Genomic DNA, 141513 nt, shown 5'->3' on the forward strand with positions numbered 1-141513 from the left:
TCAAATGAAACACTAAATGAAGCTAATTTAATCGAGGCACCAGTGGGTACCAGTGGGATGTAAACTTTTGGGTGAGAAATCATATTCATCGTAGGAGCAATACATTTATTTGTGGTTCAGTGAGTGCTGGCTGAGAACATCGTTGTATGAAACTTCTATTGGCTGAAATGTTTTATTTTCGCTCCAGGGAATTTGTTATTCGGCGTTCAACAAGATACAATTGATCTTTCCTCTACCTACAAGTGTATTAGGTAGAATCGATTCAAAGATAAAATTGTACCAAAGCACATATGACAGCAGATTTCACAACGTTAGACGATGATTGAGTAATAATAACCATTTGGAAAACGAAATCTTCGACAGATCTGGGTCCTTTCAATCCATTATGCTATCAACTCTCAATTCTATTGCTTTCTCATGGTGGATGTATCTTAGCAATGGCCTAAAATCGAATCAAAAACCAATATAATAATCCATTTAACGTTATGATGCCTTCGCAACCATTCAGATTTATTATCGTACTAAGGTTTTTTTTTATTGTTATCAAAATTAAATTGATAGAACTATCAAACGGCAACAGCACGTTCCTTCTAGCCATTTTTTCCTTCTCATTCGTTAGAGGCTTTTTTCTCTGGGATGTCTTCAGAAAATAGCCAGATAATGTAGCTAATGTAGAAAATATTCAATTATTTCTCCACTCACAATGGCCAACAGCCAGCATCCAGTGTTGCTTCGGCTGAAGAGCTTTCATGGTTGGAGCTATGGTTTCTGCCACCCCACGTATTATCACCACCTACTTTCCTCGTAACGGTGAGGCACTACATTATGCTCCGTGCGAAATGGAAAATTAAGTCAGGAAAACCAAATCTGTTCATTTTCGATTGATCGCCCGCAACAACAGCAACACCAAAATGCTCATTTCCATTCCAGGTGCGAGATTGAATTGATTTTATAAAATGGCGGAGAAAAAAAATAACTGAATGAATAATAAGAACATACATCGATAGAGGAGATAAATATCATCGCTTCCGGGGTGAAGAGAGTTCCGTCAGCATAAAAGGACCATTGGTGGACGTGCTCGGGGTTGGAATGTCTGCAAAACAATTCGACGCTTTCCCGGATTAATACGTTGGAAAATTGATTTTCTTTTTCCCCAATCGTTTTGGGAAAATTTTTCGAGTTGTAAGAGCGTTGCAGTGGTTTTGAAATAACACATCTTATTCAAATCAATCTTCGAGGAATATTTTCTCATCCTCAAAAGGATCATCCCATAAAGACTTCTCTTTGAAAATATGGCATTATAACTTATATTTTTTTTTACCACGAGTAAAAGGATGCCTGCCTAATCCTAAAGAGCTTGATTGTCGGTTAATTATTGTTATTACTCCATGCCGCTTCTCGTACGTCCATTATTCCCGTACGAAACGGTCATTTTTTGTTGCTTCCCAACGTTCTACGATAGCAAACCAAAAGGATCAAGAGGATCAGTTTCTTGCGTTATTTCCCTGTACCCAGCAATTAAAGCTCATCCTTAACCTTCGAAGCCGAGCTGCTGCCGAGGACAGGGTTGAATGTAAAGGTTTCCGCTTCATTTAGCAACTATTAATCTCGTACCGCTCACGTGCGACCGTGTCACCGCAAACTGGAGTGGTTGGGATAATTTGCATGCAAACCGCACGCTATGCAACATCTTCCGACGGATGGCACTCGCAAAAGGATGAAAGATTCCTGGAGACACAACACCAGATTGGTCAACGCCATGGAATGGGTGAAAAAGTTTTACACAAAGCGGTGTAACCTCAAAACGGGTCGCAGACCTACTATGGGAAAACGTTGGTCAAAAGCTGATGTTAAAATAGTTTTGGCAGATATTTAAAGAGCTTCTGATGTTTCAAGTATGTGTTAAAAAACACAAGAAATTAAAATGAAGATTAATTGTAGGATTTATTATTTCTACGCAGTTTAAAAAGCAAAACAAAAATAATTTTCATATGTTAATATTTCCAATGTGAATAAACTCCACAATCCGAAACCCGTTTGTGAAAACAACATCAACCAGGGCGAGGGTAAGTGCACTCCATTTCCATCCTCCTCATTTTCACTTAATAATCTTGAGCCTTCTAAACCTTTTTAAGGTTCCGGCAAGCACTTCACCCCAGCTCTCGATCCACTCACTCGATGAAAAAGGAAAACCTGCCAGACATCCCACAACGGACTGGCTAATCTGGGCCAGTCCCAAGCGTACCCTATCTTCATCAAATGATATTTTTATCTCAAAAGCAAACGGTCACTATCTCTCCATGTGGTATAAAGATGCTGCACGAGAGATTAACATACGATTTGGCAGTTAGCTTTCAACACACCGAGTTCCAGAAAGGATGATGGATTGATTCGTGCTCGTCAACGTGCGCACCGACAGCAAGAAACAGGCAAACAAACAAACAAAAACTGTGTAGCCGGTCGTCAGTCGATGATAAATTACAAACGCAGCCCCGAAAAAGGGCATCATCAGTCCATCGCTCCCAGTGACCGGCGGGACGGTAAAGGGTAGCAGTTCATTTTGAGTGAACTAAAAATCATACTGCTGCAAACGTGCACAACGTGGCTGGGAAGGATCGCCCCGACTGTAAGGCTTATCTAATCTGGTTTTAAAATTAACCTCAAATTCGCAACGTCATCGTCGGTGAGCGTGGTTGCGTGGTTCTCTTGTGCTCGCCTTGCCGACACCGACCGTATGCTTCGGTTCCATGAATCACGTACCGTAAATTATGATTAATGGAAATAGGCGAGTTTGGGATGCGGTTGCCCGGCATCGGATTTCTTTCCATCGTAAAGCACCAGCTGAAATGTTTAATGTGAGTTAGGGTAGGGAATGTTCTCGAGAATACATTACCAACAATTTCTTATTAAGAGCACAGACCATAACGTGGGGCTTCGCAGAACAAGCTGCAAAGTTCGTCAGAGTAAATGCGAATTACCCCCATTTGAGGCAATATGCAATAAATTGCCTACAAGAATTCTACTCATCTAACACCTCGTCTGCCTTATTTTTAGCGTGCCAATGTTATTTCTCCAAACCTGCCTCCCATTTTCCCTCCCTCGTTTCAGCAAACACCACGCCTCGATTGTTTCAGTCGGTGCTATTTAGGGCAACCATCATCCCACCTCAACAAAGAGCGCTGTGGTGTGGTTCAAGAGCTAAGGTCCAATTTCTCACAACCGACTGCATCAGACAGTGTGCCTGCCTGTCTGTGGGTGGACAGATGGCAAACATGCCCAACCTACGGCACGCGGGTACGCACGCACGGTCACGTGGGTGTTGGCAGAAAGGTCGTCCGAAGCTACAATGTTTGCCAGCAGCCTTCACCCATTGCACTGCGTTTTCCACCCACCACTGCCACCCGGAACGCACGAATGGTTTCATTTCGGATTGCTTAATGAAATACGAAATAACTTGTCAGCTAGATCATTGGTACCGATACCGAAGTCCGTTTTCCGAATGCGAACAAAATCTGGAATGACAAAACCAGAACACATGTGCCGTTGCCGCTTGCTCATGATCCCTACAGTCAATAAAAAATCATCCACTGTCAGATTTCGCCTCGCTTATTTCGATTCGTCCTGAGAAAACCTTCCAATGCATGGAAGGTGATGAAAGTTGGAACAAAGTGTACAATTTCCAACAGGGAGAGAAAGAAGGAAATGTGAATAGGTAATAATCACTGCCGGGGAGGGTGTCTTGCCAAGTCCACAAAATTCCAATCCTCCCAAATGTTTTTTTTTTTTCCGAGCACGAACGGATGAGTTTTTTTGGCTTTTGGATTTTTCGTCCTGAAAACACTGGATACAAATTCCCTGCTAGCGGGGAGGGCTTTTCCGTTGTCACACTGCACACCCAGCCCGAAAGGGCGCATGGTTAGGAATGCTTATTGAGGAGGCATTTTGAAAATATTTCCCAACCTACCATGGCGGGAAGAATTTTTTCACGCACACTACACTGCAAGTGCAAGCGTGAAGAGGGACAAATGGGGACGCTGTAATTTGCACCATCCCAAGGCAGCTGGTACACATAATTTCGTAAGGATTAGCGATGATTCTTTTTCCCAGTGGAGAAATGTATCAGGACAGGAATGGAAGCTCGAATTCCTGCACTACCATTAAAATTCTTGCTCAGTGCTTAACACTTCCTTTGTGGGAGTTATAGCTGCCCCATGGTGAAAACGTATGTCCAAACCAGGTCATGATGGAGGAAATCCTTTTTTTATTTTCTGATTTTTATTTATGGGGTAACATGCTTCCGTCAGTGTAAGGAATAAAATACCGTGATATTCATATTTTTAGTATGCACAAATTGGGATCCTTTTCAAAAATTATTTTCTTTCTTTACTTGATTCACATCATCCCATTTCAGACACCTCTTCATTTTCCTGAAAACGCCTCTTCGCCTATTGATTATCATTTCAATGACCCTTTATCTATAATCCTTCTGCTCACGGTGATCCGCACCGGCCCCCAGAGTCCAGCGCCCCAAAAGCGATTTACTCAAGTGTCCCGTCAATCATATCGAATTACCGCACCTCGGAGAGTGTCACACCAATTAGTTGAGTTGCTGTTTTTTTCTCGGTTGGTTTGCGGTTCCTGCGGCCATAGCGGATCAGGATTAAATGGGCTAACGGGGTCGTTGGGATACTGTGCTCCGGTAAGAGAATACTCTGATGTGAAGCGTTAAAGCGTGTGTTGAAACACTTTTGAAACGGTAATTGTATTCGGCGATAACATTGAGTGACATTTACTGCCATTTCTAGTCTTGTTGAAGTATGCTCTTTTTGTTTCGAAGTGCTATCGAATTAGGTATCTCCCGAACGGTTCATCGATTGTGCTGGCAAAGCCATTTCCCCGGCAATGGTTGAAACATTTTTTATTAAAAATAAATTTCCCATCCACCTTTGACCCTTCCAATCATCACTCATCGAGTAGGGGACACTTTACCGGCATGTCACAATAACTTCCTTTTTTTATGTTTCCCTATCGACACGAAGAAAAGGTCTTTGGCAGAAAAAGTGTACAAATACTACCCCCTTGTGCCACCTATCTTGCCCCCTCTCCCATTGATCCATATGTGATCATTAGGGGGCTAAAGATGGGAGTTCATATCTGCACTGCATTGAAAGCGGGAAAACGAACCGTGCCACCACGGTTTGCTACTAACCCAATAAACAGACGCAAAAATAGCTCCCGAGAGGGTCGTAATTCTGGCCCATTGTCTTCGCAGTACCGCATGCAGGCACAGACAAAAGCATCCCAACAGCGTCGGGGGCCTTTACAAAAAAATGGCATCCGCAGCCCGCCGGCGTGATATGGCTCACTTTGGGACGAGGTGTACCGTGCCGGTTTATATTGAACAAAAACCCAGCATGATATACGGTGTAACCGATTATGTATTGCACCATAAAACATCACGCAACAACAATTTCTGGCAAATGCACACCCTCACGCACGCACGTAGAAGACGGGGCAGGGGTTTTCCTTCACAACCACCGAACAGGCGGCCGGAAGTGTGAAAGACACACACGCGCGTTTATTACGCGCGATGAAATTATTGTTGGCTTCATCTAAATCCCAACCCGCGCACCGGCTGGGGCTTTCTTGCCTGGTGCGCCTTCTGTGTTTCGGTGTACGGTGGTTTAGTTTTGAAATTTAAATTACGACCTGTGGGCCATTATTAATCTTGCTTCGGTATTGCGGTGACGAGGGAGAAAATGATGCAAATTAATTTAAAGTACGGTACGGGTTTTGCGCATAAATTATGTTTTTTCGTCTCAATGCAATGTGTGGGCTTACCACGCAAACCATCTGGCCTTGGGTGAGTGTGTAGGTTTTGTAAATCAAATCGCAATTACACAACAGCACTTCGGAAGGGTAATGAGAAGCGGGAAATAGTTTACATTCAATAAACCATTCTTTAATTTAAGCAGAATAATTTACACCATTTCATAGACGTTTAGGATTAGTTTAATAAAAATTAAATGCATTCAATGAGAGTCTTCGCTGAACGATGACTTAGTTGTACGCTAAAGTCATGCGGATTGCATACTTTAATAGCTATGCGAACAAACTCATCCTGAAAGTATGCAAATTGTATTACAGCATATTATTTGCACGAGCAGAGAGTGTTTCTTCGACGAAACAACCTTAAAATAAGGGTGACCAAATAATAAGTAACTTCAAAATCAATCGTTTTGTGTTAAAAATGATCCCCTCCACCCTGTGCTTTAGATTCGTTTATTGAAGATTCATTTAAAGAGATTCTTTTTTCTTATTTCTAAGCTTGCACAGTTAGGCATCTACCTTCGCCAGCTCCATAACAATAAAAAAAAACATATTTAAAACGACAAAACTCCAGCGATTTCACCCATTGCAAATCGGAAATGTAATATGCTACCCGGCTAAGCGTTGAAAACAATTTACCTGCTGTCACTCACCCACCCCGGGCGGGTTCGTGGTATCTGCTGTGTCGCAAAGAATTTCGTCCTTTTGCTTTGTATGCTGCAAATGTGGTTCTTTTATCCCATCGTGAAACAGCTGTTATACTTCGCTTCCTTTCACGCACAAGACGACGCCCAACGAAAATACTGTGTGCGGCCGGCGTTGATAGCCGATGAAAACTAGCTGTCGGCACGGAGCTTAACGATTTCAATAATCCTAATGAAAAACTTCTATCTTAACACCCTTTTTTCCATGCTCGAAAAGCGTCCGAAACCGTACACTATTGCTTGCCGTAAAGCGGAATCACACTCGCACACTAACACTACCGATCGTCATTAGATTAGCTATCTTCCGCTGCACAACGCAACCAACGCAATCGGGGTGTCCTTTTTTCCTCTCCGCTGGAAAATGGAAAACGTCATCCATAAACTTTATGGTAGCTTCGTGCACCCTTCCGTCTGCACGCTCCGTTCGTCCAACAGTCCAACGACGTTCACGGCGTAACGAGATATTTGACACTCCATGTTCCCGGTAACTTTTATGAATAATTCATCGTCAGCTCAGCTGCTCCGGAGTGCGTTCAAGGCCAGGTTTTCCTTGGCTCTGTTCATCCACCAGTCAACCAGTCCGAAAGGTGTCACACTCGTTTCAGCCAAACGACGATGCCACGGTGGAAAAAGCGGACGGGGATGAAAATTGATTGTGCGGTTGGAGGGAATTGGTGTTGGTAGACTGCCAGCAGTAGACAGGAAGGCACGGAAGTAGTAGTAGTAATCAGCAAAAAAGGGTTCGGGATTGTTGAACGAAGGATTCAAAAAGTTAATCTTGCCAATTTTCCCACGTTTCCTCGGTGCTGGACCTCAGAACTAGCGGAAGGAGACGTTGGCTCACGAAAGTTATCCCTTCACACAAACATGGCCCATAACTTACGCCGAAGATGATCAAACCGAACGATATTTGAAGATGAGCGACAAAATATTGACAGACTTTTATGTCGTCATAAAATAATGACTTTCCCTTAACCTTCAGTTGCGTTTTCCCCGGCCCAGCAACCAACACTCAACGCGTCCAATTCCGTGTTTTCCGTCTATATATACTACGCTAAGGCGAACAATTCATCCTTCCAAAAAGAGGAAAACCGTTGACACAAACACGAACTAGCGCTACTAACACTATGCAAGGTACGCAGCAACTTCAGACCGCGCACCGAAGAAAAACAATAGACCCTCAGGGGAAGGTGTGTGTGCGTGTGTGTACGCCCACGAAGAAAGGAAAACATTTTTCATTCCCTTTTCGAGCGCGGTTTCTATCATCCGCTTTTCCAAATGAGCCGTGAAAATGGAGCTTCTTACAGTGCCGACCGATTAGGTCATTTGAAGGGGGGAGCATCGTTTCGCTAGCATTTTCCCCCCAAATGGTTTAATCGCTATAGAGAACATTTCATCTGAAGCGCGACATAGCTAGATATACAGTATTTGCACAATAATTCAATGGTTGCGAGCCTGCTTTGTCACGCTTTTTCCCGGGTCACTATTGCAGGTCGAGACTTTTCACTTCACGTATGGCAACAGATTACGCCGTACTGTTGGTCTCGCGTTTTTCTGGCAGCTAGCCAACCGAACGGGCGAAAAAAATCGTTGGAAAATGACCGGAAAAATTCTTCACTGCAACTTACATACACACACACAGACACGCACCGTCTTTCTATTCACCGTACCGGTTGCGTTGGGGTAACTCGAGGACAAAAGCTCCGTGCTAAGAATGCACGACTTTTGGGCACGACACGTCGATTTGCGCTCACGAAGAATGGCCCATAGGTACGTGTTTTCCGACCGCCATGACGTCACTCACTAAGCGCCACGCTCGCAGCGAAACACCACACCGTGTGTGTGGGACGATCGGTCGCCTGAAGACAACAAACACAACACACACACACACACGTCCACGCACACAGTGGAAATTCATCCTTTACACACAGCACCGCCACCTACATGCACGAGACCGACGTATAGACGTTCACACGCGAGAAGGATGCCTGCCGGGCAGAAGTATCACCAGCATGCACATGGTGTGCCTGGTTTTTCGCTTCCGTGTGCTGCAAAAAACCACTGCCACTGCACAATGTGTCAGTTGCCGAGCGCTGAGGGAAAGCTCCAGGAGCTGAGTGAACAGTTTGCTCACCTCGGTGAGTTTGCTACAAGGGTTGCTGAGATGCGACGGCACTCACGCAGAACGATGCTGTGAGTTGTGTATCGTCGAGGTCGGGAAGACAGATAGCCATGAGACAGCGGATGGTGATTCATCTCATCGAGAAGGATGAGCTCACGTGAGACTCACCCGAACGGAAGGTGCAGCTCTTTTCCGGGAGGCTTTGCTTCTCCAGCTCGATGAGGCTGCTCTCGCACGTAATGCTTTCGTTACTATTAGTTGTTTCTCTCTTTGCGTTAGCAATGCGAGGCATCTCCATGGTTAGCATTCCTATGTATAACCGGTTTGCTCAAGCTGGCACAGGTAGGTTTTACTATTTTGATCCTTCCTTTCGAAATTTACCAAAGGAGCAGCTTTGCTTTTCAATTACAATTTCCCAAACATATTTTTCCTACGACTTACATTCAACAACACTACAAACATAGTATCCCTGAGTACAAACTTCAACCTCCACAAACACTCACACACACGGTGGACCTTCAAATGGGTTAAAGCAGACTTCTTTTGATTGGATTTTTTTTTTTTCGTTACTGAAGACCCTGTTTTCCACACACCATAGCTACTAAAGAGAAGAATTGAATTATCCGCGAGAAAGACTAGAGCGATAAAGCATGCGGACGAGAGCGTACACTATGCAAAGCCAACAAACATTTGTTTGGTTTGCATCCACGCAAGCAAACACAATGCGCACACATAAACACACCGAACAGCCCGACAACCCAAAACAATAACAGTCCATGCCCAGTGAGTCAGATGTGTCAATTCTGTCAATGTTGTTCTTCTCCTGTCTGGTTTTTGCGGTGGCGGTGAGTACGAGCTTTTGCCGAGCGGAAATCTCAATCTCCCGTGTCGGGCTAACACCAACACCAGCACGCCAATGGTGAGTGTGAGATGGTACTACTCTCCACCCCAACCAAGGTAGGTAGGACGATACTCACCACTGAGCACAGCATCCGTCACGCAACAACGGGATGGGAAGCGAACAAACTCACCTCAAAACAGATGAGCTATTTCGGGTGTTTCGTTCGGGTTCGTGTTCGTTTTTTTCTTGCCTTTGCCAATTCCAAACGGGTCAGCGAAGGAAGGAAATGGGCAATGAATGCCGTTGGAGGTGAGTGTGTGTTCGTGCGTTCCGGGTTTCTTCACTGAATGAGCATCTCCGGTGGAAGGGCAGCGACTAGGCTGGCACGTACACTGTTTCACGCGTGGTACGAAGCGGAAAAGCAGGAAAGACTCAACGGATACCAACACAGACAGACGCAATGTTGCCAAACAGCATCCGTTCCTAGCATCGTGAGCTGATGATTTCTGTTCTGCATGGATGAGGCTTTTTGAAGGTAAGCGAAGAAAGGCTGCATTGGAAATGGTTCATAAAATCGTTAAAAAAGTTTCGGAATTTTTGATAAAATAAACTATTTTCTAGAAGAAGGAAAATAAGTAAAATAGCATGAAGATATGTATGACATAAACGATTAACCTATATTGTCCAGTTCGTTGAAGACCAGGCGCCTCCATTTCATTAATTAGATGTCTTTATAGTTATGTATAAGTTCTAGTAAAATTAATTATTTAAAACAAACGAAATATAATTTTGATACGACCAAAGCAAAGCATGAAAGAAAGATGTTTTTTTTTTGTAATTCAATATGTAATTCAATTTTTGAAAAACAAAATAGAAATTTAATTTATTTCAATTCTACTTCAAAAATGTTTGACTGTATTGTCAATAACAAATAAGACTTCTTTATTTGAAACAAATGAAACAAATAAAAAGGAGAAGTTAAACAATGTAGTTAATCTCTCAATTACAAAAAAAAATGTTACAACACTCTTATAAGTAAAATAAAATTATATAATTTAACTAAATAAATTAAGCAATAGAAAAAAAAAAATACAAAATATACAAAACAAAAATATACAAAACAGGAATTGTCCCAAGCAAACAGACTGGTTAAAGAAAACTCAAACTCGTTTTTAAGTATATTCCAACTCCAGTTTAGCTAATCGAAATCACTAGCACCATCGCAACGCAAACAGCCCTACTCACCAGAAAAAAGGTATCTCACTCAGAGGCTATTAACCTGGGCACCATTTTGCCATCCGCTAAGCACTTGTTGAGCAGACTCGCTGCAAAGCGCACTCATCTAGAACAATGCGAACAGAAAGCGTTTCACACCTGCAAAAGCCCATTAAAGGCTTTACCCATCCATCCCATTGCCATTGTTCAACCGCAACCGTCAAAACCTGCCAGCAGCTCGCTCCGTTTCATCGAAACGTCCGATCGACTGATCGGGCTATGCGGAGTATGAATGAAAGGGTACTCCCATCACAATGCAACGCACCAGCCAGGGTGCACATACCGATATGCAAACCGGATATTTCCCCTCTTACGAGATACAGCATTGGCCACCAACGGGTGGTTGGAATGAATTCCATTGAACAGTAAAAAAAAAACGTTTCCACTGCATTGTAAAATACCGATGCATTATTGCAATAACGAAGCACACAGAGAAGGCGAACAACGCAAGCAAAACGCTCACAATCGTAACCAAAACCCCAGGACAATAAATTGTCGTTGCGCTTTCGGGGTCCTACGTGGGGCAACCTTCCAGAAAGCTTGTCTTCCATCTTTGCGTCATCGTGGGAGGGAGGAGAGGGGAGGTTTGTGTTTGTGTGCAAATGGAAAACTGGCGAGGCAATGCAAATGCGGCAAGCCGGTTGCTCGATTGATATCGAAATGAAAGCATCGATGCATAATCAGCATTTTCACAACCGTTCCACTTACTGCGGCACGTACGCCACTGCACGACAGCTGCAATGAACGACGTTGCAGCATTCGTCGTATACCCAACGCTCCCGTTCGGTGCAAAGGCGAACCGTTGCGGGTGGAAGTGACCGGGTTGGTGAGCCACTCCTTCGTTACGTGACACAGCAGGGAACTTACTCTCTGTTTGGAAGTTGGTATGCGGACGTGAATGCGCTTTCGATACTCCTAAGTGTCACCTACAATGCACTCGAGATCGATTTTGTTATAAAGGCACACTCGAAGAAAGGAACAAACGAGAGCACCAACTTGCGCTCCAATATGCTCCACTCTTCTGGGTTAGTGGAGTACTGCCAAACCGAAGAGCCACCCCCGTGGGTAAACAGGAAGCTGCCAGTGGGTGGAAATTACAGCCAAACGAAGGCAAATTATTGACACACATAAAGTCAAATTGTGTGCAAATCGATTACCAACTCGTTCACTCTCACATCAACAGGAACGATGAAAGAAAAACAAAGTTTTGGCATGGTTTTGTTGTCATGTTATGAAGTATTTCTAACGCAAAACACACGTTGGCGTAGATCATACTTTCAACATGTTTTCTTTTTCCTACATGTGTATTGACGTTTGGGAGCTGTCAGTTTCTCATATAAATTGAAAAGTCAAGTTAGTCTAGGAAAAGAGGGTTAAATTGTTTGACTTTGGCCAAACCAATTAATTCTCAACGTGAACATTTTTTTATCCTTTACGAATTATTGAGATTTAGTTACAAACGCTTCGTGGAGCAACTCGTTAGGTTTTCTAGAATGTTGAATTACCACCTCTTTTCCCTTTAAAAAAATCGCATAAAAACATGAATCAGATAATCTTAAGGAAAACAGCCCTTCAAACAGTGAAAAGGAACAGTATATTGATAAAATTTATTGAAACATGCTTTAAACGTTTAGATGGATTTATTAAAATGTTATGATTCAGGATCATTTTAATAATCGTTTTAATTGAATTTCAATTTTGTTATGAATGAATTAAATTCAAGTCTAAGTTTCTAATTTTTAAGTAATTTTCACCAAATTGCAATTTCGCAAACATGATACTGTTTGTTAAAATGCTTTGACCTTCAGATTGATGAACACTGAAACCAGCATAAATTGGGAAGCGTCGTCTTAAAGTTTCAGATTTCTAACATAATGTATGATTTGCCCCATTGTTGATACACAAAAGGGCACCATCCGCTACTGGGGATTGGGTGCTGAAGCAGTGCGTTAAATTGTTATCACCAGACCGCCCGTGTGCATATGCTGCACGTGGACAGCAAAAACATGTTCGGTCGCTAATTATCTGCACCATCAAGCTCGGGTGCCCAGTTTCGTTTGTGTAAGCAATTAATTTTCCACAGACTGCATTCCACCGACTGCACCGGTGTGATTTGGGACCGGGGACACTGCGCCCAGGGAGGCGCGATTACGTGGTTAGCAAATTAAACTACTGTTTGCTTTTGATGCGATGCGCACGAATTCTATCGATCGATCGATTCTATTTAATTTGAGCAGGGAGTTAAATGAAGGTTTGATAAATGTTAACACCATGGTTTGATTTTAAAATATATGTTTAATTAAATGCTCATTCCAACCGAGCTTGCCCGGGATAGAGCAATTGGCAAGGAGGAAATGGTTTGTGAATGCTGCTTCCACCAATATGCGGCTGGCAATGCGACGAAGTGCCGTAATTCTCAATAATACAATGAAATAAAGTGAAGGAAATAAAAAATAAATAAATTATACGTTCATTTTCGTGACTTTCATTGCCACTGTGAAACATTCGGCTCTTAAAGCGCTCGAAAGTGTCCACAGTGTGACAAACAAACTATTAAACAATTGCACATAATTTAATTGTAATGACAGCACGTTTTAGTTGTATCTCGAGCACAAGTAAACGGCTTCACCACGTATGAAGTTTTAAAAATCATATAAACATTTCAGCTCATAAGGAAGGACCTTTATTAGGGTCACAACACCCCGCCAGGTGTGAACGTGGCGCTGTAAACGGTTTTGAAGCTATCAAGCTACACTACAGCGCTGTTTTAGAGGCTTACACCCGAGCGTCAAGTGTTCGTCTCTTCATTAGGGTAATTATTTCGCTTTGCCTGTGCGATGGTTCAAGTGCCAAAAACGAACACCCCCTACAAAGGTCAAGCAGCAGAGCATCAAAGCATCACGTATATAATCCGGCGTTCGAGATGTTCAGGGCGGGGTCCGGGCTTCAACACTACCGGAACTGACATTAATCCTCCTGATGCACTTGTGCCTCATTGTTGCTCATGGCGGTGTGATCGCCGGATGCTTTTAGCTGACCAAACATGTTCACACAACACCAAAAACGAAAAAAAATGACAAAAAAAGCAAATTAGGTAAAAAAATTCCACCCCGCAGAGGGACAAATTACCTCCCAAACTCCTCACTTTTGGGACGGACCGTTGGCTGCCGTTGGTAGCGCTTAAGGTGAAATTAAATTTTTCTGCGTACGTGAAACATTAATTAGCCTAATTACCAGTACCAACCCTGGAATCGGTGGCAGATAAGTTGCGCCAGGATATGAGGGAGGCTGGGAAAAAAGACACAACTAAAGCAACAACAAACAACCGTGCTTTTGCTTCTAATTTTCAACACCCATCGCACATCAAGTGCGTTTCGTCGTTGAACATCGTCCGCACGGTTAGAACGATGCCGGTACACGGCGCTGGATTAGATCAAGGTACGAACCTGACCCAACACCAGGGTCCAATGGCGCCCAAACGCTACCAACCGTTGCTACCACTGAGGCTGTCGGCTTTGCCACGGCAGCACGGCTCATGATACGCCCTGTTTGCGCTCAGTTAGATGTGACATCCTTTCGTTGCGCCGGAAAGCGAAACCCCTCCGAATGGAAATTGGCAAGCGCGTGAAATTATGCTTCTGTCGTTCTGTCGGCTCTAGCCATTAGCTATGGTGCGGGGTGTTCCTTTTTTCATGTTTCATTTTCACATTGCTTGTGGCCGAAGGATGCCAAACGAAGCCGAGAGTGTTCTACTTTAATGTGATTTGACACGAGATGGTGCCACATTCATCAGGTTGTCGTTAGCAACCGAGTTAGGCTTGGGGTTTGTGTATCTACGAGTGTGAGCACTGGTTGCTTTTTCTTCTTATACTCATTATACCATTTTCCCTCTACGGTTATGTCCACGCGAGTAAAAGTACGCTGCAGTGAGCTTTTGGGGTAAGAAGCTTTCCATGGTAACAAAATCGTTGAATGCGATTTAATGGAAACAAGCCTTGAAAGAATGAACATCGGAAAAAACTCTATTTCCACATGTGAAATTGAAATGTTACTAAATCGGTGAATAAATAGATTGATACATAATTAAATTGATAGTAAATGTGTAAATAAGCATATATTAAATTAATAATTAATTAACAATTAATTAATCTTAACGAAATAATGATAAAATAAAAAAATGATAAAATTAATAAAATTTAATTATTTCTTATACAAAAAGCATAATAGTTTTCATAATTAAATGCAATGTTTCTCAGCTTCAAGGTTTCCTATAGTTCTTTTAATTTATAAATTTCAAGTAAAAAAAAATCATTCAAAAATGTTTCAGCAGGTCCAGAAAATATTTCAAACATGATGCTTTACGAACTCAGCACAACTCCTTTCTTTAATTGCAGGCATTGCATCTTTAATTTGCGAAAATTGCACTCACGCTACACACATGGGTATTGATATTAACTAGTATTGGTACGAAAATATGTTAAATGTATGTGTACTTTAAACTTTTCCAGCTAAATGACATGATGTACTAAATTGTTTACATGCCTTTATTTTATTCCGTATATATGTACTTTTTAATAACATGAAAAAAACAAAATAATGTGTCCCTTTTACATCTCATAAACTTCCAAATACATCTGCTACCGAAGCATAAAACACAATTGACAGAGGTTTTTCCATCCGATAAATTATGACCACACCATCGAAGGAAAAGTTCTCATTCAAACGCGAGCAACACACAGGTACGCGTGCTTTCCTTCTGGGTGATAAATTTTTCCGACCATCAAAACCGCTGTAAGAAAATCTCCTCCTCAACAACGGTCCACTCACACAACGTAAAAAATGGAACAAACAAAATTCTCCCAACGCCCAAGAGTTGGTCAGCGGAAAAACGCTTACTTCCCGGCCCCATTACTCATTCCGCAGCAGTGGAAGAAAAACGCTTCGCACAAGCTTGCACGGAAGAATCCGTACCGAGGAAAAACAAACACAAAACCACCACTATCCAGGCAAGTCAGCACAGAATTAATGATGTAATTGTAAGCACAAACAATTGCGAGCAAAAACAACAACTACCGAAAAAAAAAATAACGTAATCCCCGGAAACTACACCATAAAAAGTGACCACTTCGGGAAGAGGGCCTTTTCAGCATGATCATCATCATCATCGATCAATGTGTTTTAGTTCCAACGTCCGGTGCTGTTCGGTGGTGGCACATGGTGTGGTGCGGTAGCAACGGAAAAACAAAGGTATCCTTCCGGTCGGAAGTGCTCAGTCGTCACGTTCGTTTCAATATTTGAATCATTTTTTTTTTCCACCATCCACTTCCACCACTTGGACGGGATCGGAAATCAACGATCCCTGTCCGTAAGGGACAGAGAAAGGAAATGGTTTCACAATGAGTTCTTGTCCGTTTCATTATTTTTTTTTTTTCGTGTGGCCGTTTGCTTTTGTGTGCTATTTTACTCCATTTCACAAAACAGTGTTTACACAAGCACCGTTTACAAACAGGAAATCATCTCGACCTGCTACGGTATCGGCTTTCTGCACGCTGTGGATCCGTTTGGAGTTTCATAAATCTCGGCACCTCGTCACACTTACCTCCGGTTCTCAGGGTGGCCGCCATGTTTGCTGATTATCCCTTACGTTTCCGGTGGATGCGGCGTTCCAGTAGGATTTTCGGGGTCGCAGTACCGTTCCCACCCACCGTTCGGACCGTTTGATTGGGCAGCAAAACCTTTTCTTTTATCCCGTTAAGCGTTTCCTCTGCTCTGAAATGAAATTCTCGCTGGTTCGTTGCGCGTTCGTATCCTTTAGTGAGGAAAAAGAGAAGAGAAACAAAACATTACCGGAGAGTATTATTAACAGTCGGCCGTTCGGAACAAAACAATCACGGGAAGTGTGAAAGATCAACATAAAGCTGGGCAGCCGTCCTACCAATTGGTGAGTTGATTTAGCGTTTGATTTTCTACCTACCAATACGCCGATCGATCATTTCCCTAAATTGAGCACTCGCTCAATCTCGGATCGCCCTTCCCAATGATTTACCGGATGTTTTGGCCCCAACCTGACCCGAAATCCGAACGAGAACTGACACCGTAGAGGTTTTTTTTGCTGTTGTTGTTGTGAGTGGGAAGTTTATGAGCACTAAATTCTGTGCCCTGCTCTAAGATGTAAGCATTACATCACATTACGCTAAACCACCAGGCCTGGCTCCGTTCCAGCACGTTTCCAAAACCATACCAATAAAGCAGTGAATTGCCGTGATTCCGAGCTTGGTTTTTTTTTGTTTCTCCTTCCGGGATAGCGGACGTATTTTCCGAGGCATTTGTGGGGTGATTTGATGGTCATCGTTTACTAAAGCTTAAGAAGAGGCGCAAAAAACCGGCCAAGACGATTGCGAACCGATCCTCAACAAAATCACTGTCCATTTGAAAGGAAATCATGTGCCATCCTTCGATAATAGCGCTCGGTAAAGATGTACGGCGCTTTATGGGTCATTGATTTGGTTGGCAAAGTAGTTTTGCTGATTTTCTGTACTTTATTACAACTAATGGTATGTTTTACTGTCCAAGAAAAGGAACGAGGAATGAGACGCGTACTCAATATAAAAACCTACAATAGCAATCATGTTGATGTCTTTAAAATTGGGATTTACTATGCCATTTAAAGGACGTTTCTCTAGACAGCTAGATGCGTTAGATTAAGCAACAACAAAATCCCGGAAAGCTTTAAATCTGACCATTATGTTAATCTGGAAAAATTATAGCCATTCGTTTGTTTGTATTGAAAAAACGAGCAGCTTTTAAAGATTTCAGATGAGTGAACCGGGCATGAAAAGCAGTGCAAACACCACAAACATCTGCCGTCCAACGGCAAACAAACAGCAACCCGGGCAAGTACAATGACTAATGTGGGCTGTGCTAGTACGATAAACGCGAAAGGGATGCTTTAAAAATTGTACAAACAGAACGAAAGAAAGTACACAGCACCAGAAGGAAAGAGTCCCCGGCAGGTTGGTACTAAAGGGGTACTAAAAAGCTTATAATTAATGGTATCTCACTAGCAGTGACACATTTTGTTCGTTCCTTACTCCTTCCAGAGCCAAAAAACTGTGTCATTTTGCAGTCAAGAAGTAGAAAATCTATTGCGAAATGGTACGACGCGCGCAAAATGGTGCACGAATTAGGTGTGCAGACCAGCGGATGCAATTATTCTTTTCCAACAGTATTTGCTCATGGTTGAAGAAGGTACATGGTAAGGATTGTGATTGTGAAATTAAATCGTGTTATTTATTTTCTAGATTTTAAGAGTTACGGTGTAGTAATAGTATTCCGATGGATTTATGACCCTCTCATGCCATGTGCGTGTATTTGCGCTATGATCATTGCAATCAAGCATTGTTGATAAATAAGTAGCGCTGATGCTGATACGATATTAGCTCCGCTCCCGCAACCAAGACTCCGTGGCGCAACGGTAGCGCGTCTGACTCCAGATCAGAAGGTTGCGTGTTCAAATCACGTCGGGGTCAATTAGAGATTGCTTTTTTTTCTTCCTTTCTTTAGTATTCTCTTCATTTATTCTCGAGCACACATCATTGTTCTTTTGTTTTGATACAACCAATTTTGCCGGATTGCTCTTCAACGGTGCTAATCTTAATCAAATCAGTGAAAGCGTGTGAAACCGCACCACAGTGAGAGTGAGAGTGAGAGAGACACAAACAAAACAGAAACATCTCCCCCTTTTGCTCCGATTACTTGCCTTCCTATCGGTTTGGCTGTCGACACATACGAAACAGACTACAAAAACAAAGCCTGACACGAAGTTTAATTAAATTATCAACGAACATATAAATAACCTGCTCGCGTTCGAACACGGCCAGCACGCACACGCGAGCAACAAATCGAGAGAGGCGCATCGGCGGTATAAAGATAAGCACAAACCACGCGCTGTGTTTGTGTGTCCCATATCGGCCGTTTACGCACGCCGTGACCACCGGCAAAGTTGCCACCAGTAGGGACGGTTTGCACGAAACGTTCAAAAGAATCACAGTGCGTGACCAAAGTTGTCGACACTTGTGCTAGTTGAATGGAGTGTTATTTGTGGTACACAGTTTGTTATATCACATTTCAGCATGATTTAACATCCCTTCAATCAGATATGTTGTCCGTCCTGTATTAATTTTGAATAAAATTTTAAAACCTTAAAACTATTCCCACCACTGTAACTGGCGGCGGTGAATGAGAGAAGATGTTTGTTTAGCCCCACTGACCCTCCATATAACTGCTTTGTTTAAATTGTTGCCTGTAGGGGGCCGTTTGGACACTTTCAAACGTCACTCTCCCCCGTTCAATCAGCCACAGGCCAGTGAGCTTGCCTTATCGTACTCCCAATCATCAACCCTTAAGCGCCTCGTCTGTTAGCACCCTCAGTGACGTCAGCGGAGCTTTATCACCTACAATATTTTAGGAGTTTCGAGTGCAGAATAACGGCTCACACCTAAATGCCTGTTGCCAATGATAAACGACCCTGGCGGCATCTGTGGGAAATCGACACTAAATTGCAGCAGTTGATGAGTCGCCTCATCGCTGCGACACTGGGTGTGTGCTTTAAGGTGATAAATATACGTTCATATGGTTGATTTGCCATTTGTTTTCAGTTCCAAATTTGCAATGTCTTTTGTCAGCAGCTTAAACTTCTCGGAAGGGTAGTGTAATTCTTTGAAATCGATATGAACCCAGTTTCCACCACCGTCAAGTGGAGGTTAATTTTCATATTTGATCTAATAAGTTCTGTTCCTGAGAACTCCGCTTTTGTTGTCGTTTCTTTGACTCGCACTACCAAATCCTTTCGTTGGTACCAGATAATTCCCCATAGCAGTATAATATCACAACTTTGAACACGACTAAGGCGATTAACGGCTTTCCAATGGCGTCACAATTCCACTGAAAGTCATCCCACACGCAAACAGTTCAAAATTTGAAGTTTGTTAGTGAGAAACCTCGTCTTTACTACCGCATGCTTGAGGTAAGCTCGAGCTCGAATAACAATCTAGTGAGCAGTGATTTGTAAAACAGTGTGTGATAGGTCTAAATTTTAATGGATAAGACGGCGAATGGCAATGAAATGGTTATATTTCACTGACGCTTGAATACCGCAAAACAGTTGTTACTGTTTTTGTTGTAATTATCAATAATTACCGCAGCAATTAGCCTTCACTTTAAGAGTGCAGAGACCTCGTAAACTTTGTAATTATAAAGTGTTATAAACTAGTTCAACATCTTCTGTCAAACAGCCTGTCGAAGCTTCGGGTTCGATGCCTTTGAAAATTTTATTTCGGTTTGCTCTACTTCCCAATACCCGAGGAATTACAAGCCACAAAAGTGTCTGAATATTGACATAAACCTAAACAAATAAACAAGGCATTATGTCTCAAGTGAATGTGGTTCAAACTGGACCACGGTATTACCTCTTGTCTTTTCATCACCCTTGTTCAATGTTAGTGTTTCGATTAATAAACAAAACCTGGCCTGATCTAGCAACACCATTTCCAAGGAGCTAATTTTGAGACGATTACAAGGTCACAACATTGTTTTCTAAATGTCCCTCACGAACAGAAGAAAATCACAACAACAGCGCGTGCTATACTGTAAAGTTGTATTAATTTAATTTAATTATTGTCAAGCCCTTCAAGTCATAAGTCTTATATAATTACATCTGTGTGTTTTAGTACGGCAGAATGCTTTGGTAAATGTTGTCCCATTTAACACCTTTGACGTATGTTTTGCATTTTAGCATGTGTACTTGCACACCCTCTTTGATTCTAAGCAAAAGCTACATTCATACACACATACAAAGAGTTTCTAACGGCCGAGAGCCGCAGGTATTACGTCTAGCAGAAGGGCTAACCGTAACGGCTTGTAAATGTAAATAGCTACCATCTAGACACAAATCAAATATAATAACAATGACAATCGAAATTTCACGACCACGTTCGTCTCGCATGTGATCATGCGATTGCGCTCGTTGAACGCCCGGTCCTGATAATAACACAGAAGGATAGGGTCTGTCGTCACGAAACCCTTACCGACGATACTGTTCTGCCCTCTTGACAGTGAAAGAGTTCGCGGTTGGCTACACATTGCATGTAAACCGGTCCATACCGGGATAGGTAGCGACGATGCTGGTGAGTTTTTAAATATTTACACGCCACCGATTTGTATAACTTTCCGCTAGCACGGTTTGCGGTATAAAAGGAAAGGCAGATAGTTTTCTTCAGTTTGTTCCGTTTGAGAACTGCTAGCAGTTCCTTGATAATTCCACAATCAATTTTACTTTCAATATGATCCTTTACACTGTCGGATTGCTTGCAGTGATTGTGCTTCTTGCACTCAAGTACGTCTACTCTTACTGGGATCGACATGGCATTCCGAACCTAAGGCCGGAAATTCCTTACGGCAATCTACGAATTCTGGCAGAAAAGAAGGAATCGTTCAACATTGCTGTTAACAACCTGTACGCTCGTTCGACGGACCGACTCGTTGGAGTGTATCTGTTCTTCCGGCCGGCTCTTCTCATCCGAGACGCACACCTGGCCAAACGTATCATGGTCAACGATTTTCAACATTTCCACGATCGCGGTGTCTACTGCAACGAACACAGCGACCCCATGTCGGCCAATCTGTTCGCCCTGCCAGGGCAAAGGTGGAAAAACTTGAGAGGAAAACTCACGCCAACCTTCACGTCCGGGCAGCTGCGAAACATGCTTCCCACGTTTCTGGATGTGGGCCAAAAGTTGCAGCGATATCTCGAGGATCTGGCCATCGACAATCAGATTGTGAATATGCGCGACATTGTGTCGCGTTACGTGCTTGATGTGGTCGCGTCCGTGTTTTTCGGTTTTGAATCCAACTGTCTGCACGATCCCGACGATCCGTTCCGTGTAGCGCTTCGGGATTTCAACAATCCAGAAAGCTTCCTCAACAACATCCGATCGACCGGAGTGTTTCTGTGTCCGGGATTGCTCAAGTTTACCGGCATCAGCTCACTAGCGCCTTCGATGAAGAAGTTCACGACGGAAGTGATCAGTTCGCATCTGCATCAGCGGGAAACGGGTCAGGTTACGAGGCGCGATTTCATCCAGATGCTAACCGATCTCCGTCGCAAAGCGGGAAACAATGGGGAGGAATCGCTCACCGATGCACAGTGTGCGGCAAATGTGTTTCTGTTTTATGCCGCTGGTGCAGACACCTCAACTGGGACAATTTCCTTTGCGCTACACGAGCTAACGCACAACCCGGAAGCGATGGAAAAACTTCGGCGTGAGGTAGATGGTATGATGGAGCGATGCAATGGTGAAATCACGTACGACAACATTAACCAGCTGAAGTACCTCGATATGTGCATTAAAGAAACGCTACGAATATATCCTGCACTTGCTGTACTCAACCGAGAGTGCACGATCGACTATCCTGTCCCCGATAGTGATATCGTTATTCGCAAAGGAACTCAAGTGATCATTCCCTTGCTTGGGATAAGTATGAATGAGAAATACTTCCCCAATCCGGAACTCTTTACCCCCGAGCGGTTCGATGAGGCCACGAAGAACTACGATCCGGACGCGTACTATCCGTTTGGTGTTGGACCACGCAACTGCATCGGTGGGTAGAAGGTTTTTTTTTGTGATATGTTCATATTTAACAAGGTCACCGTTGCAGGTTTACGACAAGGCCTTCTGCTGTCCAAGATAGCGCTCGTACTGCTGCTGTCCAGATTCAACTTTTCTGCCATCATACCACGAAAGCTTAGCTTTGAACCGGTTGCTGTCACACTGGCACCGAAAGGAGGACTTCCGATGAAGATTGAAAGGCGATAGTAACAAAATAAACAAACTGTGATATTCAAGATAATTGATGACCGTTTAAAGATGTCATACGTCGAACTAGGTCTTTTGGCCACAAAGCGATTGACCGTTGAGCGATCGCTTAAAATAAATAGTCTTCCATAACAAAACACCCATACGATCTACTCTGTTGAATAATCAATACTCAACAGCAGATTTGTATACAGTATTTCACTTATAATTTGCTCCTATGCGTAGACTACTTATGAATTATTAATAAAACCTCGTACTCCCACAGCAAGATCATAACAATTGATCCACATATGACGCCACACATGCCTTGAGAAGTCGACCTATCCTACATGCTGGAGATGTGCTTCATTTTTGTTGCCTACAGAGGTCTAGGTCTTGCCATTTTTGGCTTTCTTTGACTATGATTATCCGTATCCGGATAGTCAAGCTGGGATATTGGACCGGTTCTGTCGTGTGGAGACCGGCGCCGCTACCGATACTCCACCAGGCACTTCATGTTAAGCCTGAGAATTATGGTTTCAATTAAAAACAAAAAAGAGCACCTTCCGAAACACCCTTTTTGGCCATTTTGGCATTATCAAACCCTTGTTAAACACAATGAGAATTGAGCCACAAGTTAAATACTTAATGATTTTCCAAAAACGAGCCAATGGGCTTCATTATTTCCTTCACAAAATAGTCCGGTTTCTTAACAGCCTTCATAGATTTGTGTGTTTCCACAGCACTTAAGCAACCGAAAAAAAAACAAACTATTCATCAGGAGGACAAAAACTTAAGATTAATAAAGCGTAGAAGATCGCGGTGAGCCTCGCTAAAAAACTCGCCTTCAATACATACCAAAATAAGACAAACCCCTTGCGCTTCAAAAGACACCTGTTATCTTATTTTCTGGTTATAGCAAATGTATAACCTAAACGTCAATAAAACAGTTAATAATTAATAGAAGAATAGTAAAAAATCAACGACTAAAATGTAACGACGCGCTGTTAACCTGTGTCCACCATTAAATCTATTTCACAATGTTTACAAACATACATCCAGACCATTCTGAGCGCTTGTTTGAATCTTCCAGAGTACGCGTACATATAGCCACGTGCATCACGCAATAACCATCACGGACACATGCAAGCATTTGTTGATCGCAGTCACACTACCAAAAAGATTCAACCCGCGCTTGAAGCTCGCGAATGCACGCACACCTCTCACGGGGACCAGCAGCAGCAGATGCTATAAAAGACACTCGGTAAGCTATGCACACGGTTAATGTGTTTTGTGGCCTTGTTCGAGGTGATACATCGGTGCGTCTTGGTCACCATCAGTGTAACAGTGCTTCGTTCCGCAACTCGTCATAACCGGCCGCGCCCCGTGCAGTGACGCAATGTTTATTTACACGCTTGCACTTGTCCCGATCGCCATCTTCCTACTTCTGCGGTACATTTATTCGCACTGGGAACGGTATGGACTGCCACATTTGAAGCCGGAGATTCCATATGGCAACCTGCGGACGGTTGTGGAAAAGAAGGAATCGTTTGGTGTCGCCATCAACAATCTGTACCACCGGTCGTCCGACCGTCTGCTAGGTGTGTACCTGTTCTTCCGTCCGGCCATCCTAGTGCGCGATCCGTACCTAGCGAAACGCATCATGGTCAACGATTTCCAGCATTTCCACGATCGTGGCGTCTACTGCAATGAGAAGAGTGACCCATTCTCGGCCAATCTGTTCGCCCTGTCCGGTGAGCGGTGGAAGAGCTTGCGTGCGAAGCTAACGCCAACGTTCACGTCCGGGCAACTGCGCAATATGTTACCCACCCTGCTGGCCGTCGGTGGTAAGCTGCTCGACCGGATGAACACGCTGGCGGACGAAAAATCGGTCGTGGATATGCGTGACATTGCGCAACGGTACGTGCTCGACACGATCGCTTCCGTGTTCTTTGGCTTCGAAGCGAACTGTATCCATGACTCGGAGGATCCGTTCATGAAGACACTGCTGCAGGTAAACAATCGGCGCGGCTTTGTCGACAACATCCGCACGTCCGGTGTGTTTATCTGTCCGGGGTTGCTTAAGCTCACCGGACTTACGTCGCTGCCTACCGAGTTGATTAATTTCGTCATGGAGATAATTACGCGTCAGATCGATCATCGCGAGAAGAATCAGATCAGCCGCAAAGACTTTGTCCAGCTGTTGATCGATTTGCGCCGTAACGCGGGAAGCGTTGGGGAGCAAGCCCTATCCATCGAACAGTGTGCGGCCAATGTGTTTCTTTTCTACATTGCCGGATCAGAGACGTCTACTTTGACGATTTCGTACACGCTGCACGAACTCACTCACAACCCGGAAGCGATGGCAAAGCTGCAGCAAGAAATTGACGAAATGATGGAACGGTACAATGGTGAAATCACGTACGAAAACATCAACGAGATGAAGTATATCGACTATTGTATAAAGGAAACGCTTCGAAAGTATCCGGGCCTACCGATACTGAACCGCGAGTGTACGATCGAATATGCGGTGCCGGACAGTGACATTGTCATTCGCAAAGGGACGCAGGTTGTCATTCCTTTGCATAGCATCGCTATGAATGAGAAGTACTTCCCGAATCCGGAACTCTATTCGCCGGAGCGGTTCGACGATGCCACGAAAAATTACGACCCCGATGCTTACTATCCGTTCGGGACTGGACCACGCAACTGTATTGGTAAGTGTTAAAGAACTTTCATATTACACTACTTGCCATAATCCTCTAATGCCCTTTTCTCTACTGATCAATTTCTGCAGGTCTTCGGCAGGGTGTTCTGGTGGCTAAAATTGGTCTAGTATTATTGCTGTCCAAGTACAAATTCCGATCCACAATTCCAGCCAAGGTGAAGTTTGCGGCCATCAATGTGGGTCTTACTCCGGTGGCTGGTTTACCCATGCGGATAGAGCACAGGAAGTAAGCCACGGGGCTATTCACTGTGATGTAACGTATGCATTTAGAATGGACAAAATTCAACGATTTTTTATACGAATTCTCTGCCACCCATACAAAAACCCTGCATTGTTTCGTAGTACCCTAACCCTACCCTAACAAGTATCCCAAAATTTGACAAATTTATCAGATATTATGTAATGGCCACTACAAAAGTAGTGAGGCAACTGCTAACGAACAACTACTTTGTTCAAACTTACGTCAAAATGCTGAAGTTTTACTAGGTAAAACTTTTCTTATTCAAGCGCTATTCGCAGGTCGATTAGCCTTCTTTTATTTCTTCTCCTATCTGAAGAAAAGCTCATGTGCCACATAGCACAGAATTCAGCAGAAACTAATGATAAAGATCGAATGCAAAGTGATCTCTGTGTTCTTCTTGCAAGTTGAAGCTAGAAGTGATCGACCAAACAGTTGGAAAGTACCTGAACAAAAGGGATTTTTTTATGCAAATCTGAATTAGAGAATGAAATTCAATAACTTTGAGACCATCACATCTTGGCACTTGATATAGGCATAGGATTCAATTGGAATGGTATAAAAATTATCTTTTTTAGTTTTTAAGCGTACGAAGAAAAACAATTATAACACGGATAGTATTTGGCGCATTATGCGTTATTGAAGAGTTTTAATGATAACTAAAATGAGAATATTTAGATGAAGCATGGAGGACTAGATGAAAAATGTGAAATACTCCCAAAATTTAGTTGCTGGTATAAGTAGCATGAATAAATTGAAGCTTATTGGGTATATCTAGCACGGTAAGACGTTTTGTTCCGCAAAGGAAAATCATTTTAATCAAACTTTCAAATAAACCATTTTTGCTGATAATGCAAATAGTCTATTTTCGTTTCTAATTGGTGTGTGTTTTTTGTTTTCTTTACATATGAATCTTTCATTTACTCCCTGTCGAAAGGTTCTCCAATAACAGTACCAGACTGATAACACCCTTATCTTACTCTTATTGGCCAGATTTAACAAGTACGTGGGAACATGACACTGCGAAAACAAGAAAATGAAATAACAGAAAAATCGTCGTAAAAAACGCACTGTCACTGCTGGAGAAGTTTCTTTTAGTCATTGACGTTGGAGGTGTGTTGGTGCCAGGAATAGTAATTGAAGACGCCGATAAGTTATCAGCGGAGTGAGTGTTGACATGACTGAGGATAGCACTTATCAGTCCAAACAAGGTTTGGAACAAAGGGGACGCTTTGGATTTCATTTTGGATAGCTATTGTTCGGTATGCGATTTGGGCCAGTTGTAAGAGATAACACTGCCTGGAACTCAAATTTAATTTTATTCACATCTCATTTATTTATAAATATATTGCATGATTGCTTAATTTGCATTTTTAAACCGCTTTCATGTTTTGTTTGAACTGCCCTTCATTGACAGCCCACAAGCATGCTCAAACCACAATCTAACCAAAATACCAGCAGAGCCCGCAAGACATTTTTCTCCCAATCTGGGACATCTCGTACCACCAGAAACCTTTACTTAAGCAAACATATCCCAATGCCCTGCCCAGTGCCGAAAGGTAGGTAGCCTGCGCACCAGCAAACATCACATCCCTTTTGACCGGATTTATGTGTGCTTTGATGGGTGGGATGACAGGTCAGACAAAATCTGTTTTCCGACCTGCCGAAAGTGTCCCGTCAATCAAAGTGGGCCTCGCTAAACGTGGGCCCCTCCGAAACCCACCGAAACGTGTCGGTTCAATCACTGTTGGGCTGATTTTTACGTAGGTACAAACAGAGCAAATGAGATTCGGTTTCAAATGGTAAACTTTTCGGGCTTTGATAAAGGTTTTACTCTGGCCTAGTTGGCTGTTCGTTTGGAATGGAGAAAATATCGTTTTATTGCCCTTTTTTCATATTTGAAGCAATTTTATAGCTTTTCACTTGCTTGCTATCGACGGTATCTTATCAAATTTTTTAGCTTTTCGATTGAAGCTTGGTCGGGGGTAAACACTGAACGGTAGTTGAATATCTAAATTGCGTATGGAGAAGGTGAAACATAAGATGAATAGTCATGAAGCTCATAAAAATTCATTTCACCGCAAAGGTTGATGATTGAGATTTTTACAAACAGCGTTTAGGATTTCTTCATTTGAGGACATTTTAGCTCACATGGCTAGACATACGGTTGTTTCGGAGTGAATGAAAAAGCTTATATGAATAAACGATTTATGCTAAGATTATATATTTTCAACCCAGAAGCAAGTGGAATGAATCAAAAGCTCAGCGTGTGTTAGTATTTATGCTCCGTTTGACAAGAGACTTTAAAAACTTTGTATTGTTCGTTATTGCGTCCCATTATTGAATTTGTAGTCTATAGCTAGTATAGTCTGGTGTCCTCAACTACGAGGAAGCTAAGATAGAATAGAGAAAACTCAAAATAAGTTAACAGAAAATTTACTGCAAAGTGTGTATTCCTTCTCAAAATCATAACTGGGACGATTGACACCTCGTCTATTCCTAACGCCATCAACATCTTAGCTCCAGGTTGAACATTAAGGGCCAGAAAACTCCTACGACCAGGCTAGATCTAAAAAATATTGCAGTAGAAACCAAATTTCGCAAATGGATGGTTTCTTATAGCGCGATAGGTTTTGAAGTTGATTTTTATATGACGGTTAACCAACTGAGAAATTGTTTATGAATTTGGATTTTTTTTTTTATTTTTGTATCTTTTCAACCGGTAACTAAACAAATAATAGCAATAAACAATAAACATAACGAATGGGGTTCATAAAACACTCAGTCACATCAATACATCAATTTCATAACAGCCTTAAAGGTATGCAATCCGAGTGACAAATTGCTTAAAGTTTTACAATTTCGTGATCATTTTGGAAAATATATTTATGATTTCTGACGAGAGAAACATGGTTCCATCACCCCTTTTACAAAAAATAGCCCTAAAACTTCAATTTTTGCATGGAGTTTTTTCCTCATTTTTTCCCCCTTCACCTAATCACCCCCGAGAGGAAGGTTAAATTTCCTGCTGCGAAACACTGCCCCAGGTTTACAGCGCTCATCGTTACCGGTCGTACGTTACGTTACCGGCCAACCTGCCATGTTAAGCTTCCTAATATGGCTTTTCCGTTTTCATCGATCATTTCCGGCCGTTTCGTGACCAAACAGGAAAGAAGACCAACCGAAGGTAAAAGAAACACTCTCAAATACACGCACACAACGGAGGGCAATCAAAAACTCCGCACTTAACCGACAACCTGCGCGATAGAACTTCCGCCATTGGTTGTGATTGGATGGAAATCGAACTGGAAAGCTTTTTCCTTACTGCCCTACCGAAAAGCACCATCATAGAAGAGGGCAGAGACAAAGCGTGTGGAAAAGAAAGCGGAAGCGTTCGGCGTTATCGGCCTATAAATTTTAAATGAGCTCAAATTTCCTCCTCTAAATCATCGTCCTTGTGCATCGGATTCATCCGCGAACGCTGGAAGCACTCCGGGCGGGAGCATTTTTATTTGCCCACTTTTTGTACATACTCCAACCGGCTTTTCCTTTCGGCGTGTAAAGTGAGTTGAGTTTAATAAAAATTACGTCGCACTGATGAAGACCGCCAACGGGAGCGAAAGAGACCAGACCAAGCCAAAGTTCAAAGTATTCGCCACGACTTTTGTGGCTTCACTTTAACTTCCTTTTATTTCCTGCCGGTGCGTTAAACATGCGGAATCCGTCCGTAAAGCAGTAAACGCCAATGAGCTGATGAATGCGACAGGCAAACAGAAGCGGAAAGCAAAGTGAAGAATAAAATATAATTTAATTTCACGCAGCAACACGACAAAACCGTTTGCACGGAAGACATCGGTGTAATATTAAATGCAGATGTACAACTGTTATTGAGCCGTCAGCCATAATGCTGAAATTTTCGACAACAACAGCAGCAAAAAAAAATCCAACCAAGAAGCGAAATCTAAACGAAGCATAAGAAAATGAAATATTTTCCTCCTTAGCGTAACAAGTCAAGCAAACCGCCCATGGGCTGCATGTTTGGCATTTTTCCCCACCACACAACTTCAGCATCGGTTGTTTCGGGGGCAGCTACTTTTTTCGTTTGTTCGCTCCTTCGCCAGGTTTCGTAAGAAGCAACCGGTACGTGGGTGAAATGATGGATTGATGCAGTAAAAGGTAACGGAAAATTGTTTAACGAGTTTCGCGCTCACTGTGCGGAATGTCTTTCCACCGAGCTTAGAACATCGCTCCAGTGCATATTGTGCCGGGGGCACACAACTGGCTGAATGTTCGCGCTGTAGTGATATAAGCCACAACCGAAGGATACGCTTTTCACCCGAAGCACGCTAATTATGGTGCCGGGAAAATGCTTCCGACTTCATTAGCATGAGCTCTTTTGCGTTTCTGGATGGCAAGGGAGTAGCAGTCCACGAACGGGCGGATGCAGTAGATTGACGTTGCTTCGATGTTGTTATTTGCCGACCGTGCACATCATTGTGTCAACCGTCGGGAAGCCATGTGTGTGTATACGTGGGGAAGTTACATCGAGATGCATCCTCCCGTCCTAATCACTCCCAAAGGACAACGGAAATGGGTCGCCCGATACCAAGCAATGTCGTGTTACTTCCAGGCGGGATACTAGTCGTCCCTTTAGGCACTGGGCGTTCATAAAACATAATTTACTTGACGAACGCTCCCAATTCTTCTTGCGTGAAACATTGGCGAAGGTAAATTACTGCGCTTCCGCACTCTGGGAATTGAAAGGAGCACAAATTGGGTAAAAATGTACAGCAACACTCTGTGATTGTGCGGAATACTTAACCTTTTTTTTCAATAAAAACTGAATCATTTACGGAATAATTCTTATTCATTTCGCCCGATTATATCCTTAACGGGGTGCCCAAAAACATTCTTATCGTCCCTCTAGCATACGGAGAGAGTTAAATCGACGCTTTTGTAGTCCATTTCTAAATCAATTCATACAGTTTTTCCAACTAAACAGTTTTTTTCGGTGCCCGAAGCGAGGCCTTCGAGGCGAGGCGAGGCTACTCCGCCCACCGTTAGATCCGCCACTGAATGTAGCTACTTTTGTATAGCAGTCTCTAATGTAGCGGGCCGTGGGCGACTGGCGACTTGGTGGTGTATTGGTAGCGGTGCCGGTCTTCAAACGACGGGACTGGTCCAAAATCCCATCCAGGCCAATCCCTCGTACGAAGGGATGACTATCTGGCAACGGGTAAATAAAGTCAAAGAAATTGGCAGCCCTAGACCCCTAGCTTTCATACATCGACTAACCTCATTTCGGTTGAGTAGTTACGTGATGAGACTGTCTTCAGACAACCCAGAAGAAAATGTTTAAATCATGTACAAATACATAACAATTAACAAATTGATATTACTGTAAATAAAATGATTAAACATAATGTCAAACACTTTGTACACTGAGGAAATGGAAGGATTTTGCTTAGGTTTAGGTTTAATAGTTCTATTTAAAGAATTATTGAGATTTATTAGTTGCAAGTGTAACATACTTAAAGAAAACCGTCAAATGAACTAAATAATAAAACGTTACTTATCTAGAGTTCATAGAAACTGTTTTTTGGGGATTGCTTTATGAAGACCAACCGAGTGCCGAATTATTTTTAATTATTTTATTGATTTATTGATTTTAATAAAGTTTTTTACTTCCTTTTTACATACTTAGAAACCTTTCCCTTTTCCATGGCATTGAATGAAACTATATTTATGGAATCCAAGTTTAACTAAATTTTGTCCAAACACCCTTACGAGAAAAGCCCGTTGTTTGTGTTTTATTGCAAAATTGTAACGTCCCGATGAGTTTTGCCAGTGTCCTAGGAAAGTTTCCTCCGCAGCCCGAACTGAAGCGCACCAAACCAAACGAATTATGTCGTATGGAACTTTCCTTTCCCTTTTCGCCATCTCCCTTTATTTAGCTCAACTCAAGGAAGAAACCCTCCTTGCCCTTTTGGCGGTGGCAGGAGGTGAATAAAATGTTCGACAACGATAGACAAAGATCGGTGCTGGCGTTGCAAACCACACCGCAGATAGAACCATCCATTCGCGGGCTTTTGGGGAATGAGGGGGGGTTTGAAAAATTAATCATTAGCAAAAACCTTCGCATCGTCAGCATGGCAACGGAACCACCAACGTTCACCGAGAACTTGCTAGGCAACTTTTCATAATCACTAGCCCACGGGAGCGGGAGCTGTTTTCAGGGGCGGTATGAACAGATTCTTCACCGCCCGTCCCACCGGGTACGGTCGTCGGATGACAAATTTGGTAGCCGTATTGCCCGGCAGCAGACAGTGCGGATGCCTAATCCCTTATGATTGAGTGCCTATAGTTGCACGATTTCTCGATGAATATGTTTTTCGCCCTGGGCTATGATTACTGCCTGGCAGCTTAACGGGGCTTTTGTCGTGCCTCGACGATGAAAGCATGCAGTTGTGGCAAGATGAAACATTTTCCGAAGGGAAGAGAAATGTGAACGTATTTTTTTAATAAACAGCAATGAAGATATGAAGCGAAAGACGAACCTATATTCCTGCACATGGCTCTTTGATGGAATTGTAGGTATCAGGAACAATAGTTTCTTTTATTGTTTTTGATCGACGCTTTATTTTAAGTTTAACAGCTAAATATTTACTAATAGGTTATTATGGCCATTGTGGCTCCATCATTAGTCGATATGTTTCCCTCGTCTATTCCATCAGGAGTATCGGTACATTTTATTATATTATTGTAAATTTTGTAATGTAATCTTACGAAATAATTTCTCAAGCATCTTTAGATTAGAATTGACTAAAAAACTTATTTACAGCCAAAAATACCACATTTCAACTCATCTGAGTTTAAATTAAATTGATGAGATAATGCAAACATAACAGTATCCGGCATGGGATGGAAAACAACAGAAACAGATTTAAAACCTATTCTCCTGGCGCCAGTTAAACCAAAGGCTTCTCGCTTTCCGCTTCACCAAGGCGAACGCAAACAACGATAAAGCTTCTTCCCATTAAAAAAGTTGGCGTATTGCCATCAATTTTTATTGTCACTCCTACCATTTCCATCCCAAGTCCCAAGGCTAAACCCTTGGATGGACTTCTCCATCGGGAAAGTCGAGTCGTCCCGCTCGGCCCCCGGTCAGCTTGTCCCAGAGGTGAACGATCGCGTATAACGGTCGACGTACTGGCAAATGATAAACCCTCTACGGTCGGATGCAGTCTGCGCAACGACACAAGACACACCACGTTTACGGCACCGGTTTCGTTTGCCTCTGCCGGTCAAAGAATAACAATCATCATGAAGGACCGTTTATTATTCACATCCCTTGCCTGCAAGCCTCGGACAGCGCTGAGCTAAAAGTTCATTGTAGTACAGGTGGTACGTGAAGGTAGCCCCGAGCGATTGGAAAGCAAATTATGAATTCAAAATGTCGGCTACCGGTCGGGCACGCATGTGAACAGGCCCGAGAACGGTAGCTTAAAGCCGCTCCAAGCATGATGCTCGCGGTGATTCTTGCGTAACGATGATTCCGTTGGAAAACAATTCAGCATGCAAAATGGCAGCGTACTGAATGGTTTTCCTTGCAAGTGGGAGCCTTTGTTTGAAGCGGAAAAACCGTTTCCTGCTGTTGAAAGCAAGCGCACCAGCAGGTAAGACACTGGCTATCATTCACCATTCGTTGGGCTTAAAAGATTGATGCTCATGTACCACCGTATGCCGGCAGTAAACTAATGAACAACTCCTTTATCAAGCAAAAAAAAAAGGCCTTGAGGAGAATGATTAAAGAATCCCCTTAAATTTCTACCCACTACCATTTGGCAATGAGGGTGATGAAGTAGGCAATAAAATGATTGCCCCGGCAAAAACCATTCCTGTTAAAAACGCTTAAATTTCCATTTAAAGGTACGGCGTAACAAGCGTTTACAAGTGGAAAACTCGCATTCGCATTTCAAATTTGTTCAGCGTCTAAGCATCGTGAATTGTGTTTTATTCAATCCAACAAAATGGCGCTGGTTCAAAGCTAATCAACAGCTCATTAATTTTCCCTTCCCAATCCATGTTCCACACCGTTCCGAGGAATGAATTTCCCTGCACCTCAGAATCAGGGGCGACCAATGCTTGCGACCGGCGCCGATTTTCCAACGGCGGCGGAAACTTTTCTCATTCGCTTCGATCGACTAAAATGGAAGTTCTGCAAGGTTTCGTGCCTTTTTTACTTTGCTGTTGATTTTTGTTTAATAATTATCACGACACGCGTTAGCCGAAACGGTGTAATGCGGACAAGAGTTTTATGAAAATTTATGCTAAAAATTTCCACCAATAAATCTTGAGCCCAGTAACTGCGGATCATTTCGGACGATCGAAGCTTCTGGTTGAAGTTTATTCATTGTTCTGTCGTTTTTTTTTCGTCTTGATTTTCATCTAACAATTTGAACAGTTTTGATTTAGGTACGCTTTTAAAATCATGCTGGCGAAAATGTGCTTTTCTTGCGGTGCTACCGTTAAAATTTACAAGAAACAACCTCCATCCACGCTGGTCTGTTGACCCACGGTTCCACAAAACCTGTACCGGCACCGTTTACTTTGCATCAATCTGTGAAATGTTTCACGCTCTTTTGCCTTCCCCAAAAAAAACCCACCATTGTAGCCTATGTTTGTAGCGAAACAGAAGTTAATTTGAAGTTTATATTTGATTTATACCACCTGCTGCACATCGGCGCTCAATGGTGTGAAAAAAGGAACCGAACGTTCCATAATTCATAGCACTGTTTGACGGGTTCGGGTTTGATGGAGTACCGAACGTGTGGGTTTATGATCGTGAAATTTTTCACACCATTCACTTACCACGGAAAACGCGTGCATACTAAATTTATTCATACACCTTCCGGCGAGGAAAGCGAAGGGTATTCGATTTGTTTTAGCTTGAGTGATTTGTATGAAGTAGGATCGCTTGTGTGTGTGTGATTTTTTATTTTTGTTTACTGCTCTATCATTTACGAAGGGTTGGGCAAAGTAGTATAGGAGCAGATTCTCTTGTACAACTGATTATAGAAGTCTTTAGAGCCTCATAGAATAACCTCGGTTCTATGAACTGTAAATAAAATGTCAGAAAATGTTGAATAAAACCTTCGCCAACTTGGATTAAAAACTGTACATGACTATTTTAAGACATACTTAGATGAGTCCCATACTATTTGATGGACATAAGGTACCAAGATGCGTCCAAGATGCGAAGTTTTGATAGTAATTTCTAGAATCAGCTTATTCTGAGGCATCTTCGCATGCCTTATCACCAACATGACTAGACATTCCTACAGAATTTAGTGTTGGAAGTAGTTTGAAGCAAATGGAGCAAATGAATCTTTTGATTTCTTTGGATCTATATAAGTCTTGTTGGACATTTAAATTTCCTGGCTATAAACTTAATGTTTGCATGAATCTGGTTTATTTAAAATACATATGAATTTGTGTCACCAGGAAAACAGCGGTATTGAGGAACAGAGAGGAAAATAGAGCTATAAATAAGATCTCTCTCTGCACCTCCCCCATTAAATTAATTGGCATTTAAACATGTCTATAAGTATGCATAATTGACAAAATATGCATGTGTCTAAGGGATTTTCGCAAAAGAATTACTTATATTCAGTAAAATTAATCGACTGTCATCACACCTTCTCAGAACTTGGTTGCGAATGTGGAGCTTCCCGACAATGGACCCGGAACCCCCATAAACAACCTGTGCCATTTCAGATTTTTAAAGCACCATCCCATAACCCCATCACGTAACGCACATTAAATTCCAATTCGAACTGCTTTTACAATGAATCGTCCACGGGTACCCCCTGTGCAACATTTGCCCATCACATCTCACTCAATCGCCCACAGGTATTGTGTTGGTTTGCTGTGCCGGAATCAAACAAATATAAACATGCCCGCATTCGTACACAAATACGAACGCATCCAAGCCAAAAGTTCCATAATCCATAAAGCGACCGTTTTCCCAAGCGGTGGTACTCAACCCGTTGCCATGGTTGACCCTTTTTGTCGATTGTTTCTTTCGGGCGGTGGAAGCTCGAATAGTGAGCGCAAAGCACGTCCGATGTTCTCGCACTGGTCTCGTCGCTCCTTAACCCACCGTAGCCGTAGTGGTTCGAAGGACCAAATTATTCCTGATTTACAAGGCCTGCCCTGGGATGAAACTCCGAATGCGCTGTGGCACGTAGCGACAATAAAGTACAAATTTATTCATGATTCGTTTGAATCTGAAAGGGCATTAAGATCCGGTTACGGGGTTGTCCCGTACCGACCATCCTCCTGCTCGTTATTTGTTTTCAGCTAGGAAGCCCTGGGAAAAATGAAACACTTCCGAATCCGTTGGCAAGGTGCCGAGTCTAGGTAAGCACCGGGCACCGACGGATGCACCCGGTCACCTCGGGGACATTTTCGGGGAAGGTATGTGCCCCAAAACTAGCATCGAACAAGACACAGTACAACTGATTATAGAAGTTGTAATTTTATTTACATGTACCCGAACCGTACAACAGTGCCGGAGGCATCACCCGAGGCAATCAGTTTGCAACTACACTGACATCCCAGATCGGGGTTGTATTTTCCATCCCCGGTACTCGTTGTTATGCATTGCCATGCATTCATCAAAGTCAGCCAAGATTTACTCAACCGGTCGAGCTTCCAGCGGGCAAGGTGCAACAACAATGTGCCACGCTGATTGTGCAAACAGAGGAGTTTCTGTTTGAATTTAATTTTACTTCCATCATATGCAAAACGGGTCGAAGACGGGCTTGTCTAAACAACGATCAGCACCGGTACGTTACGAGCAAGATTTACGACGAGAGTATAAATATGAAAAGCACACTGCAGATGCTTCAGTTCTCCAGATTATTATTAAGATGCAACTAAGACTGGTCTTCTCGCTGATTGCCCTGGGAGTCGTCTGTCTACTACAGGTCAGTAGCTCAATCCCTCTTACCCTGTATGAGTGAACTTGGAAAATGCATCCTTCATGCACTCGGTTTGGGTTTACATCGTCCCCCTAGACAACACCCACCGAAGCAGCCACGGATCATGTGAAGCAGCTGATGAAATTATTCCGTGATTTGGACTTTGACTGGTCGAAGAAACCTTTCTACCTACATCGAGCGAAGTACGGCGTGCAGAACCAGCTGCGAAATCCACTCTGCACGAAAGCAAATTCTTTCCCAAAACAAGCCAAGGTACGTAACAGGGCGACATGTTTCAAATTTGTCAAGTGCATGCTTGAAAGTGATCAAAATATTATTATTTTTTGCATCCTTCTTCCGTTCCTTTCTGCATCCACACAAGCTTTCCGACGAGTGCTTGAAGCAAATGGTCGCTAAGGTAAATGATCTTGAGGGGACCTTCTATGCCGAGTTCAGCTACAACTGCCACGAGCATGAGCAATATTCGATGGAGTGTCTGGAAGCGGCCGAACCGGAATATTTGAAGGGGTTGGACGAACTTGCTACCGCAACGGAGAAATGTCTGCTGCAATAGTTAACGCATTGCTGGGGAAGGAAAGGGAATTGTTGCTTCAATAAATCACTTAACGATACACGAGTGGCCAATATTCAATATTCTGGAATGATGTATTCTTGGAAGGCGGATTGAACATGGCATTCAATTAAGTGTCACTTTTCGACGCAAATTAAGCCGGATGAAAGATTGTCAAATTGTGATTTGCAATCGTAAAATCGTTTATGTAGTAATAAAGTTTGAACATTTTAGAAACCACTCCAATGTTTTAGAAGCAGAAGCAGGCATTTGCAATACATAATAAATCAAACGCCTAAAGGTATGCAACTGGTGCTACAAAACATATTATGATAGGCTTTTCAATCATATTTATGGACAAATCGTTAGGAACCTATTTTTATTTTATCTATTATATTATTATTTATTATTGGTGATTATGGTTCTTCGCCTTATTGTCCGCCCTTAATGAAAAAAAAAAATATTAAATGGGTCCAATTTCTAGCCAATTTCTTCTAGATGACAAATTTTCCTAATTGATAAAAATATTATCACAAATCCAATCCGATCAATCCAATAGAACCGTATTATACCATGAAATAGTTACATGTAATTGTTATGAAAATGAGAATAGATACACTGTCCATTATTTCGAAAAATCACCGCAAGAGAGCAGTAGTAGCGATAGTAACGATAATAATGAGCGTTTGACTTAACGCATCGTTTGCTCCAGATAAGTTCGTTCAAAAACAATAATTGACTGTAATCTTACATGTATTACAATCCCAGTGAGCCTATATTTGACAAATAAAAACATGATAGGGTGATATTTACTCATATTTTATTTACAAATCTGTCACAAGGGCCATTTAACTTCCTTTAATAGCACTTGCGACTACAAACTATACATACAAGTCCACTGAGATAAAAATGGTTGTCTCCACAAAAGTTCCTGCATTGTGTAGTAAACGCATAGTAAAACAATGCAAGCTAAACTCATTTGGATAATTGCTTCCATGGGGCTGATTTGGCTGATTCAGGTGTGCTAAGATAAAATTTCATTTTGTTCATACTCTCTTCAACTCATATGTATTTGCTGCTCATTTTTATTCAGCTTTCAACAGTCGAAGCCACACGATGGCATGCAACCCAGTTGCTACCCTACTTCCGGCGTTTCAAACTGGACCAGACAAAGAACAGTGTCTACAAGCACAATGTAAAGGATGCCTTACAGAAGCATCTGCGTGCTGCACTTGTGCAGAAAGCATTATGTTTGCCTACAGGCACAAAGGTAAGTACACGTACGGTGGACATAATATCCCATTCGCATCCTTGCCTTAAAACCTCTCTATTCTATTTCATACAGCTTTCGACAGATTGTTTGAACCGAATGGTCGATAAAGCTAGACAGCACGAGAATAGGTTTTATGCTAGATTCACTTACGCTTGCAAGAAACATGCGGAATATTCGGCGGCTTGTTTGGCATCTGGCCGACAGTTGTATAATCGCGCTCTCCAGAACCTTGTCAAGGAAACGGAAAGCTGCTGGAAAGCGTAAAGCTTGAACGGGGGTGTATGCTTCCGTTCCCGCGTCAGTCCCAGCACAGGAAGGAATGATTTAATAACCAAATACCGTTTTACCAATAAGTGGCAGCACAATCGATTTTGGGAAAATACATACATTTATTCTTCCCGCTCTCCTGGGATAGGAATGGTTTCGTTTATTTAATTTCTTCGGTGTTTCGGTTTTTGTGACAGCTTTCCCTCCCCCGACCGTTAGCGAAAAGAGGTTGGAATTATTGAAACAATGCTATGTCAACATGCTGCTTAACGACCCATCTTGAACACGTCACCGAAAAGCTGAAGATTCGCTCGAACCAACTCTCTAATAATACGGTGAAATCCCTTGAGCCTCAACCACCCGGAGACGGTTGATTTGGGTTTGGGTTGAAGTGCACACACAAAAAGGGTTCCCTGTTCTGTTGTTCTAAGCGACTACGGGTTCTGTTGCTAACCGGCTTGTTGGAGAACTAAAAAACCAAAAAAACACTTGCTATAAACCGGTTCAACTTCGGAAGGACAGAGTTCACCCGGCTGGTCCGCTCCCACGGATGGTGGATGAATACAGTGCAGGAGCGAAAAAAAACATATCTTGGAGTTATTAAAACGTAACGCCACTGTCCCAAACTGTGGAAAGTCCATTACGGCATTGTGAAGCTTGCCGATCCACCATTTTCCCTTTCGTTTTTTTTTCGTTAAATGCTTGAATTCAGGCCAAGGGTCAGTTTGCGATCGACGTGCTGGAGCCGTTGGAGTGCGTAAAGTGACGATAAATAAAGCTGCAAAAACAAACTCCGAGCATAATAATGGGCGATAAAGGCTTTCATTAAGGGAGTAATGAGACGACATTCATTTACTTTTTTCCCGGCTGCTCTGCTACAAGCACATACACGTTGAAGTCAAACAAAAAGTTATTATATATTTGGGAGGAAAATTCAAATCGACCGTTAGTAATTGGAAGCAACAGAATATGTTTAGAAGATGAAAAATACTTCAACTTTATTAACAGTGCTAGCACAAATTATGAAGATATTTGAATTCCAACATTTGCACAACAACAGGACGATCGAGCCGATTTCCATAAATGGAATGTATGTTATCGCAAACACTTAAGGATTAAATTCCGTGCCAGATTATTCGTAGGCGAAAGGATCGCTCCACATTCGTACAGTTGAAAGCTATAGAAACAACGTCCGTCCATAATGGAACATCCCAATCCCGAATTGACCACACGTGGTCGAAATTTGATAAGGATCTTGCCCTGCCAGCGACACAAACTGTTTCGACGAATCGGAACCGTATTTTATCTCGCATGCGAAGAAGATGAACCCACCCGGGGGTCGGTTCTTTTGAATTTTACATTCGACCATTTATCGGGTACACGTCTCGAGAGTCTTTCGTCCAAACCCACCCCCGCAGCATTCGGTGGAATAGTTCCGTTGAGGTTTGATGCTTCTTTTTTTTTTGGCTATAATACAAAAAAAAGATATAAACACCACGCTGTAATCAAACTCTGGGGCACTTTTGTGGCAGAGAAAAGGATACTTTTGGGATTGTGTAAGCCTCGTGACAGGGATGAGGGAATTTTTGCCCATCCCGGGCTAGCTGTCTTTATCAAAGGGTACCAGCGTGGTCAAGGATGGGCAAAAAAGTATAAAACGAGAAACACACTTTTCCCTGCAGGAAATGATGTCTTTGATCCAATCATAGCGTCGCCCCGTACTTTCCACCCTTATAGAATCAACCCCTGCCGATTTCACCCTGCCCACGTTTGATAGCATTTTGTGTTTTGCCATTTTTTTTTTTGCTCCAAGAAAGCATGAAATAAGAGCGCACTATTTATAGCTGCAGCCATTTCGTGTCAGACGTCCGGACATTTATGTTACATTTAAGGGAGACCGGTTTGATATAATAATATGTTGCTTCCAGGAATGAAACCGTGCACGAATTGTACTTCTTTTTTGCTATACTGTATAAAAATGCGCAACAATTACAATGATAAGAAATGTTGGTTTGGAGTACGTTTTCAGCAGAACGCGTCAAAAATAGATGCGAGTCTGCTCTGTCTGTCAAGAGCAGCAGCATCACGATGTGAAAATTGTTTGGATGTTATGCAAATTGCATACTTTTGGGCAAATTTTCCCTCAGGAGGTTACTTTTCTTTCATTTGGGTTTTTTTGTGTGGCTAGAAAAAAAATATTTATTCTTAAATATGTCGTATGCTTCTAGAAACGGTTAATACAATAACTTGTAGTACAAAACACAAGAGACGTACAGAGTTGTTTATATAATTCCACTTCTCCCTTGTGAGCTTTTCCGTATGTCTGATTTTATTGCAAACAAAACTTTACATTTTCCATGCTTCTGATCTGCTGTTTACTTTAATAATCTTTTTATTATTTTTATTGGCAACTTCCGCCCACGATCTCTAATGGACATACGAGAGCCCAGGATAACTTAAGTAAGATTTATCTTCCGGATCGTTATAAAAATAGCAAACCTGCTCCCGGGACAGTAGTCACCGACTATCACGATGATCACCCAACTGACTCGCAGCCCTTGTTTGGATATTCGCGGATCATCATGAACACTCCATGAATAATTCAACGGTTTTTTGATAAACCTCTGTGCTTTTTGCGTTTTTGTCTCTCATCCCTTTGCGACACTAGTGGCTAACGGGAAGCAAACAAAGCTGAAACGAAACAAATTCGCGAACCTGCCAGTGCCGTGCTTCCGGTATGCTTAGCTGCAGGTGGTTTGTAGTTCTGTTCGCTTTGTCATTCGCCCGAGATCGTCATATCGTCCGACCGAGCCGGCACACCATGCACTCCGAGACTCGCAGTCGTTCAGGGATAAAAGTTACTGCTGAACTTTGGTGACTTTGGAGTGTGGTGGGAGAGATGGCAGAACAGGAGATGTGGAAAAAGAGAAAACTCAATCATAATAATAACTCCAACGCAATCGAGAAGAAGGTCTAAGTTCTTTTGAGTGAGTAAAACATTCTTTTTGATGCGTTTAGCTGATGACAGAGTTTTAATTTACCTAGCACAGGTCTTTCAGTTCAGTTGGGATATGCATAAGCAATGAATGACGTGAGTTCATAGCGCCGGGAAAGGTTTTCAACGAATGTTTATTCTCCACGAGCGTTAGCGTGAGCACATGACAGACACATTCCGAGGTTGTAATAAAAAGTTTGCACAGTAGTATACTTTTAGGCGTGATGACTAATGAACACTTTTACTTAGAAGAGTCAAAAAATACGAAGAATAAATAATTCTTTTTACAGTATAACAAACAGTAAAAAAAACCCGTCTCTTCCATCCATTATCCCTATCCCTTCCGGTGAACTCCATGCCCGAACAACTCCTAGCCCAGCTCAACTTTTGCGTCAACTCAACGTATACTTCCGCACGAATCCCACGGGACGCAACCCCCGAACCAGCCTTGCGGTAAATATTTGTTACCATTTATGTTTGAAGAAACCGTCGCAATCTTTACGCTCGGTAGCAACTTTTCCCGCCCCTTCCGCGGCAAACAAACCCAGTGGCCTGCAGGGATCAACAAACAACAAAAATTGTGGACGGAAACTTGCCTCCAGACGCGGCACGTTACTGCGTCCCGCGTTTTTGAAAGAAGTTTATTCTGCGTAAGGAAACTTCGAGCCTTGGGTGCTTCTGTTAAATATCCTGTCCTTGATGGAGTGCGTGATGAGGGAAAAGATTTCGCTTTCCACACCTTCGGTCCCATCCGCCTGAGTTAATAAACTGGCGTGGAGTAAATGGGCGCACTAGCGGCGTGCGGTGAAAGAACTGTCAGACATCAGTATCTTTCAGCGAAAGGGAAACAGCTCATCTGCTGCTGAATTTTGATTTAATTAAAGAAATCGCTTTAAAATGGAATATAAATTGGTTCATTTTCGGTGGGACGAACTGCACAGATGCTAGCAATCAACGCGATAGCTCAATTGCGGGGCAGCTTTTTAGTCGATGCGTGACGCAAGTTTGGCAAAAACGAAAAGAAAATTGCGTAAAATCTTTCGTTATGAATAATTTGTTATGCGCATTGCCTACATTTAGGCGCTGTGAAGTGATTTTTTCCAAATTACTATCTGTCAATAAAAAATGGCTAAATAAAGTCTAAAATTTGACATTTAAACCAACTAAATGCCACGACAAAAATAATTTCAGCATCTAACCAATGTGTGGGCAAAATAAGTAAACACATGGCAGGACGTCCCATTGAGATGTTGCAACTTACCATCCGCCTGTCGGAATCCAAAACTTTTCAACTATCCACAGGTATCGATTCGCTATTGGAACACGCACAAAAGAATACACCCGTGTTGCTGAGGAGCAAAAATGGCACAAAACATCCCAGCTAGAAGCAATGCGGTCGACTAAGCTTCGTAGGAGCTGAGGCGAACGAGGGAACAAACAAGAACAAGAAAGTTAAACAAGTGTAAAGAATAAGAAACATGCAGCAGTAGCAATGAAAAAAAAAAAACAATCTCCAAAAGTCAACTCCATTCGTACCACTCCGGGGATCAGTTTTCAGATTATTTTCCACGATTTTTCCATTCCACCTTCACATCACCGCAGTGCCCTTGCCGTGTGAATGCCAACGATCGCCCGCAGCGTACGATGTAAAGAATCTTGTCAAATTTTCCATCTTTATTACAACATTCTTAAGCGCGTAACGAGCGAACGGAGCGAATGTTCGGGCACGACCCAGTTGGTGATTTTAATTTCGAGCACGTCCCATGTGTCCAAAGCTCTGGCACACGTTCCCTGGAGAATGGTGTGGGTGTTGATGTGTGTGTTGGTGTTTGTGGGTTCTGTCTCGTGTGAGTCGTTAAATGAAAAAAACAGGAGCATTTCTATTGTCAAAGCTTTCCACCGGGGAAAACACTGTCGAATGGTAAGGAGAAGCAACAGCAACAAAAAAAAACTCATCATCGAGAAAACTGTTAAGCTCAACAGACAAGTTTCAATTCTGTGTCAACTCGCTTTCGATTGTCTTCTTGCTTTTCGCCGCCTGTCGAATTTATGTTTTGCCGTCAAACTTCTTTGACTTTGGTCAGTGGAACAGGGCGAGTTTGCTAACTCGCTCATGTGTGAGTTGCTGTTTGCGGATAGAGTTTCATCGTCAACCAACCGGATGACTGCTGATCAGCATGTTTCTTTTTTGTAGCCACTCGTGAAAAAGATGATATCTTTACTTATTTATTTAACAGCTAAGGCTTTCACACGCATGAGTATTCCAATTCCAATGTCCCGTTTAAGAAAGTTATTTATACAAAACTAACACGCAAGCCACAAAAACAAAATAAAACACAAGTGGTTCCAATGCCCAAACCATTCTCGTTCAGGACTATCCATAGATTCACGGAAGCATGAAACATCGCCCAAACAGCTTGTTTTTTTTCTAGCAACAACACTACAATTTCGTCCGAAGCTTTAATGAACTTGAGGGCTCACCCAAGTGTGGGTAAGACGACCTGGTCGAAGCTCCGCAAAGCAATATTGCAATCTTCTCCATACGACAGATTCAATTACTTTCACGTCAGAGAGATCAATTCATATGGAAAGACAGCTGTTTTCCGCATAAATGATCAATTGCGAAATCGAGCTTAATTTCGAAGCATAACAGAAGACGTTGATTACATTTGTAGCGCAGTTTGATCAGCAGCAATATGTTATATTTCAATCATCATAACTTATTTCCTATTCAGTTTGACTTACCCTTGCGATAAGTAGTATACATCTATTTCTATTGCTACGGAGTTCTACAAACATGTCTGCAACTTCAAAGCACTTTCAATAATGACTTCAAGCTACATATTCGACGTGATGTTTGAAGACCCTAGAGCATCTTAGAAGAATTTATATTATCTTTAAACTTCCTTTTCCATGTTCTCTGGTGGTAGAGTCATGTATATTGTTAACAACCTAAAAAAATCCCTTTTTAAAGCTTGATTTAAAGAGAACGTGCTTGGCAAACTTCAATTATTTGCCACAAAATTCATTAAAACACAAGGAGGCGAAACATCTATCGATTCCAACGTTCGCTGCCAACTCCACCCGATCAATTTGTAACACAAAGGCCACATCTCCCACCGATAAAGTAATGAGATTTTACGCCGTCTGTGAGAAGCACTAAAAATACTTACACCCCAGCAGAAGCCTTGAAAGTGGCTTCGGAACGTTGGTAGATTGAGAGGCAGAAAATAAAGGATGGAACACTTACAGGAAAGCAATTTTTCTCCCGAACCGATCTGCACCGGTAGGAACATCGGTCTCTACGGGCGACCCACTGGTCAAACCGCAACCTATCTAATTGGCTTCCACCATTGAAACAGTTGCTTTGAGGTTAACCACATAGTCGTTGCTGCTTTGTGCAGGTGTTTTGGACAAATTATAGTCCGGGGCGGCTTACCAGCAGAGGAGACGCGCGAACAGGCGCGTTCCAGCGACAGGTCGACTATTGGGAGAAATAATGCCAACCGAAATGAGATCCTAAGGATAATGGTCCTGGTGTGATACGGAGTCAACCTTCCAAGAACACACCGCGCGAACGGAAGGTACTTTTACCGTTCGGGATTCACACAGCGGCTCACACTTGTTCTACCAACCCTAGGTGGTGGTGGTGCCTGGGAAAACCCGCACAGCAGGTAGCAACTAAGACGAGTGAATGAACACCGCCGCGAATGCACAGCTCAACAGGGAAAAGAAAAGAAATTAATATCCAACCCGATAGCAACCACTGTTGTATGTTGCGGTACGACAGGTTCCACGACCGTCACCGGGTCATCGCCATGTAAGCGCTTCTGCCCGGGACGCGTAAAAGTATTTGCGATTGTAATGAGAAAAGTTTGCCACATTTTATCGCGAGTCGAAAAGTTTGAACGCCCGTAAGGGTGAATCGCGCGTATCAATTCGGCACGGTTTCGAGAAAGAAAGCGGATGGCTGATGGCAAGTGGGCTGGGGGAAAAGGTTTGAAACGTGCGAATATTTATTGTTCAAATAGGTGGAATTGAAGTTGTTTCGAAAACTCTTCGCAGGTGGAAAGAGAAAAACTTACGCAGTGAACGATTAACGCGCGCAACTGTATCGAATTTGTGATGCGTTTTAAAATGAATAGGGTTATTACAACGTGACAGTTTGTAAATTTTCATATAAAAGGAGATAAAAGGTATCAATACACTAATTTTCCATCCATGTACCTAAATCAATTAAAATAAAAACTTGAAGATCGCTGCAATGACTCATTATGCTATTATGAGTCTCACAACCAGTCCCACCAATTCCCTGTTATTCCATTACTGTCAATATTCCATTTGATATTCGACATATCAAGCAAGCAGTCGGCAGAAATTCTATTTGAAGAAAGTCCTACGACCCAATCCAAACTCATCATTAACCATTCATGGCATGCGTATAAAATTTTCCATCCAGAATCACTTACACTCCCTTCTTTCCCGAGCGGAACAAAAAGCACAACCAAAGTACACAACCAAAGGCCACGTGCTTTTACGCTGACATGATGAGAGAAAATTTATTTGCATGTCCATGTACTTTATCTTCTTCCCCAATACACTCTAACCAGTATCTCTTTCCGGGTTTTCGAATGGCAAGCAGGAAAGAAGCAAAGTGTAAGCACCTATATAAAAAGGGAAAGTATCGTTACGTGTGGCACATTATGAAACACAAAACAAAAGGGAAAAGAAATGAAATGGTGCATTGAGCAAATGTGAAATCATAAACATGCCACCAGCAAAGGTGGCTTATATTTCATTCAATCTTTCCTTTTTTCCAGCACTCACCTCCCCTCCCCCCAGCAGCGCCCGTCCCATACCGGAGTAAAAGAGTGTCCTCTCGAGAGTGTCCTGCGGATAAACCGTCGGGACTAGAAAACCAGCAGCAGTGGACCACGCACCTCACGCTCGCTTTCCAAACACGGCCAAACTCAACCACTATCCTTCCAGTCGCATCCTTATCCGCGAAGGAAAACGTGGCCCATCGGGTCCATTTGGGATGGTTGTTGAATTTTTTATAGCTTTAAATAAAAACTTGCCAAAGGGACACCTTCGAAAATGGGCGCGTGTCCTGAGGATCGGTGGCTCTGGAATGTGAATGGTACACGCCCGTTACACTTATTATATCCGGGAAAAGAACGTTAGGAATTTCATCGCAGCTTAGGCGCAAGCTTAGCCTGTTTCCCTTCACCATTCTTTCTCCAACTCTTCTTGTCCCGGGTTCGTTTGTTTCGCCTCCTGGTCCTTGTGAAGCTGTTAAAACAGGTTGGGTTTTTTTTTGTTTTGTTTCATCCTGTCAGGTTCATATTTTCCTTTGCCCATTCCGTCCTAAATGGATCTTGCTCGTTGAGCGTGAAGCGCTTTTCCTTCCTTTCAACAGTCGTTAGCTCATTTTTCACTCAGCCTTTGGACGACAATTAGAGGCTTTCAGGGTAAGGCAACCCACACATTTAGCAAACAGCGCAAAAAAAAAAAATCTTCCACCACATTGTATCGAGAGTGTTAAAAATCCGAACCAACAAGCAAACCATTTTGGTTCAATTTCAAAGCAATGATTAAAGAGTGTCGTTTGTGTTTCATCGTTCAACGTTTGTTCTCTTTTTTATAGCTTTTCTTCATCTTTTTTGTTTTGTCAAATTTTCGTCATGCAACCGGTAGAAGACATAATTCCCGAAGGAATTTTTCTGTCACGGTTAGGTATGCAAGTTGACGATGATTAAAAAACATAAAACATCGGACTAGCACGGGATGATTGTTAAGCGGTATCGGTGGGACTGGGTGGCTGTATTTTTAAGGTTGGAAGAGAAATACGCTGGGAAGGAAAACATCATCCAGGAATAGGGTGCCTCTTAAACAGCGTAGATGCGAAAAAGGAGGACATCACGCATCCGTAAACGTGAAATTGACAGGCCGAGAAACATGCTAACGAACGAGCGAAATTAAGCCGCACATCAATCAGACCTGGAGTACCATGTATCGGTGGTGTGTGTGTGTGTGTGTGGCATGTTTTGGTAGGTGTTTGTAAGAATACACCTTTTTTTTGGTAGCTTAACTGTGCTCCGCTCATCCAGCATGTGCCAATAAGCACTGGGGAGTACGTGTGTAAGAAAGATGAAAAATTGCAAGCAAACAAAATCCAACCAACAGCTGAGTGCACGAAGAGAGAGACAGAAAAAAAATGAAGGCACCATCATTGCAAGGACAAAATCTTCATTCAACGTGAACTGACGAGACGGGCGGACGGAAAAAAGCATACATTTACGCACACAATTCATTTCTATGCTTTTCTGTGCGTTGGTGGGACCGAGCAGTATCTGTTGTTAAGCGACGATGGGCTAAAAACGGATGGCATGACGCTCGTTCGTATTATGGTGATGCTTCGAAATGATGTGTAACTGTTAAGGGATAGAATTTCATAGCCGGAACTGGAGCAAAACTCTTTGGGTAAGGAAGGATATTACACCAAGTCTCGCTACTATGTCAGTAAACCAACCACGCAGTGACTACGCTAAAAGGCAATGTATCGCTTCCCGGGTTTGAGGATTTTATTTGTATTTTATCACTGTCTTGTAAGAAAATGGTGCAGCTCAAACACTATTAATACGGGCACGGACGTATGAATGTTGCAAGACAAAAAATGCTCCTCATAATAGTTTTTTTTTTATTAAACAAATAATAACAACAAATAATGACATACATACAGGCGAAAAGTATGAAATTTCTATTACAAATTTACAAAATTAGAAGTAAGTTTGTATCAAAAGTTTGACTAATATTCTAAAATTGGGAATTAATGGGAAAAGCGATTGAAACTTTAGAAAAAAACATTGACTGTAACGTATTTTTATGTGACAAAAATTACAAAGAAAAATCAATTTTGTATTGAATTGAATTTTTTATTGAGGAAATTTTCAAATAAAACCAATTACTAATGAAATTGAAAATTTTGTCCCGAATTTGTGATAAAAGTTCGATATTGAAAAATTCAATTGACGAGTCAGTCGATAATACTATTTTGAATACCAATACGTCTCCTGCTGCCGACAGAATTTTTCAAGGGTTGGAAGTAAAACTTCTAAATCGCTTATCCTTTTCCTTAACTGTTCCACGGCCATAAATAATAATGAATCCACGTCATTACCCCGTTATCAGTACGCAAGCACCAAGCAAAAATTTTCATCATTTTTAACACCTCGCGAGCTTTCATCGAACGTTTTGCTTCAGCCCTGTGCAGAGGGTTCTAAAACTGAAATCCCCACAAAAAAGGGGTTTACTCGAGACGAAAATCTCGTTTATGGCCAAACGCCATCATTGACGCACGATACCCGCAGGATACCAACTCTTATCGTGGTTCTTTCCCTACAAACGAAAAAAAACCCTTCCAATATCCAAAGCTCACCTACCCCAAAAGGATCGACACTTGCTCCGGAGTTGAGTGTTCGCTTCAGTCCGCTTTTCGTCCAAGAACCACACACACACACATTCACTCAGCGCAAAATGGGTGCGAATGATGACGATGGGCGATGATGATAATGCAACTTCCGTTTCTCAATTTGGCTTTTGGGGTTCATTTGCCTCGAAACGGGACCAAGACGAAACATCCTATCTGGTTTGTGTGTCGGAAAAAAGAGGAATATAAAAACCATGCTACACACTCTCTTATGTGGCGCGAAAAAATGAATCACATCCTGCGATACCGGTTATCCGCCTCCATTTCCAACCGTTCTACTACTCAGGACAGGAAAAAATGTATATCGTTCGTAGCGTGCGGTCCCAAACAACACACCACCGCCAAAGTCAATTTGAACGTTCGAGTAGATGGTAGACGGTAAATTGGTTCAGGTATATTGCGAGCAACCAGCACTGATCTGAGCTACAGCCTCCCGACCAGCCCAAAAGCAGCAATCTGATCGAACAATTTAGCACGCTCGTAACGTACGCCTTCCGGGCCGCCAATCAGAACGCGGGTCGCTAATCGACGGAAGCCACGCGATGGGAGTTCATATATATATATATAAACGCACACTGTAGTCGAATACTATCGTCCGGAATGTGATGATGTATTTTTACCGTGCCTTGCGGCACCGGGCACGATTACGTCCGATGAGCTACCAAGTTGCAGTTTTCCATGCGTGACAAGTGTGGAGCACGTGACGATGTCAATTACATGGGCGAATGTGCAAATTATCGATCGCGGGACGGGCAGATTCTTATCGATGAAAGAGAGCCTCAGCAAGACTTGGGCTGATACAAGCTTAGCGTTGGTGAAGGCAATTAAATTTCATGACAATTGCAAAAAGTTTTGTTTGCCGCATGTTCAGTGACTTGCTGCGGATTGGAATGTGGTTGTGATTGGGATTAGATCACAAATAAATCACAAATATTTGTGAATATAACAAATAAAATAAAAAATATGTACCACATTGCCATTGTACCACATTTCTTTATTATACAATATCAGCAGTTTCGTTAACGAAATATTAACATCTGACAGCAATCGACATAGTCGACATAGTCGATATCCAGAAACTAAAACTCTTGAGAGAGTTACGAACGCAAGCATAAGGGTAATGAAGCAATTTAAAAACGAAAATTGGATCTTTTGTAATTCTTTGGAGTTGCGAAATACACATCGGTTTCGCTCCTATGTGCCTACGTTTAAAAGACCAATGTGCCTCGTGTTTGACTTAATACTTCACCTAGATGTAGTTAACACTTTAAACTGCTTTAAGAACATCTCACCTTCCCCAAATATAACCAACGCGCCATTCCAACAATCGATAACTCGACGAAAGCACCTCTAATGCCGGAGCAACTCCCGAATGATTGATGGCGATTATACCGACTGTCACACGGTTTCCAAATTCCATCGCCATCGAACAAAGGCACAGCTTGTACAGAAGCTAGAATCCCACCTACCCCACCTACCACTACGCATCATCGTACCACCATCCGTCAGCATCTGGCGCACGTGCGTGGTGTGCCGAAAGGATATCCGTTCTGATCTCGCACTATGTCACTTGGACGAAACATCATCAATTCTATCAAACGATGCACCACAATTGGAATGTGTGGAGTGTTCCAAAAGCAAAACCGGCCAACTTGTGCAACAGCGCGTCAGTTAGCGTTTATATCCTTTAGGCCGATGCTTCTAACACGCACCGAGCTGTACGTACTGTTCCGGATGCACGTACCAGCAAACGTATCAACGATGATAAATTGTGTTGAGCCACTTTCAAATCGCTCCCTACAGAAGCCTTCATTTGCCGGCCTTCATTTGCTACACCTATACCTCAGATGGCAGTGGACAGTATTTTTGGAACTTAACCGAAACCCAACCACCAGGACGCGAGAATTCCAGAGTTCCGGACTTTTTATGTTTCACGTTGCCTCGCAGTTTTACGATTCGTAGGCTGAGCCTGTGCGGTATGCAAATTATTTCCATCCTAAAAACCTGCGTCTACACCAGGACTCCGAAACCACTGTGCCGAAGTCGAAAAATGTGTGCACCAACCGACTCCAACCAGCCCTTGAGTTAGGAGGCTTCCGGTAAATTTCAGCCTCACCTCCACGTATTTGTGTATGCGTGTGCCGTAGAAAATGGGAACAGGGTAAAAAAGCGAAACAATTTCAGGATCAGGAATTTCGCTCTCACACACCATTCATTTACCATCCATTCCACACGTTCAATGCAACACGGAAAAGCAGGGCTCCCGGAAAGCGGAACAGGGAATAATCTGGCTCACCTCGGAAGAATTGTTTCGAAAAGCTCACCATATCTTTGCACCTACCGTGGTGTTGAGGCGGAAAACACGCCTACCCCGAGGGGGGGTTGGTGAAGTGAAAGCGACAGGCAAGGATAATGAAATTCCAATTTAGCGCTTTATTCACCACACTCTCATTAAATCGCACCAGGTGAAGGTGTGACGCGCGTTTAAAATCCTTTTTCCAACTCATTTCTTTTGTTGTTCTGGATGCTTCAACCCGGGCCCCCTGGTTCACCTACACCTACCGGTAGAAACGGTTGAGCTGTTTGTGATTTTATTTCAAACACAAAAACCAAACGAATCACAACTTCTGGGGTTCGGTTCGTTTCGTTGTGTACAGCTCTGCTTCCAGCCGAAGGCAATCTGAAGGCCAGGAAGTGACGACCTAAATGACCCACCACGGTGCTTCAGGTGTACCGTGCCGGAAGCAAACTCGTAACCTTAGGCGTGCTGAAATTGTTCAGCCATTTTTTTTGCAGCAAACCACACGGCTACTACGCTGGTCTGGGAGGTACATTAAGAGGTAAGAACAAACATTAACCTCCTGCAAAACCTCTGACAACAATGTTGTTGCGTTCGGAAGAAAGACACCGTTGAAGGAAATGAAGCTTCAATCCAACCTACCTGAGCAGGAAACGATAACCTATCCACGTGTTGGTACGGTAAAGATTCACTTTAATTAATCCAACGAATACAGCATGGTACGTCCTATGCCATGTGTGTGTGTGGCATGTACTCCAACCAAACCTGGCCCAAAGCAGCAAACGGTGTGAAAACTAATCGGGACGATCACACCGCACCAACGTTCGTATCGAATGTGAATTCCGTTGACCAAAGCTCGACTTTTGTCCGGATTCTTATCCTCCTGCGTACGTGATCCACTTTCCAGGCAATAGCCACACGCACGCAGGATTAAAGGATGTGCCAAATGGCATAGGCTCATTTCCGACACGTATCGTCGTTTTTTTTTTGAGAAACGAGCAGGAGCCTCACTTGCCCGTCGGATACGCGCCAGGAATTATGTTAATGGGATAATCCAGCAGACAGCATCGCTGTAGAAACGGTATTTTCCATTTGTTTGCCAACATCGGTGGCGGAGGGAAATCTTTGTTGCGCACGGGAAAAATTAAATCTCTTGCTTACTCAGCGTAAATTTGCGGAACTATCGCTTGATTGATACAGAGAAATGATGTTGCATGTGTGCTGATTTTGGTTTGAAAGTGATGGGAACGAGTGATTGGTTTACATTGGCAAAAATACAATATTTAAAGGTGTGATATGTGAAGAAACACTAGACCCAAAAGCTAATTAAACTCATACATTTGCCTGAAGAGTTGATCGACTAAGAAGTAGTTCAATAAATTCCTAAATCAAATAGGATTAAATTCCTGAAAAACTGGATTCTTTACAATATGAAGAATTATTGTTTATTATTGTTTGTTTGATTAAAATGAAATAGAAAACTAGTGACCTCATCATTGATTGTTTTTTTTTTATTCAATAAGGACGGCCAGGCATCATCAATCATGTTAAAAGGATTACAATAGCCCTACATCAGAAAAAATGTTCTCAATCAGAATGTAAGTGTCAAATTTCAGTAAATAAACAGTATGGAACTGACTAATAATAAAATACACCAATAATATATATAGGATATATGTACACACATATATGCAGAATATATGATTATTTTGATATATATGTATGAATGATTTAGTAAAGAGAGATCCTGTAACTGGGGTAGATCATCCCAAAAGTTAGAAAGCTTAAGCTTTAAGCCTGTATCTGTCAAATAATCCAGGTACCGAGCTGTATCATTCTGTACAGATTCGTAAAGGACATAGCATTTTGACATAAAGAATGACACAAGGGATCATTTTTGTGAAACTAAAATTTGAGAAAAATCGATTTAAGTTTAGTAATTTGATTTTAATTTCAATGTATTTTAAAATAATATACAAGTCTGATTATCAAAATAATCCTTTTTCAGTTCTTTTCGTTAAAATAAAATTGTTTACCTTTTTCGCACACGGGAAACTTGGCCTAACCTGGCTCAGACCAGTAAGCAAAATTCTTTGTTTTGACATTTGTCGAGTGTGGGTTTTGGGTACTTGGGTACTTTCATTGAGAAACCAATCTAATTCTTCTTTCCTAGGCTTAACTTGGCTTGCCATTTGTATGGCGAATTGTAAGCGGATAAGCCTGGAAACGTCAAAACGCATACAAAAAACTGGCTTAGACCGTGATCTGTCCCGCTATTAAGTTGGAATAACAAAGACTCACCAAGACATCTTACACTATTGAAAAGGTGGACTGAACATATGATGGAATAGTTAGCAAAAGTCTTCAGCTTACGAGGTTAATTTAGACCTCGACGTATTTCGTATATACGACGTATTTTAAATACTATGTGTAAAATTAACCACCCTGATATAACATTCATTTACCAATACAAATTTATTGATGTCTCAAATACCAAGAATTTTGAGGATTTCTAAGATATTCTTCTTCTTCTTTATCGGCACAACTACCTCAAGAGGTCTAGGCCTGCCATTTCTGGCTTGCTTTGACTTTACTTAGACGTAGCGAGATAGTCAGTCCTGCATACGGGGGATTGGTCCGGATGGGATTTTGGACCGATTCTGTCGTGTGAAGACAAGCGCCGTTACCTATAAACCTCAGGGACCGCCCCAAGATATTACCCAACATAATTCACATCGTGCATCCATTTCTTCATTATAAGATAGGTACCATTCTATATATCCATGAAACTGTACGAACGATGTAATCGTAACATAACTATCATGCCATCTATTGAGACTCATAAAATGGTAGACTTGTTTGCATTCCAAAGGACAACTGTTTTCCTTCTGCAGTTAAATTTGGATGAAATTTTGAATCAACCAACAGCTCAACAAAACTACCAACAAACGATTATCTTCCCCATTTGATTGGTTCAATTTCGGGAATAGTCGTGTTTACATTACGCTGTAAAGAGCGTTTAAAATGGTGCTTTGTTTTTATTACACCCGACGATTGTACGCAAGCAGGAAAAACACATCACACTTTCCCGATGTTATTCCATTTCCCGAATTGTGCCTGTGTGTGTGTATGTGTGTGAGAAAGAGGGGGCAGGGGGATCTATAAACGTTTTTACATTAAAACAATAAAAAAACAGTTGAAACTTTTCCACTACAATCAAGAGAACGAGCTTATATGTGTGTGTAGATGTTGCTACACGAATGAATAGTTACATTAGCCACTCGCCACCGGGCTTTCGCTTTCATGTAGGGGCTTTTTCCAACGATTGGGTTAGTGTAAATGGTTGTAACCTTTAGCCTCACCGAAAGCTCCACCCAAACTTCATGGAAACGATAAAAGTTGGGCGCCCAACAAAAAAACACGCATGTGTCCCTGGAGTGCAGATGAAACGGTTGCGAAACACGAAGCTAACAAACCAGATCCGTACGAAATGATTCCGGATCAATTTGTATCCATTTTGGATGAGTTCAACTTATCAAACCCATTTTATCGGTCCGCATTCGCTTAACGAGAGGCCAGAGAAAGTTCAAAAGATGTGTGCACGGGGTTGACGGGCACACGCACGCTGGCGTTAAATCGCAAATCGTCTCTAATTTCTATCAGGTACCAGCGTGCCGCTTACCGGAAACGATAGTAATAAAAATATCTACCGGCAGGTACAGCCCTACCGAGAAAAGCCTTAATTCATATACAACCCGGAATCATGATTACGATGATGATACCCACTATGATCAGAGTTGGGCGTTGGGATTTCAGCAGACTAAAGGTAACGATCGTCTCCGATGTCTCCAGCTCCCGGCGTACCACTTCTAAAGAAGGTCGTATTAAAATTAATTTTCAACGTAACGAGCCAGTAAATGTATTGAAACGTTGTCGCAAAACTGAAGGCGCCCCAATAGCGCACCCGACTCAAATATCCTTCCCGGAGGGTGTCTGTGTGTGTGTGTGTGAGGATGAGACTTATCGAGCCCATTTTACCCTCCACACGCCAATCGGTCTGGAAACGACCGGACTAAACTTCCATCCGCGGCCTGGACCTGCCGAGGCGGAGACCTATAAAAAGTGTATTTATTTTATCATTACTCCTGCCAGCATCGTTCAGCCCTGTTTAGCGAACATCGGGGTTGTTATTGGTGGGATTTCGGGCCGACGTGCTGAAATGTGATCCGATCAATAATGCTTTTCGTATGGCGTTAGCGTCCGGGGATTAGTGGACCCATCGTTTCGTGTTATTTTTTTTATTTCGTGACGAGAGCACTACGTTGTTCCTACGGACACATTCCTCCGCAAGGACGCAAATGCGGACGTCCTTACCCATCCATCGTTACGCAATGGCGGTCCGCAGTATCGCCCAATTTTCTTCTCTTCCTTTTTTATTTCCTGTGTCTCGCCTTTTGGCAAACTTGGCCCCGCTCGTTCGCTGTATTGTCGACTTGAGAAGCCTGCCCGGGAAGGTTGGTTCCCTTTCGTCGACCATTCTTCATACAGATCGCTTTATCAAACTGACACGATTGAATTGGAATACATTTGCCACGTATCGATCGGTTGGCGCTTTATAGCGTCCGGGTACGGTGGGTCATTCATCCATTCGGCACTCGTTTGTGTCATGAGGTGGAATGCGCATTCCATAGTACAGTGTCTTCCAAGTCCACCGTCGTGCCACGGGTGACGGATACGGCCTATTTCCTTTGACCCATTCGTACCAGACTTCCCGGTGAAGCCGAAAAGTGAACTACAAAAGGTAAAGCTGCGACAACCGCAAGGCTTTTTTCCATCCTTTCCATGTACAATTCTCTGCTGCATATATCCATCGTTTTATCCGGTGCTTTCCCTTCCGTTTCTTTGCAGGGAAATCACAGCAGAATGAATCGATCCCGAACTTCATCTTCGGGCACGTGCCTTTTCAGTCGAATCCCCTCATGCTTTCCAATATCATTTACATGCCTGTGGGTAGCCTTGGGCGCTGGGCTGGTTTTTAGGTCCGGTTGTCTGCTTCCTGGCCCGTGCCAGACGGTTTGCCCATTTGGCCGTGCGAAGCTGGAAACTGGAAGGAATTACATAACACCTCGGCACCCGGCCCCTCCATGCCATTGTCCATAAACCTTCTGGCTATCCAATTACGATAGCAGATCTAAGATTAAATTAGGCTCGATGCTATCTTCCCGTCGTTAGACACCCGACGATTGGTCTCTGCTGCTCGCCACAGCACCTTATGCTTTATCCCATTGCCTTGACTTTTCACGCACAAAAACACACATCATTAACCTAGTTTGCGCTCGTGCGCGTTTCCATTCTTTTGTAAGCTTTTCTTGAGACGTTTTTATGTCCGTTTTTCAAAAGCTCATGAAACAAAACGAGCAAAGGCACACATCACCATCATCATCGCCGTTGCCGATACGTGGTCATATGTAGCGCGGCATAATGTTGGACATCGAATCAACACTGTCCCGCTGCTCCGCCAACACACGCTTGCGTTCGCATTCCAGCCCAGTGCAAAACGATATCCAATTACCGAGTGGGAAGCAACCATATCCATCATAATTAATCTTGCCCAGTTGGGTTACCGGTGTGGATTGGACTTCTTTTCTTTCGCTTTGATGCCGGCAGGACATGATTGCAATGCATCGTGTCAGCACAACGGTTGGCGTCAAACAACAATCATTCGTTTCAACAGCAAATGGATCCACGGATGATGTGGCCTTCCATTGCCTTTTCACACCCGTACCGAATGATGTGTGGGTGTGTGTGTGTGTGTGGCCATGGGCCTTCTCGCCTTCTTCCTTGTACGTGACAGATATGAGAAAAGGGAAAAAATGAGCCAGCGCTTGAGTGGAAAACAATACGTCCCACGGTTCTGTACTAGCTTTTAGTTGGATTAGATTTCTGTTTGTGAGGGAGTGGCTGGTTTGTGCTTTCGTACGGCTGTTAGTACGGCGATAAACAGACGCTAATGGTTAAACAAATTGGGCGTAGACGTTACTATTGCCCCGGCAAAGGACGTTGGAAACCAAAATTGTACAATTTTCCGCAATCTATGTCTATGTAAAATATAAATAGATACTTATTGATACGATACTATCATGTAGAAGGCTCCTTTAGAGTAAAAGTATGTTACATTAAGGAATGTTAGGCATTATTTGTGTAACGAGGTCAAGCTCACCAATATTTCATTGCCCATTCCAAATATCTGCTGCTAGGCAAAGAAGAGTGGACAATTCTCAAGGTTTTTGAATGTCACTTACAATATTTGCCAGAACGAGGAGTTCATCTGTATCCTCTTCAAACTTGGGGGCTAGAAGGTGCTTAGAATGTGTCCAGGAGTCAAAACTTCAGGGATTTATAGGAATAACTTTATCCAGATCCTGGCATTCGTTGGTTTGCTTAGCTGCTCTCTAAGGTAAAAGTGATCCACCAATAAAACAAACATTCAGCGGACAAATCCAAGTAAGCACCACCCGAAATCCGAACTAAAAATGCTCAGATACTCTATGGATGTACAGATATTTGACCGTACTTCAAAATGTTGCAAACCTCTACCTTTATTGAGTTGAAAATCACGAACACAAACATAAATGAGATTGGAACATCGTGTTATGAACAAGGCTCTAGACAGCTTATTCCACAAAGACTGTTTAAACTTTCGGAGCGATAGAGGATCCAAGACAGCACCAAATTTGAATCGTCATCCTCCAGAATCATCTTCCAGAAAGGTCATAATGAATGATGGAAGGTGATACCTCCCGTAGAAAGGTTAGAATACACGGCTAAAAGGATCTGATGCAACTAAATAAATGATATTAGCCCTTAATAATTAGTTACATTCGTCTTCGTGTGTTGGTTCCGTTAGTTATGAAATGATAAAAAGATGGCAGAATAAAACATAAATACGAGGTATCCGTTTTATGATACAATTTTACTTGAATAATTCAACTAAAAATGAAAAAAATTCCGCTTTTTGAGTACCACTTTGGCCAATACGCAAATTAAAAAATTGAATTATTAAAAATCCCAAGAAATTGACACATGCAAATTGAAACATCACTGACAAGCATGTAGCCCTGGATGCCTCTAAGGCTCGAACATGTTTATGTTATCCTTCAAAGCAAATTTTAAGCATTGCGAATCATATAACATGGGTATCATTTTCCATTCCACTGACATTGTTATTCCAAGCATCATTGGTGATATAATGCTTTTCACCTACACTACTGCACCTACACTACATTACATTTCAATGTTTACTGCGAATCTCCTAATGCTCATTGTTACCGATATAAATTATATTTGCTGCTCGAAAAATTCAACATGTGCATTATTCACAAACGATACATGGGTTCCGAGAATTTCTAGCGATAACACAATCTCTGATCAAATTTCCCCGAACTGCCAAAATAAACACCACCGCCCTACTTCCATAAAGGAAAAACCCACAGCAATACCCGCGAGGAATGGAAAACAGTTGCAGGTTGTCGACATACCTTATTGCTCGCTTCAACCGAAGAATTGGCCGGATTGGTCCCCGATCTGAGGAAGATCTCGTGTGTTCGATGTTTCTCGGCTGTTTGCCAGTTACCGATTCTTCACGTACGTATCGCAAACGAGCAAAAGCGGCATTAACAGCAGCGGAGTGATTTCGTAAAATTTTACCACTTCTTACGAGCGAACGCGGCAACGCTAAGCATAGGATAAGCCTTTCATTTGTACACTCCCCGAACGGGCGGTACGCACAATTTACGCACTCACTCAAGCATATATGTACACACACACACGCACGCACACGTAAACGCGTACAAACACACCACAAGCACACACGCGAAACGGAGCAATGGTTAAGTGAAGACCCTTTTTCCCTAGAACCGTAGCGAAGGAAATTAATTATTTCGATGAAATTTCAGCCTCAACCCGAAAGCACGATCAAACGTTAATTGACGAAAAGCGCAAAGCGTTTGCGAACTGTGAGCCGTTGGAACGAGAAAATTGCTTGGCGGAAGCGCCACCAAAAACTGATACAACTAGCTTAAGGAACTAGGGATGTATTTACACTACACATAAACACCGCACCATTTGCCTTTTCGAACCAAACGCACAACCACTTTGCGTTGCCTCCGTTGCGGAATTTTAAAGCCGTCGCAACAAATCAGACACACGCCTCACCAATTTCGATAGATCACGCGTACGCATCACACACACACATGCACACATACATAACACACAAGAGCACAAATCACTCGCGCGTGTAGTCGTCGCACTTAAGCACGCGAATTTTGTAATAAGCCGTCTGTGTAATTGAATTCAAACTTTTGGCTGGCACGCTTGTACGAAAATTAAGGTTAGCCGTAGGCAAACAGTGCGCCGTAAGACGTTTGGTCCTCTGTTCTGTGTCGCGATAGCGTTGGAATGAGGTTTGAAGGTTGCTTCCAGCTGGTTCGATCAGCAACATTTAAAATGTTGCTTCCTCGAAATCGTTTGCCTTACTCGATTTGGAACTTTCGCTCGAGACAGCAACTGTCTTGTTTGGCTAATTTAATTATGCCTTAATCACTTCTTTATGTACAGATACACACAGACACACACACACATTCATACCCTAAAAGCATGTTTTATGCTGCAGGACATCTGCACTGGTGCAACGGTTTCCGTTTGAGATCCTTTCACTTTCACATCGATCACATCACGCTCTCATGACTCACTGGCCCACTGGCACACTTCGATCGAGTGTCCCTACCCACTAAACTGCAGCGCCAATTAGAAGCACGAATCACACATACCAACGCACACACATACAGCCGCACGTACCAGTAACGCGTGGAATATTCCGCACACGCGCGCGCAAACACCTCACCTTAGCCGGACTTGAGCGCGTGAACCAAACTGGGGCACAGTGTGTGTGTTGTGTGCTTCACACGCGTATCCTGCTGCACGACTGACTGGCAAGGACGAATCTTGCTCCACCGCAAGGCTGATGATGCTGCGAAACCGAACAGCTTTCGGACGCCCGTTCGCTTCGCTGCGTTCCTTCCATCCCCCCCATGTTGGGATGCTGCACGAAGGGGCGAAAAGTTTCGCCCCAATCGGTTCGGTACGGAAAAGCTTTTCCCGGGAAGCTTTTCGTGCACTTTCGACTGCTCGAATCGGGCATACGACGGATAATCAGCTGTCGTTGCCCGTAGCAACCGCGTTGCTAATGCGATGGAGACGCACGCAATATCCAACCCCTGAGAAATGGGGTCGGGCACAGCAGTTGCCGTGGCGTTATTCGCTTACGAGCTGGTTAATAATATACTTATGCTGCTGGTGTAGAATTTACGATCGACCCGAACCCATCACAGCATCATTTGTTCCGCTACCTTCACACATACGATCACACACCCACCCATCCACCCATCCCTTTGCAGGGAAAAAAAATGAAAACCCAGCTGGTGGTGGTGGTGGTGGGTTGTAAAGTTTTTGGAAAGGCAAAATAAAACCTAACCTCAACACGCAGCCGGGGTTGCATACGCTCGGGGGTGTTTTATACCCGGTTTGGCTCTGATTATTACAAACCTCGAAACCGATTGGGTACAGCAGTACAGAGCATTGCGAAGCGGAGAGGCCAACCATACCCGACGCGTACGGTGCGTACCCACAAGCGTGACGGTGTTATTTTTATGAAATTATACTAAAAGCTACAGGCGCGTCCCGGTGGGGTGTATGTAACCTCCTGTCCCACCCACCGAGCGAAAACTTCACATACAACATACGCACGCACACACACACACCCGCAGTTGGGGCACCACAACTCGGAGCCTACATGGAAATTTTCTTCATTTTGAGTTTCACTTTCACCTTCACCTTAACGGGCGCACATCCGTTTCCTGCATCCGACAGCGTGTGTCCTGCGCTTCCGGAGCATCATGCAGATGTTTTTCTTTAATTTTCTCGCTCATGTTTTTCTTTCCGGCCGTAGTTTCTTGCGAGTTTGAGTATGTCGGCCATGTGCCGTGTAGGTGGCAAATCAGCGTATTGTTTGCCAACCGGTGTGTTTTGTGTGCTGCCGGCAGGAGATCGATTTGATATTCTTACTTCACTGCGTGACTGTCAGATGGTATGTTCCTCCCTTATAGAATCATGTAGTAACGATGGGTTCGACTGTGACAAATAGGTTCAATTCTATAAATATCTCTTGTCGCCTCGACTTTTCGACTACTCTAGTTCGTTCCTGTGCCGATCATTTTATGTTAAGAAAATATTAATTTGCAACTAGAGAAGAATTACTATTCGGTAAAGTATTAACGTATATTAAGTTAGTTTACGTGATCCGGATCCGGACCCGGGCGTTATACCGACAAATAAAAAAAACTGATGTAGCATCAATCACACATTGTTCAATGAATATTGATGGGAGTGTGTTTGAAAAACATTAATTTAAGTCGATTGAATACAAAGAATACTAATTTCAGGTGCTTTAATTCGTCCTGCATAACGTTAATGTATTACTACATGAACTTCTTACAACCGGAGTGCTTGTTTTTCTGGAACTACTTTTCTTGCAGCTGATTACCGGATTTAAAACAACTCTGACCAGGCTTTTATATCGATAAATAAGGGTGTGTAGTCTTTTTTAACATCGTACAAATTATTTTTTTCACTTTATCAGAATAAAAAAAATATGCTGGGAGAAAGAGTTTGCAATTTAATTATAAATAAATTTCCATGGAAAGAATCTCCACCACAACTAATACTTCATACAACGAATGAACCTTTGGAACAATTTGAACTCGTTGTAAGAGGAATGACTGATTTTAAGAATATTTATTCATTTAACGAATGCTAGATTCAAAAATAAAATGTTATACAGTCAATACCCGAGTTGCGATGTTCTCGACGTATGCGGATTTTAAAAGTTTGACATTTTGCGGAGTTTTGTATACATAATTCAATATTGATTCGCAAATTTGAAATAATCGTAAAAATACATTAAATTTCACTATTATAAAAATAATTTTCATGCAAAATATTAAAATTCTTTAAATAAACGCATAATTATCAATCTTGATTTTGCCTAGTAACGTGTAAATAAGTATTCGATCCTTTAACAACAACACATAAACGATGTTTTAGAGGAAACTCGAGATACGCGAATTTCACTGGAACGCATTATCCTCATATTTCGGGAATCGACTATATTTTTCTAACCGCACATTATTCTGTGCCACATTATTATGGCCAACCCTGTAATAATTTCCCAGCTTGAAATATTTCACGTGAAACATTTGAATTGCTGAAACGAATGCGCCTGGTCGTTTTTGTTACTCTGTTTGAATTAGGAACAGTTTTTGCTGCCTTTGCAGAGCGATTTTAATGCTCTCATTACAACGTTACTATTTTACGGACCGTCATTCTGTCAATTACGTCGTTTCTATTCTTAAACCTGTAAATAGATTTCTATGCTGCTCTTCGTCAGATTCGTAATTTCAAGCAAATTGTGTAACGAGTATCTTAATCAACAACCCTTTCATCCTGGTTGCAGAATTAAACGACCAACCGAGGTAAATCAACAAACCTGACATACGACAAGAGATGCTATGGCCTTTAAGAAGCTTCTTCATATTTAGCCATATAGCACCTTTCGATGATAGAATAACATTGTTAAGGTCAAATTTCATCGGAATTGCTGTTTTGGTATTCCTTATCGCATATCATATGATGCAACAATTGAACACGTGTCGCAGGAAAATTATCTAACGTATGTCACTTAGGAAAACACTTTTACTGTTGAAGAAGTCTTAATCTATACGCGACACTTTTCAGTTCGCTAATGAACTTCTGTTAACGGTGTTGTTATCAGTTTAAGTACCTATCTGCTTGACATCTGTTAACGCGCGCGAGATAAACAAAACAGTACACTACAAAATGTTGTCATCGCAATAATAAAATCATTAGCAACACATTTCATTTATGTCGTCAGTATAAATTCCTCAGCTTCAAATGGGTTCGCCATTTGTTGCGTTAGCCGCTGACCTAGTCACAATTTTTAAGCAATATTTTTTAAGAGCAGCGAGGAACCCCAACCGATGCTTTATATGTACTTACAAGCCACTGATTAAGGTATGTCGCATAATGCAAAATTATCGGTAGAAGAAAGAAAATACACTGGTTAATACAGGCACCATCGAATGCGCTCAGTGACGTAAAAGTAAAGTTTATTATTTTTATAGTCGTGCATAATCGTGTAGTCGTGTTAGTACAAGCCCTGTAACAAACTCCCCAGCTTGAAATATTTCACATGAAACGTTTGAATTGTTGAAACGCCTGATCGTTTTTGTTCCGTTATTTAAATTTTCTACAGTTTTTTTTGCCTTTTCAGTGCGATTTGAATGCTGTCATTTTGTAATTATTTTTATTTTTTCGTTATTACTTTTTGGACTGTTTTTTGTGTGTTTTCCACCACCCACACTAACATTTTTATTGTTAAACTCGTAAACAGATTTCCATCACGAGCTTTGTCAGTAAAATGTAATTTCAAGCGAATTGTACAACGAGTATATAATGCTAGAACACGCAACGATTCGCCGCAGAACTGTTCGCTTAATCAAAATAGTCATAAGGTCAAAATGGCAAAACCATTGTTGTTAATCTGTGCTGTTCTCGTTGGGGTGTTGCTTCTTTCCAATAGTCCACCAGTGCAAAGTCATCTGCAAAATTGCACCAACGTTAATGCAACAACGGTAATTGAATGTTCTATTCGTGTGTTTGCTTCATGCATCGGAATCGTCTAATCAATGTTATGTTATAACTTTTCCGAGATAGGTTTATTGTACAGTGAGCAACATTAGCGGATATTCGCACCGACACCGAAACCGAGCTGTTTCCACCATAGTGAAAGTTTTATCCACAGCATTAGAGAATCCTCAAAATACTAATGGAATCTAAAAAGCTAATGCTAAACTTCAGCGAGTCTCTCCATCTTCAGCCACATACCAGCTTTCGGTGATAAAATAGCATTCTTAAGGTCAAATTTCATCGGAATTGGAGTTTTGGAGCAGCAAGAAAAACGAAAACCCGTGAGAAGGTGTACCAATCCAATGCGTGTCTGCATCAATCCAAATCGTAGTCCCACACAAATTCTCGGACCCTCACCGAACGGTGTCCAGGCGTATGGGTGTCGTTTAGCTTCCTGTTCCGGTGTAAACCGATCCGGATCGAAACGTTCCGGATCGGGGAAATGTTCCGAATCATGGTGAATGCCAAGCACGGGAATCATGACGGACGTTCCAGCTTCTAAGATTGAGTTTGTTCCCGGTACTAGATAATCCTTGGCCGTTATACGAAAATGTACCGATATTGGAGGATACTTCCGAAGACACTCTGTAAAATACCGAAAATTAATAATGTAAGGCTCTCCAATAAAGTGTAATTGTGTTTCTAACCTTTCAATACTCGGTCCAAATATTCCATCTCCATTGCCGCTTCGTACGTCAGTTCTCCACCGTGTCGCTCAAGAACATCCTTCACACATTTTCGGGTTTTCTGTTGTATCTCTTGATTCAACGCCAGCTCGTACAACGTAAATGCCATCAATGACGAAGACGTTTCAAATCCGGCCAAAAAGAACACAAAAGCTTGGGCAGCAATTTCATTAAATGTCAACGTACCGTCGTCCGACTTCGTGTCCTTATCACTGCGCATTCGGATCAGAATGTCCATAAAATCACTGCGCTGCACATTGTTCTCTACCCGATACTTGATCGTGTCCTTCACAACGTTCGTGAAAAAGTCCGACACCTCAGGAACTATCACCTTTATGCCCACCAGTTTAGCCACACTAGGAAATGCATTCATGAGCAACAGCTGTAACTTGCCACGAGGACGGGTAAAGATTTTCCTTCCCATCGCACGGAACTCTGCGTCCGGATCACGCATACTGTTGCACTCGATACCGAACGCACACACCCCAATCACATCCGTCGTATAGCGAGCCAAAACATCCTTTAGCTCCAGTTCCTCATGCCCTCGGATAGTGTCCTCCATAAAGTCCTTAAATTGCTTCCCAGCAGCCACGATCGCTGGAAACATCATCTTCATCTTGCCGGACGTGAACGTTGGGGAGATCTTGTTGCGTAAATGTTTCCACTTCTGACCCTCCAGATTGAACAGATGCGCTGACAGTGGATCATGTTTTTCGTTGTAGTACGTGCCCCGATCGTGGAAGTACTGGAAATCCTTCACAAACACACACTTCAACAGCTCCAGATCGGTGATTAACGCAACTGGTTTGGTGAACATGTATATCCCACCAAACGGATGCTTTCCTTTCAGCTCGTTGTACAGCTGACGAAACTTTTCTCCGATGTGATAAATTTTGTTCACCTCTCGCACATCACCAAATAGCAGTTCCGGCTTTAACTGCGGTACATTACGCTCTTTCCAGTACAGAAATCTTCGAACGAGTATCAAATACACTATTATGCACAGCATTCCGAAAGTAATTGCAATATCCGTGAATCCCATCTTGATCAGTTTATGATGCAACAATTGAACACGTTTCACAGGAGTATTATCACGACATCTATCACTATCAAAAGCACTTTCCCTACTGAGGAGGGTTTAATCTAACTGAGACTCTTTGTAGTTCGCTAAAGAACATCTTTTAAGGGTTTCGTTATCAGCTTGAATAGCTATCTGCTTACAGATAAACAGAACAGTGCAGTACAGTATGTTTTACGTCGCAATAAAGAAGGCATGGAAATTGAACGTGATTGATAATAATTATGTTTATTAGTTATCTATGCAGATCGGTATTTATGGCAACTTTTCTTAAAAAAATATTGTCTCCAACATCTGCTGCTAGTAGAAAATTACTTACTATACGTTATATGCTCATGTACTTAGTTTTTCCACCTTCAACCACAACCCACCCTGAGGCGACAAGATGAAACTCTTGATGTCTAGCTTCATCGGCACCATAGTCTTGGAGCTCGGTGTAAATCGGAATCCAGTCAGCAAGTAGGCCAATCCGATCCGTGCCTGCATCATGCCGAACCGCAGACCCACACAAATTCTCGGACCCTCGCCGAACGGTGTCCAGGCGTACGGATGACGATTCGCTTCCTGTTCCGGTGTAAACCGATCCGGATCGAAACGTTCCGGATCGGGGAAATGTTCCGGATCACGGTGTATTGCGTACACGGGCACCATGACGGATGTTCCTGCTTCGAGTACCGTTTTAGTACCGGGCACTTGATACTCCTTGGAAGTTACTCGGAAATGTACCGGCACTGGTGGATACTTCCGAAGGCTCTCTGAGTGATATCAAAACGTTTGATTAATAAACTCCCTAGAATTGTTTACACGTGTGAATTAAAGTCTTATAGTTACCTTTCAGAATCTGGTCCAAGTAGTGCATCTCCATGACAGCGTCGTACGTCAGTTCTCCGTTGTGCCGCTCCAGTACCTCCTTCACAGACCGTCTTCCTTTATCTTGTACCTCCTGATTCAACGCTAGCTCATACAGCGTAAACGTCAACAAGGTGGAAGATGTTTCGAATCCGGCCAAAAAGAACACAAAAGCTTGGGCAGCAATTTCATTATACGTCAACGTACCGTCGTCCGACTTCGTCTCCTTATCACTGCGCATCCGGATAAGAATGTCCATAAAATCATTGCGCTGCACATTGTTCTCCACCCGGTATTTGATCGTATCTCGCACAGCCTTCATGAAAAAGTCCGACACATCCGGATCAAGGGTACGCAATCCAATCAGCTTGGCAAGTCGTGGCAGCGAGTTGATCACCAAACTCTTTACTCTTCCACGCGGGCGGGCAAAAATTTTCCTTCCCATCACACGGAACTCCGCATCCGGATCACGCATACTGTTACACTCGATACCGAACGCACACATCCCAATCACATCCGTCGTGAATCGGGCCATTACATCCTTAAGTTCAAAGTCAACCTGCTCCTGAACGGTATCATCCATGAAGTCCTTAAACTGCTTTCCAGCCGCAATGATCGTAGAGAACATCATCTTCATCTTGCCGGACGTAAATGTTGGCGAGAGCTTGTTTCGTAGGTTTTTCCATTTCTGGCCCTCAATATTGAAGAGATGAGCCGTCAGTGGGTCATGCTTCTCGTTGTAGTACGTGCCCCGATCGTGAAAGTACTGGAAATCCTTCACAAACACACACTTCAACAGCTCCAGATCAGTAATCAGTGCCACCGGTTTGAAAAACAGATAGACCCCCACCAACGGATGTCTGCCTTTCAGCTCGTTGTAAATCTCCCGAAACTTGTCCGCCAGGTGGATCGTTCGGCTAACCTCGCGAACATTACCATACACTAATTCCGGCTTTGCTTGAGGAACATTACGATTGGTCCAGTACTGGAATCGCTTGTCGATCAGCAAATACACCCCGAAACAAACCATCACTACCGAGATCAAAATGTCCAGCGGCTCCATGATGGCCGGGTTTGGTTTTAGCGTTTCGTTGCGTTGAACTTACACTCTGTTACAATAACCGGAAATCTAATTATCGTTCCCCTTTTCGTTATTTTTTATTGCATCACTACTACAAACGTACACTACCGAACGATCATCCGACCCCGGTGACAGTTGTCTCTCGACTGATAGACACTCATCCAATTGGTGGCCACTTTATAGCGCATCTCTTGGGTCCTACACTCTCGCTCCGCCGTGATCGGCATGATTTGTTATCGCGTGCCATGCTCAACCGGTTTTATTTGCGCGAGACTTACGCTAGAGTAAACGGAGTAAATGCGGAGAGTATGGTTCTGGATTGGAGTGCCACCATTCACCATGACAATGCAAATCGCAGAAAACAACAGCAATCTAGAGCAGAGTGATAGTGAGCATGAGATAAAATAGCTGGAAGATGGTGCAGCTTCAGCAAAATTCAAATATAAACCATAAAAGTATAATTCTTATTATTTGTTGAGCGTTAAGATTTATTATGTTTGGTGTTGTTTGAGAGAACTTGTATTGAGAGAAATCTGACTTTAGCTTCTTTCAACATATTGTTGGCCCAAACAATACATTTGGTTAATGTTTTCGCTGGAGCGAACGAGTTGGTAACAAAGTTTCCACTTGATAAACGTCACATATGAGTCACGCTTAACAGTGTCACACTGTCAAGCTCCACAGGCAGACGAACCTACTTCTTTTTTTTTTGACAGAACAGCTTTCGACTGTCACATCTAGTATCCCTTGACTTTATTTACCCATAGCCCACAGCATAGGATATACAGTCCTGCGTACGGGGACGATTACTCCTTGCCAAATAGTACGGATTGTGTTTTTGAAATTAAGAATATTAACCATTTTACTTAACAGAAGCTGTGATTCTCTAGTGAAAATAATAAACAACAAGAGAATTTAAAGAACAAACATTCATTTACTACATCTATTATAGACTTGTCCAAATATTGTAGAATTATCGAGTCTCTGACGCCTGATACGTCATGTATTCAAGATCTATATGAATCAAGAATGTAGATAGTATCCGTATGGATTTTCCTATACTACCGAAAAAGTATTATAGCCTCAATGCCATTTCATTAACGAATTACCCTATTATTCTAAAGAAATCCCAGCCTATGGTCTGGAGACCGAGTGCTAAAACGCACCTCAAATGAGTAAGCATTCATGGAACCGTATCATATCATAAACATTACTCTCGAATCATTGGACACTGCGCCAGTTTAAAGTTGTTATCTGATTACAGTGTGATTATTGTCACCTAAATAGTCTGTCAGATACCTGCCGTAATGCTTGTAATGCCCTGAAGATTAAAACGGTTACAAACAAGTCATCAAATGTCACTGTGATCGATTGTTGGTATTAATTTAAAACCGTCATATATATTTAGTAATCTCATTCAACAGATAACACCTAGCCCTATTTCTAAGCAGATCTTAAAGCCTAAGTGACTAGAATATCTTATATCTTATCCACCTTCAGCCACAGTCCTCCCTTCGGTGCCATAATGAAGCTCGCCGTAGAAAGTTCCATCGGGATGGTAGTTTTCGAGCTCGGTGCGAACTGGAACCCATCCAGCAGGTAAGCCAGCCCAATACGCGCCTGCATCATGCCGAAACGTAGCCCCACACATATCCTCGGTCCCTCGCCGAACGGGGTCCAGGCGTATGGGTGCCGTTTGGCTTCCTGTTCCGGGCTGAAACGCTCCGGATCGTACCGTTCTGGTTCGGGAAATACTGCCGGATCGTGATGGATGGCGTGCACAGGAACCATAACAGCTGTACCGGCCTCCAGCACTGATTTAGTACCGGGCACCTGATAGTCTTTGGATGCAACGCGGAAGTGAACGGGAACCGGTGGGTATTTGCGAAGTGATTCTGGAAAGAGATGACAAATTGAAGGTGAGTTCTTTGAACCAACTGCAGATGAGACGCAGGCAAAGTGATCAAAACATACCATTGAGGATCTGATCAAGGTACTTCATGTCGACGACGGCATCGTAGGACATTTCGCCATTGTGTTTCTTCAGCACTTCCCGCACACACTGACGACCCTTCTCCTGTATTTCAGCGTTCAGCGCCAGCTCGTACAATGTCCAGGTGAGCAACGTAGACGACGTTTCGAAACCGGCCAGGAAGAACACAAACGCTTGGGCGGCAATTTCGTTGAACGTCAGCGAATCATCGGCAGACTTTGATTCATCCTTGCTCATCATCGTGATTAGTAGGTCCACGAAATCGTTACGCTTCACCTTGTTGGTAACACGGTAGTTGATCGTGTCCCGTACGGCGTTCATGAAGAAGTCCGACACATCCGTGTCGGTTTGCTTCATGCGCAGCATCTTCGCCAGGGACGGCATGCCGTTCATCAGCATTGTCTTGAAGGTACCCGGCGAGATCTCAAAGATCTTCCTTCCCATCGCACGGAACTCCGCATCCGGGTTGCGCATACTGTTGCACTCGATACCGAACGCACACATCCCGATCACGTCCGTCGTGAAACGGGCCAGCAAATCTTTCAGCTCGAACACATTCTCCCGCTCCACTGTCTCTTCCATAAAGTCCTTAAACTGCTTACCGGCCGTCACAATCGTAGGGAACATCATCTTCATCTTGCCGGACGTGAACGTTGGCGAGAGTTTGTTGCGCAGCGAGCGCCACTTTTGTCCCTCCAGATTGAACAGATGCGCTGACAGTGGATCATCACGCTCGTTATAGAAAGTACCACGATCGTGGAAGTACTGGAAGTCCTTCACGAACACACACTTCAACAGCTCCAGGTCGGTGATCAGTGCAACCGGTTTCACAAACTGGTAGATACCAGCGAACGGATGTTTTCCTTTATGTTCATCGTAGATTTTCTTCATCGGCACCGTAATGTGTTCCTTCGTGCCGACTTTGCCGAAATTTCCCAACAACAGTTCTCCCTCTGGGCCAGGCACGCCACGTTCCTTCCAGTAGGATCGTTTCCTTTCGAGATAGTAGTACAACCCGGCGGCTAGGGCCGCCACCAGGAAAGCAAAATCAAACAAGCTCAACATTTTCACCAGACTTCGACACGTTCGATTGATTAGAGTGTCCACCGTAAACTGATGACTGAGTCGTCCCTTAACGGTTCGCTTTATAGGCGAAATTACAGACGCCAATACAGATTGCGTCTTGCGTGTGAATTGATATCTCTAGCACCCAAATCTTATCGCCCATTTCTGCGCGTTCGTTCCATTCCGTGTGTGTCAGGATGAGTTGACTATTTAGCTACAATCGTGGTTGCAGATAAATGTACGCGTGTGTACATTGTGAAGGAAGCATGCCCACCAAGGGGCCCCACGAGGTGTATTCCGTGGGTGTGATGAGTGTTGTTTTCTACAACAAAAAAGCTGAATGATAAGCTGGCCGATGGGAAACCTAAGAAGAACGCTCAAGATAGTGAGACACGGGAAAGACACGGGGAGACACAATGACATAAGCATAATCTGCGGCAATGAATCGAAAAAAGTCACATGTGGGTGAGTAAAGTGGTAGGGAGGTTTGAAAATTGGAATGTGCCAAACAATGCGTAAACAAAACAAACAAAATTTGTGTTGGGGCGATAGATTTGGCTGCATGGGGTGGGGGGCAAACCGGTTTGTGCAAAAAGAACAACAAATTGTATGCACAACACATGTAGGAAACGTTAACCGTTTTGTTCGATAAAAATGCGTATGCTTACAGTCACGAACACATTGATAGCAGATACGGTTAGATAATTCTTATAGAACTTCAAATAAATAATATTTTTTCTCATCATGTCAGGGCGGTTTGCTACGGATTATTGTTTGGTTTATTGGTAGATAGGCTTTTAAAATTCTTGTCTTAAAATTTTTTCTTAAAAAAAAATAAGAAAAGTCTTTAATTTCCCAGTAATACGGGATTTTTTACAACTTTTCGCTAAAAACACCTCATTTCTGTAGAAAATATGTCACAAATCGAAAGAACTTTCGTTCCAATGTTCAAATGATCCGAAAGTTCGAACTAAAACATAATGAGTTAACGTCAGCAGAGGGGCGCAAGAATAAAATTATCAATTTTGATTTTGAGAGAAACAATCGCTACAACACAACATAATCACGCATCGTAAAGGTTTATGTTTAGTTTTGCTGCGTTTCGCGCCGGCGCACTCATGCGTCACCACACGAGTGCGCGCGGAAACCTCCCATGCGTGTTAATAGGTGTCTGTCGTGTGAATAAATTTCCGCTGCTTTTCACAACTGCCCGGCTAGCTCAGTCGGTAGAGCATGAGACTCTTAATCTCAGGGTCGTGGGTTCGAGCCCCACGTTGGGCGCTCTCATATGTATTTTGTTTGCTTCTCTTCTTTAAACTGGCGCAACTAAAATTCGTCGCAATGAGAGCAAATCATTTAAATTGCATCATCACCCTATTGCACTGAATTACATCTGAATGATTTCTGTTTTACACTCTTTTAATCATTCCTCTGTGCTGATCACTGCTCTCAGCATCGCAGTGATAATATTTCGCTTGCTCACGATTATTCATCGCGACTATGCGTCTGTATTGGAGCAGATCTCCCCACGCGACTGTCACTATGCATGAACTCTACACGGAACGATTGCCTGCAACAAGCATCATCCAACCTGCTTCGCTGATTAGATAGCTGTTAGGGGGAAGCATCAGACGCCGCATCTGACAGGAAATCTGTTTAAAAAATGGCACCTTCCCAGATAATAACACTGACACTGTACAAGCATTTAATTACACGCCTAACATTACCGAGTCATGCTTGCACCGCAAAGGTGTGGTAGAGCAGGTATTAAACCTACCGTCCAGTAACTCTCCAACAGTCAACCGTGCCTCATCACAAGATGTGGATTAATTTGCTCGTGTTAGTGTTGCTGGCGGCCGTCTATTGGGTTCGACAGCGTTTTTCCTACTGGAAGCAGCGCAATGTTCCGTACATCCAACCATCGTTTCCGCAGGGAAACTTGGCCGGCGTTGGCAAGAAGAGCCACATGTCAACAATTCTGCAGAATTGCTACAAACAGCTGAAAAGCGCTGGTAAACCGTACGGTGGAACTTACTTCTTCATCAATCCCGTGGCACTGCTCATCGATCCGGATCTTATTAAGGCGGTGCTGGTGAAAGATTTCCCATACTTTCACGATCGTAACCTGTATCACAACGATCGGGATGATCCACTGTCGCGCCATCTGGTCGCAATGGAGGGAACCAAGTGGAGAAACCTGAGAGCGAAGCTCACTCCCACCTTCACGTCGGGCAAGATGAAACTGATGTTCTCCACGGTGACGGCCGTAGCCGAAGAGTTCGACAAGTGCATGACGGCGGAAATCAAACAAGGCTCCGTGGTGGAGATGAAGGATCTACTGGCCCGCTTCACCACGGACGTCATCGGGTCGGTTGCGTTCGGGCTTGAGTGTAACAGCTTGAAGGATCCCGACGCAAAGTTCCGTGTGATGGGTCGCAAAGTGTTCCAAGCGTCACCGTACCGTGCGATCAAGGTCTTTCTGGCCGCCCAGTTTCCTCAGATTGCGCGAGCCTTTCACGTGACGCTAACGCCTCCGGACATATCGGATTTTTTTATGGGCGTCGTGAAAGACACAATTGCGTTTAGAAAAAGCAATAATGTGCAGCGTAACGATTTTATGACCCTGCTAATGAAGGTGATGCAGGAACAGGTGGAGAGTGGAGCAGTTGATGGTGACCAGAAAGATCAGCTCACGATGGACGACATTGCGGCGCAGGCGTTTGTGTTCTTCCTCGCCGGGTTTGAAACGTCCTCCACAACGATGTCGTTCTGTTTGTACGAGTTGGCTCTTCACCAGGACCTGCAAGATAAGGCACGAGAGAACATTACAGAGGTGCTGAAGAAATATGACACTATTAGCTACGAGGCAATACACGAGATGAAGTACATCGAGATGTGCATCAATGGTAAGTATCGTTATGAGCAGTAATTTAGACTGTATTTATGACTTTGGCTACGTGAACTAAACATTGTTTCGTTTTAGAGTCTCTTCGAAAGTATCCACCGGCAACTACCCTGACCCGTAGAGTCGAGAAGGACTATCGTGTGGCCGGTACCGATCAAGTACTGCAAAAAGGCATCATGGTTGCGATTCCTGTCTACGCGCTACATCACGATCCGGACCATTTTCCCAACCCGGAACGGTTCGATCCGGAGCGATTTTCCGCGGAACAGAGCGAAAAGCGGCATCCGTTCGCCTTTCTGCCCTTTGGCGAGGGACCACGCATATGTATCGGGCTTCGGTTCGGCATGATGCAGGCTCGTATTGGGTTGGCCTATCTTCTGAAGCACTTCCGTTTTACGCTCGCAAAGGACAGAATGAGCGTACCGTTGAAGATATCGCCCGCCAGCCCCATTCTGACCATCGATGGCGGGCTTTGGTTAAATGTGGAGAAGCTGTAAATGGGTCGCAAAGCCCCGAAATAGTGAACGACGTAGTGAAAGAAAACGCTTTTCTACGGTCACTAAACAATGTCTGCAAATGTCTGCTCTTTCAATCGTATTTAAAGTAAAGGTCACGCTATTTAGAAAAGTTTCGAGCCTATGTGTATTGATTTGTTATAAAAATTGTTGCCCACGTATAACAGAGTTAATCAACTTCAACGCCAGAAGGTATACAATCGAAGATTGTAACTATAGTTTTAATAATTTTAGTAGAATCGAAATTTTCAATGCGTGCATTTTGACTCTGTTTGATCTATTTTAATTGTGCTAATAAATGTAAAAAAAAAATTTTTTTGTCGTAATATTAGGTTGCACAAACCTGACATTTTGATGCTTTCCTTTTCATTTGCGTGGTGTAGTGCAAACCACAGCAATGAACGGAGAGTTCGATGACGTAATGGTTTCCCCTTTATTAGACCACAGATTGCACAGAACCACCCTTCACTCCCAGTCAAGTTCACCCCCTGAACTAATTCTTGTTTACGGCTTCAATGCAAATGTATATGTGCAAGCCGTACCGGACACCGTACGGTTTGTAATTACATTACAGTGCTACTCAAAAAAACACAAGCTAGAGATTTTTAGGCTAGCAACACGAATACTCACACACTGGACAACGTAAGGTCTACAACCCTTTTAAGGAAAATTATCTAATCAAGACATTCGACGACGCGCAAAAAATTGTGTATGGACTTATCTTATCAAAAGACTGCCGAAAATGGCATCAAATAATCTAGCTAACAATCACCACTTTCCGACATACAGCAACAGCTTACCGGTTGTATCCAGATCTAGGAGAAACAGATCCAGAAAAATACGTTCAGCTGCTATAAGTAGAATATAGAGGAATATAGAGACAACATGTGATTTTTTTAAACAAAACTATATCAAAGATTCTATATAAAAAAAATTAAAGAGTATAATGCAATTTCTGCTGATAAAGTAAATTATTTCATTTTATTACTTCTTCCTTGGGTGTCTTAATTATGTGGAAAGGAAAAAAAGCGTCTGTTTTAAGGGTCACTTTTCTACAACTTAAACAACAATATTCATAGGGATCCTCTAATTGCAAGGGACTTAAGGTTGTCATGCAGATGATGTGTTTTGTTTGACTACTTTATTCAACGACTGGTTTATTAAAAACAAAAAATTCTCAACATTTCAAAGCTTCAAATGAAAGTATTGTTTGTTAAAACATACAGCATACGATTTGTTTTCCACAGTAAATATAGCGCAACGCTACAAGAAGACATCCATTATAGCTTATTCACCTTCAACCACAAACCATCTTTCGGTGATAAGGTAAAAGAATTGGTAATGAACTTCATCGGGATAGAAGTTTTTTCATACGGGGCAAAGCTAAAGCCCTGGAGCAGATATGCCAAACCGATCCGTGCCTGCATCATGCCGAATCGCAATCCAATGCATACCCTAGGGCCCTCACCAAACGGTGTCCAAGCAAACGGGTGACGTTTCGCTTCCTCTTCTGGGCTGAACCGCTCCGGGTCGAACCTTTCCGGCTCGGGAAATATATCCGGATCACGTTGGATGGCGAAGATGGGAATCATAATCATTGTACCGGCCTCGATGACGGAATCTGTGTTCGGTACGCGATAATCTTGAGCCGTCATTCGGAAATGCATCGGAACGGGAGGGTACTTGCGTAACGACTCTGAAAATGGAATTAAACTTCTCAGTTAAAAACATAACTTTAAAATGAAGTAATGACTTTCATACCTTTCAAGATTTGATCCAAGTATTTCATGTCCAGGATTGCCTCGTACGTCATCTCCCCGTTGTGTTTCTCCAGGACCTCCTTCACACATTGACGACCCTTCTCCTGGATGTCGGGATTCATTGCCAGCTCGTACAATGTCCAGGTCAACAGAGTAGAGGACGTTTCAAAGCCGGCGAAGAAGAATACAAATGCTTGTGCTGCTACCTCGTTGAATGTGAGCGATTCCTCGGGATTGTCCTTGTTCTGAAGCATCTGAATCATCAGGTCCATGAAGTCATTACGCACTATGCCGTTCTTCACCCGGTAATCGATGGTGTCCTTGACCACTTTAAGGAAGAAAGTCGAGACTTCCTTGTCAATTAGCTTGATGCCTAACAATCGGCTTAGTTTGGTCGAAAACTGAACCATCATGTGGACGAATCTTGATGGTTGTCTATCCATAAACAATTTTCCCATCGCTCGGAACTCCGCATCCGGATCACGCATACTGTTACATTCGATACCGAACGCACATGTCCCGATTACATCGGTAGTAAACCGGGCCATAATGTCCTTCATCTCGAGTTCACTGTTTTTCTCGACATTTTTGTCCATGAAATCCTTCAACTGTTTGCCGGCTGCCACTACCGTAGGAAACATCATCTTCATCTTGCCGGACGTGAATGTGGGCGTCAGCTTGTTGCGAAGATTCTTCCATTTTTGACCCTCCAAATTGAACAGATGAGCTGTCAGTGGATCGTGTTTCTCATTGTAGTATGTGCCCCGATCATGGAAGTACTGGAAGTCCCGGACGAAGATCGATTTTATAAGCTCCAGATCCATGGGTAACACAATTGGAGATATCAACATGTATACACCCATAAATGGATGTTTACCCTTGTACGTGCCGTAAAACTGTTTCAGATAATCGGTAAAATGCGACATCTGTTCGGAATATTTAAAATTGCCAATAAAAAACGCCGGACTAGGATGAGGCACATTACGATCTTTCCAATAGGATTGTTTGCGTTTGACGAAGTACACTAGTCCACCCAAAAGTGCCAACAGGGCAGCGAGTGCTTCTATAGAGAGCAACCACATTTTAGCTGCTTTAACTCACGCCGGTCAATGCAAGACTAACAACAATTTTGGAAATAGCAGCAGGTTATTTCATACGTTAACATCGCGATAATTGTGTTGGTATGTTCCGTTGAACGCACGATGTGAACTGTGTTTGTGGCGCGTGTTTCAAACACCGTAAATAGCCAAATGAGCGCATCGAACGCTCCTATACAAAGCTAACATAAGTTGAATGCTTGTTACTGCTTCCACTGAACGCATACATTCAGAGATTGCTCGCTAAAAACACATGTTTTGCTTGAAAAAAAAGTGCTCTTGAGCGGGAATTTGATTGTTGCTCCCAAAATTCCCTCTTTAACCATCCAGTTGATCTTTCGGTTCTCTGTTTGAAGACTCTAACTGCCATACCAATCACTTTGACATGGACGCGTTCTATCAGTTATATTATGTTTTAGGAAGTTAGCTTTTCTATTGCATCAGCGTTAAAATATTAAAACTTAATTTGGAGCTTTAAAATTATCTGTAAAAATAGCTCTAACTGCTTGCTAATTCTAGTGATATTTGCCATGGTGATGTACGTCGATGATCGTACTTTCCTGTTTCAAAATTTCATTTATCTTGGGTCAAAAGTTAACATCGGCAGCAGCTTTGATGTTGAAATATTCTCTAGGGTGCGATCTAACAAACGGTCACTATACAGGCTAAGAATACTGCATCAGTCTAAAAACCTGTCTCGGTGAGTATAGCGCGGATTATATAGAACCTATATAGTTCCAATGCTCTCAAATGCCCCTGAGATATGGACGTAACCCAAAAATGACGAAATCCACTAAGCCGCATTTAAGAACAGGAAATTTCGACCCATCTATTTGGAAGAATCATGGAGGAGTTTGAATATAATCGCTTTAGTCAAATAAGAACTAACCTGATGCTAAATAATCAAAGCAATATTTATGTTTACATTTTTACATGTTTTAACGCCATAACCTGCATTCTGCTATTTTATTTTCGCGATATTATTTCCTTTACATAAATATACATATTGTTATGCTTATTTACTATCGCAATTGTTAACACTGATGACTCACAAATCCGACAACAACTATTGATTTCAACTACAACTTATTTACCTTCAACCACAAACCATCTTTCGGTGCTGGGATGAACGTGTTGATAATGAATTTCATCGGGACGGAAGTTTTTTCGTACGGGGCAAAGTTAAAGCCCTGGAGCAGATATGCCAAACCGATCCGTGCCTGCATCATACCGAATCGCAACCCAATGCATACCCTAGGGCCCTCACCAAACGGTGTCCAAGCAAACGGGTGACGTTTCGCTTCCTCTTCTGGGCTGAATCGCTCAGGGTCGAACTTTTCCGGCTCGGGAAATATATCCGGATCACGTTGAATGGAGAATATGGGAATCATAATCATTGTACCGGCCTCGATGACGGAATCTGTGTTCGGTACGCGATAATCTTGAGCCGTCATTCGGAAATGCATCGGAACGGGAGGGTACTTGCGTAACGACTCTGAAAATGGAATTAAACTTCTCAGTTAAAAACATAACTTTAAAATAAAGTGAGAGCTTTCATACCTTTCAAGATTTGGTCCAAGTATTTCATGTCCAGGATAGCCTCATACGTCATCTCGCCGTTGTGTTTCTCCAGGACCTCCTTCACACACTGACGACCCTTCTCCTGGATGTCGTGATTCAGTGCCAGCTCGTACAACGTCCACGTCAACAGAGTGGAGGACGTTTCAAAGCCGGCGAAGAAGAATACAAATGCTTGTGCTGCTACCTCGTTGAATGTGAGCGATTCCTCTGGATTTTCCGTATTGTTGAACATGCGAATCATCAGGTCCATGAAGTCATTACGCACTATGCCGTTCTTTACACGATAGTCGATAGTATCCTTGACCACTTTAAGGAAGAATGTCGAGACTTCCTTGTCAATTAGCCTGATACCCAACAATTTGCTGAGCTTCGGCGAAAACTGAACCATCAAATTGACGAAATTCGATGGTTGTCTATCCATAAACAATTTTCCCATCGCTCGGAACTCCGCATCTGGATCACGCATACTGTTACACTCGATACCGAACGCACACGTTCCGATTACATCGGTAGTAAACCGGGCCATAATGTCCTTCATCTCGAGTTCACTGTTTTTCTCGACGTTTTTGTCCATGAAATCCTTCAGCTGTTTACCGGCTGCCACTACCGTAGGAAACATCATCTTCATCTTGCCGGACGTGAATGTGGGCGTCAGCTTGTTGCGAAGATTCTTCCATTTTTGACCCTCCAAATTGAACAGATGAGCTGTCAGTGGATCGTGTTTCTCATTGTAGTATGTGCCCCGATCATGGAAGTACTGGAAGTCCCGGACGAAGATCGATTTTATAAGCTCCAGATCCGTAGGAAACACCACTGGTGATGTCAACATGTATACACCCATAAACGGATGTTTACCCTTGTACATGTTGTAATATTTTTCCACCGGTTCTGTAAAGTGAACTTTCGTTCCGGCGTCTTTAAAGCTGCCGAAGAAAAACGCCGGACTTGGATGAGGCACATTACGATCTTTCCAATAGGATTGCTTCCGTATGACGTAGTACACTGCTCCACCCAGTAGCGCCAACAACGCAACAAGAGCTTCTATAGAGAGGAACCACATTTCAACCACCTTAACTAACGCCGGTCAATGCAAGACTAATGGCAAATACGGAAAAAGACGCAGATTATTTCGTACGTTAACATCGCGATCTTTGTGCTGGTGTGTTCAGACAGTGACGAAGCGTTATTAACCTTGTTTGTGTAGCGTGGTCTTCCATTCGCTGTAGCCACGGAAAAGTGAGGAACAAACGCGCTAATACATTGATAAGATTAAATGAATACTTGAAACTCCCACCACTGAACGTGTACACTCATGTGTGTCGGGTTCTAACGCAGATTTGCGTTCAAAAGAGTACTCTCGAGGGGGCCAATTTGTTTGATCTTTTTCCTACACTTGTCCCCTTCCACAGAAACTGTTGCAATGTGTGTGCTCTCTTTCACGGAGAAAAAATCAGAATGTTTTACTGGGAGTCAGTGTGCCACAGAATGCTGTACTGTACTGTACTCACCATCAAATACGATAACCGTACCTGAGGAGATCAAGTCACCGCTAAGTCTACATGCTATTGCATTGACATCACTGATAGAGAAGTCAAGTGATTGAACACTCTAGCCGGAAGCCAGTCACACCATATACGGCAACGAGTAAAAAGTGGGGCTTAAGTATACACCAGCTATATCTCATCGATATTATAAAACTAGTTTCCGACCTGCAGCTCAAGAATCAACTTCCTAGCCAATGTTTTTAGAGCATTTTCTCGTGTACTACTGGCCAATTTATAACAAACGACGCAATGCAACATGTGCTTTAAAGTGCAGATGTTTATTTGAAGGGTATATTCTGTTTTTTTTTCATATTTTTGTGATTAACGTTTTATGCAATTATTACTTAATGTTATTGACTCACAAACTATTGCGAGCTTAAATGACTAACTTTAACTACAATTTATTAACCTTCAACCACAAACCATTCTGAGGAGATAGGAAAATATTGTTCTTAATGAACTTCTTAGGGATAGAAGTTTTTTCGTACGGTGCGAAGTTAAAACCCTGGAGCAGATATGCCAAACCGATCCGCGCCTGCATCATGCCGAATCGCAATCCAATGCATACCCTCGGGCCCTCACCAAACGGTGTCCAAGCAAACGGGTGACGTTTCGCCTCTTCTTCTGGGCTGAATCGCTCCGGGTCGAACTTTTCCGGCTCGGGAAATATATCCGGATCACGTTGGATGGCGAAGATGGGAATCATTACCAATGTACCGGCCTCGATGACGGAATCTGTGTTCGGTACCCGGTAATCTTGTGTTGTCATTCGGAAATGCATCGGAAGTGGAGGATACTTGCGCAAGGTTTCTGGAATGTTAATAAAACAAGTCAGAATAAATTATAATTTCCAGATGTTTTCATGGTGTTCATACCCTTCAAGATTTGATCCAAGTATTTCATGTCCAGGATAGCCTCGTATGTCATCTCCCCGTTGTGTTTCTTCAGGATCTCCTTCACACATTGACGACCCTTCTCCTGGATGTCAGGATTCAGTGCCAGCTCGTACAATGTCCAGGTCAACAGAGTAGAGGACGTTTCAAAGCCGGCGAAGAAGAATACAAATGCCTGTGCTGCTACCTCGTTGAATGTGAGCGATTCCTCAGGATTGTCCTTGTTCTGAAGCATCTGAATCATCAGGTCCATGAAGTCATTACGCACTATACCGTTCTTCACCCGGTAATCGATGGTGTCTTGGACCACTTTTAGGAAGAAAGTCGAGACTTCCTTATCAATTAGCCTGATCCCCAACAGTCGACTCAGCTTTGGGGACACCTGAATCATAACATTGACAAACTGCGATGGAGGCCGATCCACAAACAATTTTCCCATCGCTCGGAACTCTGCATCCGGATCACGCAAACTGTTACATTCAATACCGAACGCACACGTCCCGATTACATCCGTCGTAAACCGGGCCATAATGTCCTTCATCTCGAGTTCACTGTTTTTCTCGACGTTTTTGTCCATGAAATCCTTCAGCTGTTTGCCGGCTGCCACTACCGTAGGAAACATCATCTTCATCTTGCCGGACGTGAATGTGGGCGTCAGCTTGTTGCGAAGATTCTTCCATTTCTGACCCTCCAAGTTGGACAGATGAGCTGTCAGTGGATCGTGTTTCTCGTTGTGGTATGTACCTCGATCGTGGAAGTACTGAAAATCTCTTACTAAGATTGATTTCACCAGTTCCAGATCAGTTACTAGGACAACAGGTGATACTAGCATGTACACGCCCACAAACGGATGCTGTCCCTTGTACGTGTTGTAATAATTAAGCAGATATTCCGAGAAGTGCACCTTGGTGAACGCATCTTTAAAGCTGCCGATACAAAACGTCGGACTTGGCTGAGGTACTTTACGATCCTTCCAATAGGATTGCTTTCGTATGACGTAGTATACCAATGTTCCTAGTAGTGTCAATAGCGCAACAAGAGTTTCTGTAGAGAAGAGCCACATCTCAGCTACCTTTATTAACACCACTCGATGCAAGACTAACGGTAATAGCGGCAAAAGTTACCAGTGTTTTTATAGATTAACATCCCCCGAATGCGTATTGGTGTACTCACAGCCACACGATAACAAAGCGATAAATGCCATGTTTATTGAGTACTGGTTCGGTTTACACCGAATATGGTAAAAGAGAGGCATCGAATGCGTCTATCCGACGATAAGATATGTTGAACGTTTGGTACACTGCCGTACCAAAAAAGGACCTAAAGTAAAAGAAGCTACTCATGAGACGCAACGACCATCGTGTCGTATCGTTTTCTGGGGTAGGGCAGTTTAAAAATTGATTTTTAGACTGTACATAACATCTGTTATACATTACTTTTGCTCTACCAATGTCGCCGAAAACGGTGAAACACTGGGGTCAGATATTGTAATATCATTACGTCATTATCGATGGTCAAGTTAACTTGAGTTCGCCACTTGATGAATGCAGTGGAGAGAGCGATACAGATCATGAGATCTGCTGCGTATTTGAATGACTCATGGCTTACTCTGCTGTGTGTATGAGTAACACAATTCAATCGTGACGATGCTCCGATTGAACATATTGTTGAACGCCACCTCACTCCAAACCACTCCTTCACTTCACTCCCTTGTCTAATTTTCATTCATATCTATCCTGAGGCAAAATATTTGTTTACGTTACGCGTATGATAGTATTTGTGGCGTATTTAACGCTCGCGGATGGGTTTGGTTGTAAATTACAGTGCCGCACACAAAAATGCGTGCATGCCTGTGATATTACCGCTACAGGTTTGGCACTTGTTCGAATTTTTATATGAGTTCACACATATTAAGGGGACGAATCCAACGAGCTTGTTTGATTTTAATTTTTTTAATTAGCATTTATTGTATTGTTACACCGATCACTACCGAGGATATTAGGCTCCAGTATGTGAAGGAGGTTATTTAGTGTTTAAGATTAAGATTAGATTCAATGTAGCGTTTAAGACACGAAGATGGATGTTCTGCAAATAGGTATCATATCGTACTGATAAGTTCTCATGCATAATCCGTTCCAGGTATTTGTTATTAACAACCTTCTGATTTAGCCCTGCCTTTGCTTGGCCTGTCATACCTAGACTAGATTAAAATTTGAAACCAGACTTAATATCCAGTGCTCAGAATATTATTTTACTCAAGACAGGTGTACAAAATTTACTTTATTGCAGTTTAGTGTTTAGCTGATTCTAAAATATTTAACATCGCTGCCGGATGTGAAGGCTAAAATACAAGTAATAATACAAGTAACATAAAATATTAAGTACATTTCACATTCCCAATAGTAACTGACGTTCCATACACGCCTGTTCTGCTGACGTTCATTCTGCCGAATTATGCACATAATCACATAATTACTATCTTTAATATTCACAGCTTGTTCACCTTCAACCACAAACCATCCTTAGGCGATAATAAAATGTTATTTGAAACAAACTTCATCGGGACAGAAGTTTTTTCGTACGGGGCAAAGTTAAAACCCTGTAGTAGATATGCCAAACCGATCCGGGCCTGCATCATGCCAAATCGCAATCCAATGCATACCCTAGGGCCCTCACCAAACGGTGTCCAAGCAAACGGGTGACGTTTCGCCTCTTCTTCTGGGCTGAACCGCTCCGGGTCGAACTTTTCCGGCTCGGGAAATATATCCGGATCACGTTGGATGGCGAAGATGGGAATCAATAGCAAGGTGCCAGCTTCGATGACGGAATCTGTGTTCGGTACGCGATAATCCTGTGCAGCCACCCGAATGTGTATAGGAAGTGGCGGATACTTACGCAGAGTTTCTGAAATTTGAATCAAAATATCAATAAAAATAAAAGGAAATGCATGAATGTATGATAAACCCTTTTTTACCCTTCAAGATTTGATCCAAGTATTTCATGTCCAGGATAGCCTCGTACGTCATCTCCCCGTTGTGTTTCTCCAGGATCTCTTTCACACATTGACGACCCTTCTCCTGGATGTCGGGATTCAAAGCCAGCTCGTACAATGTCCAGGTCAACAGAGTAGAGGACGTTTCAAAGCCGGCGAAGAAGAATACAAATGCTTGTGCTGCTACCTCGTTGAATGTGAGCGATTCCTCGGGATTTTCCGTATTGTTGAACATGCGAATCATCAGGTCCATAAAGTCATTACGCATTATACCGTTCTTTACACGATAGTCGATAGTGTCCTTGACCACTTTAAGGAAGAATGTCGAGACTTCCTTATCAATTTGCCTGATGCCTAACACACGGCTTAACTTATGCGAAAACTGAATCATTATGTTTGTGAGATGCGATGGTTGACGTTCTGTAAAAAGTTTTCCCATCGCTCGGAACTCCGAATTCGGATCACGCATACTGTTACACTCGATACCGAACGCACACGTCCCGATTACATCCGTCGTAAACCGGGCCATAATGTCCTTCATCTCGAGTTCACTGTTTTTCTCGACGTTTTTGTCCATGAAATCCTTCAGCTGTTTACCGGCTGCCACTACCGTAGGAAACATCATCTTCATCTTGCCGGACGTGAATGTGGGCGTCAGCTTGTTGCGAAGATTCTTCCATTTTTGACCCTCCAAATTGAACAGATGAGTCGTCAGTGGATCGTGCTTCTCGTTGTAATACAAGCCACGATCGTGGAAGTACTGGAAGTCCCGGACAAAGATCGATTTTATGAGGTCCAGATCCATGGGTAACACAACTGGCGATATCAACATGTATACACCCATAAACGGATGTTTACCCTTGTAGATGTTGTAATAGTTTTCCAGATATTCCGAGAAATGCATCTTCGATCCAGCGTCTTTAAAGCTGCCGAAGAAAAACGCCGGACTTGGATGAGGCACATTACGATCTTTCCAATAGGATTGCTTTCGTATGACGTAGTACACTGCTCCACCCAGTAGCGCCAACAACGCAACAAGAGCTTCTATAGAGAGGAACCACATTTCAACCACCTTAACTCCAGCCGTTCAATTCAAGACTAATGGCAAATACAGCAAGAGTCGCAGGTTAAAATAACTTCCCAAATTGCAATCGTAGTGTTGGTGCGATCTGTTGGCATGATGACGAAGCGAATAAATCACATTTATAGGTTGGTGTTCTGGTTGTCAATTTTGGAAAAAAAGATTAGATAATTTAAAACAGTGATGTACATAAAAATGAGACCCCGTATAATGTAGTTAAATGGATGCCAACAATTTTCGTTTTATAAAAAGAATTTTATAACATTATATGATAGTATCACAGCATTACCAACTATGTTATAAAAAATATGTTATACTCTGAAAAGCACATAATTCTACAATGAAAGCTTTTAGCATTAGAATTCATGTTGATTTTTTTTATTTAAGAATTTAATGCTAACCGCCCAAAGGTGGAGCATCTAACCGGTTTCACATGAAAGCTAATATAAAAAGTCAAAAAACAATCAAACAAGGTCATTCGCAAGACTCAGTAAGCCCCTTTCGTTGTCAGAGCACTCTCACAGATTCTTCCCACTTATCTCGCACATCCAGGAGAATTTGCGCCCTGTTCGCTCTTTTATTACCCAAGCACGCTCAGTCGTCGAGACTGACTGACGGAGAGTTTCAGTTGCAATTCACGCTTGAGCCCGTTCGGCAGCATGTACCTTCAAGTGGTGGGCATTCTGTGTGCGATCGTGTTTGCTTGTTTCGCATGGGTAAAGCGCCGCTACCAATTTTGGAAGGAACGTTCCGTCGCCTATATCGCTCCAGAGTTTCCGTACGGCAATTTTGGCACGCTCGGCAAGGTGGAACACATTGCACCGATCACCCAACGGCATTACGATCATTTCCGCCAGTTGAATGTCCCGTACGGTGGTGTGTTTATGCTAACCTCCCCACTGCTCTACATCTTCGACACGAAGCTAATCAAGACGCTGCTGGTGAAGGATTTCCACCACTTCCCGAACCGTGGCGTGTACTTTAACGAGCGTGATGATCCACTGTCGGCGCACATGTTCGCCATCGAGGGACAGAAATGGCGCACGCTGCGTGCCAAACTGTCCCCCACGTTCACCTCCGGACGCATCAAGATGACGCTGCCGCTAGTGAAGGAAGTGTGCCAGCGGTTCTGTGATCATCTGCACCAGTCCCTGCAAACTTCCAGCGAGGTCGAGGTCCACGATCTACTTTCGCGCTACACGATCGATGTGATCGGTGCGTGCGCGTTCGGCATCGAGTGTAACAGCTTTCGGGAGCCTGATAACGAGTTCCGACGGTACGGTAAGATCGCGTTTGACAAGCTCCGCCATTCGCCGCTGGTTGTGTACTTGATGAAAGCCTTTCGAAGGCACGCGAACGCGTTGGGCATGAAGCAACTACACGACGACGTATCCAGCTTCTTCATGCGCGTGGTCAGGGACACGGTGGAATATCGCGAACGCGAACAGATCGTGAGGAACGACTTCATGGATCTGCTGCTGAAGCTGAAAAACACGGGACGGCTCGAGAGTGGGGGTGAGGAAATTGGACGGATAACGTTCGAGGAGATTGCCGCCCAAGCGTTCATCTTCTTCACTGCTGGCTACGACACATCTTCCACGGCCATGACTTACACGCTGTACGAGCTGGCGCTAAAGCAGGAGGTGCAGGAAAAGGCTCGCCAGTGCGTAAAGGAGACGCTGCAGAAATATGGCGGAGAGCTAACCTACGAGGCTGTGTCCGATATGAGCTATCTCGACCAGTGCATTAATGGTGGGTAGAGAAGTTATCTGTGGTTCGATGTTTTTTGGTGACCAACAGCTCTTGTATCTCTTGTATCACTTGTGTACCATTGCAGAAACGCTGCGCAAACATCCACCTGTAGCGATACTGGAGCGAAACGCCGATAAGGACTACCAGATGCCAGACAGTGGCCTGGTACTGCGTCGTGGACAGAAGATCATGATACCGATCTACGCCATGCATCGCGATCCGACCCACTTTCCCGACCCGGAACAGTACCGGCCGGAACGGTTTTCGCCGGCAGAGGTCGCCCAACGGGATCCCTACTGCTATCTGCCATTTGGCGAAGGACCACGACTCTGTATCGGTATGCGGTTCGGTTCGCTGCAGGCAAAGATGGGTCTGGCAAGTTTGCTTGATCGCTTCCGGTTTAGCACCTGCGAAAGGACGCAAATACCGGTGCAGTACTCGCGTACCAACTTCATTCTTGGACCGGCAAATGGTGTTTGGTTGCGGGCAGAAGTGCTATAGGAGAGGTCTAAGAAGTCTCTGCATATTGGAGTGTGGATTAACCACACGCGATTCTACTACAATTAATCCTAAGTACTCTGCTTCTGGGACGGAATATTGAAAAAAAAATTCTAAATAAACTTAACTAAACAAACTAATTTCGTTAAGTTTCCAGCTTTTGATGTTGGTAGTTGGTTATATTAGTAAATCGATAATTGTTGCTAACGACTCGTAGAAAATTGATCAAAGCTGATCTTTACAGCTTTGAGGAGAATATGTGAATCTCAGAACTACTTTTAACAAGAGATTTGTAATTTTCACAGAGCACTGTCATTTTCTCACTAAAGTTGCTAGCCTTGGCAACTCACCTGAGATGAAGATCTATGGCACTCTGAGTTTGAAAGATAAGAATGATGATATTTTGGGGTTATCATCACACTTCTCTATTTTCTCACATTATTTGGTTATCTTCACACTTCTCCTACACATCGGTCTGTTTGGCATGTGTACGGTGGAGTTTCATTAAATGTAATAAATTCTTTCCAATTTCACTATTAACAGGTCCACTTTCTTCCATTCTCCAATGTTCTTCAACTCGTGGTGGTGGTTACAAGTGTCTCACACTCGGTAATAATATCACAACGAACAACGCGAACACAACCGTCTCGTCTCGACACCAGTTGAAAAATAAATCATAGCACTCGATGGTGGAAGAACATACATAATTCAAACCACAGCTTGGTCCCCCATTACGTTACAAAACACCAAACCGGCAGTCAGCGCGTCTCGTTCGAGGTGCTCATCACATCGTGGCATACTAACCGATGATAAGTGTCTGTAAACGGAGTTCGTCGCCAAAACCGGTCTCGGCAGTTGCCATTTCTAGTGGCAATTCACCGCTCGGCAATACGCCCATTGTAAGTCGGTTTCGCTCCACGCGTGATTGTACCGTCGCGATAATAGTACGGTCGTGTCCATGGCTGGGGTCGACACGTCGCGATAAAGCTCGACGTTAGTACATCACCAATGGAGCTGCTGCTAGCATCGGTAGTCGGTTTGGGCGCGTGTCTTGCGACGTTCTGTCTGGGTGTGTACGTATTCGTGGTGCGTAGGTATTCCTTCTGGCGCGACCGGCATGTACCGTACGTGGAACCGGAGCTACCGTACGGGAACTTCAAAGCGATGGGCAAATCGATCCACCCGGCCCATCTAAGTCAGCAGTTTTACGAACAGCACAAAGGTGTCGATGGTCCCGGTTTCGTTGGGTTGTACATTTTCGTGAATCCGGTGCTGCTCGTCACCAATCTGCGGCTGGCGAAGCGAATTCTGATCGAAGACTTCCACCACTTTCCCGACCGGGGCGTGTACTTCAACGAGAAGGATGATCCACTCTCGGCTCACCTGTTTGCGATCGAGGGTCAACGGTGGAAAGATCTCCGGTCGAAGATCACACCCACGTTTACGAGTGGTCGTATGAAGGCAGCATTCCCGCTGGTGCTCGGTATAGCTGAGCAGTTCTGTGCCTTCCTACGGGAACGCTACACCTCCGGCGACGTGGTGGAGGTGCGCGATCTCATGGCCCGCTTCACAACGGACGTGATCGGTTCGTACGCGTTTGGGTTGGAGTGTAACAGCTGCCGGGATCCTCAGAACGAGTTCCGCCGGATCGGTCGCAAGCACTTCGACACACCACGCAATCATCCGCTCAAGGTGTTCATCATGAAGACGTTCCGTGGCTTGGCGAACCGGCTCGGACTGAAGCTGCTGCACGACGATGTGGCCAGCTTCTTTCAAAGCGTCATCCGGCAGACGATCGAACATCGCGAACGGCACGGTGCGCAGAGAAGCGATTTTCTTGACCTGCTGATAAGATTGAAGAATACGGGATCGCTGGAAGGCTCGAACGAGATAGTGGGCCGGCTTTCGGGAGACGAAATTGCCGCTCAAGCGTTCATCTTCTTTACGGCTGGTTTCGAGACGTCGTCCAGTGCGATGACCTACACGCTTTACGAGCTGGCACTGAACCAGGACCTGCAGCAGAGGGCCAGGGACTGTATCATGGAGGCGCTGAAAAAACACGATGGAGTCCTGTCCTACGAATCTTCCAAGAACATGCTATACTTAGATCAATGCATCTATGGTAAGTCGGATTATAAACTTCGTTCACTGTTGTACTAAGCATATCAACATTCCAGAAACTCTTCGCAAGTACCCACCCGTGGCAATATTGGAGCGAACGGTTGCCAAACCTTACAGGCTCCCAGACACAAACATCGTTCTGCATCGGGGGATGAAGATCATGATACCGGCCTACGCCATCCACCACGATCCGGAAATTTATCCCGATCCGGCCACGTACGATCCGGACCGGTTCACTCCCGATCAGATGGCCAGACGTGACCCGTGTGCGTATCTACCGTTCGGTGAAGGTCCACGCATATGTATCGGGTTACGGTTCGGTATGATGCAGGCACGTATAGGGTTGGCGCTACTGTTGAAGCATTTCCAGGTGTTGCCCTGCAAGGAGACGGACGTGCCCTTGACCTACTCTCCGCAGGCATTCGTACTGACGCCCGTCAATGGCGTGCGGTTGCGGTTGGCTAAATATGATCTGCAGGAATCCCCGGAAAAGGGTTCCTCGCGTACGGAATTGTAGTTCTGTAGAAGTACTGCTTGAAACTGCATGTGAAAGAATGGAATGAGAATCTTGTTAGGATTATACCCAAAATTTGTCAAAATCATACTTGTTTATTTTGAAAAGGTTTCGAATAAGACTGATTCCAGTTGTAAACCAGAAACAATAATAAATTATTAACCTATAGCACGTCGTTGAAATTGAATTAAATAAACATAAGTGGCTAATAATGAAGAAAATAGTGCAGTTTTCCATTTCAAATAAAGCGCGACACATAACGAACCACCCTGTACGAAAACGTCCTTGACCGAGCGTGCGAATCTAACTACCACTACCTGTTCGACCGTAGCATCAAAACAAAGCAACCGTTGTGTGTGCGTATACACAGAGTACCGGTGCTTAGTAGTGTGTGTATGCACTCGAGTGCTCGTTTCAATTTACCGTAAACATTACGCACACCAGCTGACAGATTAGCGCAGCGAACAATCAGAACAATTTCATCTGGAACACTCTGGTTGGCTTGTTGAAGCGCTGCAGAGAAGAAAACCGGGCACAGCACAGAAAAAAGAGGGAAAAAGGGGCAGATAAGTATAATTTACAATCACATAATTGACTTATGTGACACTTGTGTGCGACGTGATCATAATTATACGTAGCAGCGGAAAGCAAGCTACTGCTAAGTTCGTTTTCCAGTCTGGTGCAAGATGCTGATCTATCTACTGCTGATCGCCGTGACAGCCGCGGTCTGGTATGTACGGCGGAAGTATTCGTTTTGGGCGGATCGTGATGTACCGTACGTCCAGCCCCGGTTCCCATTCGGCAACATTCAAGGCATCGGAAGACGGATGCATTCGTCCCAACTGATGACAAAGTTCTACCACGAGCTGAAATCTTCCGGGAGGACATTCGGTGGCATTTACTTCTTTACCAATCCGGTCGCTCTGGCACTCGAGCTGGATTTTGTGAAGAACGTGCTGGTGCGTGATTTCGCCCACTTCCATGACCGTGGCGTGTACTACAACGAGAAGGATGATCCAATATCGGGCCATCTGTTCAACATCGAGGGTTCCAAGTGGACCAACCTGCGAAAGAAGCTGATCCCGACGTTTTCCTCCGGCAAGATGAAAATGATGTGTCCAACGATCGTGTCCGTTGGTGGACGGTTCCGGGAGTGTTTGGAGCGATGCATCGCGGGTGATGGTGTGGTAGAGATGAAGGAACTGCTGGCCCGGTTCACCACGGATGTGATCGGGACGTGCGCGTTCGGCATCGACTGCAACAGTCTGAATGATCCGAATGCCGAATTCTTGCGGATGGGTCGCAAAGTGTTCGAAGTGCCGCGGGGTCGCATACTGAAGTTCTTCTTCATGGCCACCTTCAAGGACTTTTCGCGGCGCATCCACATCAAGGGCACCAGCGCGGATGTGTCGCAGTTCTTCTTCAAGGTAGTACGGGAAACGATCGAGTATCGCGAGCGGCATAACGTTCAGCGGAACGACTTTATGAACCTGTTGATGCAGTTGAAGAACAGTGGCCAGCTGGATGATTCCGGCGAGACGGTCGGGACGCTCAGCCTGAACGAGATCGTTGCACAGGCGTTTGTGTTTTTCCTCGGTGGGTTTGAAACGTCCTCAACGACGATGTCCTACTGCCTGTATGAGCTTGCTTTGAATGAGCAGATACAGCAGCGGGCACGACAGTGTGTGCTGGATGCGGTTAAAAAGCACGGTGGTCTTTCATACGAAGCACTCATGGACATGCCCTACATCGATCAATGCATTAATGGTAAGGAACATCCGAGTGTTGAAGTTTACACTTTATAAATCCTTTTTTTTCTTTCCAATAGAATCTCTTCGAAAGTACCCGCCGGGGGCGAATCTCATACGGCAGGTCAGTCAAGATTATCGTGTACCGGGCACGGATGTTACCTTTCCGAAGGGTATGAACGTAATGATTCCGGTGTACGCCATCCACCACGATCCGGAACACTATCCCGACCCGGAACGGTACGATCCGGACCGGTTTGCACCGGCAGCAAGCGAAACAAGGAAACCGTACAGCTTCATCCCGTTCGGGGAAGGTCCGAGGATTTGCATAGCCGCCCGATTTGGAATGCTGGAAGCACGGGTTGGGCTGTCGGTGCTGTTGATGCACTTTAGCTTTTCCAGATGCTCTAAGACAAGCGTGCCGTTGGTCATTTCTTCCCGGCATGCTGTGCTGACGCCGGAAGGTGGGCTGTGGCTGAAGGTGGAAAAGCTGCAAGCTTAGAGGAATAAGCGTTTGCTATTCTGGCCGTTAAGAGTCGCGTCAGAAATTTGGTAAGTGATATGTAATAGAATGTTTATGTGATGGATTTGATTTTATTTTGTAAAATGGTGGAATAAATTTGAATCGACATTTGTTTACAAAAAAACTATGAATAATTGATGAGTAATTGAATAACGCATAAGAATAACAAACAAAAAGAAACACCTTTTCTGTCTCGATACGAATCTGCACTGCATCAAGCCTCTCGTTCAGATCTCTCGGGACCTGAAGGCGGCAACGATTGTAGAGCTAAATAAGAACATGTCACAACAAGAGTAGATAGCGAGCAAGGTTAACAAGGGACGATTCTATCCTACATGATTCACCTTGTACCAATGTTTTGTGCAGTTGTGCAAATGTTACAAGGTTACTGAGTGCCTTGTATAAATGCACTGCGATCAAAGTTTGATCTGCGTCACTTTAAGTTTGTAATTCGAACAACCCAGTCCGCTAGTTGACTCGTGTAATCATGGTGGCGTGGTTTCTCCTAATAGTTTCATTCCTTCTTGCTGTTGTAGTGTGCCTTATTCAAATCCGAAACAAATATTCCTTCTGGGCGGATTTGGGTATTCCTTACATACCGGCCCGCTTTCCGCTGGGAAACATTCAACACACATCCCATCTAATGCTGGAACTCTACCGAGAGTTGAAGGGAAAGCATCCTTTCGGCGGACTGTTCCAGTTCACCGAACCAGTCGCACTGTGTACCGATCCGGAAATGGTGAAGCAGGTGTTGATGCGTGACTTTCGTCACTTCTACGATCGTGGTGGATATAGTGATGGGAAACACGATCCCCTATCTGGCCATATGCTGAACAGTGAAGGTGAACGGTGGTCCACCTTACGGCGCGCAGCAACTCCAATCTTTTCCACCGGACGGTTAAAATCATTCTTCCCAGTCATGGTGCAAATGGTCGAACACTTTCGGGAGCATTTGAACGGAAAACTCGACATCGACGGTGCTAAGGTGGAACTGAAGAGTTTGCTCGGGCAACTGAATACGGATATTGCGATGCGTTTTGTGATAGGAATCGAAGGTAACAATCTGACGTCACCGAAGGGCAATCTTCATGAGGTAATCCAGCGTGAAGCGTTCCGATTGCCCACCATATGGAAGCTGTTCCTGATCACTTGCTATCGGCCGGTTGCGAGAAAACTGCGCTTCAAAACGTTTTCTCGTCATATTACGCAACTGCTTCAACGAGTGGTACGCGACACGATAGACCATCGGAAAGAGTTTTCTTATGCTATCCGCAGAACTGATCTTATCGATCAACTTCTTGGGATGCCCGGATTTGATGGCAAACCCACACTAACGTTGGCCGAAATGACTGCCCAAGTGTTTCTCTTTCTGGGTGCTTATGAAGCGACGGGTCTTACTCTGTACTACTGCTTGTACGAGTTAGCCCAGTGTCCCGATATACAAGAACGAGCTAGAGCGTGTGTCCTTGAGACGTTGGAAAAACATGGTGGAATAACGTATGATGCGCTTACTGATATGCCCTATATCGATCAGTGCCTGAACGGTAGTTGAATTGCAGTTATTATCTTTTTTCCATTCTGCTTTGGTAAAACGTTATTGTTTTCGTCTTTTTCAGAAACTCTTCGAAAGTATCCGGCTGGAATTAATCTAATTCGTGTCGTCACGGAAGATTATCCCGTACCCGATTCGTCCGGTATCGTGCTACCGAAAGGACTGAACATTATCATACCGATGTACGCTATACATTACGATCCGGAATACTATCCCGAGCCGGAACGATTCGATCCGGATCGGTTTTTATCGGAAGCATGTAGAAAGCGTCCCCCATGCACCTTTTTACCGTTCGGTTTGGGCCCAAAAAATTGTATCGGCTATCGTCAGGGGAAGATTCAGTTGCGTCTCATATTGATTGTACTGTTGAGTAGCTACGAGTTTACTACTTGTCCCGAAATCACGCTGGGAACACGATCAAAAACTCACAGCGTTATGAACATGAAAAGCGATCTATGGTTAAATGTGAAACGGATCAACAGCACGAACGATGTTACTGCTAAATAAACTGCTTTATTTAGACTTGTAGAGGTTAAGCATAGCTTTGATTAGATAACTCAGGTAGTTGAGCTGAAATATATTGACAGGTTAAGCGAGGCTAGTAGGAGTAGGAATGTTTTACATCCTTCACATGTCAACAATACGTTGTACGTTCAACCACACTTCCCCGGCAGGACCATGCAAAAGATTGATCGGATCGATACGGAGCGGACGGTCTGCTTCGGACGGGTCGATATTGAACTTATAATTCTTCACGAGCATGGCTAACCCGAGACGCGTTTGGAGCAATCCGAAACGCATTCCAATGCATATCCGAGGACCTTCCCCGAACGGAAGGTAGCTACAATTGTTCTTAAAATCATTCTTTACCGCAAACCGTTCCGGTTTAAAGTCGTGCGGGTTTGGGAAGTAATCCGGATCGTTTTGATACGCGAGGTTCGGTAAAATCACACCGACTCCTTCCGGCAAAACCGCCCCATTTGGTAGCTGGTACGGTTGCGTGGTGATTCTGTGTAGCGTTGCCACCGGTGGATACATACGAAGTGTTTCTAAAATTGAAAACACAAATTATTGATAGTTGGCAAACATTTCTTTACAAATCCTACCGTTGATAATACACCCAATGTATTCCATCTCCATGATCGCATCGTACGATAGTTTGTTGTCGTGTTTCATCAGCACTTCGTGTATACATTTCCGTGCTTCGTTTTGTACTTCCGGGTGTTTGGCCAGCAAATGTAGCGCGCAAGTGATCGTGGTCGTGGAGGTTTCAAACCCGGCAAAGAAAAACACAAACGCTTGGGCTGCGATTTCTTCAAACGTTAAACATTCCCCAGCACCGGCACCATCTTGCTTCATCATGTCGATTAGGAGCTGCATAAAGTCGTCTCTACGGACATTGTTCTCCTCTCGATACCGAATAGTATCGCGGACAACGTTGAGGAAAAAATCTGACACATCTTTATCGTTGAAGCGTATGCCAAGTGCGCGCGCTTGCTTCCGGAACATCATGGCAAAGAACACTTTGAGGGCTTTTAGTTTCGGTAGATTGATCATACGTTTGCCCATGAGACGGAACTGGGAGTTGGGATTTTCCAAACTGTTACACTCAATCCCGAAAGCACACGATCCAATCACATCGGTAAGGAACCGTGCAAGCAGTTCCTTGACATCGATCCGCTGCTTCTGGTTGCATCTTTCGGCGAGATATTGATCCAAACGGTTGCCCACATCCACTATCGTGTGGAACATAGCCTTCAACTTCCCGGACGTAAAGGTTGGTGCTAGTTTTGAGCGCAGTTTTCGCCACCGGTTACCCTCCATGAAGAAGAGATTGGCCGAGAGAGGGTCAACCTCTTCATTGCTATACACTCCACGATCGACGAAGTAGTTGAAATCCTTCACAAGAATCGTGCGGGCAAACTCGGGCGAAAGGACCAACAGCACAGGATCCCGAAAGAAGTAGATACCGACATAATCACCACGTGATTTCAACTTCTTGTACAGCTTCTCCATGATATGCGCAAAGTGTATAGTTGGCTTCAACGTATCTGCAACGTTTCCAACCGGGAAAGCAGGCTCCATATAAGGCACATTGTGTTCTGCCCAGAATCGGTAACGTTGCTTAAAGTGCAGATAAACCCACAGCAAACCGAAGCTCACCAATAGCAGGAGATGTACGAACATGACTAGAACGAATACAGCACTGAAGCTTTATCGCTTGAGGATTATTATTAGACACTGATTGAGGTAGAAAACTCATTAAAAGTGATTTGAAATCGATTGTTTCACATGTTATCAGCGATAAACGTTACTGATTGCCTCAAAATCGCCGCATACGGCGAATAGGAATCAGATAAACAAAGCCCATCTGCTTCTGACGTTTGTTTGTTTACGTTCGCGCACATCAGGTGTGAATCGGTCATTTTGTTTGAAATGTTCTGTACAAACATTTGAAAAGTTTGCTTTGTCTAGTTTAACTGTGGTAACGCTTTTGTGGAAACAACTTAATTAAAAAATTATTCGCGTTATAATTATAGAAACGATAAGAAGGACAACAGAAAACAATTCTCCACGTTTTAATTTTTTATTTACTGTATGGCTATGCTCAACAATTTGCTCAGACAAGTCCTTCAACACTTTTTCATTTATTTTCCACTGTACGTTCCACGTTCAACCAAACTGATCCCGCCGGTCCATGCATCATGTTGACCGGATCAATAACCAACGGCCGGTCAATATCACAATCGTCAATCGTGAAGTTGTAGTTCCTCAACAACATTGCCAATCCCAACCGTGTTTGAAGCTGTCCGAAACGCATCGCTATACACATCCGTGGTCCGTCTCCAAAGGGCAGATAGCTTGGGTTGTTTTTCCCAAACGTTTTGTCTTCAAATCGTTCCGGTTTGAAGAGGTATGGGTCAGGAAAGAAGGTGGGATCATGATGAAAGGCAAGGTTAGAGATGATCACTCCAACACCGATCGGCAGGACTTTCCCGTTCGGGAGTTGATAGGGTCGTGAAGTCATTCGATGAATTGTGGCCACCGGCGGATATAGACGAAGAGTTTCTGGAAAGAAAGATGAGGCCTTGCTAGCGATGGTTGAGCGACATCATTTGCAAATGCAAATTCTTACCGTTAATAACACACTCGATGTAGTCCATCTCCGTAACAGCTTCGTACGTTAGCTCGTTACCGTGCTTAGCCAACGCACTTCGCACACACTTTCTTGCCTTCCGCTGTGCTTTCGGGTGTTGCGCCAGCAAGTGCAATGCGCAGGTGAGCGTAGTCGTGGATGTTTCGAACCCTCCGAAAAAGAACACAAAAGCTTGGGCGGCAATCTCCTCAAACGTTAGGGCATCTCCCGGGCGGTCGCCATCTTGCTGCATCATGTCGATTAGGAGCTGCATAAAGTCATCTCTGCGGACACTCTTTTCTTCACGATAGCGAATCGTGTCCCGGACGACTTTCATGAAAAATTCTGACACATCCCTATCATTATAGCGTATTCCTAGTGCATGTGCCTGCTTCCGGAACAACATGGCAAAGAACACCTTGAGAGCTTTTAGTTTCGGTAGATTGATCATACGTTTGCCCATGATCCGGAACTGGGAGTTGGGATTTTCCAAACTGTTACACTCGATCCCGAAAGCACACGACCCTATAACGTCCGTCATGAAGCGCGCCAGAAGCTCCTTGATGTCGATCCGTTGTAATCGAATGCATCTCTCGGCGAGATGTTGATCCAAACGATTGCCCACATCCACTATCGTGTGGAACATGGCCTTCAACTTCCCGGACGTAAAGGTTGGTGCTAGCTTTGAGCGCAGTTTTCGCCACCGGTTACCATCTATGAAGAAGAGATTGGCCGAGAGAGGATCAACCTCTTCATTGCTATACACTCCACGATCGACGAAATAGTTGAAATCCTTCACAAGAATCGTGCGGGCAAACTCGGGCGAAAGGACCAACAGCACAGGATCCCGAAAGAAGTAGATGCCAGCATAATCGCCCTGTCCTTTTAACCGCTTGTACAGCTTCTCAATCAGGTGTGCAAAGTGAATGGTGGAACGGAAAATGTCCACCACGTTTCCAACCGGGAAGGTCGGTTCCAGGTACGGCACATCACGCTTCAACCAAAACAGATAACGTCGCCTAAAATGAAGGTATGTCCAGAACAGCCCAAAACAGGCCACAAACACGACAGGAATTAGCATGCTCGGAGGTACCACGGCACTGAAACCGAACGAATAGACGAGTGCAGCATTTAAGGTGATGTCGAACTCGTTTGTTTCGGCATTATTATCGGTGACGGCCGTAACCGATTGCAACACGGTGCGTGTAGAATCGATGGTCGACCCGTGTTTTTCGTGCACAGCCCGATGGCTAATAATGTACTGCCCAGGTGGGTGCCCAGTTCACTATTTGACCGTGGAATTTTGGTAGGATCGCAACATAATGGAACAAGACCAATAGCTTATAGATTTAGGACATAAACGTTTGGTTTGTGCTTCGATTGCATACATTTAGGCTGTTATAGAAAAAGTGAGGTTAGCTCACAAAAGTTTGACGTTGAAGTTTTTTTTCTAAAAGGAATTCTTTAGTTCAATAAGATTTGAATAATTGTTATCAGGTGTGAAGAAGTTTTAAACAACTCTTTTTATTTCGATGAATTACTTGTACATCTTCAAAATCCGTTGATTAAGTTAATCTTTAAACATTGATTAGACGACGGCATTGTGTTTGGTACGTATTTATACTTTAACATCATACATGCTAAACGAAGCAGAATAACTTCGTATTTCATCCTGTATAACGTCTCGATCGATGTCGTGTTTTGACTGAGACATCATTTCTTCTGTTTTGGTGTGATTTAATTTGAATTCGCCCATGCGAATCTTATTCATCTTTCGACTCTTCTTCTAAGCCTCCTCACTAAATTTGACCTTCGAAATTGGCAAAACTAATAAAACCAAACTCCACTCTCGCGGTCCAGACGCGTATTTCGCGCAGAAAATGGAGTTTTTTTTACCACTGAGAGCTTGTTCAAACACTACCAAACATGCAACCATAATCGTTTTGTGGAACCATTTCTTATCAAATGTGCTGACTTTTACGACCGTGGACTATCGTGCCAAAAAGTCTTGGAAGTAAAAGCTTTCATCTGTTTCCCGAAAATTGGGTTAATCCCCGCTCTTTAGGGTAGCGGGCGAACACAAACAACAGCTGTCGATATAAAGAGGCGGTGGCGACATAAAAAGACACACGTGTTTGATGCTTCACTTTGCCGTCCTCGCTACCATCCAGCGCGACTGCTGCCACTTGTTAGACACCTTTCGCCACAACACGGCAAAAACGCTTGAGCCCTGTAGTGCACACTCAAGCAAGCCGTGCCTTCCTTGCCGGTGTGCACGCGAATGGAAAGTGAAAATTGTTTATCACATACCCGGTTTTGCAGGACAACCTTCACGGTTGGTTGGCACCTCCGTTTAACCTAATTTATATTCCGGCGCACCTTTTATGCCCCATCCGAACGGCGAAAAACGGAAGCGTTAGTTCACATTTATTTACCGCCCTGTCGATAACGGAATCGGTTTTCGATGAGCAATCGGGTTTTGGTTGGATCTGGCCGGTACGCAGGTGAGTCCCCTGGCACCCCCAGCCCGCCAGCAATCCGTTTGTTATTGATGTATTTTAGCGAGAAAACAGTAGCCAAACCGTACCGTTTTGGGGGTGTTTATTCTTACGGTTGGTCCCGGTGCGCCCGTCGGAAAACACGGGGATCACAGCAACGCAGGCACTCGATAAATTTCTGTCTCAAGTGTTCCACCAAAACCCTGCCCAAACGTGCAAACGGGGCGGTTCCGTGGAAAGGTAAAGCAAAATTTAAGATGTTGTCGCTTTTGCCAATGCTTTACGGTGGCTGATTACACGGTAACTGTCCGGTCCTCTAGGGAGCACTGTACGTGCCCTCGCAAAGGTTTCGGCTCCGGGCGCTGGATGCGCACCACTGGCAGCGAATGTTTTGTGGTGGCGATAAAGTGAAGGTAATTTATTCTCCATGATAGCAACTGGAGTACAGCGACAGAGAGAAAGGAGAGACCGAAAAAAAACCTCCGTCAGACGGACTTTGGGAGATTTGTGACTGCGGGAATGATCGATTCGAAAGCGGGATTGGACAGATTTGTCCAAATGTGGGCCCGGTTGATAAGCTGGGTGTGATGGGAGTGTTTGATGGATTAAATGAATTGACGGTATCGGAAGTCGAGCGAATGAATTTCCTTTCTATCGCTGGTCATTGCACGAACGAGAGCACTGCAATTGGGCTGAATGCTGGTTAAGGTAATCGTAAATCATGCCTTCAGAAAGGGGACGTGACGCTGATACTGTCTATGGTTTAGGTGTTGTTAAAAGATTGCATCGGCTCAAAGAAATGATCGTGATAAATGATTTTATTCATTACCGTGCAAGGATGTTTGATTGTGGAACTAGATTTGAAACAGTATCTTATTAAATGATCAGTGTGGAAGGTGAGAACGACACCTTTTAAACGTTTGCCTACTACGAACCGCTCTTGACGTTTGGTTGACTAAAATATTAGCGAGATCTTCTAATATTTAGGGTTCTTTCACCATTTCGTCGTATCAGATGTTGAAATCCATCAGATCTGATCATCTGAGTTTCGTCAAGTCCTGAAAATTATTCCAAGATTGAAGATCAATACTTATGAATATGTAGGATGTAGTGCTGGACCAAATCTATTTTTCGTATTTCGTCTATTGTTCACGATGTGCAATCCGAAAATAATTCCGTAGCAACTCTGGGAGATGCGTGGGGTGTGGTAGAATTGTGGGTCAAAGCGCTTATTATTTCACAAGAAGTCGTTCACTGTTGAATATTTTTATTTAATAATTGTTAATTTTTTCGAACTTTGAACTTCTAAAATTAGCACGTAGCTGCTACAAACACACTGGAAAGCATCCTCGTTGAAACCTATGAGACATTTAAAGAAAATTCATCAAGAACTCTTGCATATCTGTTAGGTTATAGTACAGCTTTCTTCATTGCAATCTGAAGCGATCCTGGACTGTCTATTGTGACGTTCGATGTCTTTGTTTGCCCTGATCTGGATAGTCCGTCTTGCGCTTGGGAGATTAGACCGGATAGGACAGGAGTGCACCGCCATTACGTAATGATACCTATTTTCCGTCTCCAACTAACAATCCCAAGTCTCCAGCGACAAGAGCCTCAAAGAAATTGTTCGCCAATATCCTTTTACACCCATGGAAAATTGAGGTCACAGCTCATTTAAAAGGGGTAAATAAAAGGTTAACTGGTAAAAACCATAGCTGGTAGGCTGTAATGATCTGCAAGATGACTGAGGACGACACCCAAAGGATAGCTCTGACATACACATTTTTAAGAAAATTACTCTAGTGGATAATTTGTTGCTAAGCTAAACAAAAGTCCATAAAAAATGCTTCCAACCTTTGCAAAAGTATTAGAAACCCTATGAAAAAACTCATATGAAAACTGTTTGAAAACATGGGGAATACTGTTGTAAACAACCGGCATCAAATTCGGTGCTGACTTCAGAGATACTCGGGAGTAAATGCTGGCGTTAACATCGGGGTAAACCCGCGGAGCAAACACCGGAGTAACTCAGAGTCAAATCCGGTCAGATAGTTTTACGAGGTCCATGCATCCGGTCCGATTTTCCCATCACTAGTAGCATCCACTCTACTACCTAGGTGAATAGTTAGTCAGGTCACAATTCTATGCTTCACAGAGATCTGATGAGATTCAATCCAAAAACTCTGTCGTGGTAGACCTAACATCATGGTAGGCGATGTTTTACGATTGATGATTGACAGTGCCATGTGCACGGATTTTATAGAAGTGATCGTTCGATAATCATCGAATAAAGGGTAATGTAAGGAGAGTATACATTTAACTTCGATACAAAAATACCAACAAAAGGTAGTTTAATACAAAACTTAATCAAAACTTGATCATTATATCTATTTTACCACTTACATGTATACTCACATTCGTTCTGTGCCTTTTAGTGGTACACCAGCTCGGGGCAATCTAATTAATTTCCATTAAACTGCCATCGCTTTTGGCAGTTGCATAGTCGCACTTGCAGTTTAACCGTACCAAGGAACGGAGATAACGGATGCACCCGGTGGATAAGCATTTGCCTGCGGCTCATCCATGTGTATGTCAGCCCGAACCAAGACCCACAGCTTGTCAAATGGTCAGTTACTCGCTGCGAGCCATTGTAGCCGGCCACTACTGGCAGACACAGTGCAAGCGTTGATGCGAAAGAAACGTTGCAGCTGAACGCACTTGCACCGTAGCGATCGTAATTGAAAGTACACCACGATGGGAAGAACCCACCGACACCGACTCTGTGCGCTCTGTTCTATTCTTTTTCCCCCTATTGTCAGGGGAGGGTATGATAGGGTGGTAGACGGGTTGTGGGGCGACGTAGAGAAATTAGCCCAGGTCACCGGTCGTTTTCCGGAGGCTGGTTCAGGTCCTATTTCAAAGGTGGTGTAACAAAAAGGGGTAACCGTACGCTACAACGGTGCCCATGGTGTGGACGGTTGCATCTCGTCGGAGTGTCGGAGTATGCCGCAGTAATTAGCTTTTAGCCCACTGCCACTGTCCCTGCGGATGACAAGGTTCGGTGGCGAATGAAATGGTAATTCTGTCTGCTGGCATCAGCCGGTGGAATGACTCGGAATCAAGCAGGAGCTTCCCGTTTTTCCTGGACTTTTGATGGAAGCAATTTAGACAACTTTTCACCGGAGGGAAATACGCTGTAATATGTACTTTCTCTTGGATTAAATAAGTTATGTTCTATGTAAAAATCTCGCTACGTAGCAGCATACTTTTCAATTTGTTTGAGCTTAACAGTAGCAAGCAAGTTTAGATGCAATTTCCCCCAAGCACACGTTGCGTTTGAACAAACAGCTAGTTGCTTGAGGGTAAACATCCACCGCCAATCTTCCGCTGGCATGGTACTAAAAACATAAACTCTGCTCACTGCTAGCGAAGATAATAGCCGCTTCAAAGTGGCAGAAGACGATAGAATGGGTACAAACAAGAAACGAAATCCCACCCATCAGGCACCATGTGCCGGGTTATCTCGTGTTGCCCGGTGAGCTCAGAACCGAAACAAATGTTGTTATTCGCCAAACAACATTGCACCTCTTTCCGGAAGATAAGTTTACTTCTGTTGGCCATTCACAAAACGGCCAGGCGATGGTGTTTATGTGCAACAGGCCAACCGCGGATTCAAAACCCCCTGAGGGTGAGCCCTGTGCGGTTGGGTTGGTTTTGATGCTGCTCAACTAATGCAGAAGAAACCATAGGGCAGGTGGAATGATTTTTCCGCAAAAACGTTCTTCATTGCTTCATTGCAAAGGTACGCTCGGCACGGAATGCAATTGCAACTTTTTATTTTGCAGAAAAAAAAATGGCTCTGTATACGGACGGGTTAGGATAGTTAGCTGTACGAAGCAGCAAAGGAACAAAGGATGCTCCTACGGTACGGTACGCTAAACCCTTTCGACGATGGTAAAGTTTCATCCAGACACGTTGCTTTTTTTGTATCTCGCATCGGATGTTTTTCATTTTCGCCTGTGAATGCAGGTGCTAAACACTGGTTTATTATAGTAGCGACGGTTTGCTTCACGTGGCGAGTGCAGATGCCATGGCATCTGCTAAAGAATTATGGGCTTGAATGTGATTTTGTATTTCTTAAGTCAATTTAGCTGCTGCGGATGGTGGAGGAATAGGAGAAAAAAAGCTTAAGTGCATAGCTCAATTGTATACACGATGTAAAGTTGTGTTGTGTTTAGTTAGAAGCTTATTTTAAACTTATCAAGTATGTACATAGAAGACCTGTAAGCCGTCAAAGAAGATTAAAAGTAGATTTTTCGTTGTAAAAGACAAGTTTTAAATCAAACAGCAATTTATGAACTTGGCGCCTGAATGTAGGCAGTGTTAAAGATGTCACGCCGAAAGTTATGCAATCCGTATTTACGATGTTGTATTTTGATGTACGGTGATGGAAATTTTTAGTGAATCCTCCATTTTTTAACCATTGTAATTAATATGTGAGCATGGTATGTATTGTATAATCTAACATCTAGCAAAATACATCGAATTATTTATCGAATTCTCACCTTACAGTTTACATGATAGCAATAAATGCTTTCGGTTGGCTGGGCTTTCTATTGCATGAAACGAATGAATTTTAATCCGACGGCAATAAACATTCCGGACGTAGAACGAACAATTCCAACGTGATGTAAGAAATTTCGCATCCTTCTTATCTGAACTGAAGTTGGAATTTGCAACCTCAATCATGTTGTACATGCCGTTGTGAAAAAATAGGGACGGATACAGAAGGAAATACGTAGGAACATATAGAAGGTTAAAGCCCACATAATAAAGGGAATGAAATATATAGGGACATTATGGGAAGAAGATGATAAACGATCATTTGTTAGGTTAGGTTATTTGTATATGTGGTCATAATGTGGTCATAATGGGAATAGTAGGCATTAGTCATGAGTAGTCGTATACATTATTTCAATTGCGATGTTAAATCATTTGCAAATGGTATATAACTAATCTTTCAACTATTTTATTTATAATTTTAGCTTAACACAACAAAAATTTGAATGAATATGTTATTCGGCTATATCAAAAGATTTAATCTGATATCTGTTCAAAGAAGTGATTGGCAGGTTTGATACATTCGCTTCTTTACATGCTTTATGTACACACGTCATAGCAATGGAAAGCTTTCCCCACTCCAATTGGCCAAGGATTATAGTATCGTTCCGTTACAATATACGATAGAATCAACACAGCACTGTAAAAGGATATCATTTTGAATGCCATCGTCAGCGACCCGTTCGTTATCATGATGGCAATCATGAAGGCAACTCCCACTTCAACTGACATTTGACACCCACCGGGAGGTACCCGTTACTCCTGCATGTGGAGTGTACAGTTCCAATAAATCATCATAGTGGATGGAAGCTGGCCGTGGGAAGGGAAGAAGTATATACAAATCATGTCCGGAGTATGGTCGCTCATGAGTGGGCCCCTCATATAAGTTGTACCGGTGGAACGAATGGTGTTTAAGGCGCCATTGCTACAGCCAACCAATATGAAGGTGGGAGACACACTCCTAACCTCCCGAATGTCACCGGCGAGGCTTACAGCTACAATAGCTGTAATCCCGGATGAAAAGTGTAGTTCCGTTTTCACTTGTCTGATGAAGTTTTCTTTCACTTCATGAATCTTTGAGCTCTTATGGGGTGGGAGTTTTTTTTTGTTTGGAGGGAAAAACTTTTACGATCATGGTTTGTGCAGGGTGAAAACTTGGAAAACTGTGTAATAGGGGAAAAAAAGAACAGTAGTTGCAAGCGTCCTTTGTATGATCATTTGTTTGCAGAGGAAGTTTAACTAGAATTACGTTGTCAAAAGTAGATCTTGCACAACATTAACTTAAAAATTAATCAACAATAAAACCCCTGCTTGCAGGTATAATAATTTCCAATTAAATTATCTACTATAGTAGCACAGTAAATCAATTTAACAAACAATTATTGAAAACATATTGGAATGGTGAACGATTAAATAACACAAATCTTACAAGTAAGAATAATATAGAAGAATATTAAACAAATTTAAGTTTTAGACAGTTTAAAGAATCAATCGTTGAACCATTATAGTCGAAAATTTTAGAAAAATAAAGATAATGATAGAGGTGAAGAAACAAAAAAAAATGTATAATTTATTTTACAAAAAATAAAATACTTGAAACTAAAACATCTGCTCCAAGAGGAAAAACTAAGAGCTACTTGTAAATATATGAAAAATGCCACAAAAAAAAGGAAACTTAAGCATGTCATCACAAAACATCTGTTTTTCGACAAAAAGAACAAAGCGCTATAAACGAGGATTTTTTTACTAGTAGAGTTCCAGACAGTAGCAAGGAGTTCGATCCGAACGTCTATTACTTCCCCATTGTACACTTAAGCGTACCTCTTTATCGCAACTTCCGTTTCGTGGTGAAAATTGCAAGAGTGTCGAAGGGTTCTTCCGTACGTACCTGTACAACGAGTGGACGTTCTTATATTCTTTCCTTCAGTCCTATGCTGCCAGCAACATCAACCGGATGCAGCAGCAACAGAAGTCTTTTCTCAACTACAACGACGATGATGATGATGATGATGATGGTGAAAGGCATTGTGCAGTATCCCAACAATCTTCGGGGCAATAGCAGCGTCGCTTCCGGGGCCACCAGCTTAACGAAGGATAGGAAAGCGGCTTAACAATTATTGTCGCCAACAGGTTGCTCCGACATCGGTGAGTTGATCCTTTCATGGTGCAAACATTCGGCGGGAATGTGTTTTCCACCCCAAAATGCCAGAGAAGGAATTTGCACCAAGCACTTGATTCGGTGCTTCACCATTCTGCTTGAGCTAACAAGCGGTTGAGCAATCGGCAGGCAGGTTGTTAGCGCGTTCGCTGTGCACATCTCATTTTGGGCGATCGATTTTTGTGTAGATGCTCACGAAAACAGCCACGAAACGAATCGATTCGACTGCAGTTTTATATCGTTTGCTATTTTTTCCCCCGGACAAGCTTTTGCGTTTTCGCACGGGGAACACACAAGTGCAACCCATCACTCTAGGGCGGTTGTGCTAGGAACTGCTCTGAAGCGAAAACAGGGAAACGGCAATATTTAAATTTTTAATACCACCCACCAAGGACCGACCATGCTTCGGGCATGGTTTGTAATGTGTTTTCCACCTTGGGCGCAGCGGATATTGGACGCTTTCCTAGGAACGGTGCAACAAACCGATCGAGGCACCGTTAGTCTCGTATGAGAGCCCGGTTCCGGTTCAATTTGTGGATTCATTACTCTCCGTCGTAGTGCTTCCCTGCAAGTGTACAACGGGTGCTCCGAAACAAACCGAAGGAAAAACTTCCACCGTGGTTGTTCAGGATGGATATTTCAGGGCAAGGAAAAAAGCGTTCTTTATACTGCTTGTATGCTTTACGCTTTCCCATCGCGCTGGGATGGTAATTTGTTTAGGCATTTTGTTGCTGTGTCTTCATTTATTTCCGTACCGTGACGTCAACGCGGGACCGCGCGGGGTGGCTTACGGTGGGAAATTCGTTTGCAACAGCTTCCGCACAGGGATGGTGTACGATTGGCATAGCTGGTGCGAACCGGAAATGGCAACGTCAGGCTCGAAATGGCGTCTACAGAATGATTAGGCATTGAATGGTTCGATGGCACCATGCCGCCAACACACATTGGAATGTGTCTTTGTGTCAAGTGCAATAAATTACCGAACGATGCTGATGGTGCCGGATGTGTGAGCACCGAATTGATTCTGATGCGGATCGTCACATTTGGTTTTCGCTGAACTTTGCCTTAGGTTGTCTTACGTGTTGCTTATTAGCAACTACTGTGGCAAGCTTCTGTTTCTGATTGGCTATTTATTTTAGTGTTAGATTATTGAAATCTCCGATAGAACTTCTAGATTGTGAATGTGCAATGGGTTTGCTTAACAATCAAGAAATTATTATTCAATTGTTTATTATCAATAATGGTCATTCCAGGAGCACGGCAAAAGACGATGAGATTATGGCTGTCATCGGAATCAGATAATCCTGACGGAACTCCTTTGTGGGGGAATTCCGATATTCAGATTTGTCCATCAAAGGAAAAATTTATGCTGCAAGACAGGAAGCGAATGGAAGCGACCGAAGCCCAAAAATACAATTCTAATAGTAGCCACGTAAGAACAAATCAGCAGGTATTGTCTACATTCAGGCGTATTACATAATTTTAGTAGTTTGCCTACATTTGGGCGTATTTCGTTCACTGACCTAATTATTTATACATTGATTGCATTAATAAATATAATCGTAACAAAATAATCAAAACTTCACTTGTATCACACATCTACATTCAAATAATTCATCTACACATTTAATATACGTATAGGAAGGTTACACAATACCAGCAAATCTCCTGAACACCGCACGCGATCAAGAGAATGAAATTATCACAAACAAAGCGAACCTAATCGCTGCGCTCGATAAGAATTGAATAATCACGCTTCGAAACTGGTACAAAGTATCGCCGCTGCTCACGTTCTGCCTGGCCCGTAATGGAATGCACAGGCGCTGCAACGAATGCGCCCAGCATGCCAACGATAGAGCGGTGAGGAAAAAAAAACTCCCGCCACAAGCGGGAAACAAATCGAATTGGTCTGTGGTAAATATAAACAACTGCGAATGTACTACCTCACGTACGAAGCACACAACGCACCTGGAAGTGGATCATACCGGAACGGAAGTGGTACGGCGTGTGTGTGTGTGTGTGTGTGTGTGTGTGTTTCATCAATATTCAACACGTGTCTTGGGAGTTATGGGATGGGCAGGTTGGGAAAAACAGCCATCGTATCGTAGGGCAGTGAATAATCCACTAGACGAGAAATGCTTTTTTTTCTTCTCGCCTGGTATGAATCGAACTATTCCCTGATGGGTGTATAAAAAGCCGAGCTGAAGCTAAGCACGTCCCAGGAATAGAAAAAGTGCGATTCCCCTATTCCATGCTTTCTTCTTCAAATGGCTGTCCAGCACATGCCGATGTCGCTTTTATATCGCCATTTGCGAAAAGAACAACGCTTGACGGACAGTCCGGCAACGTTTGATGCAATTTTTACGCTTGATCTTCACCGGACTAAGTCTGGTGTAGAAAAATGTCTGTCCGTTTTATTTTTTTGTTCCTCTGCCATTCTTGCGCGATGTAGTAAAACGTGTGTCGGAAGTGGACAGCGTAGATATTGGGAAAAAAAGATAGAACAAAAACTGTCTGTCTCCCCTCGGAAAGTCAAGCCACACATTTCGTTTGATCTTTTGTTTGGATGGCCGAAAGCGCGTCTCTCCGTTTGCCGCATTTTCTTCTTGACACGCTGTACAAAAAAAAGAGCACAAAGTGGGAGAAAAAGAAAGAAAATGGCGAAAGATGACGGACGGTACTACTCGAAAGGCTGAAGAGAAATGTAAACAACGGTGCGAGCAATCAACAGTTTTTCGTTCCGAATCGTGCGGCAGATGCTGTCAGCTACGGACCGTTCGTTGTCGTTGCCGCTATAGTTAGCCTTGGAAAACATGTGCTTTTCCCGAGACCCACCTCCGAACGCATGCTGAGAGCGGGAGTGCTCATCGGATGAGCGTGAAATGCTGTCGATGGGCGAGAGAGTTTGTGAAAGAGAGCATTAGATATACGGACTGAAATGTAGGAAAATGGTTGAATTCCTTTAAACGAGTTATATTAAATGATTTAAAACAAATAATTTCCTAAAATTCGTACAGTTAATGTTCTGAAAAAAGCAATTAAAGCAAAGTTTAGATATTTTCTACGTCATTTTTCTTTGTTCCCAGCAAACCCATAGTGAGACGCGCCTTCTCACCGTGCGAGAGAGTGAGTGGCAACACCCGGGTGAAAAAGGGACGACTGGTTGAATTTTCCCAAACGAACTTTTCCCAACCGCAACAGGGATGCTGCCGGTCTCGATCGGCACGATCTCGTACGGTTTGGCTTCAAACATCCTCCCGGTACGTAACGACCCGATGGAAAACACATCCTTCAGTCGGTGCCGTGAATTTCCTCCGTACGGACGTGTGGAATCGGAGGAAAAATTCTCAACCAAAAAAAAGCCCAGTCGTACACGAACAAGTAAAATCGTTTCTATTGCTCCACGTGAAGAAGCAAAAATCAAATTAAATTGTGAGGAAAAACTTCATTCCCCAAAGGTGCTTGATGAAGGGGTAGCACACAGTGCAGCAAAATGGTGCTTTATTTATCGTCCTTTATCCGGTGGGAAATTAAGTAAAGGATAATGGTTTAAAAAATAGCTGCCACATTCCTACACACGTCGTCATCGGAATTCTTTCGGCCAGTTGTGCATGTGTGCTATAGAGCTGCTGGTCGTGTAGTAAAACTGGCCGTTAGGGGAAGTTACAAGGAGTTCACCGGAAGTGGGTGGGAATTTTACCTTCTCAAAATGGGCTTGCTTTATTTTTAAACCAACCGGTAACGAAGTAAATCAAAATTTAGCCAATCGTGAAATTTACTCCATTTTTTCTTGCCCTTCTACAACCTGACCAGCCCTGGTGTGTGTGTGTGTGAGTGTGTTTTGTGAGCTGGCACGTGTCTGAAAGCGGTTCTAGCTGTCCCACCGAAAAAGCAAGGATAAAACGAATATAAAACGGTTCTTTGATGGAAAAGCAGTTCCGGCCGGGTGATGTGAGGTGGTAAAGTTGAAAGTAATCCGAAACGCTTCATTTTTGTCCTACCGCAAAAATAAACCGAGGGCCTCTTGTTTGAAGTGTGAGCTGTAGGTACGAGCTGATAATGCAGCCAAACCGGTGGCTGTGTGTTTGACAGATGGAGGAACGGTTCGCGTTCGACCGTGCGTATGGTGCGTGCCCGACCAAACAGTGTTGCCGTTAAAGCGCCGAAACGGCGAAAATAAATACCCTCACACGAAGGTATAATTTACACACTGCGACACATTGCGAATCATACCAAAAGGGCACGGTTAAACAGTTTTTGCAGGGTTTGGTGGAAAAATAGATTGCCAGTTTTATTGACTTCTACGGTTGGGTGATCGGATTGTGTCGAAGGCAGTTTGGAAGGAGCGTTCAGTGAAGGGAGCAAGGGAAAAAATGCATGACCAACGGGGTATGTTGTGATTGGCGATCGGTAAGTTACCTTTTTATAGCTATTGCTCTTTTGCTACCCCATAAAGCGGAGGTGGGAAGGTACACGGGAGGAAATACAGCAGCGTTTATCCCTTTCGGTAGAAAAAAAAATATGATCAAATCACTCACTGGTAGGAACGATTTATCACGCCAAAAAGGGCGTTTCGCCCGGAATAGGAACGGGGTAATGCAAGGCGCTTTGATGTCCTGTTGAGTAAAGTTATTAAATTTTGCTGTTGATTTTGTTTTGCACTGCTAAAATAAAGTGTTCCAGCGTGTTACTGCCCAGTAGGAGTTTTTATCCGTCGTGGTGCTCGGTGTGGGATGTTGGTTTGGTAGTTATTTAATAAATTGACTTCATCGTTTCAAGTTCGATTGATGAATGGAAACATTTTAGTTTTCCGTTTTTTTGCCATTTGTTTTCCATTCCACTATTTCATTCCAGTTATTAGACTGAATTTTAACAATGATTGCATAACTTTAGGCGCTTGAAACGCTTTAAAGCGTGTTATCGATTTTGTATCCATCAGTTGATACTGATTTGAATTTGATACTGATGAAACGTGAATATTTAAAGGACGCCACTCAAATTCCCTTATTAAATTATTTCAAGATCTTCAGGATTTGCTTTGAATGCTTGATTATTGTAGGCTCGCGAACCATCGTCATATCGCACATTGAACCACAAGCTATTCAATTGGAATCTCATCAGCCTTCAATATAACTTCATTACTGCTGCATGTCGAAGTACCAGGAACACCGGGACATCGGGGACATTCCCATTCAGAGACACCCGTTTCGACGAAAGCACAATTTTTCCTTCCATTTCTTTCGGCAAAGATTTTTGTTTTTCCCGGGCGGCAATGCGTCGGGCGATTACCGAGCGCTTACGACAACGCACTCGCCCGTCCTCGGCGATTGCACGCTCCCGAGCGACGGATGAAGAATGGCAAACCTATGCATAATCTAATTTGACGAAAATAAACGATTACTTTTATGACCCACCGGTGCTTCCGGATTTCTGTCATCCCTGGGGCGGGAGTCGTCCAATTCGATTCAATTATGCCTGTGTTGCCCGAACCGGTAGAAGCACTTTCCCTCGAGAGTGAGAGTGAGTTGGCAGGGTATTTGTGCTGTTGTTGCTCCTCTTTTGGTTTGGTCGTGCGTTCCTTCATCGGCGTCTACTTGCGTTTCCTTGTCTCACGGTCACGTGCAAACCGTGATGGTAAACTTGTGTTCACCGGTCTGACAGCTCCGGCACGGCACGTGGAGGGCAGCTGTGTGTGGATAACGGCGATAAAGCAGTTACCGATGCTTTATGAAGCCCCGGCAACGCTTCGGCCATTTGAGAAGTGAAGATTGAGAAGAAGTTTCCTGCTGCAGGTTGTGTGTTGTCAGACCCTCGTATAAAAAGATGAAGTTCTTGTCCAACGACTCGACACACCGACACTCCGGCCAGATCCCAAGCAATCACGTTGATTTAATTTCACTCTTCCATCGTCCTGCGTGTGAACGATTCGCGCGCTGAAACTGAAAGTTGTTTCCTTCCCGATCTCAGCTTCCGAAGCATTTGCTCAATCTCGGCACTAAGTTCGTTCTTCGGTACGGATTTGCCTAGCCAGCGTTTGCGCGTCCCTTCGAGACGTCCCAGCTGCGACCGGAGCATACAAGGGCCTGTCGAACCGATTCAAAAACAGGCTCGATCGCAACTGTACTGTAGTTTCCAATTCGCAACAGTATCGCAACGGATATCGTTTTAATTGGCTTGCCGGTTTCGCCATCGTGATAATGCCGTCATAATAAATGGTGGAAAAGCTAATGAATGTTAAGTGAATTTTGGTACGCGGAACGATGCAGCACATTTTGCCGGTCGGTAGAGTTGGTTTTTGTCCGTGCCGCTCAGTGTCGACCGAGTTGGTTAGCTTGCCATCTGTAAATCATTAATTAGACCGTACCTCGCGCATCGTTGGTGACCGTGAAAGCGTTTGTACGGTTGAATTACATTAGGTTAGGCGTGTTGGTGGAAGCTGGAAGGGAAATTATAGGCAACCGTGCAACCAAACAAAAGGACCGAACGGAGTTTAAATGTTGATACTAACTTTTGTCTTTGTCGTTCCGGTTATAGATGTGGCGATGCAAAATTAAAGTTACGCCTCAGAAGAGTGTCTGCTCTCAAGGAGGCTTCAAGAGCCCTTGGTGTAAATATTATCAGCACCTCCTGACAAACCTCCAGCTTAAAGGATTGTTGAAGACATTGTTTTATTTAAGGGTAATTAAATTTTTGTAACTCCCACAGAAAAATAAACTTTTACGAGAATATCGTTGCATTTGTTGTAAATAGTGTCATTAATGTTAATTTTAAACATTTAAATCATCGGTTTTATAGTTCAAAGATTTGGGTAATATATTTTTACTTGTTTGTAGACGCCTTGCCAATCGTAACGTGTTAAAGAGCACCATTTTAAATTATTAGGTTGATGTATAGTACGCATTGCATAGCTTTAGGCGTCTTTTTCTGCGAATCACAAAAGTTAGGAATAGAATATTAGCTGGAGGCATTTTTATCATTAAATATTCTTAATATTGGGAACTTATCGTTTTCATCATCACAGTACCAAACGTATGTTTTGAAATCATTAATTTCATTGATTAAATTGTGTTGTTTCTATTGATTTTACTGCGATGAAAGCAAGCAATAAAGTCAATTGCCCCTCGAGACACAAATTTAATTCTCAGCTGGTGTTGTTGCTTCCATACATATATTTCGTGTAGTGAAAAAACGAAACAGATGGCGTTGATGAGTGAGTACTGTAGCACGTTGTTTTAGAAAACACACACCCGCAGCGTACCGTTCGCCGGCCAAGAAAATCCAAACAAACCCGACCATCACACACACGTCCACCAACACCGGAACTGAAAAAATGTGACCCACCTGTGTCCGTCGTGTGAAAACTTTCCAATCGGCTAGAACGCAAGAAAAAGAATCACATCACACTCGAAAGACCATTTGGAAAATTGCTTATTTTGATCGCTTGGGGGCATTCGGTTCGGAGTTCGGAGGGGTTCCCTTTGGGAGATTCCCGGTTCGTGGGAAGTTTTTCTTGGCGAGGTGCAACCGTTCCACTCGTATTCATTTGGTAAGCGGGTTACGGAGGTTAAGGGTGTTCTTTCCACACGTCTAGCCACCGAGCACGTACCGAGCTGTTTGTGGGGTTTTGCATCTTGGAGCGTAAAATATTCCACGGATTGTGAATTCACAGCAATCTGGCAGCGTTTTTCGTGCTGGGCTCTGCCTGCTCGTGCTCGGTTCGTACGAAAGTCAAGGGAGAAAATTTATTTATGACAATCTTGCACTAGCTGTTCCAGCAGCAATTGCTCTCGCCAGCTTACAGCTATCATGCAAGATTTCTCAATTTCGTTCGAAGCATGAAGCATGGGCGAGAATAGAAAAGTTACCACGAGAAGTCAACGGGGGCGGTCAAGGAGAGTGTATAGATATTTATCGTACATCACCCGAAACGGAATTTAACCACTCCGGATTCAGATTCTTGGTGGAGCCCCAAAGCAGTGTGTCCTTTCTTGGGAGATTTTGTTTTTTTTCGATGTCTTTTTGGGATGAGTTTTTGAGAAGTGGAGAGTACTCCGGCCCTTAAGCATAAGGGAGGCGGGTTGGTTGTTTGGGTTGAATTTGTCCAGCAAGTGTTCCTGCGAAGGTGCTGCCCAGCGACGGCAACGACGACGACGATGATGATGTGGCTGATGATGAAGACGATGTACAAAAACCGGATGAAATTTCATTCATTTTTCATAAGTTAATCTTTCACTTTGGTTGGCTTTGCTGGTTGCTGGAATCGCCACAACTGCGGGGAAATGATTCATTTATGCACGTTTAGCTCGTGGCTAGTTTTTGGCAGAATAAGCTGAGATGTTACTTCCTGCTGGTGCTTTTGCTTGCTCGCAGTGTATCTGGTTGGTTATGATTAATATCATAAGCTTGTTTACTCTCGAGCGCCTTCGAGGTGCTCATGCATTCTAAGAAGAAATCCTGAAGTTGTAGAACGAAGATGTAATAATTACACTTGAGGCGTGCGGGAAATGATTTTCTCGTTATTAACATGATAAGTACGCCCCTATTTGACTGGTAAAACGATCTAGCACAAGTAGGAGATTCATTTTCCCAGTGAAAACTACATGCAAATAGCCGCTGTTTAAGACAATTTCGATTTCGAAATTGCTTTTGACATAATTACACCCACGCTATATCCTAATGAAGGAGTTTATCAAAATTACCCACCCACACTTACCAACAACCTACCGGAAACGGCCCCATGTCTTGTCTTTTGAAAATGGCAAAGTGGAAACCACCTGCCGTACGGTGTCTTGCCCACAACAATCGCGCTCATAATTAACATAATTGATAGTGAGCCGAGGGCGGTACACGTACGCTTACCATCTGCTCGGGGCTAAATGCGAACTTACCACGGCGCAGTTGCATCCCGGACGTGTACAACACCGGAACAGTGGTTAGTTTATATTTACGAGCATCGTCATAATGAGCGACCGATGGGTGTAATCGATTTATTGGTTCCGGGAGCCGCGTTGAAACCGAACCGGACGGAATGGTAGTTTGTTTTCGAATTAGTTAGATCAAACAGAAAGCGAACCGCCGACTGTGCGTTGGGTGGCAATTGATGGCAGGGTAAATAAACAATATATTCACCCCCGTAGTGAATAATTCATCTGCCGCTGATGCGTGTATCGAATTCCCACTCGCAAGATCAATTAAGAAGAAACAATTGTGCGAACGCTTGTCACGCTTGTGTGTTTGTTTGCGATGTTTGACATCGTTAATTGTAATAAAATTTACATAACAACGATGAAAGTTCTGGAAAAAACCATCAGTAATGGGTTTTTTAATGAGATTCATTTGAAATTGATGGACCTGTTGCATACATTGGGGCTAAATGTACGCCCGTTAAGATATGTAAATTGCATAACTTTGGGCGTTTCGGAATAATAACCAAAAATGGAAGTTCTTTACAATTTTTGGTAGTAGCTCAAGAGTCAACAAAATGGAGAGAGAAAACAACAAAGTCTAAGAACCAAAAAGACAAAAAACCATTTAAAATGACTTGAGACAAACATAGAACATTCCACACCGTGAGCAAATTTAAGCCTTAAAAGCAGCTAATCTTTCTACAGAAATGTTTTTGAAGTTCGCTTCAAAATGTTTCGAGTCTTACCAAGAACAAAAAGATTAGAAACGGAAATCGTTTTCAGATGTCTAAATGATGCGATCACACCGAAATTCTTCTAAACCATTCAGTTCGACAGTAATTAATTTATTTGCTTGTTAGCTTGCTAGCAGTGTCGGGTGCCGTAACAAAAAAAAAAAAAACGAAAGAGACATGCCTTGAAATGCTCATCTAAATCCGCCCCGAAAATATCTCATACCAGCGAATACAGCCAGACAAGCGTACCAGAATGTAATGATATCAAATCCCGATTCGCAGATGTAATCCAGCATCTACTTCTTGAGTATGCGTTGGAGAACTTAACCTCCTGTTCCGCCGTAGGTACAAGTAACAAAATTAAGGATTTCATCTCCATTCCACCCGGCAGCCGTTCCGTTTCGACTTCCTCCGAGGCGAGCATTAAGATGTAACGAGAAAGCTCCAATTCACATCCGTGCTGGCTGCAGATTGCCGCTATCGAACAGATTTAACTGGAATCATTAATTTTGCTACTCAATTTGTAGCTACAGCCCGGGTTTCGTAGGTCCTCTCTAGGCGTTGGTGGTTTGTGTCTATTAGGCGGCGGTGGTTTTTTTCACTCCGTTGGTAGTGGGTTGACCTACCGAGTGGAACGTTTCACAAGCAGATACGATATATCCTGCATTTTAACGTTTTTTGTTAAAAGTTTCCCATTACTTGTGGGAGAGTTTTCGCAAGAGGAGTCGGTGTGTGGAGTGTGGGGATTGTCAAAATGCCACAGTGATACGTTTCGATGGTTGTACCCAGCAAGCAGCTATTTTAGAGCTTGGCAAGAGAAAAGGTAAAATTGATCGAGTTTGGTTTCGGTTTGGGAAAAAAGGTTCTCCTTTCTCTGGAGAAATGGCAGTTCTATTCTTGTGATTTTAGTACCGGAGCGGACTTTAAACGAAACACGAGTAGAATGGTTCAATGCGTAGGTTCAACAGGGTGGTTCAGGGTGTGTTCTGATTGTAAGGAAAACTATCCATTGCCATTTAACGCCTTAATTATCGGGCGGTTGGCAATTTGCAACGAGAGTAATCGGACTGATGTTTTGAGGTTTTTGAGGTGTAGTACTGACTTCTTCGAAAAGGTGTGACCTGCTCGCCATTTAAAAGGGAATTGGGAAGGTAGTTGCCGATGCCATAGGCTTCTGGAAGGATGTGGTTAGACCATGGCTTTGTGTAGGAAGCTTTTATATGTTGCTTGCACAGACTGCATCTTCACTTGATGCACGTTTTCGTAGAAGGATGAATGTATGGTTTTTGATGAGGGTTAAGCCAACACATCCTCCTTAGATGAGTATTATCTTCATACCGACTGTTTCGTTACAGTGAAAAGTCAGCACAATAAAACCATCTTTCTATGCATAGAAATGCACTGAATATATTTGAAAGCTTCCCCGAAAGCACCAAATCTTCTCCAGCATGTGATGATTTAGCCCTGTCAATTCTGTCAGATCGTATCGAACTGCTGGAAGGAAAGCAAATCTACATGCAAAGAAATTGCTTTCCTGTTTGATTGCATTGCCTTTGCTCCCACGTGCAGCAAGGCGTTAGCATCCATCTTCGTTATGCTGCTGTGCTACCCAACTGTACATAATATAATATAAATCCACAAAAGGCCAACATATTCGTACAAAGGTTGTATTCCACGGTGGCAGGTGAATGAATGCGCAGAGGGAATGTGCCACCTCCGGCAATTCGTATGAAAACCTGATGCCAACGGAGAGTCTTTGCCTTGGCTAACAGCAAGAAAAAAAAACCCTCCCCCATAACGACATTGATGCATTTCGCTGAGGATTTGTATTTCGCCGAGGTTGAACATCTCCCAGCGTTCCTATGTTGGCTGATTGATGGGTTTTTGAGCTTCCGTTTGCTTTCCTTCTTTATGCGTTATGGTTTGGAGTTTTTGTTTTAGGCTGTGTGTGTGTTTCGCTGGAGTGGGATAGTGCCATATATTGTTTCCTTTTTTTTTTTGGCTCGTCCACAAACACCTTCTGTTTCGAGGAGGGACAAACAAACATCACGAAGACAATAACACGCGGCGGAAGCGTCGGAAACGATTGGCTCTTTCGTCGAAGCACCTCGGGAAGAGGATTTAGTTTTGGCGAGTGATTTGATTTTCCGGTGGTATTTGATACTTCAACGAAGGCGTCAGTTTTCTCTGCCCGAGAGCTGGTCGTTGTTGCCGTGGGAAGTGGAACAAACACACTTGACAAACAACCGGCAAGGGTTTGAAGTACCGTCGGTTGGCGTTGATGCGATGGGTGGGTTGTGTTTTAAAATAATGTGTTTGTATATTATGATTGTTTTCTTTGCAAATACTACTTGGTGATGATTTTAAGATTTAAATTCATGATTCTTAGGAGTAGACATATACGATACTTCGTATTAAAGAATTTTTTATTGCAATAGTGGCTTAGTATTAAAGTATTTATTTACCTCGTTACTGATTAAAGGCGACCAGTATGACATTAAGTTGTATTTATTAATCTTTAAAATTTCCAATACTCCGTAATGTATGCAATCTTCACTACGTTTCAGTATTGCTTCAGTTAAGATAGCTTCAGTTAGATAGGGTTAAGATAGATAGAAGATAGATAAAGATATAAATATCTTTAAGATCTCGAATTGAATCAATTTACTTTCTTAAAATTGAATCGAAATCGAATCCAACTCGTAACAAAAAAACATAAATTCCATCAATTTTATGAATGATCATTTTATATACCCACGCATACCGCAAATGAGCGAAGTAAATTGCAATTTAAGTGTTTCCATAAAGGTAATAGACCACTCCTATTCTTACGTACCTAAAAACGCTCCTATTCTTACGTTATCGTCAATAAATTAATCGCTCCTTTATGTTCAAACATCCATCCGCCGGATATGTAGCCAATCAATTCAACCGATCCCTTCACATGGGGCGTTCCACCATCGAACTACCGGGTGAGCAATAATCTAATGTAATTTAATAGCACCTCGATATCCGTCTCGATACATCGATTTACGGTGCGAACTTGAGACGCGTTCGACACCTGTGTGTGTGCGTATGTGTGTTATCTAAAACCTCCACCACACAACAAGCGATGCCACTCAGTGTAAAGCCATTAGATTTATGTTAGGCTCCGCATAAGAGACGGAGCAAACATACCGCAACACTGCTCAAAGCTCGGCTCCTTCCCATGGACGTTTGAAAACAACCGGGTACGAAAGAAATGCCGCTGCTGCGTCACCGGGCAGTAATGTTTTGTTAAGCGAAGACTGGCGAAAGCGAAGGAAATGGGTTTTCGAAATCGAGATTGCGGTAAGCATACCGCTAAGTAGTGGCCCCGAAGCGTACAACCATTCGTCTTTCGGTGCGATCTAATTTTTCCCATCGCTTTTCTTTCATTCGCACGGAACGGGTATGAACGATCCCAACGACACAGATGGTATGGTTGGTAAAGATTGTTTTGTCTCTTTCTGCTTTTTTTCTTTCGTTATCCTTTTCTGGTTTGTTCCCCGGAAAATCGCCACCGGGGATTAAGTTAGGAGGAAGGATTATAAAATTTATGAAATCCCAATAAAGCGTGGAAGTGATTTGGTGAATCATGAAGAAAAGCTTGGTTCCATTTGGTGTGGTTCTGTTACGGCTGCTGTTGATTTTGTGTGTGAATATCGGTTCGTATTTGTTTGGTCCGTGACATTATTGCGTAATGTCCTTACGCTTCTTTTCCTTTATGTCGAAACACTATGGATAAGCTTTATTGTATCAGCAATGTTTAATTTTTAATATTTAGAAAAAAGGTCCCTCTTTTATGGTCAAAATGTTTAATAATGCATCATCTCAATATAATTATAGCGAATGTCCAAATCATGGTAACTCTGTTCATACATAAAACCCAAAAACTCATACAATTGAATCCATATTTAAATGATCACATGTCCATCCTTCATTCCCACTGTTCCGGGAGTCAATTAGAGCAGCGTTCGAGAGACCTACTGTAAGAAACGAGTTCGATGAAAAATAACTCCAAAAAAACCCCTTTAGCAAGCGAACCGTTTTCGGCGGAAAAACTCCGATCTGATTTTCTAAAGGAAACCTCTCGCTCCCCCCCCCCCCCCGTCATAACTCCCCCAAAAACTAGCAACCCTTCGCATGGATTAACCCTTTTTTCGGATTTATCGTTTCCGGCTGTACTACACAGTGGATCGGTTACGGTTCCTTTCAATTTCCTGCTTCTCAACCATTTACGTAAGGGATTCACCTTAAATTTTGGGCCCGTGGCTGACAGCGATGACAAAATAATGGAACGCTTGCCACGGAAGAGTGAACGTGTACGAGGTTTATGGTCGTTGGCTGACGCAAATCTCTCGTGGCAGGTGTACGTGCATCCTGCTCCATTACAGGGAGTGCAACGCGTGATCCGGCTTATTTCCTGCCGTTCATTTTGCGCACGATGGGCAACAGCGGCCAGAAGGTGGTGGAAGGTGGAAAGGGGGTCCTTTGAAGGAAGCAAATGTTTATTAAACATTTCGCAACATGAACCACCGCTGCTGGAGCGTGTTTGTTTATGTTTATAGTTTGTCGCTTTGATGGTGCTGGGTATTAGCTGTGCGGGATTTTCTCCACAGCGGGCAACATGAAAGTGACGAGCAAATAAAAACTTTTCCGAATAAAAGAACCGTCCTTGATTTGTTTCTCTTATTGCAGGCACATTTTAGTGTTTTTTTTTACGCACTGGTTGCAAAATGCATTGCTGCTGCTCTATCAAACATTTTCACATTCCACAGTGAGTGAAGCGATGGGGTGCGGTCAACTCATTTCCTTGTGTTTTCTATTTATATCCTCATAGACCGCAAAACCAAACGGGCGTGCTTGAAATTTGGGCAAATAAACTATCCTCTTGCCGATGCAAGGGACAGTTTTCCATTTGCGTCACTCAGCGAAGGGTTTGTACATTTTTGTGCATTGTTTGTTGTTTTTTTGCTGAGGTTTAGGAATGTGTAAAACCAGCTGCATTGAAGTCTCGGTTGAAATGGCAATTATGCTAAAAGCTTGCCGTAAAATTCCTACCTTTCTATCTGGTCAAAGCCATCGGGGGCATGGTTTTTATCTTTATCGTTTGATTAGACCATTTGAACGTAACCATGACGTTATGCTTTTAGGGTTAGAGTACATTGTTGGTTAGATATTGATAACCATTCAAGCAGCAAGGAGTTTACATGGGAAGGGTTTTTAATAATGTTATCAGTATCACCAGACGACTAGAGAATCCAGTGTCCCAGTTTTTCCATAGTAATTCCATTGCTTTAAGCATTAGGTGAGCAACTAGCTCTTTTTACTATTGGAAAGGCAGCTAGTCGATTTATGTCACCAGTTAACCCAAGTAAATCCATTTGAGTGCATCACCAATTAGAAGCCTTAAATTCTATCGCAAAGTAAATAGCTTGGACACTGTTTCTCGATTGCCAAAAATATTTTCTTTTAAACAAACAATCTTTTAGAACATATCAGTAAATTTTGCATACAGCATAGTCTACATATCAGTGTTATGTGCGGCCGTGTTGCTAAAAACACATCACACAAAAGCTCCTTACCAGTGCCACAAACAGCATTAGCGCTTGCCACAAGCATCCGCATGAAATGGATACTCCGCCGGTCCGTGCCACTGACAACACAAAACCTGATTGATGATTGACCTAACGGCCGCACCAAATCGTACAAGCACACACATAACCTCAAATTGAATTGGTAGTGCCAGCGCTGTAATGAACCACTCAGAACCATCCCCCCAGCGCCGTGCCCTTTAGCGCCAGCGGGCAGTGGATTTTGCATACGTTCGCAGCGGAAGCTGCCAAACGTCAAATGGTGCGGGTGCGAGAGCTCATATTTGATTAGCAAACGGGTAAAGTTTACCCACCAACACTGCCCACAGAGAGAATCAGTTGAATGGCTGACGCTTGGAGTACCGTCCGATCGGTGACGCTCATGTTACATGTTGGAGATTTGCACCTCGTACGCTTGGCGTTCGAATGGCACTTCGAAGGTCATCTCCGTCTGCTGTGAAATAGGGTGATTGTAAGTGAATCAACGCGATGGCGCGCGGTTGGCTGTGACCGGCCGTAAATTTGTTGATTGCTGGTGGTTGGAAATTTTAATCCCGGAGAATTTATTCACTGGCCTAGCGGAAACAGTACCCAGGCGTAATGTCATAGACAGACGGTTTGCTGACACGCATCGCAGTTAGCAGCACGATAGTAACCACACGTTATGGGGGAAGCTACATCGGTGGGAAGTCTGCGATTGTCATTTGTCTTGCGTTTATACTGTATCGTTTGACAATGAATACTATGGGACGAGTTATAGACGGCGCTATAGGACGATCGTTATAAACTGAGAAGCGCACACAAAGAACAATATTTTTCTGCAAAACTCCGAAAACTATAAATCTTTTTTTCTAAAAATACCACTTTGTTTTGAGTTCCTTCCTTATAGCGAAAGTTTCCTGAACTGAATTTCTTCGAAAAACGCCATCCAACCCGTATCGATACATAATTATTGTTGCCCTATTGTCCGGCCGAAATGTATTTTCTATTGTTGATTATTTTTACAGTCGTCTTTTGGCGCGGAATAACAAAAACCGTGGAAAGCTAACAAAAGCCAACATCAATAATGCAACTGTATCACACAGCGCATCATCACCGGATGGGATGCGAGCAATTTCGAAACCGAACCGTGACGGGCGTATGGCGGGAGGGGTTCTTTTTTCCGTATCTTGATATCTGAATAATGTAACGATTCATCAACAACATTATCATCACTCAGCAGCTCATCATCGACGGCAGGTGGATGCGTTGCCACGGGTTTTTTTTAAGAAGTGTATAATGAAAGCAAAGACCATGTACAACTATGGCACATTGAAATTGTTCTTCATTTTACCATGAACCAAGCAGAGTACAAGGTTGGAAGTGAATAAAAATGGGTCGTTATTACCTTTTTATTTTATTTATTACTGCATAAATCATTCAAAACGATGCATTATTCTTGTAAAAGTGTTACATTTTTAATGTGAACCTTTATTATATACCTTATTATACCGATTTTGCGTTTTATATTTCGTTTCCAATACAGTACATGTCTGTACATTGCATACTTTCAGGCGTTTAAGAGTTTACCCTTAAATATTACTGGCACGCGACGTCTAGGCCATATAATCAGATTCAATGTGGTAATAATATTGTTATCCAGATGGTTTAGTAGATAATGGTATTGGATACTTCTTTTTATCATACCATAATATTTTAATGTCTACTTAGCATATCATTACATCTTCTAAGGGCAGCAAAACACAATGCGTAGGATTATAAAACCCCAAACGTTACACATGAGTGTTTCCCTAGGTCTTAAAACACTGTGGTAATGAGTTTGCCAAATATTCATTTGTGCCGAAACCGGGTAATGAAATTCATACATAATTGCTTCGGCAAAGTTCACCATCGGCAGCACATCCGTACGGTAAACGATGTGTAAATTATTTGCCAAAGGCAAATATGGTTGCATCAATAAAGGACGAAACAAGGCAAGAACAAAAAGTCCGCAGCATGAAACAAAATCACGGGAGACAAATATTTGCGCAAGTTATTTGCACCAGGCACCAGGATCGTTGTAATCTTTATTTGTGGAACGCTCGGGAACGGTTCCAACAGGTACGAAATATAAATTTTTACTTGCTTTAACAATTACACACTTTTTAGGAATATATTGTCCGCTCATTTATAATAGAAACGAGGCAAAAAAGACACACACACACACACAATGATTCTCGGAGGGAAAGTATGATGCATTGTACGGTTGAATTCCTTCGTTGTTGTGCTCGCCGCCAGCAACAAGCGGCAGATTGTGAAGGGAATAGACATTTTTTCGTTGATTAATGTTGGTTGGTAAAACGAAAAATGAGGATGAACATTTTAACTGAAATTAAGCTTCCTGCAGAGCAAAATTCCTAAAATTCGTCCGCCTTCTTTCGCTACCTGAATGGAACAGAGCGAAGAAAGAAAAAAAAAACACAGAAATGATGTAATTGGTACCGGGAAATGGAACGAAATGTGCACAGCATTAATTGCGTTTAGGTAACCACTTAGCCGGACCGCTTCAAGGAATGGAAAATGTTGGCCAAACGGAAATGAACGGACAACTTTAACAATGGTTGTGGTGCGGTAAAAGTTTGCAGCCAGTTGGCTCGGCGAATTGTGTGCGGTTAATGAACTTCAAAGAAATTTTCCAACCAAAAGAAAAACAAACCCTGTCCCAATATTGACGGAGGCTCGAGTTCATCTTCTGCCGACTAATCTTTAAGATCATCGCATCCAGAGCAAACACACGCGCACACCCACCCGAGTGTAGGTTTGGAAGAAAAATTTCAATTAATGTGTTCAGCAACGCGTTTTCCCAGCGATTGATGTGTTTGTGCACGAACGTGGAAAGCCAACCCATGTGGCAAAATATGTTTATGCAAAAATGCTTTCACGCATTCCTTTACAACGTTTGCACAGCGTTTCGTGCACGATTAATGAGCAGTGTGCGGTGGCACAAAAAGCCGTTTCGGCACGGTTACATTCCGTACCGGCAGAACTTGTGGCTTGTTCATTTCCTTTTTGAGCGAAATGAGGAAAGATCTCAGTAGAATGTACGTCACGCGGATGGCGTTCCATTACCACCTACTTGAGATGGAGGTTTTGTTACTTCATTTCGCTGTACTTCAATCGCAATCAAAATACTGCACGCGAAGGTGCCCATAAATATGACAAATGTGTGGAATGATTGTTGGTAAAGTAATTTTCCACCAGCGCGAAAAGCAGTGGTAGGCGGTATGTCGTTCGTCTTAGGTTTTTCTTCGTTTTGCTTAAGCTTACCATTCATCGCGTTGGAGAAATGTGAACTTCACCGAGGTGGAAGACGATCGGCTTATTTCGTATGAATTATGTGCCGATCTATATGCGTGAGGGTCTTTGTCACAAATTGTAAGCAGTAGTTGTATCACCGGGTTAAAGGGAAACTTTTACAACCAAGCTTCCCACTACTCCCCCTCATTTGTAGTTAAAACGCTCGAAAGAAGTGTTATGGAGTGTTTCCACAAAAGGGGCCAATCACCTTACCAACAGTCTCAAACACATAATCGGGAGATGATGGAGAGCATATGGTGTTGTCAACAAACAGATAAATACAACCCATCTTTGACCGAAACCAATCAGGATTCATGTGCGGTGGTTGTCAAAATGCGTTGACGGGATGATGGAAAAAGGGTTGTTCGTTTGTCATCGACAGGGCGCACAGCCCATCGGGATGAGGGTTCCGAGATTGTTCCGCACTGAAGTTGACCCCTTTCGTATCTATCCCTTCGCCGGTACTATGTGAGGTGCGCCCGGTGGTGGAAGACCCAACCGTGCCTCTATTGTCGATGAAGAAGCCACAACCTTTCGTGAGAGGATTGTTTTGCGTTTGTGAAGATCACATGGAATGTGTCTGAAACGTCAACAGGAAAGGATCAGGCAGAGGCGACTGGGAATGAATGACTGTTGTGTAGGTTTAAGGAGATTTCAAGCTGTTTGGTTGGAGCCATTTAATTACTAATGAGAAAAGGATCCAGGGTCTGTTAAGGTTGTGGCATATTTTGGGGGTTAATAGCCCTCAACCTAATCGTCTTAATTTTATTTATAATGTGAAAATTCAATCAAAGAAACCATTGTTTTTGCTAAAAATCCGCTTAAGGTATCTTTGAATAATATGTTTTTCTTTTGTGGTATTAAGTTCACATTATTCTTTTACCGGTATTTATACCAGTTCTCTACGTCAAACATAATTTCAGAGCCTCCTATGTCTTGCCCAAGCAGTACTTTTCCAAACCCTATAACGGCTTGACAAATAGAGAGCAAAACACTGGAGGAGTTTCTCACCGCAATCCAACAGTGTTATAAATTCATATTAAAACTTTCATTAGTACTTCAACAGATGACGTGTTTAAAAGGAGTTTGCAAAAATTGAAACATGGCCCGGTACGGTACGCTTCCCCGCCTGAAACGATGGCGGCAAATAAAATGTCCCATCGAATGGTACCATTTTTGCATCTTTGCAAATCACAATGAAAAGCTATAAAAATGGAGGAAACATTATCAACTTCGCATGCCTTTCGCGTTCAAGCAGGAGCACCGGGATGGAGGAAACAAATTGAATTCCTCCCAAACACCAGCCGCTCGAATCCTACCGGGGGTCCAACACAACGGGCGCGTCAAATTTAAAAACTTTCCCTATAAATTTAACTCCGGCGCCACCCTTTTCATCCTCAGCTTCTTTTCGCTTCCTTTGCTTCGTTACGGCCAACGGTCACCTTTGGTGGGAAAATGATCTTTTACCAGTGTCAATGTGCGTTATGGTGTGTTGCTGTTGTTTTCAGTCTTTAGTTTCTTCTGTGAGCGCATCAATCCAACTTGTTTGTTCGTTTGTGCTTTGGTTTAAGATAATTTCGGTGTTGTATTTACCATTGTACCACTCAGTATGATGAACTGGTGTTCGATGTGTTCGTTAATTAGTTCGATTATAAATTAATCGTACACCACAGCGAATGTCAATGTACTTTTGAAAAATATTTCCAAGAACGTTGGAAATTTCTCATTACAAAAACACCCACTAGCTTAAGGATTGTTTTTTCATCTATCGTTTGTTTGTAAGTACTTACGGTAACCTGCCAAAACTCCACAAGTCCAAAGTTTAAAAGCTTCGAACTTTGTTAGATTATCGATTACGATTACCGTAGGGGTGGTTGTTCGTTTTCTTCGATGATGAAAATGGCCGGTTTCGGTGGGTTGAGGCGGTCGCCATTATTTTGCTGTCCGGGTGGTAGGTAAATCTTGTAAATTGATTTTTTTTCTGGGAAAAAAAAACCTTACAAAGACGGATAAGCATGTTAAAGTTTCGCATCGATCGCTGAAAGTATTGATTACAACCCGGGTTGAAAAGGCAAAGTTGATGAAAACTTGTGGTTTGTATTTTTAATCCAATGTTCCGTAGACATTAGACGAGTGGTTGCAGGGTGGTTATTGACATTTTGCAGCTAGCGAAACAACAACGTGATTTTAAACAATTTTGTTTGATTGATTATTCGTCTCAAATTTCAAAATTTGCTCCCGGCCAAAAGGTTGGTAAAGATGCAAAGTATTACTTTCACTAATGAGGCAGAGTGACAAAAACTTAAGTACATGAAAGCGACGAAAACAAGTCCACCGATCATTATAATGTCACGGTGAAGGAAGAGAAATCACCGTGGAATGGAACAACGTGGAGCAGGGACTGAGGGAAAATGGACATTGTTAACAAGATGGCTGTGAGAAAGTTAAAAAGAGATTGACTTGTTATCAAAATGTTGGACATAATAATTGATAGCATGGAGATGCAGGTGGCAAATAGGAAAAGAAACACTGTTTAGGTCATCAGTTTACGAAAGTTAGCAAGCAATATTACAGTGAAGCAGAACGAAGTATTGAAGAATTAAATAGTGTATTGCAAAATATGACAACAAGTCGTGGAAATGCAATGAATCCGTGGAATACAGGGGATAAATGCTGATTTGCGTTACGGATTGCATATCATCAGGCGTTTTTTTTCCTATTGAGCAAGTCTGTAAAACAACTATAAACATCTTAACAGTCGTATAATTTCCGTTTTATTCGTTGTTTCAATTGACTTTAATAGTACCTTGAAGGGCATACAGTATTAATTAAAGGGGGTTAATATGTACGAAATTTCCTCTAAAAGCGTGAAAATAAAGCTTCCTTTCACACACAGCAACTTTCACGAGAAAGTTGAACCCATTTTCGATCAATAGAGCCCTCAAGAAACACATGCCATCATCAAACAGTGCTTTCGGAAAACGGAAAAGTTTTGCGAGAAACTCAGTCTGCTTGCTACAAATTGATCGTCTGTTCCTTCTGCTTGCTGGAGGGAAAAAGGATTGCAACTTTTACAAACACGAACACGAATCGTTGCCGTTGGTTTGTTGCGATCTGCTTTCGTTCGCCCACCTCATACAAAACCACTGGCGGGCAATCATGTATGAAATTGGTGCTGTCAAATCTGTTACTAGAAGAGAGACGGAGAGAGATGAAGAGAGAAAGAGCGAGAGAGAGAGAGAGAGAGAGAGAGAGAGAAAATAGAGAGGGAGTATCAGTCATGAAAGTGACTTGGTCAATGCTGACACTTACTTTAATGTATTAGTCCTTTTTCCATCCAAATTTTCCCTCTATTTGGTGCAATCACAGCGAACGTGGGCAGGAAAAATGGAACGCAGGAAGCAAAGAAACACGCACACATAACTCAATATTGAATGAATCAGATTATGTGAGCTTCATTGAATAAACACCCAGCGCTTTGACCGGCGAGTGTCCGTCGGTCATAATTCTGACACGGTCTTATCCTGGCACGATCCGGGAATACACTGCAGAAAAGGAAAAATAACGCAGTAAGATGAACGATGTTGAATGACACGGCAAACGGGAAAGTATGTCTATTGTTTCAATAAGCGTTTGCATTAGTGGAAGCAGGCAAAATGATTGAATGTTTTCTACGAATTATCCAACGTATCCCGCCGGTACGCCTGACACTGACAAGTTTTAGTGACAGAACCAATTGATTTTTTCCCCGACCGACCGGCTGTTCCGAGAAAAATAATGTCACAAATTGAACGAATGTTTGGGTAATGAAATGACTTGCAAAGGTAAACATTTAAATACTGCCTTCTGAAGGTCATTCCAGTCGAAAGGTCACAGGAGAAGAGTTGCCAAGGCCAATACAGCGCATTTCTATTAACTGTGACATGAGGTCAGCTTGAAAGAGAACTGCAAATAGAACAAAAAAATAACCCTTACTGAGGCTGCCCCAGAATGGCTACATGGAGCGCGTATGGAATAAAACAAGATGCTCACCGAGTGTTCATGTGAGTTTCCAGCGAATGCAGATGAAAAATTGGCATCATTTTAAAGTGGTTTCTTTTTTCTTCTACCTTGAAATATGTGCTGCCACTTTTGGAAGTGGAAACCACTTGCCGTTTCGATTGTTTCTGATTTTTGGTCCATTTTTTTCTAGGGCGCAGTACTCCTTCAACCCAGCGGTTCATTTGTACACCGTTTGCCAAGCTCGTGCTTTTCGCGTAGTTTCACAGCATCAGCATTATTGCAAGTTCTCAACCCCATGGTTAAATGGAAAACTTTCCCAGCCCGTCTAATTTGTGGCGAAAGGTTCGATTCATCTCGGGGCAGTGTTGTACTGCTGGCGAGAGAGAAAATGGATAGCAAATTAGTTTCAAACACTTCTGCTTTTGACCGAACGTTCGTTGCGGTGTCGAAGCAATAAGTTGACCAAGGGTAGTTAATGGGTTTATCGATTTAAGTGATTTGTGATGAGCCGTGCGATTACGATGGGGAAAATCATTGAGGTTTACCGCTGATAAATGATTCGGTGGTTTTGCAATATGGGTTTGGTGTTCATGTTGCGAAGGATTTTTTTTGTTGCTTTGCTGGGAATATTTATTACGAGCCAATGTTATTTCATATTTTAAACACATCCTGATATGCATTCTTAAAATATTTTTACAATGCTGCAAATGCAACAAATGTCACAATAGATGGACAAATCATAACTCCAGATTAGATTTTTTTGTCCTCCGATTCCATTGATTTGTACTCTGACCCTGGTAAATATATCCACCATTCCCATCAATGTTCGGGTCCATCATGCGCATTCAGGATTAGAAACTTTTGTGATTTTTCCACGTTTTTTTTTTGCTTGTAGCTGCAATCGACATACCAACGAGCTGCCGCTAGAGCCTGTTTAGAAAATGGCTTTCTACCTCGATTTATGAACTTCCCTTATGCCTTTTATGCAAATGTGATGAATCCAATGGCATTCATACATATCGAACAAGTTTTTTGTTGCAGTGATGGAGATTTTTGGACAATGACCTAGTAGCCGGATGTGCATAACTGCGCTCGTGCCTCGAGCGAATGGCAGAGGAATTATTGTACGAGCGAACAGGGTTTTTTTTCCTCTTTTTCTACTGCTTCCCGGCATCGTTCTGCTTCCAATGAAATTCGACAAATTTTCCAACGGAAGTGTTCGATCGTTGCTCGATGCGCTGAAGCGGAAGGAACAAGCCTGACGATCCATCCCATCGATGCTGACCCGTAGCAGGGCTTCCGATGGCTTCATCGGTCGGAAGCATCCGGTCGTTGTTCGGCGTATTTATGAGGGAGGGAATAGGTGGCTAAGTGTGCGAGCGTGTCTGTGTGTGTTAATTCTCCGGAAAGCAATAAACTTGTTGATACGGATTGGATTGTTCCCCGTTTGTGATGCAGTTAGTGCCCGCCCGTCGACATGTGGTCGTTTGCAATGAACCTTGCAAGCGCTGCTAGTCGGAGCCGTGAACAGATCAACGGATGAACTCTAGACGGTGGAAAGAAACGAAAGAGATTGTGAGTGAGCTGAAACCTATCATTTTGTTGTCTTTATCGATTTGCTAAATTTAGTCCTGCGCCGCAACGTTTCGGCAGAACGTTTGGACAAATACCGACAAATTTAAGGTCGAGCCGATGGTTTATGCTTTTGCTATACTTTTTGCTCGTTTTTCAGATAGGAGCGAGCGAGCAATCGCTGCGTTGAAATTGAAAAGTAGAACACAGAAAAAAAAAGATTGTAATTGACTAATTATAATGACCTGTTTGAATTTTGTTCATGATGGAGACGCATGGTGGCTTTTAGCTTTAGTGATGGAGACGCATGGTGGCCTGTGTCGTTAATGATGGAGACGCATGGTGCTTTAAAGAGATTGAGAAACTGTTTCCATGTTGAAGTTTTTCGGTGGCTAGTTACCGCTTAACGCACGTCAAACAAAGCATTTACTTGCTGGAGGGTAATTTATCATCATCAACATCATCATAATTACCATGAAGGCTTGTAGCTCCATAACAACCCATTTGTACAAAATTGACTGTATAATCAGCTGTCAACGGGTGCGGGAAAAACGGGGTAAAGTTGAAAAGATAAACACCAAACCCACCCAGGCTTTACACAACGGACCACCTTTTGCGTTTGTGTTTATGATCCACCGTGTTTATCTTCGTCTGTCGATTCATGGCAGTGAAAAGCCAGCCCTTAAGGTGTTTTTATAAATTTTATTATTGGAAATTATTGTGGCTAATTTTATAGTTGGTTAACCGGAATTGAGATTGAACTCCAACAGCAGAACCTTTTCTCATAAGTAATGTTAACATGCTTGAAAATCGCTTCACCAAATAAGCTTAATTTAATTTTAAATCAAAGTTTTTGGCGTTGCCTTCCGAACGCAAATTTCACCTGCTTCAAGCTTGTTAAGTTATCTCACTTTCCTATGGGAAACAGGGAAAAGCTTAATCCATTGCCTTTCATCTAACATCGTGCATGTCAGTAACGTTCGTCGTGTAAATGAAACCATACACCAGCTCCGCCTGTTAGGAACTCTGTCAATCATGGCAGCATGCAAAACAGTATCCTTCCCATTCGCTACCCCTTTCGTAAGCACTAGCACTCACTCGCGCACGCGGGGATGACAAACATAATAAAATATTTGTCTAGGATTCCTCGCTCTAAGTGAAACGTTTACTCATCTCGTCACAAGCCACCCGTAAACAATGGCCGGAATGTTTGGAAGCGACGATGCGTGCGATAACACCGAGAATCGTCGATGGGTTTTGGCGCCTTGTAACACAACTTCTTACATTTCACAGTACAACAGCGATGGTCGCTCCTTTTCCCCCTGCCCGTGTCACGGAGATCATGCGGATTCGAACTCTGCGACGGTGCGGTGCTTGCATCAATATGTGAAACAAAACGTATCTTCCATTGTTGGGGTGTCAAGCCCACATCAAGCATGCGAAGGGGATCAGCAATTGCCCGGCGGATTGCCTGGGTGCTGGCGGATACGGTACGGTAGCGCTGATATAAATTAAATTATTGCCACATAAGTCACGGTCCCGGCAAACTAAAAAGGTCCTGCTCGCGAGATGATTTTTCGCTGCAAACATAACATCTTGCACGTGGTGGTCCCGGCTTTTCACGGCGTTGCTGTTTAAAGCTGTTGTAATGTTTCACCTGCACGAACCGAAAGCGCTATTAGCTGATCGCCGAAAACCGGTCCCAATCCTACGCATCCCAATCGGCGGCATGTGGGGAGTTCTTGTTGCAGGGAATGTGGTTTTTTTCTTTTCTGCGCGGAGGCACGTTCCTTGAAGGTAATTGATATTTTATGAGCGCGTGGGTAATGGGAGGTTGTGTTCGCATTAACATTCACCTTCTAGCTCGACCCTGAATATTGCGCCCATGATGGGCAGTGCAGTGTGCGCAACGTATGGAAATGCTTCTTGAAACACCTTGAGATGATTGCCTTGCAGATAAGGGTAGAAGAAAATAGAATATGTAATATTCCATAAAAGAAAGTATGTAAGGAAACATTTTTCTTGCTTGACAATCCGTTTCAAAAGCTTTGCACAGAAATTGGAAATTCGGAAGCCAATTTTACCGTAATAAATATCAGCCCCATATTTGAGTTCATTTCATTTATCAAATTCAGTATTCACAAATTGATGAAAGTTGAAGCGAATAGCCTTTCGAACAAAATATCAAACAGGCAAAAAAATCACTTTCGTTGAGATTTTATTCAATCGGCCTTCCAAAGGTGAATCTTTTGCCGTAGTAGTGGTAGCATATTGTAACCAATCTCGTAAATGTTTAAACAAGCAGCATACAATTCGCAGAAGGTTTCGTCGGGCCGGACCGGGCCATCTTTGACATCCGCGTCCCAAAACAAGAAAACAACAGCACGCGTATCAATATGTGCCGGGGCGATGTTCCACACAGTAGCGCACCCCAAAACGCTGGAAGGTATGCGGCTACGGACCAAAGCTCAATTTGATTGGAAATCGAATTTTAGCGCAAGTAATATGGGAAACGGAATGGGTTTGAAAAGTCGTTGAGGAAAAGATTTTGCTGAAAAATTTAACATTCGTGTGGTTGCATATTACCGAAAAATATAATTCTGTTTCTTGAGTATCTTTCGCTTGCCACTGTCTTTTTTTTCAGGAGACCTGTGAATGATTTACGAGTGTCTTAATCCAACGAGCAAAGCTGATGCAAAAAGTTGGTCGTATAATTTTCCTCCTAATCCGGCCATTCATTCCGTTTGCAGCCACGTCGAATAGAGGACGCTCCTGTGGTAGGCACCTTGCACAAGAGGCGGACTTTGTTTGAATAGCTGGTTTCCATTGTCCGCTAAAAGCGGGTGAGAAAACATGTAGGAAAACAAATTTAAATTATTATTCAAATTGCTTACCACCACCGTGCCCGAGCTTGTGTGGGGATTGGAGAATATTCCTGAAGGTTTTCAGACCGCTGGGCTAATGCTCGAGGGAAGCAAAATAGAAATATCAGCTTCCACTTTGCGAGTGGACACTTGTGGTGTGCAAAACGAACGAGTAAATAGAACGTTAGCCGTATCGCCAGGTGATCTCCCACCGGAGGGAATAGTCGGAAAATGATACTAGTTTTTCACTTACGGAAGGCACAATATAGCATGAGGTTTAGTTTTGGACAGAGCTGTAGTTTGTCTTGCGAGTTTTTGTTGAGAGCGAGAGAATGGTCATGAAAACACACGAGTTCCACACAGGATTTGACAGAGATTCATTTTTTTCTTAGATAATTATGATAATAATTTTCTTGTGGTGCTCTTAAATTTATCATCATACGTAGTCTGAGATAAGTTCACCAGAAAAATATAAAGTTTTTAACGCTTTGTGATGCGATACACAGAAGAATCAGCTTTAATGGGATCTTCAGCATTAGAAATACTCTGCCTAATGTACTTCCTCTCGAAGCGGGACAATGCTTTTCGCGTTCATTTGTCTCGTTCGAGAGTCGAGCGCGTTGTTTACCAACAGCTCGTATATGATTATTTCCCATCTGACTTTACCGAGCGCCGTTCGGTATGCTTACCGCTAGCACAGCAGGAACAAGCAATCGAGCCATGCGACAGTAGCGATGGGGCTTGGGTAATTTCTCACCTGTTGGAGACGGTCGTCGTCGTCAACGGAATGTGACGTCCGTATTTTGCTTTGCCTCAATTCAACATTCATGCGATTCCCGGTACGGCTCAACTATGGCTCCAATCAGTGGCACGCTCGCGTGGAATTTTGACGCTGGACGACCAAAAAGAAAAGGAATTCCGGTGTGATTTCCGGATGCTGGTGTGAGGAATGTGCCCGAAAATTGCCACAATGTGAAACATCTCGCCCTATTTTAAGAATGCTCGGGCAGGGCTCATTGATCAAAGATCGAGACATAACGGTGGTGTGGAAAGAAGCACACCAACACACAAATGCTGTCAAATTTGGCACTTTGAAGCATTGTTCTTTTTCACTTTTTAAACCCACATGGGGTAGCGTGGACGAACGTGCGGATGTACTTGAACCTCCCTTGCCCGGCTCAGAAGTAGAAGTCAAATAAAGGTGGTGGTATGTTTGTGCCGATTCGAGTAGAATGCTTTGCCCGATCCCTGCCCGGTAGCTACGAGCTGTGACGTGTTGTGTCCCAATGGTTTGGATGCAAATCATTCACACTGCCGGCAGACGCTTATTTGTCAGCTGAACCTTTTATTTGTCAGTCACAGTGCTAAGCTGTCGAGTGTGATACAGCGAGACTGTGGGAGCGCTGATAGCTGATGTTTAGCGTTGTTTGGCGTTGGGGCAAATATTTACCAAATCAATTGCGCGTTTGAAACGTTTGTGTTTAAATCGTTTAAGGATAGCTGCTGTTCTATTGTAGAGCTTTGATGTTTGGTAGCAATTCTTATCTGAGATGTTGTGAATAGGACGAACATTTTTTTTGCATGCATTTTGACGCTTGGATGCTTATAAGCTGAAAGCTCCCCGAATACAATTTGGAAAGTCAAGCAGGTCAATACACATAGGGGTTTCCTCGATTGTCTTTCTAGTGAAAATTTCAGTCAGCTGCTCGTTGAGAATCAAATCAAGCATTTTTGAAGCCCTGAACTACCGACGCCTGGCCTGAACCAAGTAGGATAATATTTTTCATTTGTTGAAAATATAAACAAAAATCTTAAACAGAAAAATACTTTAAATTTCATGTGTTTCAATACTTAAGGTGACATTTATTCAAATTAAATCACGTTTGTAAACTATTAAGTTTTTCTAACAGTAACAGACTTCGTAATGAGGTTGTCTAATACTTAATTTTACTGGAAAACTGGTAAAGTTTAAACTTATTGTATGATTTGCCCAATTAATAGACAATACAATCTTGCAGACATAACAAAAAGACCTGTTGCATAGCTGTTCATAAAAGCTTTCTTATGAACGATCGTATATTTAGAGTGATTTTAAAATCTTTCTTAAAATAATTATTCCATTTAAAAGTGAAATTATATAAAAAAACTAAAATAAATTAGAAAAGACGTTTATTGCCCTACCGTTAACCACCATATTTTGCCTTCATACACACGAACTGACGAACCGATTTGAATGGGACAATTGTACGCATCAAAGGTCAATATGTGGTACACAACATTTCCTCTGACGCCACTGATGAAGCACACTCGCCTACGTGTGCATAAGAATCTAATAAATAAATGAATAAATAAATGAACGCTTGCAAATGTCTCCATTTTTTCCCATTGCCAACCGCACAAAAGGCAGGATCACGAACACACTTTGTTTTTATTGTATTTCGTTATCCTTTCACTTTACATTCAGCGCGTCTTCTGTTACCGACCCGGTGCCGGTGTGCTGTTTCTTTTGTTCGACCCAGTACCAAACATACCCGCAAGCGTTTTGTGGCCTTGCCGAATGGGCGCAGTGGAGATGCTTTTCTGCGCCGTTCGTTGTCTTGCTACAGTTTTTTTTTTTGGTACCGTAAAAGCTTACGGCTCGGGCGATGGTTTTGTTCTTCACCCGTGTTCGCCAGCGGTTCTTACCATGGTTGCGGTATTTTGCAAATTTCTAAACCACTGCCGCCCCGTGTTGCGTTTTGCCTTTCCACGATTTGCCGGGCACGTTTCTCAAGTTTTGTTAAACCGAATGGGGATGCTTCGTTTGAGATCGGTTCATCCGTTCCGGTGGGGGGGGATTTGGATGGGGGGCTGTGTGCACCGACAAACGCGCTTAACTTTGCGGTTTCGCAGTGAACCGAGTGAACTTCGGCCTCGTAACACGGTTTTCGGAGCAAAAGTTTCATTCACCGCCGGATTTGTTCCTTTTCAATGCGATGCGCTGGGTGTGCGATGGCTGTGCGCTGAAGCGGGCACACAGTTAGTCCAGCTGTTGTTGAGGTTTGTCAGCTTGGTTTGTATTTCTTGATACAGTGACTTGCCTGGACGGGTGTTTCGACAAGACGGATGGTCGGCCAAGAAATTAGCCACCGGAAAACAGCACTTTACATTTCCTGGAAAGCAAGATTGTCGTTTGTGCTTGGGAAGAGATAGTGCAATGTGCGAGTAAATCAAGCTCGGTTCAAATGACAGGGTTTGAAGTTTTTAGATGTCTTTTAGAATTCTTAAGAGATAAATACTTCAAATAGTATTCTATAGGTCTATGATGTCTTAAATTAGAATGCTAAAACTTTAAGGTAACATTCCTCAATCTACCAGCAAACCTTAAGTGTTTGTTTGGTTAGAACTGTTTAATCTCCTATACGAATATATTGGTGTATATGAAAGTTGTTAACTATACAAAACACATTTATGTATGCCAGTACATCAAATCGTTCGCAAGTTTAAACGCAAGCAAATATTTTTGAATGTTATTTTATCAGTAAAGTGTCCGCCTTGTAAATAAATAATACCAAATCATAAATTAATAGTGATTTTAATAACACTTTTTCTGCCAATTCTGGTCGATTAGGTAGTGCTTTGTAGTGTGCAAAGGCGAATCTTAAAAATGAGCATAAAAAATGTAAAAAGAAACGAGCATTAAAAATGAGAAGGCTTTAAGTTGTGGTAAAATTGTTATTAACAACACTTTGAATATGATTGGCACAATTTGTAAGGAAGATGAATATTATGAATGTAAATTTAATCTCAAGTTATTTCGTTTTCTGAAAATGTATAAATGAAAGTTATACCTCGCTCCCACATTTTGGGGAATACCAAAATAGACTATAACGCTTCATGCCATTCGGATGGAAATGTCGTGATCCTGAGATGTAATGGATTAATACACGGTTCATTAGCGCTTGGTTAATGAAAATATTATGGGAAAAAATACAAACACTTCACATGAAAACGAGTAAAACCAACCAAACAGTGCTTGTAACGCCTTAATCACCCCTACCTGATAGGGTTAATGAAACGTTTTCCACCACAAGCGGAAAGTAGTACACTTTTTTCTCGTTTTGATTGGTTGATTTAACTCCGATTCAATCACGGTGACCGATAGTGGATTTAACGGCAAACAACCTTGATCCCGCGTGTGTCCATTCGCTAGCCCAGCGACACTTTATCACCCCTGTTTTATGTCCGAGCTGCCATTTAATTGCGAGGACGATGCGCTGGCGTAATTAATCCGCTTATCACGATCGACGGACACGTTCCGGGATGATGCGTAGTAAAACCCGGTTTCGCATAACCCACCAACCGACGGGTACGGATATCCTTATCAATGTACAATCTCGCTGATGGCCTTAACACCCGGACGAGTTCGATGAACGATTGATGGGTGTATCGGATTGACCGGGTGGGTCCGGCGATGGTAGTGTTGGGTTTGATGTACAATGATGTCCCTGCGGATGGGCTGTTGCTGAGCTTCGTTTAGTGGATTGTGCTGTCGGTTAACCTCAACGTTATTAGGTTTGGGTAACCAGTGTACGAAATGGGAATATTGGTAGTGGTTACCGATATTAATGGTGTTACCCATGTTTATAGGTTAACCGCACTAGGAAATGAAGGTTACAAATAATGAATCATGGAGCTAAGCAACATTACATTGACTTATCAAAACCTAGTAGGCCGTGTTTCAAGAATAGGCTAGTTGTTTGCTTGAAATTCGTTGATTTATATACAATATGTCCTAAAACAATTTACAAAGTCATCAAAGTCAGCTAGCCTATCATAAATATATTTCTATAGTACTTGAAAAACAGCATCGACCATACTTCATCCCGGTAGCAATCATTTCAGCGCTCCCGAAAGCGTCCAACACGTTGCATCATTGAATCATTTTGCTCGTGCCAATCGTAGCCTGTGATGAAATTTTTACGACCCCCAATTGCACACTTACACTCATTTTTCATGGCCATTTTTGCTTCTTTTCCGTTACAGACGTGCCTCCAGTTCGGACGACGTTGAACGGTGTCCGGCCAGGCAGCTCCGGCAAACTCGTCCACCGGCCAGCGTCACGATGCCGTCTATCATCGAGCCATCCTGCCCCGGACACTGACACCGTGCTGCTGAAGCGGGACCATTTCGACTAGAGTCTGAACCTGAAGAATGGTGCAGAAAAACGTCATCTCACAGTCCCGTGTCGTTTTGCTGTTTGTGCTAGGATTCGGCCCCGATATGGAGGACTGTTGAGCAGGTTCACGAATAAATAATAACCCATAAATCAACTGCCTAGTACTGGAACTGGATGCCGTACCGTACGAGGCTTTTGTGTAGCTGCAAATGCACTTGTGGAGGAATTGAAAGCATATGTAACACTTCCGTTCAAACGTTGAGGTGAAAGTGATGGGAGAGTGAAGAAAAGAGAGGTCCTTTCCAGACTGGGGAAGGCTGCAAACAGCCATTGTTACCACGAGAGTAGAAAATAGTAGTAGCGTTAGCTAAGTCATTCGATTTGAAGTTACCACACTGTAAGAAGTAAGAAAACAGCAATTGCATGAAGTGTGCAAAGATCATCTTAAGTTATTTTGGGAGTACAGGCACATTTAGTGAACTGTCATGAGCGTTGCAAGTGACGTAGTTCTGTGTGCCAACGTTGCAACCAGTGGACAAACATCATGGATGGGGAAAACCGTATCATACTCAACGTAGGTGGTATCAGGTAAGTTAAAAAAAAAGGACATAAAACTCTGGACATTCGTCCCATTTTGTAACAGTTAAGATTAATATATGAAGTTGAGTTAAATTCACTAAAAGATTTCTCTGAGTCCCGCTGAGCACGGTACTGCTTAAGGCAAAATTTACTTACAGGAATTGGCTAACTAGTTGAAAAGTTTGATGTCAGAAATTCTTCACAATCTCTTGAATTAGACTAACACAAGCTCGACATAATCAGTTCATTTTGTGGTATTTTCCCTTAGTGTCTCGTGATGTCTAGCATTAGCCCCACTAAGTATATGTCATCACCTTCGCCAAGGTTCATGATTTACAACGCCTAACTTAACCAAGACCAAGAAAGTTCGCCAAACTCCTTTCTGTTGTGTCACAATTTGTCTTGTGCGCTGTCTACCCCGCTGGGACTAGTTTTGACGTTGGATGACTTGTCCCTTTGCGTGGTGACGTACTCGGCACACCGTGGCCCAGACCTTCACCGTGACTAATGACAATAATGGCTAACTATATTAACAACTCCCCGGTTGTCGTGTCACATCGTTTCCCTTTATGCAACACTTTCGTCCCTCGGCCAAGAAGAGGGTGTGCGTGAACACTTTAAAGACCCGACGACTTGAAGCACGGTAGCCAACTTGGTGTGGCCTTGTTTGATAATTAAAACCAATAAAGCCTTGCAGTTTACGCGGCCAGAACTATTCTAATTGGCTTCAGGTGGATCAGGTTGCGCCCGTCGGTTTGCGAAGTAGACGAACTTTGCTACTGCAAGACAACATGTCGCCGTCGTGTTCGGCGCTATTCGCAAGGGAAAACTTTCCGGGGCGGGTCCCGTTGTGTTGTGCTTTAATAAATTGCCCGAGACGACAGGGCTCAAGGCTAAGGTAGAGACCAAAACTTCCGGTTATCTCACCTCCAGGTGCCACCAGGTCGGCAACATCAACCTGGTGGACAACGAGACCCACGCTCGTCCAGGTAGCAAACGTTAGACAACGATGACGATAATAGCTTTCGAATAGCGAGAAAAGACTTTCACTTGTTAGCATGACGGAACAGTCCACTAACTGCCTGCACAAGCAGGGAAGAATGGAATGCGAAAAACAAAAGAGTGGCACAAGCAGATGGCCCAAGTAGGACAAAGATTCTTGATATTCCGCTCTAGTTGAGAAATTCGCGTGTGGAAGAAATGTGAAAGTTTTCTCGTTTGCTGGAAGACATGCTGTGCGAAAACGACTGTCTGGCAGCAAATACCTAAAGGCAAAACAAGTTACATCCTCCCCGAACTGTTTTGTAGAAAAACATCATAAACTGATCAATTTAGTGTTTCTCTCTCCTTGCGTGGCAGTAGCTGTTACGGTGTTTTTAAAACAATATTCTTCTGTTAAATTTTGTTAATAAAAATTTATTTTCTGAGGTCAATATAACTCGATACAGTTTTATTACGGTTCTTGTTCAACACAGCACAACTCTCCATCCAGAAATCAAAGTTTCTTCAATTTCTGCATAACCGCAACAACATTTAGCCCATTCAAACTAAAACCCGTAGCGAAGTTGTTCGTTAAGGTCGGTTCTTGTGCTGACGATGGCGGGAAAGTTAAATGTTTGCCGTTCACTATTTGCGTAGGAACGATTCATTGCCCCACTAAGCCAGTTTTAGTGAAGCGCCAGCCGACGCTAGCACGACGAGCATCATCATTGTGCGAGCGGTTGAAAAGACAACGAGTGAAGCTTTTAAGATGTGAGAATGTATTTATCTAACAGGTCCCCCATCCCGAAAAATGTTTCTCCTAACGAGTCACTCTAGTGCTGTGAGCACTAGGGGATAAAGCTCACCCCTCACATGTGCGCCAAACCACACTTTGTAGTTTCTTTGTGAGACAGTTTCTCTGGCCCGTGAGCTGGAGTGCTCGTGAGCGTGTAGGTACAGTAATTTTAAGCTATGAATGTGTAATGATGTTTACACTATATGACCGCTTCCAGATGAGCTGCCAATGTGACGGAATCGCTTCTTGAGCGCTTTCGAGCAAATGGAAAAGGAGTGAAGTTTACTGCCCCAAAAACGCAGGAGTGAAGTTTCGCTTCGAACACTGTTCAATGATGCTGCTAACCGAAAATGTGTCTGTCGTTGTCTCTTGCAGGTATGAGACGTACAAGGCGACGCTGAAGAAGATCCCGGCCACCCGACTATCGCGACTAACGGAGG

General features: G+C 43.1%; 16 protein-coding genes and 2 non-coding genes across 18 annotated transcripts in view; 10 read left to right on the forward strand and 8 right to left on the reverse strand.

Moving 5' to 3' along the window:
• The first annotated feature begins 18228 nt into the window (after positions 1-18228).
• Trnaw-cca (transfer RNA tryptophan (anticodon CCA)) lies at positions 18229-18300 on the forward strand. The gene has a single exon. It is a non-coding gene; the product is annotated as a tRNA-Trp (tRNA).
• A 2811-nt stretch (positions 18301-21111) lies between these two features.
• LOC128711123 (cytochrome P450 6d3-like) lies at positions 21112-22644 on the forward strand. Its single transcript, XM_053805988.1, has 2 exons — positions 21112-22429; positions 22487-22644. The coding sequence occupies exons 1-2, from the start codon at positions 21112-21114 to the stop codon at positions 22642-22644; spliced, it is 1476 nt and encodes a 491-aa protein (XP_053661963.1).
• Positions 22645-23894: 1250 nt separating this feature from the next.
• LOC128715917 (cytochrome P450 6d3-like) lies at positions 23895-25581 on the forward strand. Its single transcript, XM_053810839.1, is given in 3 exon segments — positions 23895-23993; positions 23996-25340; positions 25421-25581. Coding segments are annotated over 3 exon segments (1605 nt in total).
• Positions 25582-36523: 10942 nt separating this feature from the next.
• On the forward strand, positions 36524-37148 carry LOC128715924 (uncharacterized). The gene is made up of 3 exons (XM_053810845.1): positions 36524-36580; positions 36671-36847; positions 36957-37148. Exons 1-3 carry the CDS (start codon positions 36524-36526, stop codon positions 37146-37148), a joined length of 426 nt encoding a protein of 141 aa, XP_053666820.1.
• A 959-nt stretch (positions 37149-38107) lies between these two features.
• LOC128711124 (uncharacterized) lies at positions 38108-38682 on the forward strand. The gene is made up of 3 exons (XM_053805989.1): positions 38108-38164; positions 38239-38415; positions 38491-38682. The coding sequence occupies exons 1-3, from the start codon at positions 38108-38110 to the stop codon at positions 38680-38682; spliced, it is 426 nt and encodes a 141-aa protein (XP_053661964.1).
• A 25768-nt stretch (positions 38683-64450) lies between these two features.
• On the reverse strand, positions 64451-67966 carry LOC128711129 (uncharacterized). Its single transcript, XM_053805993.1, has 5 exons — positions 66886-67966; positions 66396-66809; positions 66096-66100; positions 64938-66018; positions 64451-64875 (listed from the first exon to the last, which is right to left on the reverse strand). Exons 1-5 carry the CDS (start codon positions 67964-67966, stop codon positions 64451-64453), a joined length of 3006 nt encoding a protein of 1001 aa, XP_053661968.1.
• A 1497-nt stretch (positions 67967-69463) lies between these two features.
• On the reverse strand, positions 69464-71042 carry LOC128715918 (probable cytochrome P450 6a23). Its single transcript, XM_053810840.1, has 2 exons — positions 69959-71042; positions 69464-69879 (listed from the first exon to the last, which is right to left on the reverse strand). The coding sequence occupies exons 1-2, from the start codon at positions 71040-71042 to the stop codon at positions 69464-69466; spliced, it is 1500 nt and encodes a 499-aa protein (XP_053666815.1).
• A 1208-nt stretch (positions 71043-72250) lies between these two features.
• On the forward strand, positions 72251-72323 carry Trnak-cuu (transfer RNA lysine (anticodon CUU)). Its single transcript has one exon. It is a non-coding gene; the product is annotated as a tRNA-Lys (tRNA).
• Positions 72324-72861: 538 nt separating this feature from the next.
• Positions 72862-87663, forward strand: LOC128711131 (uncharacterized). Its single transcript, XM_053805995.1, has 5 exons — positions 72862-73948; positions 74026-74440; positions 85963-86126; positions 86182-87162; positions 87248-87663. The coding sequence occupies exons 1-5, from the start codon at positions 72862-72864 to the stop codon at positions 87661-87663; spliced, it is 3063 nt and encodes a 1020-aa protein (XP_053661970.1).
• LOC128715923 (probable cytochrome P450 6a14) lies at positions 75743-77304 on the reverse strand. The gene is made up of 2 exons (XM_053810844.1): positions 76224-77304; positions 75743-76158 (listed from the first exon to the last, which is right to left on the reverse strand). The coding sequence occupies exons 1-2, from the start codon at positions 77302-77304 to the stop codon at positions 75743-75745; spliced, it is 1497 nt and encodes a 498-aa protein (XP_053666819.1).
• LOC128715920 (probable cytochrome P450 6a17) lies at positions 78399-79960 on the reverse strand. Its single transcript, XM_053810842.1, has 2 exons — positions 78880-79960; positions 78399-78814 (listed from the first exon to the last, which is right to left on the reverse strand). The coding sequence occupies exons 1-2, from the start codon at positions 79958-79960 to the stop codon at positions 78399-78401; spliced, it is 1497 nt and encodes a 498-aa protein (XP_053666817.1).
• Positions 80839-82400, reverse strand: LOC128715922 (probable cytochrome P450 6a14). Its single transcript, XM_053810843.1, has 2 exons — positions 81320-82400; positions 80839-81254 (listed from the first exon to the last, which is right to left on the reverse strand). Exons 1-2 carry the CDS (start codon positions 82398-82400, stop codon positions 80839-80841), a joined length of 1497 nt encoding a protein of 498 aa, XP_053666818.1.
• On the reverse strand, positions 83826-85392 carry LOC128715919 (probable cytochrome P450 6a14). The gene is made up of 2 exons (XM_053810841.1): positions 84312-85392; positions 83826-84241 (listed from the first exon to the last, which is right to left on the reverse strand). Exons 1-2 carry the CDS (start codon positions 85390-85392, stop codon positions 83826-83828), a joined length of 1497 nt encoding a protein of 498 aa, XP_053666816.1.
• Positions 87664-88466: 803 nt separating the features above from the next.
• Positions 88467-90298, forward strand: LOC128711138 (probable cytochrome P450 6a18). Its single transcript, XM_053806001.1, has 3 exons — positions 88467-88559; positions 88606-89782; positions 89838-90298. The coding sequence occupies exons 1-3, from the start codon at positions 88467-88469 to the stop codon at positions 90296-90298; spliced, it is 1731 nt and encodes a 576-aa protein (XP_053661976.1).
• Positions 90299-90981: 683 nt separating this feature from the next.
• Positions 90982-94625, forward strand: LOC128711140 (cytochrome P450 6A1-like). The gene is made up of 5 exons (XM_053806003.1): positions 90982-92062; positions 92124-92535; positions 93031-93047; positions 93103-94110; positions 94183-94625. Exons 1-5 carry the CDS (start codon positions 90982-90984, stop codon positions 94623-94625), a joined length of 2961 nt encoding a protein of 986 aa, XP_053661978.1.
• A 120-nt stretch (positions 94626-94745) lies between these two features.
• LOC128710797 (probable cytochrome P450 6a20) lies at positions 94746-96305 on the reverse strand. Its single transcript, XM_053805650.1, has 2 exons — positions 95225-96305; positions 94746-95167 (listed from the first exon to the last, which is right to left on the reverse strand). The coding sequence occupies exons 1-2, from the start codon at positions 96303-96305 to the stop codon at positions 94746-94748; spliced, it is 1503 nt and encodes a 500-aa protein (XP_053661625.1).
• A 457-nt stretch (positions 96306-96762) lies between these two features.
• LOC128710752 (cytochrome P450 6A1-like) lies at positions 96763-98335 on the reverse strand. Its single transcript, XM_053805606.1, has 2 exons — positions 97255-98335; positions 96763-97187 (listed from the first exon to the last, which is right to left on the reverse strand). Exons 1-2 carry the CDS (start codon positions 98333-98335, stop codon positions 96763-96765), a joined length of 1506 nt encoding a protein of 501 aa, XP_053661581.1.
• Positions 98336-139261: 40926 nt separating this feature from the next.
• The window catches only part of LOC128714643 (potassium voltage-gated channel protein Shaw-like), a 20943-nt gene continuing 18691 nt past the window's right edge, over positions 139262-141513 (forward strand). The window contains exons 1-2 of the mRNA XM_053809518.1: positions 139262-139305; positions 141449-141513. The exon at positions 141449-141513 is cut by the window's right edge and continues 85 nt beyond it. Of these exons, the coding sequence (XP_053665493.1) occupies positions 139262-139305; positions 141449-141513 (109 nt within the window). The remainder of the gene's footprint in view (positions 139306-141448) is intronic.

Source organism: Anopheles marshallii, chromosome 3 (genome assembly GCF_943734725.1).
Source record: "Anopheles marshallii chromosome 3, idAnoMarsDA_429_01, whole genome shotgun sequence".
Lineage (NCBI taxonomy): Eukaryota > Metazoa > Arthropoda > Insecta > Diptera > Culicidae > Anopheles > Anopheles marshallii.

Excerpts from the sequence above, each read along its gene's own strand:
- LOC128711123 (XM_053805988.1), top strand. The coding sequence starts at position 21,112 with ATGATCCTTTACACTGTCGGATTGCTTGCAGTGATTGTGCTTCTTGCA. Across the intron at positions 22,430-22,486 it reads TGGACCACGCAACTGCATCG|GTTTACGACAAGGCCTTCTG; the intron begins GTGGGTAGAAGG and ends TCACCGTTGCAG.
- LOC128715924 (XM_053810845.1), top strand. The coding sequence starts at position 36,524 with ATGCAACTAAGACTGGTCTTCTCGCTGATTGCCCTGGGAGTCGTCTGT. Across the intron at positions 36,581-36,670 it reads GAGTCGTCTGTCTACTACAG|ACAACACCCACCGAAGCAGC; the intron begins GTCAGTAGCTCA and ends TCGTCCCCCTAG. Across the intron at positions 36,848-36,956 it reads CTTTCCCAAAACAAGCCAAG|CTTTCCGACGAGTGCTTGAA; the intron begins GTACGTAACAGG and ends CATCCACACAAG.
- LOC128711124 (XM_053805989.1), top strand. The coding sequence starts at position 38,108 with ATGCAAGCTAAACTCATTTGGATAATTGCTTCCATGGGGCTGATTTGG. Across the intron at positions 38,165-38,238 it reads GGCTGATTTGGCTGATTCAG|CTTTCAACAGTCGAAGCCAC; the intron begins GTGTGCTAAGAT and ends ATTTTTATTCAG. Across the intron at positions 38,416-38,490 it reads GTTTGCCTACAGGCACAAAG|CTTTCGACAGATTGTTTGAA; the intron begins GTAAGTACACGT and ends TATTTCATACAG.
- LOC128711129 (XM_053805993.1), bottom strand. The coding sequence starts at position 67,966 with ATGGAGCCGCTGGACATTTTGATCTCGGTAGTGATGGTTTGTTTCGGG. Across the intron at positions 66,810-66,885 it reads CTTGGACCAGATTCTGAAAG|AGAGCCTTCGGAAGTATCCA; the intron begins GTAACTATAAGA and ends GATATCACTCAG. Across the intron at positions 64,876-64,937 it reads TTTGGACCGAGTATTGAAAG|AGTGTCTTCGGAAGTATCCT; the intron begins GTTAGAAACACA and ends GGTATTTTACAG.
- LOC128715918 (XM_053810840.1), bottom strand. The coding sequence starts at position 71,042 with ATGTTGAGCTTGTTTGATTTTGCTTTCCTGGTGGCGGCCCTAGCCGCC. Across the intron at positions 69,880-69,958 it reads CCTTGATCAGATCCTCAATG|AATCACTTCGCAAATACCCA; the intron begins GTATGTTTTGAT and ends ATCTCTTTCCAG.
- LOC128711131 (XM_053805995.1), top strand. The coding sequence starts at position 72,862 with ATGTGGATTAATTTGCTCGTGTTAGTGTTGCTGGCGGCCGTCTATTGG. Across the intron at positions 73,949-74,025 it reads CATCGAGATGTGCATCAATG|AGTCTCTTCGAAAGTATCCA; the intron begins GTAAGTATCGTT and ends GTTTCGTTTTAG. Across the intron at positions 86,127-86,181 it reads TGTTTGCTTGTTTCGCATGG|AGTTTCCGTACGGCAATTTT; the intron begins GTAAAGCGCCGC and ends ATATCGCTCCAG.
- LOC128715923 (XM_053810844.1), bottom strand. The coding sequence starts at position 77,304 with ATGTGGTTGCTCTCTATAGAAGCACTCGCTGCCCTGTTGGCACTTTTG. Across the intron at positions 76,159-76,223 it reads CTTGGATCAAATCTTGAAAG|AGTCGTTACGCAAGTACCCT; the intron begins GTATGAAAGTCA and ends TTCCATTTTCAG.
- LOC128715920 (XM_053810842.1), bottom strand. The coding sequence starts at position 79,960 with ATGTGGTTCCTCTCTATAGAAGCTCTTGTTGCGTTGTTGGCGCTACTG. Across the intron at positions 78,815-78,879 it reads CTTGGACCAAATCTTGAAAG|AGTCGTTACGCAAGTACCCT; the intron begins GTATGAAAGCTC and ends TTCCATTTTCAG.
- LOC128715922 (XM_053810843.1), bottom strand. The coding sequence starts at position 82,400 with ATGTGGCTCTTCTCTACAGAAACTCTTGTTGCGCTATTGACACTACTA. Across the intron at positions 81,255-81,319 it reads CTTGGATCAAATCTTGAAGG|AAACCTTGCGCAAGTATCCT; the intron begins GTATGAACACCA and ends TTAACATTCCAG.
- LOC128715919 (XM_053810841.1), bottom strand. The coding sequence starts at position 85,392 with ATGTGGTTCCTCTCTATAGAAGCTCTTGTTGCGTTGTTGGCGCTACTG. Across the intron at positions 84,242-84,311 it reads CTTGGATCAAATCTTGAAGG|AAACTCTGCGTAAGTATCCG; the intron begins GTAAAAAAGGGT and ends TTCAAATTTCAG.
- LOC128711138 (XM_053806001.1), top strand. The coding sequence starts at position 88,467 with ATGATAAGTGTCTGTAAACGGAGTTCGTCGCCAAAACCGGTCTCGGCA. Across the intron at positions 88,560-88,605 it reads CGCTCGGCAATACGCCCATT|TACGGTCGTGTCCATGGCTG; the intron begins GTAAGTCGGTTT and ends TCGCGATAATAG. Across the intron at positions 89,783-89,837 it reads CTTAGATCAATGCATCTATG|AAACTCTTCGCAAGTACCCA; the intron begins GTAAGTCGGATT and ends TCAACATTCCAG.
- LOC128711140 (XM_053806003.1), top strand. The coding sequence starts at position 90,982 with ATGCTGATCTATCTACTGCTGATCGCCGTGACAGCCGCGGTCTGGTAT. Across the intron at positions 92,063-92,123 it reads CATCGATCAATGCATTAATG|AATCTCTTCGAAAGTACCCG; the intron begins GTAAGGAACATC and ends TCTTTCCAATAG. Across the intron at positions 94,111-94,182 it reads TATCGATCAGTGCCTGAACG|AAACTCTTCGAAAGTATCCG; the intron begins GTAGTTGAATTG and ends CGTCTTTTTCAG.
- LOC128710797 (XM_053805650.1), bottom strand. The coding sequence starts at position 96,305 with ATGTTCGTACATCTCCTGCTATTGGTGAGCTTCGGTTTGCTGTGGGTT. Across the intron at positions 95,168-95,224 it reads CATTGGGTGTATTATCAACG|AAACACTTCGTATGTATCCA; the intron begins GTAGGATTTGTA and ends TTTCAATTTTAG.
- LOC128710752 (XM_053805606.1), bottom strand. The coding sequence starts at position 98,335 with ATGCTAATTCCTGTCGTGTTTGTGGCCTGTTTTGGGCTGTTCTGGACA. Across the intron at positions 97,188-97,254 it reads CATCGAGTGTGTTATTAACG|AAACTCTTCGTCTATATCCG; the intron begins GTAAGAATTTGC and ends CTTTCTTTCCAG.